The 142395-nt window shown below is 51.4% G+C and overlaps 1 long non-coding RNA gene across 2 annotated transcripts; it reads left to right on the top strand.

The window, feature by feature from the left end:
* The first annotated feature begins 6117 nt into the window (after positions 1-6117).
* On the top strand, positions 6118-53937 carry LOC138427436 (uncharacterized). Of its 2 annotated transcripts, XR_011252003.1 has the most exons (6): positions 6118-6288; positions 25911-26081; positions 33179-33418; positions 47409-47746; positions 52260-52410; positions 53694-53937. It is a non-coding gene; the product is annotated as an uncharacterized lncRNA (long non-coding RNA). The 2 variants fall into 2 exon arrangements; XR_011252002.1 differs by lacking the exon at positions 47409-47746.
* The last annotated feature ends 88458 nt before the right edge of the window (positions 53938-142395 follow it).

A 142395-nucleotide genomic window follows, 5' to 3' on the forward strand; every position in this document is an offset into this window, starting at 1 on the left:
GCCTGGATGTGGGGAGCTGGCTCTTGGGAGCCATGTTTCATGAATTTGTATTTCAACGTGTTTCCCTTCTAAAACCCAGCTGGTCATATAGTTGATCGATTCCCAAAAGGGCCAAGCATCAGAGTCACTGGAAGAGCTTGAAAATGAGCATCTCTAGGCCTGTCCCCAGAGGCTCTGAGGGATCTGATAGTCTAACATGTAGCAATCCTATCACCCTTGGCTACCCTGTGCGTGCCCAGTCGCTCAGCTGTGTCTGACTCTTTGTGACCCCATGGACTGTAGCCCACCAGGCTCCTCTGTCCGTGGGACTCTTGAGGTAAGAATACTAGAACAGGTAGCCATTTCCCATTCCAGGGGATCCTCCCAACTCAGGGATCAAGCCCACATCTCCTGCATTGGCAGACAGATTCTTTACCACTGAGCCACCTGGGACGGTGGCTACTCTGTGTAACTATTTCTAAAAAATCAGGGAATTTTTTTTTTTTTTTTTTTGCCAGCTGAATTTAAAAAGGAAGAAAGAAAAAGAGAAGCAGCGGAGACACCAGCAGCTTCCCTCTTTGAGTGATGTAATCGCCCAACTCAGGGGTCACCTGACCCTCCTGAGTCCTTGTTGAAAAATGCACGTTCCGGGGCCTCACCTTGGAACCACTGAACTGGCCTGACCTGGGGTGGGGGTTAGAACGTGTGTTTCTGACACACACCCAGGGATTCTGGAACCAGTGGCCCCTCGAGGGGACTAACATCAGGCCGCGGTAGCTGTGAAGGTCTCATGTGTGGCAGCCCTAAGCATTTTCCCTAAGCGTTCAGATTTAGCGGCCAGGGCCCTGACAGGGACCGCAGGATGCCCTTTGAATGTGGGCAGGATGGGGCTAAGAGCCCCAGGTTTAGCCCATCTCGTCTGCCTCCTGGGTCCTGCCAGCCTCCTGGTCCTCTACCCCGTGGCCCATGAGATGCTCACCACCCTGCAGGGGCCTTCATTAATAATGCAGTTCAGAGGTCAGCTGCAAGACCACCAACTAAAACAGGATCCTGCTAACTTCTGACACAAAATGAATGCCATGAGCCTCAGCAGGAGCGGTCTGGGCAGGGGGCTCTGATGTGCCCCGGGGGCTGGGCCATGTGGCCTGTTCATCGTAGCTCTCTGTGCAGACTAGCTCTGGCTCCATGTGGGCCTAGAAGGTCCGGGAGGGGCTGAGCCCTGTGAGTCCTCTCTGGACTGGCCTGGCCTGGGCTGGGCTGGGCTGTTTCTGTGAGTCCTCTCTGGACTGGCCTGGCCTGGGCTGGGCTGGGCTGTTTCTGTGAGTCCTCTCTGGACTGGCCTGGCCTGGGCTGAGCTGTCCCTGTGAGTCCTCTCTGGCCTGGGCTGTCCCTGTGAGTCCTCTCTGGCCTGGCCTGGCCTGGGCTGGGCTGTCCCTGTGAGTCTCCTCTGGCCTGGCCTGGTCTGGGCTGGCCTGGGCTGTCCCTGAGAGTCCTCTCTGGCCTGGGCTGGCCTGGGCTGGCTGTCCCTGTGAGTCCTCTCTGGACTGGCCTGGCCTGGCCTGGCCTGGGCTGTCCCTGCGAGTCCTCTCTGGCCTGGCCTGGGCTGGTCTGGGCTGGGCTGTCCCTGCGAGTCCTCTCTGGCCTGGCCTGGCCTGGCCTGGGCTGGGCTGTCCCTGCGAGTCCTCTCTGGCCTGGCCTGGCCTGGCCTGGGCTGGGCTGTCCCTGCGAGTCCTCTCTGGCCTGGCCTGGCCTGGCCTGGGCTGGGCTATCCCTGCGAGTCCTCTCTGGCCTGGTCTGGGCTGGGCTGTCCCTGTGAGTCCTCTCTGGCCTGGCCTGGCCTGGGCTGGGCTGTCCCTGTGAGTCCTCTCTGGCCTGGCCTGGCCTGGGCTGTCCCTGCGAGTCCTCTCTGGACTGGCCTGGGCTGGCCTGGGCTGGGCTGTCCCTGCGAGTCCTCTCTGGCCTGGGCTGTCCCTGTGAGTCCTCTCTGGCCTGGGCTGGCCTGGGCTGGGCTGGGCTGTCCCTGCGAGTCCTCTCTGGCCTGGGCTGGCCTGGCCTGGGCTGTCCCTGCGAGTCCTCTCTGGCCTGGCCTGGTCTGGGCTGGGCTGTCTCTGTGAGTCCTCTCTGGCCTGGCCTGGCCTGGCCTGGGCCGGGCTGTCCCTGTGAGTCCTCTCTGGCCTGGCCTGGTCTGGGCTGGGCTGTCCCTGTGAGTCCTCTCTGGACTGGCCTGGCCTGGGCTGGGCTGGGCTGTCCCTGTGAGTCCTCTCTGGACTGGCCTGGCCTGGCCTGGGCTGGGCTGTCCCTGTGAGTCCTCTCTGGCCTGGGCTGGCCTGGTCTGGGCTGGGCTGTCCCTGTGAGTCCTCTCTGGCCTGGGCTGTCCCTGCGAGTCCTCTCCGGCCTGGGCTGGCCTGGCCTGGGCTGTCCCTGCGAGTCCTCTCTGGCCTGGGCTGGGCTGGGCTGTCCCTGCGAGTCCTCTCTGGCCTGGCCTGAGGCCGTCTCTGCACACATGGAGGCACAGCCCCAGAAGCTCGGTCCCTGCCTGGGGCAGCGGGTCTGCACTGAACGTTGGCTCCATGTTCACAGCAAAAACCTACCAGCTTTTGGGCTGACAAGCTCAGAATCCCCGAAGGTCTGAGTTGTCATGACCCATCTGAGTTGCCTTCATTTCCTATCTTTGTTCACCTGCATAAATTTAGCAAATTTATTTGAGTCAAAGGTGATTTCCTTTCAGATGCCACACACTGAAATATGTGTGATGCCACACACTCAGTCGTGTCCGACTCTTTCGACCCCATGGACTATAGCCCACCAGGCTCCTCCGCCTACAAGATTTTCCAGGCAAGAGTACTAGAGTGGGTTGCCATTTCCTTCTCCAGAGGATCTTCCCGACCCAGGGATCTAACCCAGGTCTCCCACATTGTAGGCAGATGCTTTACTGTCTGAACCACCAGGGAAGTCACACTGAGGTGGAATGTAAATTGGGGTGACTTTCTGGAAAAAAGCATGCATCAAGCAACCTGTGCAGACACACCCCTTGCCCGATCATTCCTCGGCTAGGGATGAGTCAAGCTTGAGCTCGAGGTGCAGCCTTCAGGATACACATCTCTGCTGTGCTTGGGAAACTAAAAGCAAGCAGGCAGCCTCAATGTTCTCTGTTATGAATTAGTCCAAATGAAATGCGATCAAACCATGTAATGTCCTGTTCTACAGTCATTAAAAATACAACATGTCCAATTAAGTGGACATAAGACAGATTGTCAGGAAGAAAGTTTACTGAATTTGTGGCTATATATGAATCTTCACCAGAGAATGAAGGTGTGCAGAAGGGACAAGGGCAGGAAGCTTTCACATCTTTTAGACAAAGGAACAGTACGTTTGTGAAGAGTTGACAGGCCGAGGGGTCTGGGCTGGGGGTTGTAAAGGGTGAGGACGCAACTAGGAGCTAAGGGTTAGTTTGGCCTTCCCTGGTGACTCAGTGGTGAAGAATGCGCAGGGAATTCAGGAGACGCAGGTCGGACCCCTGGGTCAGGAAGATCCCCTGGAGAAGGAAATGGCAACCCTCTCCAGTACTCTTGCCTGCAGAATTCCATGGAGAGGGAGCCTGGTGGGCTACAGTCCGTGGGGTCACATGGTCAGACATGCCTGAGCAACTAGACAACAAGGCTTAGTCTGACAGGTTTGTGTGTCTAGGTCCCTCAGCCCCTGGTGACGTGGGTGCCTCCCTTCCTGGGGGCGCGGGGAGGACCTTCCAGGAGCTTTGTCTCCTGCCTCGGGCGGAGGATGGAGGGTCAGTGTCCCTCATGCCCTGGGCCTGCGTGCTCTGTGTGGCTTGCCATGGGGCGGCGAGCCCTGCTTCCCTTCCAGGTAGAGAATGGAGGGTCAGTGTCCCCCTGCCCTGGGCCTGCACACTCCGCACGGTGTGCTGCGGGGCGGCGAGCCCTGTTTCCCTTCTGTCTGCACGTGCTGTCGTGTGCCAGAATGAATCGGGTCATTTCTTGGTGGCAGGGTCGCTGACTTCAATTTTCTTCTGTGTTTTATCAATTTTCTTCTGTGCTTTAAATTCTTCTGTAATAAAAGTGCAGATTTAAAAATTGTGATACAAAAACAGCCCCAAGTAGTTGGGCCAGTCCCTTTTGCTCTGGCAAATGTGATGATGGGGGAGGGTAGTGGTGTTGGGGAGCACGCTGGTGCTGATGCAGGGAGGGGCCAGAGACGGCGGCTGGAACGAGTGTCCTGTGACCATGACCGCCCCCGCCATGCTCAGTGGGAAGAGGGGGCCCTCCCGCGGGACCAGCGTGGCTGCACCGGCTGCTGGGCCTCCTTTGCGTGCTGTTGTCCTGCGCCACCCCTTCTCCTGGGGGCCCCCTGCTGCGGAGCTCGCCCTTTCACTGCGCCCTCTGAATCTGCATCTTCTCTGTGGCTCACGTTGTCTCCTCTCCTCTTCCTCCTCCTCTTGTCTTGTCCCCCCACCTCCGTTTTCTTTCTTCTTTAACAATTGTGAAGTATGTATAACATGAAATTTAACCATTTGAAGATTCCGACCATGCTTAATCATACCATTCAGTGGCATTAAGTACAGTCACATTATTGTGCAGCCGTCACCACCATCACCTCCAGATCACTTTCCATCAGACACTTTGCCCCCATTAAACACAGCTCCCTGTAACGTAGATTCATATTAAAAAGCAGAGACATCACTTTGCCAACAAAGGTGGATATAGTCAAAGCTATGGTTTTTCCAGTAGTCATGTACAGATGTGAGAGTTGGACCATAAAGATGGCTGAGTGATAAAGAATTGATGCATTTGAACTATGGTGCTGGAGAAGACTCTTGAGAGTCCCTTGGACAGCAAGGAGATCCAACCAGTCCATCCTAAAGGAAATCAACCCTGAATATTCATTGGAAGGGCTGATGCTGAAGCTCCAATACTTTGGTTACCTGATATGAAGAGCCGACTTATTAGAAAAGACCTTGATGCTGGGAAGATTGAAGGCAAAAGGAGAAGGGGGCGGCAGAGGATGAGATGGTTGGATGGCATTACCGAATCAGTGGACATAAGTCTGAGCAAACTCTGGGAAACAGTGAAGGACAGGGAAGCCTGGCGTGCTGCAGTCCATGGGGCCGCAAAGAGTCTGCCACGACTGAGCGACTACACAACAACCCGTCCCCCTTCTCCCCACCCACCATCCGCCTTGTGTCTCTGTGCGTCGGCCTCGTCTATGCACCTCAAATAAATGGAATCACAGTATTTGTCCTTTTGTGACTGGGTTATTTCACTGGGTATGATGTCCTCAAGGTTCTTCCCTGTTGTAGCAGGTGCTGGAATATCACTGACTTCTAAGACTCAGTAATATCTTAGGTTGACTGCTTGACACACGATCCGTGAGCCACTTTGGGGAGCTCACATTGACTTGCATCCTTAAGGATGTGCTTGCAGAGGACAGGTGTGTCAGGCCAAGTTTGAAGGGATGCAGAGAATAGACTGCATCCTGTTGATGAAGGGAGCCCAACCTGGGGGGGTGGGTGTCTATTGTAAACGCTCTCAGCTTCTGGCTCCGCTGGCCTGGGCCCTGGAGGATCGTCAGTGGCCCTTGAGCATCCAGTGAGCTGGCCGTGAGCGGCCTCCGTGTGTGGTTAGTGAAGAGCTGACCGCATGCAGGACACAGTGACTTCCGCGATGGTTGGGATTGGTGAGCATCACAGGCTCAAGGGGCTGGTTTAGGGTCTTTGAGAACTGGTCTGATGGACCGGGCCCATGGCAGGAGTGGATGGATGGGCCAGTGAGGGCTTTGAATTTGGATACCTTCCTGTAGCAGGCCTGCCAGCGGCTCTGTCATCCATCACCTCGGCAGAGAACTTTCTGAAGCAAATATCCATCTTCAAGAAGAACAGCTCTGGTCTCCCTGACAGCATGTAACCAGGGAGACATTAGTTCAGGGCTTAGAAAGTATTCATGCCATAAACTTCTGCAAAATCAGGGGCTGTTACAGTCTTATTGCAAGGTGTATCTTTTTAATAATGTGATGACGTTCAGTGATTCTCTGACTTGGCTGCCAGCCCTCGTCCTTGATGCTTGCCTGCGTAGGAGGTGGGGTCTCCTGACATCCGGAGCTCAGCACACAGCTTCCTGCCCACAGCTCAGGGCGGCCGACGCCCACGCCAACAAGAGATGCATTTCGGCAAAACCCTGACCTTTGGCCAGTGATTACAGGGGAAATAACACACATTTCCACCAAAGAGGAGGAGGAGGAGGGGATGTCTGCTTAGGTTTCTTTTCATGAGTCGTCGGAGATGCTGAAACAGGGAAGAAGGTAATGAGCCGGGTCAGGGTCGTGGCGTCCAGGCTTCCACTTCACCTGTGGGCACTGGGAGTCTGCGGGGTGGCCGGCGCCTCTCACGTGATCAGAGGCTAGTCCGTAACAGCATTGCTGTCCTGGCTGTCTTCCAAGTCACAGGTGCCATCTGTGCGCTGTTTAGTAGCCTTGACTTCAGAGTGCTTGAGGTGCGTGAGTGTCTCATGTGTTTGTGTGTGTACATGTATATTCATATGTGTGTGTGTCTGCATGTGTGTTAAGTTGAACAAACATTCAGCAAGTGAAAAGTGACCGTGTTAGTCGCTCAGTCATTTTTCAAAGCTATGGACTGTAGCCCACCACGCTCCTCTGTCCGTGGAATTCTCCAGGCGAGAATACTGGAGTGGGTAGCCATTTCCTCCACCAGGGGGTCTTCCTGACCCAGGGATTGAACGTGGGTCTCCCACATTGCGTTCTTTACTGTCTGAGCCACCGGGGAAGCCTGACACTCAACTATGTTGACCTGCAGAGCCGCAGATTCCTATGGCTCAATCTACTGTATCTTTGTGAATGTGTGTATTTTATATCACATTTCAGAAACATTTGATTTTCTCACTATGATAAAAGCTATTGTGAGAGTTTGGAAAGCAAAGAAAGGCTTAAAGGAGCAAATGAAGGTTCCCAGCCCCCAGCAGCAGAGAAGGCAACGGCACCCCACTCCAGTACTCTTGCCTGGAAAATCCCATGGGCGGAGGAGCCTGGTGGGCTGCCATCTATGGGGTCGCTTAGAGTGGGACACGACTGAGCGACTTCACCTTCACTGTTCACTTTCATGCACTGGAGAAGGAAATGGCAACCCACTCCAGCGCTCTTGCCTGGAGAATCCCAGGGACGGGGGAGCCTGGCGGGCTGCCGTCTACAGGGCCGCACAGAGCGGGACACGACTGACGCGACGCAGCAGCAGCAGCAGCAGCCCCCAGTAGGTGGCGCTGTCGCCGCTCGCCTCCTCCTGTGCGTCTGTCCTCTTACGTGAGACGGCGGGGAGCCTCCACAGTCTACAGCTTTTAACTCCCGGGCGGCCCGTGGTCCTCCGAGCTCCCCAGTGGCAGGTAGTTCTCCACCTTCTTTCCCGTCCCCAGCCCCTCTCTCTGCCCTCCTTGAGCCCTGCAGGCCGCTCCTGGGTCCTCTTCTCCTATTGGCTGGTTTTCCCTCGGGCTCAGCCAATGAGAGGCCGGCAGGAGACCGGAGGGCGGGGTCGGGGGGGCGTGGAGGGGAGAGGGGTCCCGCGTCTGCTCGGTTCCTTCTTTGCTTTGGCGCCGGCTCCCTGGCGGCGCGTCCCCTGAGCAGTCTGCCCTCCTCACGCCCGGATGGCACCGGCCCTCCTCTCGGATAACGCGCGTGACGAGTGGTGGCCACGGCCCACCCCTGGGCGCCTCACCATTCTCTGTTTGACCCTGGAAGTAGTCACATCAGAGGCCCTTCATCTGGACCTTGTTGGGTGGATCCTCTCTCCTGGCCGGCGCGGCCCTGTTTCAGATGCTAACCCATCCGGAGGTCAGCACCACCCAGGGTCTCAGCGTCCTGGGGCTTCTGCTGCTTGAGCTCTCTTCTGCGTCGCCCACGTCTGCCGAGGCCCTCGGGTCACGGAGAGGTCGTGTCAGCATGACGTGACCTGCAGGTGCGCTGTTCTGGCTGAAAGCCAAAGCCGCAGCAGAGACCCGGAAGAGTTTGCGTGGACTGTTGACCTCCGAGAGGCGGTGATGCTTGGCAGCTGACAGCCGCATGTCCTGTGGAAGGACGGTGTGCACAGCAGGGGCTGGGACCCCCCCCCCACCCCCCGCCACTCCTGGGGAATGATCCCAGCACCTCTCCGTGAACCCAGGGTGACCTGCCTACAGTCCTGTATTGATGGTCTGGTTTTGTAGATGTGGTGACGGATGCTCTGAGAGTTGAAGTGACAGTACTCAAAAGGTGATTTGCAGCCAGGCAATTTACATTTTATGTCTTTTAAAAAAGTACTCCAGGGTGTCGACTGTATGGTCGCCCTCCGCTCACTCCCAGCCTGTCCCCCGGGTTGCCTATCCCATGTGACACAGAGTCCCCGAGGGCCTCCCGGTGTACCTGCCCCAGTGCCTGGCCTGTGCCTTTGCGTCCCCCAGATTCGCAGTCCCCAGTGGTGGTGTCAGGAGGTGGGGCCTTTGAGGGTGATGGGATCAGTGTTCTAATAAACGAGGCCCTGGGCAGTGGACTCAGGGAGGAGGCGGTCGCCTGCAGCCAGAAGGGGGTCCTCACCCAGACCCGAGTGTGAGGCCTGCGGGTCTCAGACTGCAGCCTCCGGATCGCTCAGAGAGAACTGTCCTTCGTGAGCCGCCCATCTGCGCTGTTCGCTGATGTTGGCTCCCCGGGGGCTGACACCCATCTTCCCGGGAAACCAGGCCTTGGCCAAGCCATCTGCAAAGGTCCAGAGGACTGGGTTAGCCCAGTAGGTGTCGAACTTCCCGGTCTTTACTAGTGGATTTACTCATTTGAATATATATATTTTACAAAGAGTTCCATCTGGTCGCTGACTTGGATTCTGGCAGAACCAGAGCCCGTGTGAACACTGCCTAGTGACCGACACAAAATACCTGGAGGAGGAGGAGGCAGCTGGAGGCAGAGGTGCTGAGGGATAACCTGTGAATTATCTCCTCTGGTGCTCATGAGCCAGAGAAGAAGGAACGGCTCTCGGCAAAACCAGCCTTGGAAGAAGTCCAAGGATGTCCACGCTATGAGCTTTTTTTAAAAAAATGTTATGCTATGTGCTTTTTTTAAAAAAATAAAATGTTCATTTTGGAATAGTTTGTGTTCACAGAAAAGTTACGAAGATGGCGCAGAGCATTCCTGCGCGCTCCTCGCCGTTTCTCGTAGAGCCAACCCCTCAGGCTATGTGGTGTTTTTATCACAGCTCAGAAGCGAGCGCTGGCACGCTGCGAGTGAGGGAACTCCAGGGTTCGCTCGGCATTCACCTGTTTCCCCGCGGGCTCTTCTCCTCTTCTGGAACCCGGTTCAGGATGCGGGGATGACGCTGCCTGTGGCTGTCGAGCTTCCTTAGGCCCCTCTGGTCTGGCACGGCTTCTCTTTCTTTACCTCGCTTTTAGTGACCTCTGCAGCTCTGAGGACATCACTCATGTATTTTGTACTTTTCCACAAGCCATTATGTTTTTTTGGGATAAACACTGCCCACGCTAAGCACCCGACCGTCGCGTTGGAGGGTGCGTGCTTTCCACACGGCCTCCCGCTGCTGACTTGAGCCTCGATGCGCGTTTACGGCTGTGTTTGCCGGGTCGTCCTCAGCTGCCCCCCGCCCCGGTCAGGTCACGTTCCCTCCCGTCCAGACTCTATTCTGTGGGAGCATGTGGGCTCAGAAGCAATCTCTCCTTGCTGGAGGGGGAAGTAACCACATAAATTACTTGAACCTATGTAAGGAAGACGTCTGTCTTCTCCCCGTTTACTCATTCAAACGTTTCTGTACGCCGATCGGGAGGCGTGCGTGTTTAGTCTACACTTTTGGTTGCAGTTTCATTTTGCATATTCATTTTGTTCCTCAGATCGGTCCAGCTTTGGCCGCCACCCTTTCCAGATGCCGCGTGAGGGAGTCGTGCACACGGCGCCCTCCGGTCTGGCTTCTCTCACCGGGGTCGGTGCCGTGGGCGCGCAGGTCAAGAGCTTCTCCCTTTCCGCCCCTGAGCAGCGTCCGTTTGTAGACGTGCCTGAGTTTCTTCATCCTGCCGTTTATGTGCCAGTTTTTGGAGATTATGAGTCAAGCTGCTGTAAACACCCTGAAAGGTGTCTGTGCGAAGATTGGTCCTGGGTTCTCTGGGATAAATGCCCAGCAGCCCAGTGCTGGGCTGTGCCTTTTGGGGGTTTGAGGCGGCTTCCATGGCATCTGGAGAAGTTGCGAGGCACAAAAGAGGAAGGTGGCTGTGTGTGTGTGTGTGTGACTTTGTGTGTGTGTGCGCGAGTGAGTGTGTGAATGTGTGTGTGAGACTGTGTGTGTGTGGACACTGTCCCACTCAGCCCCCAAGACTGAGGTGAGTGGAGGGCTGTGACGGGCGTGGGGTCACCTTAGGGTGCCCCTGGAGGAGGAGTGGGCAGGCCCGGTGCCCTCTGTGGTGGGCACGACCACCCACAGTTCCTGCTGGGGAAACTGAGGCACAGAGTCTGGTCACTCACAAGGTCTTGCTCCTGGTGAGGGTGCGGCTGTGGCTGAGCCAGATGGCTTGGCGTGGGGTTCACACCCTCTCCGGCTCATCCTGCCACCTCTTGGAGGCCTTGGTGCTGGGCCTGGGGCTCTGGAGGTGTCCCAAAGGGAGGGGGGAGATGTTTTCATCCCGGGAGGAGCACAACTGTCTTTGCAAAGGGCCCAGTGAGTGGCTGGACCAGTGGGAGGGGATGCAGGCTGAGGGGCCCATGCAGGGTGGCCGAGGTTGTCCACGTTGGCATCAGGGCTGGGCAGGGAGTGGTGGGTGGGTGGTGAGCGTGTGCTGGGGGTGAGGAGGTGGCACTGTGGATTCCTCCAGGCGAAGAGATGTGTCCGTTTCCTGAGACTGCAGGTATGAGGACCTGGGGGCTTCCCCAGCAGCTCAGTGGTGAAGAACCCACCTGCAATGCAGGTGACGCTGGCCCAGCCCTTGGGTCAGGAAGATCCTCTGGAGAAGGGAGTGGCAACCCACTCCAAGATTCTTGCCTGCGAAATTCCATGGACAGGACCCTGGCGGGCTGCAGTCCATAGACACCACTGAAACGGCTTAGCACGCATGCATGAAGGGTTGAGTTGACTTGGTGTATCGGTCAGAGGCTGGGGGGTTTAGTGCCACGGCAATAGGTTTTCCCACGATTCTGGAAGCTGGAAGTTGGAGGTCAAGGTGTGGGCAGGCTGGGTCCTCCCGAGGCCTCTCTCCTTGGCTGACAGTGTCCTCCTGTGATCCTCCCGATGGTCCTCCCCGTGTGTCTGCACCCTCATCTCCTTTTATAAGGACTCCAGTCATAAGGGATTAGGGCCACCCTAGCGACCCTGGTTTACCATGACCTCTTTAAAGACAGTGTGTCCAAATGCAGCCACACCTTGAGGTTCTGGGGATGGGTGTTAGTCACTGAGTCGTATCTGACTCTCTGACCCCATGGACTGTAGCTCACCAGGCTCCTCTGTCCATGGAATTCTCCAGGCAAAGATCCTGCAGTGGGTAGCCTTTCCAGTCTCCAGGGGATCCTCCCAACCCAGGGATTGAACCTGGGTCTCCAATCCGCATTGCAGGCGGATTCTTTGCCATCTGAGTCACCAAGATAAGGGCTTTGGCGTGAATTTGGGGACGCTGTTTCTCCCCTGGCACTTAGGAATGGGGTTCGAGGAGCTTGGGGGACACACCTGAGATGAAGTGACGGTAGCTGTTCAGGCCTCAGGTTGAGGACAGAGGTGGGGCTGGCGACTTGGGAGCGGGCGGGTCACAACGAGACGGGATGGAAACTTCCAGCAGACCTGGACCACAAGCCCTTCCGTCCTCACGGTACGAGCTGAGCCTCCCGTCGAGAGGTGGGCTGGGCTCTCTCTTCCACCTTGGGTGGAGCCACGGTCCGCTGGAAGTGGCACCTGTGACCTGTGCGGCCGTGTCGTCACAGTGGCGCCCTAGCTCCTGGCTCCCTGGGGGAGGCGCTTTGGGTGCCCCGCCATCCTGCGGTGGAGGCAGGGAGGGTGTCGGGGGGCCATGCCCTCCAGACGCATCGCTGAGAGCCGTCCAGCTCTGCCCTCGAGAGAGGACGATAAGTCGGGCTGTTGTCTGGAGCCCCTACATTTGGGGCTGATTTGTTATGCAGCGGTGGTGGCTGGAAGCACTGTTTTCTCTCTGGCTTCAAGGAATGAAGTAAGATTTATTGTCCGGTGCTTTCAAGCTTAGTTAGGCCGAGACACAGAAGAAATGAAGCATAGGCACTTGTGCGTGGTGCGTGCTTTTCACGCTCCTGTCGCTTCAGGGACATGGTGGAGCCAACACCAGCCCGAGTGTAGAAATGGCAGAGTTTTAAAAAGCGACGCTCATTAATCAAACCTAATGGCCTCTGGTGGTTTTCTGTGAGTCTCAGAATTCAGTTTTGCTAATTGTCTTCTTTTTAATTTGTGATTCTTCTATGGAAGTTAGACAAATAATCTCACCATCTACGGTTGGAACGAGACCCTTTGGTATATAGATTTCTTAAGTATAATTAAAAAAAAGCACACGGAAGGAAGTTTGATTAAATAGACTTTTATAGCCTTGGTTTTCTAAACAACAAAAGTTAATTACAGCGGGCTGTTCGCACTTGCATAGAACTCTTCATCCGCAGAATTCTGAGCAGTTTACTGAAACTTGAAATGTTAGTCTGGCATTTATTCAGTATGCAAATAAAGTATGTAAAATATTCCATCAAGCACTTTAAATAGTCAGCCAAACATATCTTTGTTATTATTAGATCAGGAAACTCAAATACAGTTACTCTTTATCGGTTTAATTAACATATTGAATATACAATTTGGTGTAAACCTACTCTTTTCTCATCAGAGCTTGGAACACCGGCAACTGTTTTGTGGGATTTGAAATTCTATTCTTTAAGGTAAATAGCTGTGTTTTCTATTAATGACCTCGTTATTTATTTAGATCAGACAGGAAGGCAGCCGTGGGATGAAAACATTCATTTAAAGGCCGGTGGTGATTTTCTGTTTGTTTGATGCTGAACTAATATTGGCCCTCTAAGAAGTTAATTTCATTCTTTCTGTTTTGATAGAAACCTCCAAAGCAAATTACTGTGGGCTGCTTCTGTTTTTGAAGGGCGTGATCATATTCTCAAGGTCTTAGCTGTGGAAATCCCACACCTGGGCTGCCTGCACCGGGGGAAGGGGAGGTCCTGGGGGTGCTCCGTCAAGGGCATTTTGGGTCCTCCAGGGGAATCAGCTCTGGGCAAGGAAGGGGAAGAGATATGGGGGCAGAGGGCGGGTCTGGGCGGAAAGGAGGCCCCTCCCCGGCCACGGCTTGTCTGTCTCACACACCAGCACACGACCTGCTCCCACGGGAGGTTTATTCTTGGGATCTGGCCAACACTGTCCCCCAGCTTTTAAAAATGCAGGTTATCCTTGGGAGACTTTGTGCTGGAGTTGTTAACACTCCCTGGGCCTGCAGTGGAGAGAAGAGGGTGGCCTGGGAGTCGGCGGCCCTGGAGGGGCGTGTGGACGAGGGGGCGGCGGTGCCGTGCTGGGGCAGATCACGCCAGGCTCTCCCAGGGCCAGATGCCCACGGCCGCACCTGCCTCACCTGTCCCCTGGTGGGGTGGGTACACCCAGCTAGGGAGGTGCTCTGTCCTGACCCAGCCCCAGATCCTCCCTGCAGTCTCCCTGAGACCCCACAGCAGATGCCTTCGAGTCCCCGTTGGGAACAGGTGCGTGGGCGGACACTCCCCAGCCCTATCCACCCCCGTGACCTCCACCTGCTGACCACCCCCCACCTTTGGACTCGAGGCGTGGTAGTCCAGGCCACCTGCTCACTTGCTCAGACACGTCTGCCTTCCAGCTGCGCGCCAAGCTGATCTTCCTGTGAAAGCCACTTAAAGGAAACTTTGCCTGGAAGCATAAACCAGTTAGGGGCACCCCAGGTGGCGCTAGTGGTAAAGAACCTGTCTGCTAATGCAGGAGACGAAAGGGATGCAGGTTTGATCCCTGGGTCGGGAAGATCCCCTGGAGGAGGGCATGGCAACCCACTCCAGTATTCTTGCCTGGACAGTCCCATGGACAGAGAAGCCTGGTGGATCAAGGTCGTAGCTGTGGAATCTCACACTACAGTCCCTAGGGTCGCAAAGAGTCTGACATGACTGAAGTGACTTAGCACGCACACAGAAACCAGTTAGGCAGTTAACTCTGCTTTCATTCCGGTGGGGGTACCAAAGAGTGCCAGGCCTTGCCTTCCCCTCCCTCCCTCCACAGCAGACCCTGAAGAAGTTTCCAGATACTGAAAATGTCTGGGGACGAGTTATAATTTTCTTGCAAACGTGACTTGGATTTTGTTGTTTCTCGAAACAGAACTCAATCTGGTTTGGCAGGTGGGAGGTGGCGTGGGGTCCGGGATTTCTGGAGGCTCCTCTCCCTCCCCTCGGATCTTACCAGGACCTGGGGCAGGGGAGCCCCCCTTCCTTCTCATTCCCCTCTGGGATCCGGAGATGCTCGCTGTCCAGGGGCTCAGTCCAGGTGAGGCACCGGGGAGGCAGCCCCTGCCCCCTCCTCATGACCCCAGGCTGAGGGTGGGCCACATCATTGGTCCTGCACCTGCAGCCCTGCCCGCAGGTCAGCACCATCCTTTCTGGAGGCCCCATCTTCCCACCTCCTCTCTGGGGGTTGGGGGCACAGCCTCTCTGAGTCAGGAATCGCAAACCTCAGCTGTGCCATCCCAGGGACATTCCAGCTCTGTCCTCACTGGCGGGCTGGGAGACCCTTGGAGGGGAGGGGAGGCTGTCCGTCCCTGGACTGAGCATGACAGATTTTTGTGTTAATATCCCCATTTCCTGTGGCTGCTGTAACAGACTTGGAGGAGTGACCCCGCAGAGATTACTGTCCTAGAGTTCCGGGTGGGTCAAAGTCCCACGTGGGTCGGCAGAGCGGACTCCTTCTGCTGGAGATGGCCGGCTCACTGCCTCTCCCAGCTTTGGAGGGGCCCATGGGCATCCTCTGCCTCCGTCTCCCCACGTCTTGTTCCCTGGCCCACCCGCCTCTCCCTCTTGGGAAGATGATGGCGTGCACCCCACCGCCCCCATTCCCCCCGGGGAATCCGAGAGCATCTCCCCATCCCAGTGCCGTCGTCTTCATCACATTCGCAAAGTCCCTTCTGCCACGTGAGGCTGTCTGGGGGCCCGGCCGTGGACATCCCCCGGGGTCTTTGTTCTGCTGACCACGTCACTTCTGTGCACCTCAGCCTGTGACGTGCCTGCCTTTCCGCCTGCTTCCCGGGGCTCCGTCCCTGGCTCTGTCTGCACTTGGTATGGACCCTGTGGCCTCCCCAGGCCCCGGTGAGCTCTGACTCCAGGGCGTTGCTGGCCACCCTTTCTGTTGGATCCTTGCCCATCCCTTTCCCGGGTGGGTCTTGCTTGGCCCAGCCTGGACCCGGCCCCTGGCAGGCCCCTGTGCCTTCCGGCAGTGCGACCCGGCCCACTCTGGCACTGCTGAGCCCCGGCCTGGGCCCACCCCTGGCTGGCAGCCTCTCCAGCTGGATCTCAGGGATTTGGTTTAGGTGGGACTGTGGCTGGAGATGCGGAAACTAAGAGAAGGATCTTGACACGGAGGCCGCCAGCTTTTTCACCTGTGTTTTGATGACAGGACGCTGCAGGTTCAGGGAGGCTGTTCAGCTGCTGGGGTCCATCTGGGACTCGGGGGCCGGGGGGGCCAGGTGTCCCTGCCCTGGCCAGGCTCCAGCCCCGTCCGCTTCCATGTGCCTGGAGGCAGCTGCAGCCCGCTGCGTGAGCTCAGGCAGGCGGCAGGGCGTGACTCACTGTGGCAAGGCGCCTTTAAGGACCACGTTTTCTATCTGCTGGAACTCGCTTCTCTGATGTTCTCATGTCGGATTTGTGTCAATGAAGCCGATGCATTATTTATCAATCAACTTTCGATTCTTAATCATGAAGGAAGAGTTAATCGGAATTTTTTTTCCCTGGAGTCATTCATTCTGGTTTTCAAATTAAATACATTTGTCGGCTTAATCCAGAAACCAGGAGCTTGCATGAGCTGACCCTCGTGGTGAGTGTCTGGTTCTCAGAAACACAGGGTCTGGGCTGATTTGGGGGCTGGGGTCAGGGCAGCTCCCCTCCCCTCGTTGCAGAGAGAGCCAAGGCCTTCCAGATTTCTTATGTCCCGCATTCCGGCGCATCCTTCTGGCCTGGTTTAATAAGTCTACACTGTTCAGTCCAGTTATTTAGTGACTGAGGAGAAAAAAAGTAAGCACAGGCCCCAGGAAGATGTGAACCCAAAACCCCTGGTTTCCAAGTGTTGGTCGCTCAGCTGTCTCTGACTCCTTGCGAGCCTGTGGACCATAGTCCCCCAGGCTCCTCTGTCCATGGGAGTCTACAGGTAAGAATACTGGCGTGGGTTGCCGTTCATTTCTCCAGGGGACCTTCCAGTCCAGGGACTGAACTCGGGTCTCCTGCACTGCGGGCGGATTCTTTACTGTCTGAGCCAAGTGGCTTACAAGACCACTGCTCTAACCCTTGAGCTGTGGCTCCGTAGGGATCCTTTGGCTTTTCTCGTGGCTGTGCTTTGCGTTCGGAACGCCAGCGTTGTCTCCTCTTGTTTGGCGACTGTGCAGCTTGTTTTTCTAGCAGCTCGAAACCGTGTTTTCCTTGTCCTTTGCAATACATTTCTTGTGTTGGAGCAGGCATCTCTCCCCAGCTGGCGTGTCTCTGTAATACAAACAGAAGAGCTTTTAAAATTAACAGGACATCAGAGACTTAGGTTTGTTGTAAAATTTCTCCAGGAACACAGTCTGCATACAAACGCCCAGGCTCCAGATTTGGCAAGCATCCTTTGAACACGGCCGCTGTGCCAGCCTGGCCGCGGGCGCTTGGTACCCACACTCTTTTCACCCTGGGGCGAGTTCAGGGCGGTGGGCACAGGTGTTCTGTTTCCCAGGGGGCTGGGGGCAAGGGCCCTGCAGGCAGAGACAGAGGCAGGCTTAGAGCCGAGCTGGAGTTGACAGCATAGCTGAGCACCCTTGTGAGCTTCACCCGGGGGAGCGCAGCGCTGACTTCTTTGAGTATCGCTTTCATAGTTAATTTTTCTTTCCTCTTACTGAGATATCGTTGACATATCATGTTAATTTGGGGTGTACAGCATAATGATTCAATATTTTTATGTATTTTGTTTTATCTCCTGGGCTTCCCTGGTGGCTCAGATGGTAAAACATCTGCCTGCAATGCAGGACACCGGGATTCAATCCCTGGGTCGGAAAGACCCCCTGAAGGAGGAAGATGGCAACTCACTCCAATACTCTTGCCTGGAGAATCTCACGGACAGGAGCCTGGGGGGCTACAGTCCATGGGATCACACAGAGTCAGACACGACTGAGTGACTAACATGTTCACTTTCGTCTTATCTCTGCTATTTGCTTATTAGTTTTTTTCTTTCTTTTTTATTTGTCATGATTGCTCTATGGTTTACCTGTAGTGTAAGGAGAGTTCCTTTTTTATAGTATATTTCTGCTAGAGATGAAATCTGTCAGCTCTTGTTTGTTTCAAAGTCTGTATTTCACCTTTCTTTTTCAAACGTATTTTTGCTGCTGATTGTAGAATTCCAAGCTGACATTCTTCTTTCAGCAATTCACTGAAAGAAAAGTCCACTGTGCTCTGGATTTTATGGTTTTGATAAGAGTTTGAGACCATCATTCCTACCTTTATTCCTTTGCACATGGGTTTCCCCCCCACCCTCCCCCACCCCCGGCTCCTTTTAGGAATTTTCTCTTTAGAGCTAATTTATAGCAATGTGATTACTATATGCCTGTGTTATTTTAATTAATTAATTGCTTGGTTTGTTTTATTCACTTATGCTTACTCTGTTTGATGCTTGTCCAGCTTCCTGAAACTGTGGGTTTATACATGTCACCTAATTTGGATCGCTTCCAATAGTGATTGCTTCAGATATATTTCCTGCCTCCCTTCTCGCTCCCCTCCTCGCTGGACTCCAGTCACACGTATATGAAGTCACCTTTCTATTGTTCCAGAAGTCGCTGAGCCTCTGCTCACATTTTTTCTCTCTGGGCTCCATTGTGTGTAGTTTTTATTGCTTTGTAGCCAAGTTCACGGATCTCTTCTTCGGTACCCCCTCTACTGTTTGTTTCATCCGGCGTACTTTTAAAATAGCAGACGCTGTGCTTCTTCACGTCTAGCAGTTTTGTTCAGGTCTTTGAAAGTGTCTTCCATGTCTCTTCCCGTTGTGTTCCTGGTTCCCTTCACTCCCTTGAGTGTGTGGAGCGTGCGGATGGCAGCTGTGTTAATGTCCTTCCTGCTGACCCCGTCTTCCCGGTGTTTGTTTCTGCGGATGGGTTTCTCTCCTTGTTACGGGTCACACTGTCCTGCTTTTGTATACACGTTGAGTTTTGCTTGGGTGCTGGAAGTTTTCTGCTGAATGCAGAGTTTCATTTCATTCCTTTAGAGAGTGTTGGACTTTTTCTGGCTGGTATTTAAATTACCTGTGGATTGAACCATAAAGAAGGCTGCGTGCCAAAGAATTGTTACTTTTGAACTGTGGTGCTGGAGAAGACTCTTGCCAGTGCCTTGGACAGCAAGGAGATCAAACCAGTGAACCCTAAAGGAAATCAACCCTGAATATTCATTGGAAGGACTGATGCTGAAGTTCCAATCCTTTGGCCACCTGGTGTGAAGAGCCAACTCATTGGAAAAGACCCTGACGCTGGGAAAGATTGAGGGCAGGAGGAGAAGGGGACGACAGAGGATGAGGTGGTTGGATGGCATCACCGACTCAATGGACATGAGTTTGAGCAAGCTCCGGGAGATGGAGATGGACAGGGAGGCCTGGCGTGTATACTGCAGTCCATGGGGTCACGAGGAGTCAGACACGACAGCGACTGGAAAAGGATTAGCGTGACCTTTTCGAGGTTCACTTTCAAGTCCTTTTAGAGCAGGTCTATGCATCTTTATTTCAGAGCTATTTTAGCTTGATTTTAAAGAATGGCCCTCCTGGCGTCTCTGCTGAATGTCCAGTCTTCAGTTAGGTTTCTCTCATCTGATTGGAGACAGTTGGGCAATTTTCAACCCTGGCTGTGTGATGGGAATTGTTTGTTGGACAGCACCTTGAAATCCTTCCTAGGGTGTTGGCCTTGTCCGCCCTGGTGGGCTCCATTTGGCTCAGTGAGGAGCTTGGCATTTAGCCAAAGACTCAAGGGAGCTTGCTCTTGGCATAGCTCCCTCCTCTCTGGAATTCTCATCCTAAATTCTAGGTGCCTTGTCCTCCAAGAGCTCTCAAGTCAGAGAGACCCCTGAGCCCTGTCTGGGTTCCCCGTGAATATTCTGAGAGCAGGGGTGAACGGAAGGCTCACCCCCTTCGTCTCTCTTCCCGTAGGGACCACAGTCTTGTGTTGTATTTTGTCCATTTTTTTTTCTTTCTTGGAACAGTCATTTAATGTATTTTGTCTGATTCTCTGGTTGCTTCTGGTGGGAGGACAATTCTGGTAGTAGTTAGCCCTTCATGGCCAGTAACGGAGGTTCTTGTTACTTTGGAAAGACTGTTCAGAGCCCTTTATTATCGAAATGCTCTTGTCTTCTGGGGGTGGGGGTGGCGGCTGCCAGCACTGGAAGTGACCTCAGGGTCGCAGTCCCAGCAGGGCCGGGGGCTGTGGCGGTTTGCTGTCATGCGTTTGGACAGTGCGGGGCTTCCTCCTTGAGTCCTGCAGGCGGTTCTGTGATCCTCAGTGAATGTCCAGGAACCTCCATCATGCTTCAGAGGAAGGAAATTCGGAGCGGTCTCCGATGTAGGGCGCTCCGGATACATTGCTTCCTCTTTTCCTCTTCACATTTCAGGAGAAGGGGAACGATGTATTTCCCCCGAAAATGTGTTTGGCGGCTCTGGTGGCAGCAGCGGTGTGTTTTGAAGGTTTGTTAACTGCAGAGAAGTGAGAAGTAAGTTTAAGTGCAGAAGCGAGTGATTCTAAAATGCAGCTAGTTTTCTTTTCTTGCTCATATGAAAGCCTCCACGTCTGGGTCCTGGGTAAGACCATGAACCCAGAATTGCTGGAGTCTGAGTTTATATCTTAGCTTCCCCCTTTACTGGCTGTTTGATCTTGGACTGATCGTCTTTCCTGGCCTCAGCTGGCACATCAGTATGGTGGGATCCTAATAACACACACCTCCAGGAGTCTGTCATGGGGCGTGAACGCGCTGGTGCATGCAGAGTCCTGGGCGCATAGTGAGCCTCCGGTGAACACGCGCCGGCCACAGAGACACTGCTGTAGGTGGACACGGATGTTCTATCACGTAGAGTTTCAGGATTCCATAGTCACTGGGGTGACGGTCACAAGGAAAGACAGAACACACGGGCCTGCTCAGCATGGTGGCTCCCAAACGCCTCGCAGGACTGGCTGCTCGCAGAACACCTGGGGAGCTTGTTAAAATCCAAGTACCTGGCCCCACCTCAGCCCAGCTGGATCCAAAGTTTTAGGATGTGTGTGTTTGTTCCATGGGCGATCCTGATCAGTTCAGTTTTGCCGCTCAGTTGTGTCCGACTCTTTGTGACCCCATGGACTGCAGCACGCCAGGCCTCCCTGTCCACTACCAACTCCCGGAGTTTACCCAAACTCATGTCCATTGCGTCGGTGATGCCATCCAACCATCTCATCCTCAGTCGTCCCCTTCTGCTCTTGCCTTGGAAACATCAGTTTACACAAAATGAGTTTTTCTTATTTGTTTAGTGTTTAAAACCAAGTGGGATTTTGAAAGGAAAAAAACAATAAAAGATAATACTAGCTGCCAGAATTATTAGCACAAAGCCTGGAATGGCAGGATTTCTGTCTCTAGCTGTTGGATGTAGAGGACGCACGGTACAATGAGACAGCAAGTTATATGCTTTCATTCTTCAAGGTGCTTCCTAGCTTTGTATTCTGCCTTTTTAGATGGCCACTTTGGAACCGAGCAGCTGGTAGATTTAGGCCAAGAAATCAAAAGAGTGGGCGACTTTATTAAGTCTTTGAAACCCACGTGCACCTTGCACAACCTGCCCTTTGTCTTTCCTGCAAACACTCAAACACTTTCTCTCTGGGAGTGTTTTAGAGCAAATTCCAAACATCCCATGATTCCTTCCATGAATACTTTACTAGCTATAACATACAAGGACTTGGAAACAGAACCAAAATTTCGTGACCACATTCAGCAGACTTAGCAACGATTTGTGCACGCATCCTATACCCAGCCCGTGTCCAGTTTCCCCCAACCGCCTAATATAGTGCACGGTTACAGTCGGTTTGTTTTCAGTCAGGAGCTAAGCATGGTGCTCATGTTGCTTTTATTTGTCACGTCTGTTGAGTGACTTAATAAGCGGCGACCCCTCTTCCTCCTATCGGCCGTCATGCCAGTGACTTTAATGGAGCTGGGATGTTTGTCCTGTGGCACCTCCAGACTCTGGGTTCCCTGATGGTGACGTGTGCTTTTGTTTAATGCGTTCTCTTGTCCTTTTCCCTCGTGCTGGAAGTTAGAGTTGAGTTTAGCTCCAGGTTCGTCTCTGTCCTTTGGTGAAAAGGAGCTTTCCCAGGGGTGCTGTGCAAATCAGATCGGATCTGCACATTTCTTGTTCTCATTCTTCTCCATCTCCTCTTCACTCTCTCACACCCCTTGCAATTTATCGGTTGGGAAACCCATTGTGTCTGTCCTGCAGGGCTTCCCACAGCTTGGGTTTCGTTGACTGCATGCTGTGTGTGTGATATACATTCCCCTGCATTTCCTGTACGCTGGTAATTAGACCTCAGACTTCACTCACATTCAAGGTTGTGGGGGTTTTCTTGACCAGAGGGAGATGTGGGCACTTCCGTTAAAAGGCAATGGTGTGTAAGTGTCTCTCTTTTCATGAGGTGTTAAGCCATCAGTGATCAGCCCGAATCTGTAACTTACTAGGGATTGAATTTCAAATGGTGAGAGTATCGTTCTTCCTTTATCAGATGTACTATTTCTACAGTAAGAAGTCTCATTAATTTTTTAGTTAAAAGAGAAAGTTCATAGAGGAAGGCAGGATAAAGGCTTGATCCATTTCCTCTGTTTACTATTAATATCTTTCCGAATAATAATCTGGTTCTCCCGCATGTTCCAAAGGCGACCAGTGACTCAGAAAACTGATCATCATGAACTCGTGGCTTTGAACAGTTTGATGCATTTAACCTGTTGCAGTTGTTATCTTTATTGATTCTGAGATTTGTTCCATCCTGGGACTATGGGAGCATCTTCACGCTGTATTCTGAGTCCTTTTGACCTGACCCCAATCTTTGATAGCATCTTCGCTTTCTGCTGACATAAAATGTTCCAGGCACATCTTGCACATTTTCCATCTCACTGAATCAGATATTTGACAAGAAGGATTGTTTAGTTTTCGTGTGACCTAGTGTTATAGGAAATAGGGTGTGGAAATGCTTAGTGCTACTGGATTAGTGGTTGTTTTTGGCTTTTTCAGTGGACAAGCTAGGAAGCACACAGATGTTTTTAGAGATAAAGAAGAAAATTCATACAATCGTTTCAGTTAAAATTGAAGCCCATAGACCTTTTACTTGACCGTGTTTCTCCTGCGTCTCTCTCTTCCTGTCTCCTGTGCTGAAAATTCCGCCTCCCAAGTGCACCAGTGTAATGACTGGTTTACAAGACACGTGCACCATGACAATCCCAGAATAATACCACCACAATCACTCTTACCTCCAACGCTGCCGCCCCTGCTAACAACGTGGCTCCTGAAATCAATTTAAAAGGTTCTGGCAGTTCTTTTTGTCCTTAGACTATATCCCTCTAGGATGTACAATTACCTTGCTGTGATTTAAACTTATTACTTATTTAAAATAATTCCCCTCTAAGAAGTGATGCCATTAACTCAGAACATAGTTATGTTCGTATGACTCAACGTTGAATTTTAGGGACTGATTTTAAATTTAATTTTGGTTGATAGACATATGAAGTATCTACTTGTTTTCAAAGTCAAATCTGTAAAACCATGTATATTCACAGAGAATGGACTTCTTTCCTTGTTGCTTCCTCTCTGTTCTATCTCCCTCCAAAAGTAACCATTAAAAATATCTTTTAATTTTTAAGTGAAATACATTTAGAAATGTATTTATTATCTGTTTTATTTTCACAAAACATAAACCGACTTGATGGCACTGACTTAATGGACATGTTCAGTTCAGTTCAGATCAGTTGCTCAGTCGTGTCTGACTCTGTGACCCCATGAATCGCAGCATGCCAGGCCTCCCTGTCCATCACCACCTCCCAGAGTTTCCAGACTCGCATCCATCAAGTCCGTGATACCATCCAGCCATCTCATCCTCGGTCGTCCCCTTCTTCTCCTGCCCCCAATCCCTCCCAGCATCAAAGTCTTTTCCAATGAGTCAACTCTTTGCATGAGGTATGAGTTTGGGTAAACTCCAGGAGTTGGTGATGGACAGGGTAGCCTGGCGTGCTGCAGTGCATGGGGTCGCAAAGAGCCGGACACGACTGAGCAACTGAACTTATCTTCATATGTTCGAATATATACTTAGATATTTTTTAAAAGGTCTCTACCTTTTTAAAGATTTACTTAATTTTTGGCTGTGCTGGGTCTTTGTTGCCGGGCAGGCTTCTCGTTTCGGTGACTTCTCTGTTTGCCGAGCATCAACTCTAGAACACGTGGGTTTATCTGCCCACATGCGATCTTCCTGGATCGGGGTTCAAACCCGTGTCTTTTGCATTGGCAGGCAGATTCTTCACCACAGAGCCACCAGGGCAGCCCTCCACCTTTTTTAAAAGAACAGACCGTATGCATTTTTGTCCACCCTGCTTTTTTTCTGCAGTAATATCCTGGAGATTATTCCACGTAAGTATATAGAGAAATTCTTCTTTCTGTTTTACAGGTGTGTGGTATCCCATTCTGTGAATGTACACCATTGTTTAATCAAACAGTCCCCGTTAATGGAAATTCAAGTGAGTTTCAGTGTATTCTGTTACTAATGGTACCTCTCTGGATAGCTTGGGGCATATGTCTGACCTGCATCAGAGCAGACTGACACAGTTGCAATTATTGTAGCAAAGAACCGTCGCATATGTGACCTTCCTAAGTGTGCCATACTCCCGTTCCCTCTGTGACGTGTTGGCATGGTGGGTTTCAAAGTCGGTCGTTTCTTCTGCGCTTACTAACTGGTTTGCCAATGAAGACTGTTCACCCTCATTAACTATTTGATTTAGCTGAACTACAGTCCCCACACAGCAGGTAAGATAGATGCTTTATTCTCTCCTTTTTATAAGTTACAGTTCGTACAGATGAGTTGGCTTAAACCTCATCATTTTCAGTATTACCACGAACCCATGAATTTGTATCTATTGTGATTTAACCCTTCAGAGTCACTTACATTTTAAAATTATACTTGTGATTTTGGAATAATTGTAGGTTTATAAAAAAGTGGCCTAGGCTCACTATACCCTCTTCACATCATTTCCCTAATGCTGACATCCTGATGTTATGTGGCCATTATTCAAAATTAAGAAAACAATGTCGGTATGTGACCACGTGCTAAAATCCAGATTTTATCCGGATCCCTCTGGTTTTCCCACCATCACCCTTTTTTCTGAAGGATCTAATCTATCAGTTCAGTTCAGTTCAGTTGCTCGGTCGTGTCCGACTCTTTGCAACCCCATGAAATGCAGCACGCCAGGCCTCCCTGTCCATCACCAACTCCCAGAGTTCACTCAAACTCATCAAGTCGGTGATGTCGAGTTGGTGATGCCATCCAGCCATCTCATCCTCTGTCGTCTCCTTCTCCTCCTGCCCCCAATCCCTCCCAGCATCAGGGTCTTTTCCAGTGAGTCAACTCTTTGCACGAGGTGGCCAAAGTGCTGGAGCTTCAGCTTTCACACTGTGGTTAACATTAATCTTTTCAGTGTTCATTCTTTTTCCTTCTTTTTCCTATCCAACCAGCTCCTAACATTTAGGTGAAATCCTGATGGCCTTTGACTGTGTGACTGTGTGTGTGTCTAGGCTGATAAAATGGTCTCCTACTCATTTGGAGCATTTCTTGCTGCAGACCTGGAATGAACTGTTTTTCTAAGGCTCTTTTGTCCTTTTCAGTGAGAAATGGCACTTAGAGACCATAATCTCAGAGCTAGGGGTGCTCACTGCTATGGGATTGTCCTTGACGTTTTAGGCCTTTTCAATGCACAGAATTGAGAAATGCATGCTTTTTAGAAAGGAAAAGAAAATTTATGAGTTCATACCTATATCTACAATTCAAGTTAAAGATCATAAGGTCTTCAACTTAATGACTTGAGAGTAATTTTATATTTGTTTTGCACTGAAAGTCTTGGTCTTTAACAGCACAATTACTATGTTCCTTATTGCATAGGGGCTTCCCAAGTGGCTCAGTGGTAAAGAATCCTCCTGCCAATGCAGGAGACGTGGGTTCCCTCTCTGGGTGAGGAAGATCCCCTGGAGGAGAAAATAGCAACCCACTGCAGTATTCTTGCCTGGAGAGCCCCATGGAGTGAGGAGCTTGGCCAGCTCCAGTCCGTGGGCTTGAGAAGAGCTGGACACAGCTGAGTAACTGAGCACCCACAGGCACAGGCTTGTGGTGTATAATCACTGTGCCCCTTATTATGGTACAGAAACCAAACAGTATTAGAGGTAAGTTAGGTCACAGCGTGAAACCCCAGAGGTTTGCCACAACAGGGGTTCACTGCGTGTTTTCACTCTGCGCCCGTCACGGTTGGCTGTGGTCCTGTCTCACTCAGAGCCCAGATTCATGCAGCCCCTCTTTTGAAACATGGTTCATTGTTCTGGTGGAGAGAAAGCAGACTCCATGGACTACATGCTGGCCTTTAAACTTCTTCTTGCAACATCATTTCCACCCGAATTTTATTTTTTGCCTCATCAGGTTGTGTGGCCAGTCCTGAGTTCAGCAGGGTGGACCCTGCAGATCATTCAGCCCGACTTTAGCCAGTGCGGCAAGGGTGTGAAGTGCAGCTGCAAGCGGGTAACACAGATGCTTGTGAGTAACCCTCGTGAATGTGACATCATTAGAAAGAATACGGTGACCGAATGCAGGGTAAGCATCCCCTTTGTCCGAAGGCTGTTATCCAGCTGAAGGCTGAACGGTCAAGCGTGTGCTTCCGGTCCATTCAAACTTTTTTCTCTGTGTGGTTGTGGCACCAACTTGATTGACCGTGAAGTTTGTTTCAGTTTATTTTTTGATTTGGGGGGGCCACTTTTTAATGTTCTATCCTTTTATTTATTTTTCATAAGAAGCATTTATGTAGTCCCAAATTCAAAATATAAAACCAGGTATATTGAGGAAAAACCTACCTTATCTCCTTTTCCCCTACTCTTTTTTCTCTATGTTAGAGCTGATTTTTTTTATTAGATACAAAATTAATTCGTCATTATACGTTTATAATATGTTTGTAGTTTATAATGAAATTAATAAAATAAGGTCATTCATTCATTTTATCATTCCTTTATTGTTGTTTCTGAAAATGCACGTAAGTATTTTCACCTATGTTTTGGGCATTAAGACTTGAGCCCCAGCTTGGAGGAGCTGCTCAGGCCCAGCCCCAGCCGTTACACTTTCAGGCAGCCGTGGGTTGACTGTCGCCCTCTGAGTTTCTCAGCAGGGCTGACCTGAAGCCCTGGTGTGGCGTCTCTCTGTCCTGGGGACCGTCTGCGGTTCGGCCTGGTCTGAGAGCACCCCATCACAGATGCCGTGATCCTGCTTCTGCATCTGCTTAGGAGCAGAGGTTGGTTTGAGGGGAAGGAGTCGAGGTAGGTCTGGCGTCCTCAGAAGTAGAGCTTCCCGGACACGTAGCCTCAAAGTCCTGCCTGGACTGGCTCATTCCAGTTCTTATCTTCCTCGCCTCTCCTGGGCCCCCTCCTCTAGACCCAGGGCTGCATAGCAACCCCCCTGCCCCCGACGCAGCCCCTGCTAAGTGAGCACACATTCGTGGTGAAAGTGGCTGTCTCCTCTCGCTCCCTGGAGCTGGCAGAGCCATGAGAGCTCTGATTCCCGGAGACCAGATGAAGTCCTTTTACAGTAAAACCCATTTATCCTGGGTTTGGAGTTCGATGCACACCAAGCTCTGAGGGTGGGGAGGTTGGCACAATAGAGTTCGTGGTCGCTCAGACCGCATCCTGAAAGACCGTGCTCGTTAGTGAGCTTGTTCCAAAGGGACCATGCTTCTGCCATCCTTCCAGGATGTGCAAGGAGCCGCCTGGGAGCATCTCCCCTTCCCAGACGGAAGGTCACTCTGCAGGATGACCCGGATAGTCAGATGTGCTCGGAGACAACGTCTGTCTCATCTTCTGGGCTGAGTGCAGGTATCTCAAAATGTCCATTCAGCCAACAGAGCTGACTTTCTTATTAAAACCTGGGGTGAAGCATTGGCTGATATTATCTTGTTTGTATCACGCTCTCTCTTCAAACCAAAGGAGTAATTTATTTTAACTCCGGAAGGAAGCACTTCCTGGAAAGGCTGGTTACGTTGAAGTGTTAGCAGGCTTACGGGGACTTCGAGATAAGAGCCTCGTGGCTCTGCTAGATTGAATACGGTTCTTATCGCTTTTATTGATGCAGTCCAAAGGGGCTTAGATGTTTGCAGTGAGAGAATTAGCAACTTCAGGCACTGAACTATTTTGTAGTGAAATGTTACTGGTTATGGAAGAGACTCAGGCACTTGGTTCCACCAGCAAGGGTGGATTTTGATCGAAATTTGTAACTGGTTGCCCACTGACTGACCGCCTCTTTGGGGTCCTGATTGCCCCTGGATTGCCTTTGTAGGAGCCACGTCAGCTTTTCTTAGAAAAGTTTCACAGATCTAAGTCAAGGGAGACGCTGTATGACTGGACTGTCATTATTCCGCATAGAAATAATCTCTTTTGTGCCCAGGGAGTTCAAGGGAGTCTAGTCTATATATACAGGGAAATTTTACCTAAGAAAAACCGTCTGTGTGTGTGTGTGTGTGGTCTGCGTGATCTTGTTTCCTCCTGCCCTTCTGTAAGTTCTGCAGGGACACTGTTCCTGTGAGTTTTTCACCCAGGGTCACGGGCCCAGCATGCTCCATGGCACCCAGTCACGGCAGAGGCCGAAGAACTTTTGTGAATAAGTTAAAAAGTTTTCCCACGGTTCTGTAATCCTGAGAGAGTTCCTGGGGCCAACTGCAAAAGCTCCACGAAAACCACTTCCAGCAAATGGTCCAGGGATCTCGCCGCAGAACTCTGCTTGACCTGGTCCAGGTGGCCATCAGAGCACGGCTGTTAAATCCTGTTCTGTCGGACTCCAAGGAAACAATATATTAAAAAAAAAAACGCTGTAGTTTTAATTCTCCCGAAGGCTTATCTTCTCTCTTCTAAATATGGGCTTTTTTCCCTTTTTTTTTTTTTAAAAAATAAAAAACAACCTACTAGATGTAGCTATGTAAAAATTGCTTGTTCAAACTGTACAAGCTATAAAATGTATTATTGCAATCTGTAGTTATATAATAAACAGACATGGAACTATGTAACAATTCCCAGTATGAAATAATCATAAAATCCAATATTACTTTTCCCCGGCATAGCCTATATTTTTTAATAAACTGTCACTTCTTCCGTTCTCCACAAACTCCAAGTTTCCTTTGCAGCCTGAATATTGCGCTTTGTCTCATTTTGAACATAACAGGGAGGGGCTGCTTCTTCCCAGTGAACTGCCCAGGGATTTGGGATGATAAACAGGTTTGCTCTTAAATCAGCCTGAACTTTCTGGAACTGTCCAAATGCTGACTGCTTCTGGGGAACCCATGGTTTATAGCTACACAAGCCGTGTGAATTCGGCTGGCTGTCGCTGACCACCTCTGCATGTCACACGCCCTTTGAAAGAGACCCGCCTGTCACTGGCTGGGATGTCTTCCATGGTCTGGGACGCCCCTGGCTTTATTACCCCGGTATTTCCTGCATTGTCACCAGCCATACTCCAGTGCACCCCACAGTGCGGCCCAGGGGACACGCTTTTGCCTTTGGATTTCCTCTGCACCAATTTAGGAAAATAGTTAGGGGCTGGAAGAGGACATTAAAGGAGGTGTTCCAGTGATCTCAAAGAAGAGATCAAGAAGAGTCTTCTCTTTTGTGGAGAAGAGCTTGTCCTCACTAAGGGCTGATCCCCTTGGCCCCCCTGCCAGCCCCAGTCTGTCCTCAGAGGGAGGAGGCGGCTGTGCACACGCCAAGCGGGCTGGTTCCAGCCGCTGTTTCCCCACCTGGGGGCAGCAGGGCTCCAGGATGGAAACTGGCTCTGCCTTTTCTGGTCCAATTTTAAATCATCTCCTTTCTCTGTGTCCAAATGTTTGCTTTGACTCTGGGGAGGGATGTTTTCTAACCAAGAGCCTCCCGACTTGTTCCAAGTGAGACTCCTAATGAGATGGGTGGGCTACGGGCGGGTTATTGATGGAGGTGACGGTGAAATGAATACTGGTAGTGATGATAGTAGGCGCTTGTGGCCAGTCCCGGGCGAGGCCACCCGCGGGGGACCCTGCGGCTGACTGGGGTCCTGCCCTGCGTGGGGTCCACCCGCTTATGCCCAGCCCTGGGTGAGGCCGCCCGCGGGGGACCCTGCGGCTGACTGTGGGGTCCTGCCCTGCGTGGGGTCCACCCGCTTATGCCCAGTCCCGGGCGAGGCCGCCCGCGGGGGACCCTGCGGCTGACTGGGGTCCTGCCCTGCGTGGGGTCCACCCGCTTATGCCCAGCCCTGGGCGAGGCCGCCCGCGGGGGACCCTGCGGCTGACTGGGGTTCTGCCCTGTGTGGGGGCCACCCGCTTATGCCCAGCCCTGGGCGAGGCCGCCCGCGGGGGACCCTGCGGCTGACTGGGGTTCTGCCCTGTGTGGGGGCCACCCGCTTATGCCCAGTCCTGGGCGAGGCCGCCCGCGGGGGACCCTGTGGCTGACTGGGGTCCTGCCCTGCGTGGGGTCCACCAGCTTATGTGCCCTCGGGGGACCCTGCGGCTGACTGGGGTCCTGCCCTGCTTGGGGTCCACCCGCTTATGCTCAGTCCTGGGCGAGGCTGCCCTTGGGGGACCCTGCAGTTGACTTGGAGGCCTGGCCTGCGTGGGGGCCACCTGCTTATGGGGTGTGGGGTGACAAAGCTGGCTGGTGCCCAGCACCTACGCCACCTTCTCCAAGAGGGCCAAGGGGGACTCCTGACTGCCCTCCGCCTTACTCCTCTGTCTCTCACTGGTTTAGGACTCGGGGGGCAAATGGGGATTAGCCCCCCAGCCTCCAGTGGAGGAGCCAGCTGAGGCCAGCCTCTGAGTGCTCAGTTCAACAGAGGTCAGGGTCACAGTTTCCGTGGAGGGGCTGGGGGTCGGGGCTGGCCCTGGGGACTTCGTGGGGAGTGGAGCGTGAATGGGGATCCTGCAGGGTCGTGTGACCCAGGCAGAGAGCAGCCCAGCTCAAGGCTGAGCTCACCCACCTTTGGCAGGCTCAGTCGTGTCTGACTCTTTGTGATTCCATACAGCCCATGGAATTCTCCAGGCCAGAATACTGGAGTGGGTAGCCGTTCCCTTCCCAAGGGGATCTTCCCGACCCAGGGATTGAGCCGGGGTCTCTTGCATCGCAGGCAGATTCTTCACCAGCTGAGCCACCAGGGAAGCCCGTGTTCTCTTTGGGCAGATAGCACTTTGGAAACAGGAGTGACGTCACAGATGAAACACGGGCTTATAGTTCTGGAAGACTGGCTGCCACTGTGTTTGCACCAGGGAGGTGGGGGAGCTCCAGGTCCTCGTGTCTTTAGTGCTGGCTGCGTGTCAACCCAAGCGTTTGGTGAGACCTGCACTCTGATCTCCGCTGGAGGGAAGCGAGTCTTCCTGACCACTCCCTCCATCCCAGAAGGGAAGCCCCCATGAGGAGTGAACACAGCCCAGCAACTCTTCACATGGACAAAACGCTGCACCCCACTAGACTGCAGGCTGGGCCCCCCACCTACCCCATCGAGTCCACGACTTCACACATCATGAGTGCTCCGTGATGTTTGTCACCAAGAGCGCAGCTCATTGATTTTCACCAGAGTGGTAAACAATTCAATAGTCATCAATTTAGGAGTAGAATATACAGGGCCCTCCCCTCCCCTCGCAGACCCCGAGTGTCTTCCTCAGAGGCAGCCATGGTCCCTGGTTCCCCAATGTCATTCCAGATACCTGTTTGCATATTAAAGCAAGTACATTTGCATACTTGCTTCACTTAATGAAAACCTGGATGTGTCCACCTCGCCTTCCACCTGTGTTTCTCACACAGTGTCTTGGAAATTGTTCCACATTCACAAAGAGCTACCCCTTCCCCTGGCAGCCTGCCTAGAGTCGCAGGCAGTGGGCGTTCCATCATTTGCTTAGTGGGGCCCTGGGCTTTAATGAGTCCCTTGCAATTTCAAGCTACCACACAGTCAACTTGATGGTACATATGTCGTGATGCCCGTAGCCCAGCATTTCCATGGTACCGCTTCAGGACTGAAATTGCCGGGCCAGGGGGCAGAAGCTCTTAGCATTTTGATGGATGTCGCCAGTGTACTCTGCAGAGACTCTGTATGCGGGTTTCCATCACCCTCCCGCCGGTGCGTCCCCCCCAGCCCCAGAAGGCAGTCTGGCCCTTGAGGACTGCCAGTCCCCAGGGCCTCACATTAGGACTTCAGGAAATATCGGGTGCCTGTGGTGATGTTTTGAAAAGTGAGTTTTTAACGTGAGTTGTCTCTAGAAATTCAAATTGCTTCAAGCTGCTGGTGTTTTGTGTGTTACATGACATTTTGAATCAAGTGACAGGTAAATCCCATGAGTGCTGACTGGTGCGTACTAAGTATTCAGCAAGTGGTGCTTTTCCCTTCGAAGGGTGGCTATCTGTGGCTCTTTTCCAGAAGAAGGCAGCGTTAGACTGAGGGTGTGTTGGGCAGGGGTCTGGGGTCCAGCTCCAGCCAGGCCCTGTTGGTGGGGGCACCACGTCCTGAGTCCAGGTGGCTCCAAGTAGCCCTTGGAGGGGTGGTGTTACCTGCACCTGTAGGGGTGCAGCTGGGGCCCTGAGAGGTCAGGTGCCTTCTCAAGATCACGGTCAGTAGACAGACGAGACCCCAAAGCCTGTGTGGTCTGTCCCACTCCACTGGTTGTCCAGATCAGCCGTGGAGAGCAGGGGGCTTTTGTGTGGAGCAAGCCCTCCAGGACCAGATGTCTGGAAGCCTCTTGTTTGGACCTGTATAAAGTTATCCACTGATGACTGCTGAGCGCCCTTCAGTCTGGTGGGGTGGATGGAGAGATGCACATAGATTGCATTTAAGCCTCTATTTACCTTTCTCTCTGTTGGTCCAGCCAACAGGTCTCAGCGCTATTTCCAAATTATTTAAGTTAGGAAATAAAACTGGAAGAAATTCATGTCCATGCCCGGTACATTATTGATAAAGCAGGGGAAAGCTCCCCCCATGAAAGCAGTACTTTTACTTCGAAAAAGTAATTTTAACATTGACGCAGCCACATAGATTTTAGAGGGGATAGAGGGTCATTTTATGCCAAGCTCCCCAAGCTTCCAAATGAGGCAGAGAGATTCATGATGAAGCCCAAAGGAAACAACTCTGACAGGCACAAACCTGCCTTTTCTCTGTTATTAAGTGGATGTCTTCCTAAGTAATGAAATACTCAGGAAGATGCTGCTCCCGGCAGTGTGGGGTCTGCTGAGTGATAGCTGCGGGTCACGGCCTTCCCGGTCGGGGCCGGCGGTCACTCTCCGTCCCCTGGGGGAGGGCGGCTGGCTCGCCTTCCAGCCCAAGCTGTCCCCAGCGCCAGGGGCCGGACGTGCTGGCGGTCTGTTCCTGAACGGGGTTGACTCCCGAGACACCTCCATTGCATAGAAGCCCGGCTCTTCCCTTTCACACAAGTGCCCAATGTGCCCGTGTCCTGGTGCTGCCCCAACGAATCACCACAAACAGGGGCTTAAAACTGCAGGCACTTCTTTGCTTGAAGCTCTGGAGGCAGGGTCCAAAGTCAAGGAGGTGTAGGCAGGGCTGGGCTCCCTCCAGGGCCCCAGAGGGCTCCTTCCTGCCCCCTCTGCCTCCCAGAAGCGCCTGGTGGGTCTGACTTGTGGCTGCATCCTCCCAGCCTCTGCCTCTGATGCACACATCCCCCTTCCCCGTGTGTCTCCTCTCCTCGTAAGGACGCCAGTCCTTGGGTTTAGGGCCGCCGGACCCATAGTGACCGCAGCGGAACTGATGGCACCTGCAGAGACCCTATCTTCAGATCAGATCACGTTCTGGAATTCCAGCTGGACAAGGACTTGGGGACGCCGCTGAATCCCCTGAGCTGTGTGCCGTGGTCAGTCGCTTAGCTGCGTCCAACTCTTTGTGATCCTGTGGACTGCAGCCCGTCTGGCTCCTCTGTCCGTGGGATCCTCCAGGTGAGAATACTGCAGTGGGCTGCCATGCCCTCTTCCAGGGGATCTTCCCCACCCAGGGACTGAACCCACATCTCTCATGCCCTGCATTGGCAGGTGGGTTCCCTACCACTGTGCCCCCAGGAATGCCCCGTTCAGTCTGCTACACTCAATAAATAAAATAGTTAGCTTAAGGATGGATAAGCTAGGAAAAATATCTTTACACACAACATTTCTTGAAATAAGGAATTTTGGTGTCTTAAATGGGGATACTTGTCACTTAACTGGGATATTGCGGTAGTGTCCAGCAGGCATGGCAAATACAGGGCAAAAAGCTTCTTTTGCCTTAGACACCTCTGGGGTTGCAAGCACAGAGTCATACATTCTGTTTCCCTGGTCCAAAGTGGCTACAGGGCTTCTTGTCAGTGGACATAGGATCAGGGCCCTGGGCATTGGCCCTACAGGACTCTATCCCCAGCTTATTATTATTATTTTTACTACTTTAAGTGAGTTTCAAGTTTACCCCATTTGAGTTCATTGTGACTGCTGAGTCCCTGCAGGGAGTGTGTCTGTGACAGGGTGGGGTCAGCACCTGGGCGTAGTTCTAACCCAGGCCCCCTGTACTGTGCCCCCATAGGAGGCCTGCTCTTAGCAGCTTTAGTGAGAGCTCCTTGTGCCATTAAACACACGCATGCAAGTACGTCTTCATAATACAGACCATCAGATCCCAATCCTCCAAAGCCAGGTTTGAGGATTCTTTCTGCTATTTCCCTTTCAGTGTAACATTTCAGTAGTATTTCATTTGTTTTTAGAACCAACCGGGCTTTCTTCAGCCACAGTTTAATAATACAGAATTATAATGGTGCAGATAATATGAAATACTACCTGCCCTGAAGCCTACACAAATGAAAACTACTTTTATGAAGACAAGGTGGGCAGGAAACTGGCTTGGATTTAAAGCTTTGCCGTCAGAGCAGGGAGGAGGCAGAAGCCAAGATTCCATCTGTCAGTGTGGAAGAGGGGCCTGGGGGCTTCCCACCCTCCCCCAGCTCTTCTCAGAAGCCCTGCCATCTCTGGGGTCTTACTCCCTTCTCTTCCGAGAAACAGGATGGTGCCTCTTGTGCCCCTGAATCAGTGGGCTGGCAGCTCTTATTTCACACTGTCAGACGAAGGGACTGCTCCTCCTGGGGTCCATGAGCCAGAACATTCCATTTTCTGGGAACTCCCCTGTGATACATATATATATTTAATCCAGCACACCTTTCGGCCTGTGGGATCTTACCCAATCAGGGATCGGGTTAGTGGAAGCACTGAGTCTTAACCGCTGGACCACTAGGGAAATCCCTGGGATTGTTTAGATGCTTTGTCAACTATGTCCAAGTTAAGTAGTAACAATGATATATAGTTTTTTTCGCATATAGATGCACACACTGGAGAAGGAAATGGCAACCCACTCCAGTATTCTTGCCTGGAGAATCCCATAGACAGAGCAGCCTGGTGGGCGACAGTCCATGGGGTCACAGAGTCGGACACGACTGAGTGACTAACACATATACATGTGCACGAATAGAAAAAGATTCGTTCTTAGGAGGGGGGAGGGGATTGTAGATTCATCTGTGATGTTTCACTTTTTCCAATTTTTTTTTCTTTTTCAATGGAAATAATAAATGTATGGGGTATAAAAGTCACATATCTCCACTAAATTAATAACCAGAACAGCAGTCGCTGCCCCAAGCTCTCTCTTTAGATTCTCGCCCATTTCCAGGTGAGCCTATTGTCACTCTGTTGAGCTCTTTCTTTTGAAATAAAATTCTGTACATTTAAAATGGGCTTATGTTTTTGATTGCTCCATTTGGAGTATTATTTATGGACTTTTCATTGACTTTTCTATTTGATAATTAATTCTTTGCATTAAAAATTCCCTTGGTATCTCTAATTTTCTGGAAGAGATCTCTAGTCTTTCCCATTCTGTTGTTTTCCTCTATTTCTTTTCATTGATTGCTGAGGAAGGCTTTCTTATCTCTCCTCGCTATTCTTTGGAACTCTGCATTCAAATGGGTATATCTTTCCTTTTCTCCTTTGCCTTTCGCTTCTTTTCTTTTCACAGCTATTTGTAAGACCTCCTCAGACAACCATTTTGCCTTTTTAATTTCTTTTTCTTGGGGATGGTCTTGATCTCTGCCTCCTGTACAATATCATGAACCTCTGTCCGTAGTTCTTCAGGCACTCTATCTATCAGATCTAATCCCTTAAATCAATTTCTCCCTTCCACTGTATAATCATAAGGGATTTGATTTAGGTCATACCTGAATGGTCTAGTGGTTTTCCTTACTTTCTTCAATTTAAGCCTGAATTTGGCAATAAGGAGTTCATGATCTGAGCCACAGTCAGCTCCTGGTCTTGTTTTTGTTGACTGTATAGAGCTTCTCCATCTTTGGCTGCAAGGACTATAATCAATCTGGTTTCGGTGTTGACCATCTGGTGATGTCCATGTGTAGAGTCTTCTCTTGTGTTGTTGGAAGAGAATATTTGCTATGACCAGTGCGTTCTCCTGGCAAAACTCTATTAGTCTTTGCCCTGCTTCATTCCGCATTCCAAGGCCAAATTTGCCTGTTACTCCAGGTATTTCTTGGCTTCCTACTTTTGCATTCCAGTCCCCTATAATGAAAAGGACATTTTTTGGGGGTGTTAGCTCTAGAAAGTCTTGTAGGTCTTTATAGAACCATTCAACTTCAGCTTCTTCAGCATTACTGGTGGAGGACAGACTTGGATTACTGTGATATTGAATGGTTTGCCTTGGAAATGAATAGAAATCATTCTGTCATTTTTGAGACTACATCCAAGTACTGCATTTTGGACTCTTTTTTTGACTATGATGGCACTCCATTTCTTCTAAGGGATTCTTGCCCACAGTAGTAGATACGATGGTCAGTTCAGTTCAGTTGCTCAGTCGTGTCCGACTCTTTGAAACCCCATGAATCACAGCACGCCAGGCCTCCCTATCCATCACCAACTCCCAAGTTCACTCAAATTCATGTCCATCGAGTCAGTGATGCCATCCAGCCATCTCATTCTCTGTCGTCCCCTTCACCTCCTGCCCCCAATCCCTCCCAGCATCAGGGTCTTTTCCAGTGAGTCAACTCTTTGCATGAGGTGGCCAAAGTATTGGAGTTTCAGCTTTAGCATCAGTCCTTCCAATGAACACCCAGGACTGATCTCCTTTAGGATGGACTGGTTTGATCTCCTTGCAGTCCAAGGGACTCTCAAGAGTCTTCTGCAACACCACAGTTCAAAAGCATCAATTCTTTGGCACTCAGCTTTCTTCACAATCCAACTCTCACATCTGTACATGACTACTGGAAAAACCATAGCCTTGACTAGATGGACCCTTATTGACAAAGTAATGTCTCTGCTTTTAAATATGCTATCTAGGTTGGTCCTAACTTTCCAAGGAGTAAGCATCTTTTAATTTCATGGCTGCAGTCACCATCTGCAGTGATTTTGGAGCCCCCCAAAATAAAGTCTGACACTGTTTCCACTGGTTCCCCATCTATTTCCCATGAAGTGATGGGACCAGATGCCATGATCTTCGTTTTCTGAATGTTGAGCTTTAAGCCAACTTTTTCACTCTCCTCTTTCACTTTCATCAAGAGGCTTTTTAGTTCCTCTTCACTTTCTGCCATAAGGGTGGTGTCATCTGCATATCTGAGGTTATTGATATTTCTCCCAGAAATCTTGATTCCAGCTTGTGCTTCTTCCAGCCCAGCGTTTCTCATGATGTGCTCTGTATATAAGTTAAATAAGCAGGTTGACAATAAAATTCACCCATTCTAGTCCATTTTAGTTCGCTGATTCCTAAAATGTCAATACTCATTCTTGCCATCTCCTGTTTGACCACTTCCAATTTGCCTTGATTCATGGACCTAATATTCTAGGTTCCTATGCAATATTGCTCTTTACAGCATTGGGCTTTACTTCTATCACCAGTCACATCCACAGCTGGGTGTTGGTTTTGCTTTGGCTCCATCACGTCATTCTTTCTGGGGTTAGTTCTCCACTGATCTCCAGTAGCACATTGGGCACCTACTGACCTGGGGAGTTCATCTTTCAGTGTCCTATCTTTTTGCCTTTTCACACTGTTCATGGGGTTCTCAAGGCAAGAATACTGAAGTGGTTTGCCATTCCCTTCTCCAGTGGACCATGTTTTGTCAGAACTCTCCACCATGATCTGTCTGCCTTGGGTGGCCCTACAGGGCATGACTCATAGTTTCATTGAGTTAGAAAGGGCTCTGGTCCATGTGATCAGTTTGGTTAGCTTTCTGTGATTGTGGTTTTCAGTATGTCTGCCCTCTGATGGAGAAGGATAAGAGAGGTGGCAAGAATACACAGAAGAACTGTACCAAAAAGATCTTCATGACCCAGATAACCATGATGGTGTGATCACTCACCTAGAGCCAGACATCTTGGAATGCAAAGTCAAGTGGGCCTTAGGAAGCATCACCACAAACAAAGCTAGTGGAGGTGATGGAATTCCAGTTGAGCAATTTCAAATTCTGAAAGACGATGCTGTGAAAGTGCTGCACTCAATATGCCAGGAAATTTGGAAAAATCAGCAGCAGCCACAGGACTGGAAAAGGTCAGTTTTCATTCCAATCCCAAAGAAAGGCAATGCCAAACAATGCTCAAACTACCGCACAATTGCACTCATCTCACACGCTAATAAAGTAATGCTCAAAATTCTCCAAGTCAGGCTTCAACAGTATGTGAACTGTGAACTTCCAGATGTTCAAGCTGGATTTAGAAATGGCAGAGGAACCAGAGATCAAATTGCCACCATCCCCTGGATCATCGAAAAAGCAAGAGAGTTCCAGAAAAACATCTGCTTTATTGACTATGTCAAAGCCTTTGACTGTGTGGATCACAACTGTGGAAAATTCTGCAAGAATTGGGAATACCAGACCATCTGACCTGCCTCCTGAGAAACCTATATGCAGGTCAGGAAGCAACAGTTCGAACTGGACATGGAACAACAGACTGGTTCCAAATAGGAAGAGGAGTATGTCAAGGCTGTATATTGTCATCCTGCTTATTTAACTTCTATGCAGAGTACATCATGAGAAACGCTGCACTGGAGGAAACACAAACATCAAGATTGCCAGGAGAAATATCAATAACCTCAGAAATGCAGATGACACCACCCTTATGGCAGAAAGTGAAGAGGAGCTAAAAAGCCTCTTGATGAAAGTGAAAGAGGAGAGTGAAAAAGTTGGCTTAAAGCTCAACATTCAGAAAACTAAGATCGTGGGATCTAATCCCATCACTTCATGGCAAATAGATGGGCAAACAGTGGAAACAGTGACAGGTTTTTTTTTTTTTTTTTGCTTCAAAATCACTGTAGATGGTAACTGCAGCCATGAAATTAAAGACACTTGCTCCTTAGAAGAAAAGTTATGACCGACCTAGACAGCATATTCACAAGCAGAGACATTACTTTGCCAACAAATGTCCGTCTAGTCAAAGCTATGGTTTTTCCAGTGGTCATGTATGGATGTGAGAGTTGGACTATAAAGAAGGCTGAGCACTGAAGAATTGTTGCTTTTGAACTGTGGTGTTGGAGAAGACTTTTGAAAGTCTCCTGGACTGCAAGGAGATCCAACCAGTCCATCCTAAAGGAGATCAGTCCTGAATGTTCATTGGAAGGACAGATGCTGAAGCTGAAACTCCAACACTTGGGCCACCTGATGCAGAGAGCTGACTCATTGGAAAAGACCCTGATGCTGGGAAAGATTGAAGGTGGGAGGAGAAGAGGACAGAGGATGAGATGGCTGGACAGCATCAATGACTCAATGGACATGAGTTTGAGTGAGCTCCGGGAGTTGGTGATGGACAGGGAGGCCTGGCTCGCTGCAGTCCATGGGGTTGCAGAGTCGGGCACGACTGAGCGACAGAACTGAACTGAACTGACTCTTGTTTGTTTCCTTCTGTTGCCTGTTTCTGGAACTCCTATTGTTTGAACGTTGAACTCCTTGATGAATCACCTAATTCCCTATTTTTTTTTTTTGATCTCTTGTTTTTTCTCTCTGTTTGTTCACGTGTTTGGCACGTGCCCTTCACTTTATCTTTCCAGCCTCTGAAATAACTTTCCTTTGGGTCTGCTCTCGTGCTTTTCACTTCTAAGGGCTCCTTGTCTTCTTACCTGGACATTCCTGTGTTCCGCACGCCGGCCCTTCTCTCGCGGGTGCACCGTCCCCTCCTGCTTCCCTGAGGACACCGATCTTAGGTTTCGCCCGCAGTGCGTCTACTCAGACCCCTGCGCCGTGTCTGCTGCTTCTGAATCCCCTGTGTTTGGTTGGGCTCGTTTCTCTTCCAGAGCCTTTTCTCACTGGCCTGGTAGCTTGTGGCCTCTCACCGGCATCTAAGAGAGGGGCCCTGAGAGGCGGGCTGCGGCTTTCTGCAGGTGGCACTTCCCGACTGGTGGTTCCGTGGGGGTGGCTGCTGGGTCCTGCTCTTTTACTGGGAAGCTCCTCTTGTCAGTTTCTGCACGTCTTTCTCCTGCGCAGACGTTTCCCTGGAGAGGAACCCTCCACCACCGGCTCACAGAGTGTATGAGATTGCTGGGGCTGCCATGAGCCGATGCCACACTTGGGGTGATTGACAGCAGACATTTGTCTCCTCCAAGCTGGACGTCAGGGGCGGGACGTCCACAGTCACGGTGTCTGCACCTTGGCTGGCTCTCTTCCTCGCTGATGCTTCTGGGTATGCATCCTCGGTCCTTCTTCCTCTTCTGATGTGTCTGCCAAGCCTATTGGGTCAGGACTGCGCCTTATGAGCTCGCTTAACCAGTCACCTCTTTAAAGGCCCTGTTTCTGAACACAGTCCTGTTGGGGATTAGGGCTCCAGCGTGTGGATTGTGGGGGGACACAGTTCAGTCCATAGTGTGGGGTGTAAGCTGGCTGTCAGCATCTGGGAGCCTCGGGTGGGGGCTGGGAGCCTCTTGTTGCAAAAGACTTTCACTGAATGCCCTTGTCTCACTGCTTCATTCTACAGTCTCATCCTCGGGTCCAGGGCCTCTCATCCTCAAGTGCACGGCCTGCGTGGCTCTTCTGCCCAAAGACATCTCTCGTTTCCTCCTGGGTCAGGGGCGCCATGTGGATCTGGGTTCACAGTGGCTTTTGACCACACTCTCGCTGGGCTTGGTGCTCCGGTTCCCTTTCCAGGAATTCCCAAGCCCTACTCCCCCACCCCCCTGTGTCGCCTGCTCACAGTTGCTCTGGCCCCACTGATTAGCTGTGGTTTCTTTCTGCTCTTTGTCCTCGCGGGCTATTCCCCCCTTGTTCCTGTATTGCTGTTGTCACGGTGAGTTTGGGCAGGATCTGAGGAAACAGTAGTGGTTTGGGTGGGCCACGTCTAATCGGAAGTCCAAGGCGGGCGCCTCCCGTGTGGGCTGAGCCTGCTGAAGGCGGTGCAGGGATGCTGCACTGTGCCCTCGTGATTTCTGTGACCCAAGACAGCAGGATCGCATTGGTGTGGCTACACCATGGCACGGAGTTCCTGGTGAAACTGAATGCATCTCCTTTTCTTGCAGAAAACCTAGATGTCTCAGGACAAAGTTTAAATAGCATTCATGGGTTTATTTGTTCAGAATCCAGTGGAGAGATTTTGTGGAAATAACTGCTGCTGAGAGGTAAGGACTCTTCAGCAATGGAGTATCAGGATCGGCTTTATTTTTGAATTAATGGGACCTAGAAAGATTAAACAGATCTTGTGTCACCATCTGCTACAGTTCTTGAGGCTCAAGTCAAAATATTTTCCCCTCTTCACGTGTTTTGCCAAGTGTTTGTCTTTATTAGTTAGGAAATTCATTGCTGTTGTTTCAGGTTGAGATTCTGTTTCTAAAACTCGATGACACCCCTCCTCTTCCTGCTCCTTTCTGTGTTTAAACTGATGTTTTGACCTTAATATGATGTCTTATCAACTGTTAAATGATAAAGGAACATAAGTGGGAAGCTTTCTAATTACTTCTTTAGACATTTCCGGGGAATGTGTATGAATTGAGTGGAGCCCCACGGGTGGGTGAATAAGTCTTGTGGTTTTAGAGTACTCCATCCTATGTGAGTGTAATTAATGCCAGGGCCCGTAAAAGAGCCGTGCTATGCGCCTCATAAAACTCGGAGAAGGTGTAAAAGCCCCCTCGTGCCGCTGGTTGTCATGGTTACTGTTTGGGGAGCACTTTGTTATCCGTTTCCAGCCCCTTCCTTGCCGTAGCAGGACGATAAGGCCGTAGATTTGTGGGTCTCTGCTGCCCTGCTGTGTCTCGCCTTCTCTCCCTGTTAACCACCTGGGCCTGGCTAGGGGTCGCAGGGACGCAGGGGGTGGCTGACTGCACTGTCCCGGGACCTCACGGGGTGGGGAAATCAGGCCAGATAAGTTAATGATTTAACTTATCAGGTCACAGGTCGGTGATAAAACGAATTGGCCAGTAGAGGGAGGCTGGGATGCTGTAGTTTGAGAGGACTCGGGGCTGGGGAAAGGGGAAGAGGTCCTCCCTGCAGGGAGGCTGAGGAGACCTTGGGCCTTGGTAGACCCCTGGGCAGGGGCATGGGGTGGCCAGTGCCCCCGCTGCTGTGAGCACAGAGAGGATGCGGAGGCAGCTCCTAGTTAGGCCGTCAGTCCAGTCTGCACATCGCACCCTGGACGGGGGAGTGGCTTCGAGTTGCTCTCTGTGTGAGTGGACAGATCCCTGCCTTCTCGGAGCCTCAGTGTCCTCGTTTCTTACGGAAACTCTGCTGCTGCTAGTCACTTCAGTCGTGTCTGATTCTGTGCGACCCCGTGGACTGCAGCCCACCAGGCTCCTCTGTCCATGGGATTCTCCAGGCAAGAATACTGGAGTGGGTTGCCATGCCCTCCTCCAGGGGATCCTCCCGACCCAGGGATCTAACCTGAGTCTCCTGCACGGCAGGCAGATTCTTCAGCACTGAGCCACCAGAGGAGGCCATTATATGCCAAGGTATTTAACAGCAATTCCTGCTCTTACTGGGGTCACCGCTGGAGCCGCTCGTCGTCACAGCTCCCTGTACATCAGAATCCTGACTTGGAGGCGTCGCCCTGACACCTTCACGCCGCCCAGGAGCGAGCGGCATGAAGGAAGCGAGCCTGCTTTTAAATGTGTTGGTGCAGCTCTTGAAAGGCCCGTGTGCACTTTGTCTTCGAAATTTTGTTCTTCCTGCTTCAGAGTAGAATCGGTGTGATTTTAATAGCAAACTTGTCATTGGCTTTAACTATTATTTATTAAAAGTGATTATTTTCTATGTTGAAGCCTAAAATGGAAAGGTGTGGAGGCAGGCTCCTGGAGAGTCGGTGTTTTCGCTGCCCCTGCTCTCACAGTAAGCAGACGGCAGCTGGAAAGAGGGGATGTTATCAAGGTGGAGCGCTTCTCTGGTGGCTCAGTGGTTAAAGAATCTGCCTGCCGTGCAGGAGACTCAGTTTTGATCTCTGGGTCGTGAAGATCCCCTGGAAGAGGGCATGGCAACCCACTGCAGTATTCTTGCCTGGAGAATCCCGTGGACAGAGGAGCCTGGTGGGCTGCAGTCCATGGGGTCGCACCGAGTCGGGCGTGATTGGAGCGACTTAGCAGCCGCCGGAGCATTATGGTGGAAGCAAACTTGTGAATAGTGTAGGGTTTTGAACTTTAATTTAACTTTAAATGACTGTGATGAAATATCCAAAATAAAGATGCTTTTCAGGAGTCTATTGTCTCTAACTCAGAGAAAATCTGATGAATATGCAGGAAACCAATGAGGGAATGCCGTGTAAGGCTGTTAAATTCCAAACTGCTAACTGTTTTCGGAACAGTATTTCTGGAGAGTTTGCTGGTGGTGTGGCTGGTGATGCAGGCAGTCCCCTGTCCTGGAATTGCCCGTGGGGTCAGTTGACTCCAGACCCTGGTGTGACTCGGAAGAGAAACCTCTCCCTCCCCCGTCCTGTCCCCGGGCCCTCAGGGGCTTTCCAGATAAAGGCTGAGAGTACTTCTCAACAACCTTAAATCACATTTATTTCTGTGACATATGGAGTTTTGATGGTTTCCCAGAGAGATGCTTGAAAATATAAGTGCTTTCCCCAAATCCCCCCAAATCCGCAGTGTTCCCACGTCCTTCCAGCTGAGCGACAAGCGCGTGAGTGCTCACAGGCTTGGATCCCCGGCGGCACGGCTCTTGGGATTGCCCCTGGAGAAATTCGCATCCTGATGTCAAGGGGGCTTGCTTTAAACAACGGCCAGTGTTGGATATTTTTAATGCAGTTGCGCTGATTGTTTTGGTCTGGGAGGCTTGGTGACTGAATCTTCATCTTGAGCTCAGACCTGTTCATGGAAAACTGCTGATGCCGCCTGTCCCAATGGGCTGGGGCATTTTTTTCCAGCTTTACTGGGGTACAGTTGACTTCTGATGTCGTGTGAGTTTAAGCTGTACAGTGTGTTCATTCGATATGCTTACATCCTGCAACAATGAAGCCGCCACGGGTGTAGCTGACACCCCCATCCTGTCACATGATTACAGACTGCCTGTGTGTATGTGGTGAGGACATTCAGGATCTACCGCCCCAGCAGGTGGCACTCGTGGTAAAGAGCCCGCCTGCCAATGCAGGAGACAGGGGTTCCATCCCTGGGTCAGGAAGATCCCCTGGAGGAGGGCTTGGCAACCCACTCCGGTATTCTTGCCCAGAGAACCCCCAAGGACAGAGGAGCCTGGTGGGCTACGATCCACAGGGTTGCAAAGAGGTAGACACGACGGGTAGACTTGGCATGCATGCCCGCTCCTAGCTACTTTCAGCTACCCATGTGTGCATGCTATGTCGCTTCAGTCACGTCCAGCTCTTTGTGACCCCATGTACGTTAGCCCACCAGGCTCCGTCTATGAAATTTCCCAGGCAAGAATACTGGAGTGGGTTGCCATCTCCTTTTCCAGGGGATCTTCCTGACCCCGGGATGGAACCCCTGTCTCTTACGTCTCCTGCATGGCAGGCCAGTTCTTCACCAGCTGAGCCACTGAGGAAGCCTCAGGCATATAACAGTAACCGCAGTCAGCACGCTGTCCGTTAGATTCCCGGTAGTCGTCTGTCTTATAACTGGAAGTCTGTGCCCTTGACCTTGCATTCCTCCCCGACCCCCTCCAGCCCTGGTAACAACTGTTTCACTGTGTCTCTATGAGCTTAGCTTTCTTGGGGTTCACATGTAAATGATAACATACAGTATTGTCTTTATCTGACTTAGGAAGGGCTGTTCCTTAACCTCTGAGTCTTGTCTTTTCCTCTCAGAAGTGGGGAGAGTGAGGCCAACCCCTTAGAGTGTTCCTGATGGTGCGGAGGGAGCTTGTGGAGGCGAAGCTGTAATCAGAGGTGCGGGTTTCTCCTACTGCACGTTCCCAGCATCACCCTGCTCCCTCCCCTGTGAGCCTGGCCCCGGAAGTGCTTAGGAAAGGCGGAATCAACCTCGTCTGTTTCCAGAAGCAGTCGCTTGACACTGTTTTTCCTAACAAAATATGCACATTCTGACAACCCAGTCAGGTTTTCCTTTCTAGACTCTCGGCACCCACAGGCAGTACCTGCGATCTGGGGCGTCCGTGCGGTGCATGGCCGGGCCTGCGTCCTGGGGTCTGAGCCCAGGTCACCAGGCCCTCCTCAGGGTACAGGTGCTGTGTTTATCCGGGTACCACAGCAGCTGTTCTTCCAAGGAGCTCCAAGGGTGCCCGGGGGGTCCCCTGGGCTCTGTGTGTCTTCCTTCATGTCCCTGCTGTATGACGAAGCCGTGCTTCCAGGGATCGGGAGCAGTCACCCCTGTGAGACCCGGGCCTCCTGTTCTCGCCTGAACATAAGGAGCCCAAAGTGCCCAGGCATCAGCTGGCGACCCTGAGTCAGGAGCCCTGGGTGTCTCCTGGCGAGCGTATGTCCCCTGTGGGGGTCAAGACCTCCACCCCCCCTACTCCAGCCCGCCCCAGATCTCAGAGCCGCGGGACCCACAGGCACGAAGGCTCTGTGAGTGCCGGCAGGGCGCTGAGTGGATGACCGCAGCCGCATGGCTGTTGCTGCCCAGGTCGGCTTGAACGCCGGCCGGGCCCAGCGGCCGTGAACCGTGCTGGGGCTTTCTCCTCCTCTTTCAGCTGCTTGTACGGGGCCCTCCTGTTCCCAGTTCCCGGTCCCTGCCCCTCCTCCCCACAAGTGCTCCCTGCAGTCCCGTCCCGTCTTCTACTGCGCTCAGACCTCTACCCTAAGCTCAGCTCCCCGGGACCCTGAACTAAGGTGTGGTGGGTCTTGTGTTCTAGGATGATGAGTGCCTGTTTAAAACGAGCTGCTTTGTTCGCCGGGGAGAAATTCATGAGCTGTGTGTGCGCGTGCTAAGTTGCTTCGGTCACTTCCGACTCTGTGGTTCCCTGGACGGGAGCCCAACAGGCTCCTTTGTCCATGGGATTTCCAGGCAGGAATACTGGAGTGGGGTGCCATTACCCTCTCCAGGGATCTTCCCGACCCAGGGACTGAACCCAGGTCTCTTAGGCCTCTCCTGCGTTGGCAGGCGGGCTCTTCACCACTAGTGCCACCCGGGAAGCTTGACACAGAAACATCCCTCCAGAAAACTGCACCCCTGGCCCCGTCTGCACCTTCAGCTGAGCCAGCCAGGAGCGCTGCACCGTGCCGGAAATGCCCCCTCTGGGGCTTGGCCTGGAGCCCCCGCCGCTGGCCTGGGGTCTCTGGGAGGCCCTCCTCCCTCGTGGGGGACACAGCAAAGGCTTAGTGTCCCCCCAGGGCACCGCAGGAGGGGACCTCACCCATCTCCTATCCCGGTGGAGGTTCAATGTCGAGACCCCTTCTCCCCCTGAAGCTGGGACCCCGTGGGCTCTTTCGGTTACAGCCTGCTGGGGAGACCACTTTGACGTGGGCCAACTACGTGTCCTGCCTTTCACTCACCCTCCTGGCTCATTATACCCCGTCACCAAAGACTACCCCCAACTTCCAGTTCATCCTCCAAATTTAAAGATTTTCCCCTGGTTCAAAATAATTTGTCATACTTTCTTGAAAGCAACTGGTAAAGAGGTTTTTTCCCAATAATGAAATAAAAATAGATGTTTTTAGGAAACTGTATGTACTTGAATGTGTAAATTTGACACATTTAGTGAAATATTGGTCACACTGACTAGAATTACATCTCATATGTGACTTTTTTTTTTCAAAGTAGGCTTTTGGGAACCACTTTGGGTTTTCACAAAACTTGACTTTTTTCAAGAGCTTGGTAACACCAAAGAGCTTTTCTTTTGTTTTTGGCAAAAAGAAAGTCTTCCCCATCCTGTAGAGCAAAGGAACACACCCCCACCACATACAAAACCTCTGGAGAAAGCATTGAGCTCAAGAAATCAGAGTTCCAGGAAGAAGAGTCTCCACGGCTGGGTCTGCAAGGGTGTCTTGAACTTTTAAATGCAAATGTGGTTGGAATCGATGGTTTTTTGAAACTGTGTAATATGATGAGTGAGTGCTGCCGATACAGCATAATTACCCCGGACCCATGGGAGCAGGAATCCTTTTGATGAGAACTGACTTTGCCCGGATGAAAGGAGGCCCTGCCTGTGAACAGGCTGGGGAGGGACCCTTTCGTATTCTTAGAAGAGGCTGCTGGGTTTGCATGACGCCAGTGGCCTTTCAACCAAAAGGCCCAGAAACATTCTCCCTCCGAACCGCAGAAAGTGGGGCCATTACTAACCCCCAAGAATCATATTGATTTTAATTACTTTTCCTTTGAATTCTTACTCAGAAACCAAGCTTGAGAGTGGCTGGGGCTCATCTGTTTCTTTGCAATTACTTTACAGATAATTTGGAGTATCATTTGAAAGATGCCTGTTTTCATGGGGAAAGTAGGGTTATTTTTAGATGACTTGAAATCAACAAACCTTGAGTTCTGTGAAGAGATGTCAGCAGGCCTGTGCCTTTGGGAGCATATGTTCACTCCCTTGGTCCGTTTCTCATTCCTGTACAGGAGGTCTTTGTAGACACACCTGCCAGCTGCAAGTTTGGGCTCCTGGGAATGGTTTCTCCAAAGTGAAGTCTGACACCTCTGGGTGCCCTGGAGCCTCAGTGGACGAAGCTGACCCCTGGCTTTGCCACGTCGGGACTGGCTGTGACGTTACTCTGAGCCCATCGCCCTCACTTATCACGGCAGGGGACGTACACGTGGATTTTGTGTGCCGTGGCTATCTCCACTTTCCTGGAAACAAGAACACCTTCCTTTTTGCACAGAGAGAAAAGGACTCCTGCACTTCCTTGCTCTTCTGGAAGGAAGCTTCATGCTTTCACTTATCTCCAGGTGCCGCGTAGGTGAGAAACATCTCAAAGACACATTCCTCCTGCCACTCCTCCTGGATAAGCAGGACCCTGCTGTTTAGCCAACCAAAACTTTCTGTCTTCTGTGCCCTCAAGGTCTTCTGTACTTTCATTGTAGTTAATAGGAAAAGGATTTTATCAAACATGCCTTTTTTTTTTCCTCTCTCTTTTCTCTGAATCCTCGGACTTTCAATTCAATAGCTCCTTGTTTGTAACTCAGGCAGCTCCTGAAGACAGAGGTCAGTCACTGAGCCTCAAAACTCCACCTTCTTGTCAATAACAAAATCAGTGTGTATAGGACCTTCCAGATTCCCAGAGGGAATCATTACTGGGATAATCATTTAAAGACATTTTTTTGGAGCATTTTCCCAGAAATGAGATCTGGGAGTCCTACCTCCTGGCTCTGTTTCCTGGGGCTGCTGTAACTGATTATTACACATTGGGTGGCTTGAAGCAACAGAAATGTGTTCTCTGATGATTCTGGAGGCTGGAAATACAAAGTCAAGGTGTCAGCACCTTGTGCTGTGCGCGCTGCAGGGGTCCCCCTGGGGGGATCCTCGTGGCTCTTACGGCATGTGGGGGCTCCAGTAGTCCTCTGTGATTCCTGGCTTGTAGGTGCATCTTTGCTGATTCACTTATTTCTGGCTGCGCTGGGCGCAGGGGTCCCCCTGGGGGGATCCTCGTGGCTCTTGTGGCATCTGGGGGCTCCAGTGGTCCTCTGTGATTCCTGGCTTGTAGGCGCATCTTTGCTGATTCACTTATTTCTGGCTGCGCTGGGCGCAGGGGTCCCCCTGGGGGGATCCTCGTGGCTCTTGTGGCATCTGGGGGCTCCAGTGGTCCTCTGTGATTCCTGGCTCGTAGGCGCATCTTTGCTGATTCACTTATTTCTGGCTGTGCCGGGTCTTTGCTGTTGCACAGGCTTTCTCTCCTTGTGGTGAGCGGGGGCTTCTCATTGCAGGGGCTGCCCTTGTTGCAGACATGGGCCTGGGGCACATGGGCTTCAGTAGTCGTGGCTACTGGGCTCAGCTGCTCCGCAGCATGTGGGATCTTCCCGGACCAGGGATTGGAGCCCAGTCCCCTGCCTTGTGAGCAGGAATCTTAGCCACTGGACCAGCAGGGAAATCCCTTGCAGGCGCATCACCATGGGCTCTCTTTCCATCTTCACATGGTTTTCCTCCCTCTGTGTCTCTGTCTCCTCTTTGTCTCTTATTAAGTGCACTTGTCATTGAGTTTCACGCCACTGTAAGTACAGGATGATCTCATCTTGAGGCCCTTAATTATTTATATCTGCAAAGATCCTTTTTCTAAGTGAGATGCCAGTCCCCGGCTCCTGGGTTTAGGACGTGGGCACAGCATCTCTGTGTCTCTCCCGTGTTTCATGACTGAAGCTCACACAGCAGACACGTCCTTCAGGGGTCGCGGGCCTTGGGAGCGGGTGGCAGGGATGCCCTGCACCTGCTGCTCTGTCGCTCAGTCATGTCCGACTCTTTGCAGCCCTGCGGACTGTAGCCCGCCAGGCTCCTCTCTCCATGGGATTCTCCAGGCAAGAATACAGGTGTGGTAGCCATTCCCTCCTCCAGGGGATTGTACTGACCCAGGGATCGAACCCAGGTCTCTAATGTTTCCTGCATTGGCAGGCAGGTTCTTAACCACTTCCCACCAGGGAAGCCCAAGAAAGTGTTAGTCGCTCAGTTGTGTCTGACTCTCTGCGACACCATGGACTGTAGCCCACCAGGCTCCTCTGTCCACGGCATCCTCCAGGCAGGAATGCTGGAGTGGGTTGATATTCCCTTCTCCAGGGGATCTTCCCAACCCAGGGACTGAACCTGGGGCTCCTGCTTTGCAGACAGATTCTTTACCATCTGAGCCGCCAGGGAAGGTCATGTGGAAGCAGAAAGCCACGTGTAACAGACAGCCACAGGCAAGGGTTCCAAACAGCGGGGAATGTGACCAAGTGCTGGTTTAGAAATCCTCCTCCAGACCCCAGTGGAGCTGGTGCAGGGACACCCAGGGAGGGGTGAGTGTGGCTACCAAGTGGGGGTGGGCTCCAGGCAGGGGGAGAACTCGGCTGCCTTGAAAGACCATCTAATTTACATTCAGAGACTCTCTCAGTTTCACCTCATTAGAAAGGGATGCAACTCGACGCAAGGACAGCTTGGTAAATTAACGCATGAAGCCCTGGGAAGACAGGGAGGCTGGATTAAAAGCCCTTAAAAGCCAGTGACTATCCCCCGTGGATGCATTGTTGGACTCCATCAGCCGCAGGTGCATCCCAGTGGGGCCAGGACAGATGGAAGCCACCTGGCAGGGCTGTGCCCCCTGCCCGCCCCGCCGGTTCCGCTCAGGGTGAGGGACTGTGCCCCCTGCCCGTCCCCTCCTCTTCCAGGGTGGGGGGCTGCACACCCTGCCTGCTTCACCCCTGGGGGGCCCCCTGCCCCTCTGCCCCCTCCACCCCGGGTAGGGGGCTGTGTGCCCACCCGGGCCCTCTGTCCTAACTGGGCTCAGCCGCGCTGACTCTGGCCGCCTTCCCAGCCTGTCCCCATGGTTCCTGCGGCACAGCCAGCAGGGGGCCTGGCTGGATTTGCAGTGATGACCACACAGAGGGAACTTGGCAGCTCTTCTGAAGGCCGGGCCTCCAAGGCGAGTGTCGCCTCCAGGGTCTGGGTCCAAGGCCTGGGGCCGCCTGCCCGACAGCAGTGCTGGAGCGAGAAGGACAGGCCAGGCCTGACCCCGCCGTCTGTCAGCCGGGACAGTCGGCAGCGTGAGGCCAGGGCCGAGGGGGAGCACTGGTCGGCGCTGAGAGGAGAGGACAGGGCTCCTCTGGCCCGTCTGTGGCCCCTGAAGGGAGAGCGGGGTTTTGACAGAACCCGCCATGTGGCCGTGCCCACGGCCGTGCTCGCATGGGGTGAGCTAGTTCTCGCTCACGGCACAGCGCAGGCCTGAGCGCGCCTGCTCGGGCCCAGCACGGTGGCTCCTGGACGCCCGGTCCAGGGTGACCAGGGCAGGGGACCCACGCTGTCCTCCGCAAGTGGAGCTGGGGGCATGAGAAAGCTCTGGGCCAGGGCGGTGCCCACGCCCACGGACGGAGGCAGAAATGTCCTGAGCTCATTCTGGAGCCTGGACGACGGGAGGCTCGGCAGTCAGGCAGGCGTCCACAGGCCAGATGGCGGCGGAGACAGGGCCCTGGCTGAGCCACAGTTCCGTGTGTGACTCGAAATTTCTGTGTGGAAACCACCACAGCGACACACGCGTGGACGCTCCGAGTCGGCTGGGCGGTCCCTGCGCGCTGGGCGGAGGCTTCATGGCCTCAGTGTGGACGGCGTCTGTTTTAGGTGAGCAGACCCGGGCCAGCCTGAGCCATGAAGGGGTGTCCCGGCTCAGCCGCGGGGCACCCCCAGAAACCAGGCTGCGTGAACCCCGCTTGCAGCCCTGCCCCTGGCCTGGCCTCCTCCCCAGCCCCGCCTCGGGCAGGGAGGACACGGAAGCTGGCCTCTTCTGGCTCTGATTCCCGTCGCCCGGGAAAGAAGGCCGAGCTGGGTCTCCTCCGTCACGGTCAGCCTGCCCTGTGTCCTGGGCTGATCCCTAGGCTGCTCACTGTGACTGCAGGCTGGATGCTCTCTGCCCCAGGAAGCTGGAGTCAGTCACGGGGTGTGGGTGGGTGCGGGGACAGTGGTGGGTCAGGCAGTCTTCCCCTGATTCCTAGCATGTCACCTGCCTCTCACGACTCCTTTAAATCCATCTTTCTAGGTCCTTCTTCCTCCTCTTCTCCTCCCTCCCCCAAATCAGTGCCTTTTCATTTCCGAGATTTCTAAATATAGTCATGTACAGCAGAGTGACTTATGCCTGTAATTGCCGGAAGAGCCCTGGGCACAGAAGGGGATTGGTGGGCTCACATAACAGCGCGCAAAGTGAAAGTGTTGTCTCTTGCTGGTGGTGAGTGTGGTGCCGTCTGCGGTGGGGACCAGTGGCCCCGTCTCGGCCCTTTTGGGTGCGGAAGACTCTTCACTTTGCACAGTCCTCACTCCCCACTGCCACACTGTGGCCCGTTTCCTCCCCAGATGTCCCGGGTGTGAGTCACTGGGACCAGGGCTGATGGACAAGTCTTGGGCTTTGGAGAGGACCCTCCTCCCTGGGGGAGGGTTGGGGGGGGGGTTGTGTGCACCGGTCGGGGACCAGCCAGGAGTGGGCATACGCTGGCCAGGTTGAGCAGGCATACGCTGGCCAGAATCGCTCACCGCTCAGCGATTCTGTGCTGAGCCCCTTCTCTGGTCCTTGCTCCCAGATGCCTCAAGGCGCAGCAGCTCCGCGGCAGGCTTTCTGTGGCATCAATTTCTTTTAAAGATGACATTAGTGTCAGTAAAGCATCCTGGCAGTTTTGGGCATCATCCTTCTGTTCAGTGAGTGCTGCCCTAAAATGAAACCATTTTGAGCAGGATCGATAGAGTTATTAGGAATTATCTTCCTAGACTCAGAATGAAAGTGCTATCGATCCCTGTGTCCATTCCAGGTCACCGGGGCTGAAGCCGGGAAGGATTGTGGGGGCACTCAGAATCCTCATGATGGAGCTTTGTGTTTGAAGCCTGGATATAGGAAATTTCAGAAGAGGATGGTGCTGTGCCTGACAGCGGGTTGGCTTGACAGACCCCTGAGTTGCAAAGGTATTCTATGTTTGTTTTCAAGCAGCTATATTCTTTAAGCTTTTACGTTTAGGCCTGTGATATGTTTTGAATTAATTTTTGTTTACAGCATGTGGTAAGGGTCGAGAAATTTATTTTCATGTGACTGCCTGGCTCTTCTGAGATGGTTTGGTATAAAGACTTTCCTTTCCATGTATGATCTCTTCTGCACCTCTGTGGAACCCGCTTTTGCGCTCTCTATTTTGTTTCACTGATGTGTTTGTTGGTATTTTACGCCACTGTCACGCTGCCTTGATCACTGGAGCTTTGTAGTAAGTATTGAAGTCAGGGAGCAAGTCTGCCCACATTATTTCCTGTCTCTAAAATTGTTTCAGCATTTGAAAATTGTTTCGGCATTTCCATACAGATTTTAGAATCAGCTTGTAAATTTCCACATATAAGCCAGCTGTGCTTTTGACTGGGATTATGTTAAATTTATAGAGGAATTTTGGGTGTGATTGACATTCTTAACAATATCGAGTCTTCAAAGTCATGAACATGGGTCATCTCTTCGCTTATTTAGATCTTACTTAATGTCTTTATTATTTAAAGCCCACCAAGGCTTCCCTGGTGGCTCAGCTGGTAAAGAATCCGCCTGCAGTGCAGGAGACCTGGGTTTGATCCCTGGGTTGGGAAGATCCCCTGGAGACGGGAAAGGCTCCCCACTCCAGGATTCTGGCCTGGAGGATTCTGGGTTGCAGACACAACTGAGCGGCTTTTGCTGTCACATCTCTCGGTGATATTTTAAGTGGGCAGGTATTGCACACACTTAGTGAATGTATTGCTAAGTACTTTGTTTTTTGATGTTATTGCAAAAATAATTTAAAAAATTTAATTTTCCAATTGTTGCTGATGGTGGTGGTGGTTTAGTCACTAAGTCGTGTCCGACTCTTGTGACCCCATGGTCTGTAGCCCGCCAAGCTCCTCTGTCCATGGGATTCTCCAGGCAAGATTCCTGGAATGGATTGCCATTTCCTTCTCCAGGGGATCTTCCCAACTCAGGAATCGAACCTGGGTCTCCTGCATTGCAGGCAGATTCTTTACCAACTGAGCTATGAGGAAATTGTTGCTAGGATATAAAATTACAGCCTGTTGTATTTTAAACATGTGTTCTGGGACCTTGCTAATTTATCTTTCAGTTCTAATAATTTTATAAATTCCTAAGGATGGTCTCTGTAAGTGGTGAGATTATATGCAAACAGACAGCTTTACTTCTTTTTTCTAATCCCTGTGGTTTTTATTTGCTTTTTCTTGTCTGATTACAGTGGCTGGGTCTCTGAGCATCATAACCGAGTGTGCATGCTGAGAGCAGGGCAGAGGTCAGAGCTTTATCCCCCTGCACTGGGGGAGAGGTATCCAGTCTTTCCACATCTGCTGGAGTAACTATTTGTTTTTGTTGCTTTTGTTGATGTTGTTGTTTTGGATCCCTTTAGCAGATTGGACATGTTCCTTTCTATGCCTAGTTTGCTGACATTCTAAAATTCATGAATAAAAAAAAAAAGTCATGAATGATTGTTGCATTTTGTTAAACGATCAAATGCTTTCTTCATGTCTGTTGTAATAATCGTGTGATCTTCTTTTATTCTGTTAATAACACAACTTATTCCTTTTCTGAACCAACCATGCCTTCTTGGGGTAATTCTCACATGGTCGTAAGATATTATCTTCTTTATATTTGCTAATATTTTGTTATGGAGACATGCATGTATTGTGACTTATTTTTTTTTCTGTGATTTTCTTTTATTGTATTATACTTTTAGGTTATTGTGTTAGAATTATGCTGGCCTCACCATCATTCTAATGTTCCCCACTCTTATTTTCTAAAAGAATTTTATGAGTGCTGTTATTCTCTTCTTTAACATACGCAAGGCTATTCAGATTTTATGCTTCATCTGTGTCAGATTTGGTAAGCTACACATTTTTCTCAAATTTGTTCATTTCATCTGAGTCACCAAATTTGCTGGCAAAAACTTATTCAAATACTCCTTTATTTTTCCTGTTAAAATCTGTAGGTTCTACAGCAATACTCCATTCCTGAAGTTGATAATTTGTCCTCTTTTTTCTTTTAAACCAGTACAGCTAGGGGTTTACACATTTCATTGGTCTTGTTTGTTTTCCATTTCATTGGTTTTAGTATTTCCTTCCTTCGTTTAAGTTTGCTTTGCTACTTTTACTAGGTTCTTGGGTTATACACTTATTCATTAATTTTTCAACTGTTTGTTTATTTTTCTAACATAGACATTTGAAGTTAAAATCTCAGCATATTTAAAAAATCATGAGTTGTATTTTCATTGTTATTTGCGGTGACTATTTTCTGAAATTTCCTTATGTTTCCTTCTATGAGAAGAATTTCCCCACATTAAGAGTTTTTTTGAAATATCTTATTATTAATTTCTAATTCAATTCCACTTTGGTCAGAGAACATACTATATGGCTTTGACCCCTTTACATTTAATAGGTCTTGCTCTGTTGACGTTGTAGTGTGTCCTGGTGAAGATTCTAGGTGGGCCGACAAAGAATGTGTGTTACGCAGTTTCTGGCTGTAGTAAAGAGTAAATTCATATAGCTTTACTCATTTTTAATCTATTTGGTTTATGTATGAGGGAAGGAAATTTAAAATCTTCACCAGTCCTTTTGGAATTGTCTATTCTTTTAATTCTATCATTTTTTTGCTGCATGGAGTTTGAAATTCTATCAGGTGCCTGAATATTTAAGATTGGTTTGTTTTCCTGTGTCTTCATATATCTTCTATTTTTGGCTGCTATCCTGTACTTTGTTAGTGTTATGTCATAGGGACTTTGGGTTTTCTTCTGTGTCTCCAGAGAGTACTTACTGTCTTTGCTAAGCAGGCAGTGTATGCGGCTGACTGAAATTTCAGATCCTGCCTCTTGCAGTGGAGGCTCACAGCCAGGTGCGCTCTTGTAGTCTCAGCAGGACCACTTTAGCCCGCCCTGAGTCTGCACCATTCAGGGGTCAGCAGAGACGTGGGCTGAGCTCACACACAGAGGACCTTGTCCTGTCCTGGCTGTGTCCTCTCCAGGATTTCCCACATATTCTCCAGTGGGCATGCTTGCCCCAAACTCATTATGCTGGTTCTTCATGCCAGAAAGACTGAAAATTTGCTGTTGAAGCTTAGCTGCCCTGGATGTCTCAGATTTGGACCTGCTCTTAGACCAAAAGTCATATATAAATGGGAGATCCACCTCATGCAAAGATGCTGAAGGGCTCAGCCATGGGCTCGAGCGACCCCATCACACTGCCGTCTGTTGGCACAAGCAGAGAACATGGAGCGTGTCCTTGCAGGGGCGTGACCTGGGGGCCCAAGGGCGGCACTTCACTGATAGGACTGGAGGCCAGCCAGGGAAGTGGGTGGGCAGACACTCAAGCGTGTCTGATCCGAGTCGGTGGGCCCCTTTCTTGGTCTCACATGGTCGTCCCTGAGGGCCCTCTTTCCTGCTCTGCGGATGCAATTGTTAGGATATACAGGTCTTCCTCCGCCTGCGATGGAGCCCCACTTTCTTATAAACCATTGTAAGGTGAAATAGGTTTACGACCTCTCTCCTCCCAAACGTCGCAGCTCAGCCTAGCCTCCATCACATGTGCTCAGACCACTGACGTTCACCTACAGTCAGACGAAACAAGGCCTGTGATGAAGTGCTGACCCTCCTGTGTACCTTGCTGGGTCCTGCACTAAGGTGAACGGCGCAGCGGCTGTCTGTCCTGGATGGCTGGAAACGTGCTGGTTTTCCACCCTGAGATCACGGGGCTGACCAGGAGAGGGGACTGGACCCAGTCTTTCCAGCTTCAGAAAAGATTCAAATTCAAAACCTGAACTCTGTGGTTTCTACTGTACGCACGTCACTTTCACACCATCATGGAGTCAAAATCTTATTAACCCTAACCACAGCTTCCCTGGTGGCTCAGATGGGCAAGTGTCTGCCTGCAATGAGGAGGCCCAGGTTTGATCCCTGGGTCTGGAAGATCCTCTGGAGAAGGAAATGGCAACCCACTCCAGTATTCTTGCCTGGAAAATCCCATGGATGGAGGAGCCTGGCAGGCTACAGTCCATGGGGTCCCAAAGGGTTGGGCGGGCATGACTTCACTTTTACTTTCAACCACAAGCCAGGGACTTTCCTGGGTGGGACTGAAATTCTGGAGAGAAGCCTCATTCATCACTTTCTTCCTGGGAGAACCAGAGCCTTGCTCAGATAAAGCATTTTTAGAGATCTTCTCTGCTACATTAGAGAAATGATATGAGAATCTGTCTGATTCTAAATTTCACTTTGCTCGCACTTTCGTCTGACAAGGCAGGCCCGGCAGGGTGGCTCTGTCCCCTCCTGGACTGGTCACCGTCACCGAGGAGCAGATTGGTGGGGTGTTCTTCAGCCTTCGCTCCAGGTGTGAGCTATCTGAGCTGACATCACTGCTGACCCGGAAGTGTAATCATGCTGGGTCCGAGAGCTGCTGAGACCCACATCATTTTCCTGATTAATATGCTGGTGGGACAAAGAAGGAGCTCATTTTGGGAAAAGTCGGAGGCAGATGGAGCCTGGTGGGGACGCACAATTAGGAGCAATTTATGATTTTCATCAAGTCTCAGATTTCAGAGACCGTACAGTCCAAGCTGGAACTCTAGGCAGAGCGTCCATCTGAAGCTGGTTTTCCAGGGGCCTTCCTTGTGTTGCTCTTTAAAATTCATTAATGAAGTTTTGGCCACACCGGGTCTTGGTGCTGGGCATGGGCTTTCTCTAGTTGCAACAAGCGGGGGCTACTCTCCTTTTCGGCGCGTGGGCTTCTCACTGGTGGCTTCTCTTGTTGGGGAGCACAGTCTCCAGGGCGCGTGGGCTCCAGTAGTTGCGCTGCATGCGCTTAGTTGCTCCGAGGCATGTGGGATCCTCCCGGGGCAGTGATCAAACCGGTGTCTCCTGCATTGGCAGACGGATTCTTATCTACTGGACCATCGAGGAAGTTCCTCACCTGTTTTTTGAACTCACTTTCCAAGTGATGGATGAGAAAAATGTCACTGGGGGATGGGCTCTGCTTTTCAGGCGAGGCTTGGGAACTGGGCTGCAGCCATTCTGTCATCGTGAGGGGAAAGCCTGCCTAAAAACGGAGACATACACCAGAGCTGGGGCAAGGGAGAGGCCAGTGGGGCCCAGGGGCACAGAGCTTGAGGAAGGGTCACTCTCAGAGCTGTGCAAGGCAGGTCGGCCCTGCCAGCCCCTCTGAAAGCAGGCCCGAGGAGGGGGGCTTGGGAATTCCTGATGACGGCGTCCGAGCCCCTGGACCCACCGTGCCTGAAGCCATTCACACCTGATTGTGCAGTGTGAGTCTGTATGTTTTCTATTGCTCAAGGCGGTTTGAATTGGATTCTCTGTCTCTGCAGCCAACAGAACCCTTGTAGTACACCAGCCCCCTGCGTTACTCCCCAGTGAGCTGGAAGGGTGCTCTAGACTCTCCCCAGAGTCGGCTTGAGGATCTCATTTGGAGTCTCAGCATCGGATGCAAATCTCCCAAGGTCTCTACATCATCCCTCCAGAGGCTACCATAAATACATCCCCTGTAAGCCGGCCTGTTGTCCTCTGCGATCCCCACAGTGGGGGACTCTCCTGTGAGCCAGGCGTATCCCAGGAAAGAGCTGGGAGGTTACAGAGATGAGGCGTTAGGTCGTGACGTGCTGCTTAAACTTCAGAGAAGCCCCAGGACAGAGAGACAACAGGTGGTTGTTAGGAAAATGGATCCGATGATCTCAAGCCTGAGAATGGCAGAAGGTTTGTGGCTTCAGAATGAGGTTCAGTTTTCTGAGAGCTGGAGGTTCTGGGGTTCACACCATCACGATGATGCACGTGATCTCCAGGTGAGGATACTGGGCTGGAGATGGCCCCTCCTTTCTGTGAACATCCATGCGACCTGCCTGGGTCATGCAGGACCGAGTTTGGCCTTGGTGGAGGTCATTTTCCATAGTTTGTCCCTTCTCTACACCCCTGCCCCCAAGCCAGGCTTCTGAGCTCACAGGTGATATATTTAGAATGCAAGTTTATGATTTAATAAACATATAAGAACATTTGTGAACTATCCTGTATTGGAGAATTACAGAGAAAACCAGAGTTCCCTATAGTAGATGTGATAATGGTCCCTAAAGAAGTCCTCATCTTGATCCCTCACACCTGTGAATATGGGACCTTCCAGGGCAAAGGGCACTTTGCAGGTAAGACGCAAGATGGGGAGGTTACCCTGCATTATCTTGGTGGGACCACTGTCCTCACAAGGGTTCCTATAGGAGGGGGCAGAGTCTGAATGGGAGCAGAGGTCAGAGCGGTGTGGGCAAGGGCTGGAGCCAAGGATGCAGGCATCCCTGGGGACTGAAAAGGCAATGCTATGAGTTTCCACGAAGCCTCCGGAAAGTACCAGTCCTGCCAGGGGCTTGGATTTAGGACTCCAGAACTGTGGAAGAATACGCTTGTGTTGCGGTAAGCCACTAGTTTGTGATATTCTGTTATAGCGGCCACAGGAAGCCGGTACATTTGCCCTGCTGGTCAGTGGGGAGCCTGCGAGTGCCTGGTGGATGCGCCCACAGATACCGCCGGAAATAAGAGGCGCCCTCGGCTCCAGCTGGACTGTGAGGTGCCTGAGGTTCCGGCCACAGGGCCACCCTCCTGAGGCCACATGGGTGTCCTGACACCCAGACAGGCGTCCTGACTGCACCTGGCTGTGCGGGTGGATGGTGAGGGGGGGTCACAGCCTGGCTCCTCCTGCTCTGCTCCTGGGTTTGAGGCCCCCCCCTGGTGGCGTCTCCCTCTTTGGATGAAGTGGTCTCTGATGCTTGGAGAGGCATTGCTGGGTAGGATAATACATTGCAATCCGAGAGATTTCTGTGGCAGATTAAAAGTAAGACAAGGATCCTGGTGTGAAATCAGAAGCACAGAGGGCGGCATCCAAGCCTTTGTTGTTGTCCAGTCACTAAGTCGTGTCTGACTTTTTGCATCCCCAGGGACTGCAGCATGCCAGGCTTCCCTGTCCCCCACTATCTCCTGGAGTTTGCTCAAACTCATGTCCATTGAGTCGGTGATGCCATCCAGCCATTCATCCTCTGTCACCCCCCTCTGCTCTCAACCTTTCCCAGCATCTGGGTCTTTTCCAGTGAGTCAGCTCTTCACATCAGGTGGCCTAAGTATAGGAGCTTCAGCATCAGTTCTCCCAATGAGTATTCAGGGTTGATTTCCTTTAGGATGGACTGGATTGATCTCTTTGCTGTCCCAGGGACTCTCCAGAGTCCTAGCCTTCATGATGTGAAATTCCAGTTTGTCACCTTCCTCTCGAGGTGCCCCACCTGCACTGACTTAGACGAGTGGACTTGACTTCTTTGTTGTTCGAGCCTCCTTGAGAAGGAGAAATCCTCTATGACATTTCCCCATCCCATATATGTGGAAATCACAATAAACAGATTTTGTGTAATCTATTTATGCAAAACGCTGAGTTTAAATTGCTCACTGAGATTGAAATCTCCAGCCAACACTTGCTTTGCAGCCCACCGGCTGGCAAGTGGAAGAATGTGTAGTTAATGGCACAGCATAGACTGGGGAGCTCGGATCTCATATCATTGTGTTATGGTCAATCTAAGCCTAATACCCTTTTTCATAGTATTTTCTGCTGCTCTAAATCTTCCCTCTGAAAAGCAATAACGGGAAGGCCATCAGCTGAGTTTATGAGGAAAGCATCGAGCCTAAAGCAGCACCGATTACTGGACGAGGGCCCTGCTGGCTCTTCAGGGACGGTGAGACTCATTGGATGACCTGGACTGTAGCCAGGGATGGGCCTCCACCCGGCGTGTCATTAAGATGCACGATCAGGCTGCTGGGACAGATGGCAGTGTCCTGGGTTCTGGCATCCCGTCTGCAGGGAGGCCCCTTGCAGCAGAGAGGAGGACTGGGCAGTGCCCTGGGGACAGGCTGGCTGAGCGCTTGTGCAGAGTCCCAGAGGAGGCTGCGAGTCGGAGGCATCACCCTCCCCAGACATGAGGGATCGTGAAATTCCGCAGAGCCTGATTCACTATCCTGAGGTGAGAAGCGAAGTCTGCTTTTTTCCTTCCTGCAGAGGATGGTTGGAGACGGGAATTTCAAGGGGTTGGCTCAGATACGCTTAGGAACCCAGTGGCCTTGCAGGGACAGAAGTAACACTGGCTGCTGTGCCAGTCCACTCGGGCTGGCAGAGGACAAGGACGGGGCGGCCCAGACAACGGAGGTCTAGTCCTCAGGGCCCTGCAGGCTGGAGGCCTGAGGTCCAGGTGCTTGGAGCTGGCTCCTCCTGAGCCCACTCTCCCTGGAGTGTAGACAGACTCCTCCATGTGCTCGGGTGGTCTTGCCCGTGTGCATGGTGTCCCTGTATATATAGATATATGTGGGGCGTCCCAGGTGGCGCTAGTGGTAAAGAACCCACCTGCCAAGCAGGAGACGTAAGAGACACAGGGGCTCAATCCCTGGGTCAGGAAGATCCCCTGGAGGAGGGCATGGCAACTCAGTCCAGTATTCTTGCCTGGAGAATCCCACGGACAGAGGAGCCTGGTGAGTTACAATCCATGGGGTTGCAAAGAGTCGGGGGACTCTTTGACTGAAGGGACTTAGCAGGTATGTGTGTGTGTATCAGTTCAGTTCAGTTGCTCAGCTGTGTCCGTGTATATATATATATACACACATAAACTGTGACCTTTTCATTTCCGCCACATGATTTTCTTTTTCTTTAATCCTCTTAATTCAAATCTCAGCTAAATCACTGGTCTTGTTTTGCAGTTGGCCTGTGGTATTTTTCACCGAGATGCTCCCTTTTATGGTCCACGATGCTGTCTCAGGGTATTTTCTGTCACACAGAGCTGACCTGCCCTAGCTCCAGACTATTGCACAGTTACACATTTGTCTGATGGCTACTATAATATGTCTCGCCTTTTCTCTTAGCTGGTGTAATAGAGAAGAGATCCCTGAAGAGAGGAAACGTGAACTGAAGATGTCAGACACAAAAACGTCGACTTTTCAGTAGTCATTACATTCAACAAAATGCGTCACAGTGGGTCTTTGGGTTTTGCGAGCACTGTGGAATCTGTACTCTGTGTGAGTTAAGGTCTGGGTTGTAGATGTGTGCCCATCGGCCATATTTGTGTCATCGGGATCAATCAGTCTGCTAGATTTTATGGGGATGCCGTCTTTTACTTCCTCCTCCTTTAGATCCAAGGGAAAATCCCAAGCTGTGTGGTTTGTCCCGTGCTTCACAAGCCGATGTGTCTGTTCTTCCTGAGAAATGCTGGGGGTCCAGGCACTCCTGGCTCCCCAGTGGACATCACGCCTGCCGGCATTTTAAGGGCACCTCTGGTCTCGAGCTGATCTCACACCACTGGTCCTGGCATCTAGGAGTCAGAGTAAGTCATCTTATGATTTTTTTAATTAGATTAATTTTTTTCTTGTGAAAGACACAGAAATGAAAGTTGACACTGTAATCACTGTTAGGTGTCCAGTCCAGTGGCATCAAGTACATTCACAGAGTTTTCAGTCAGCTCCCTCATCTGCCCACGGGCCTTTCTCATCCTCCCGAACATAGACTCTGCCCGTCAAACAGTGACTCCCCATCACGCGGTGACTCTCCCCATCACGCGGTGACTCTCCCCGTCACGCAGTGACTCTGCCTGTCACACGCGGTGACTCCCCGTCACACGGTGACTCCCCGTCAAACGGTGACTCCCCATCCCCCCAAGTCGTCCTTTAGGTGCGCTCACCAGGGGACCTTTGCACAGCTGCTGGTGTGTGAACGCACACGTCTGTCAGCACTGAGCACGGTAAGGTCTGACAGTCATCCTGGGGGGTGAGGACACAGCCCAGTGTGTCCGGGGGGTCGGCCAGGCTCGGGAGGGGCCCACCTGTGTCCCTGTCCCTCCGGCCCCACCAACTGGGGCTTGACTTCTCTGCCTGCGTCTTGCGCTCTGGGAGGCTGCAGTGCTGATGGCGCCATCCTCCCCGTAGCGAGAGTCAGATCGATTTCCCCTGCAGGTGTGCGTTCAGCAGGCGGTCGGTTCATGGCTTTGGAAACACAGCAGAAGCAGAGCTGTCACACGGAGAAGTGTGTCAGCAAAGCTTGCTCCTCGAGGCCGGTGGGGGCCTGGCCCCTGAGCTCTGCTCTCCCTCCAAACAGAGGGTTCCAGACCCCGAGGACTCATGGCCGTGCCTGTGGGGACTCTGGGCAGAGGGGACACATGGTGTCCACCCCACTCTCAGCCCAGGGAGCTTTCCTTGCTTCCCTGGTCACTGGACTCCTGACCCAGGCCTGTGCTTCTCCTGCAGAAACATCAGCTCTTCCCTGCAGACCTGGGTAATGGCTGGGGCAGGCCATCACAGGGATAGTGGCCATCGGGCAGTTGGCTGACCAGCTTTGCTGTGCTGAAAGCAAATGTGTCTTTAAACGGGAGCTTTTAAAAACTTGTCATGGAGTGAATTGACCTTTGGTTCTAGAATTTGCTGCCGTAACCTTTATTATCCACTGAGGAGGCAGTGCTCGGGCCGGCCCTGCCTGCCGGCTGGAGGGAGTGAGAGGCGGTTTCTGCTGAGGCGCATGGTGTGCAGGCGCAGCGCCAACCTGAGGCCTTAACCCTCTTTCCTTAATGGCTGGGGGGTGATGGTGGACCCCGAGGAGCAGACTCAGGAGAACGAATCTGGAATCCAATAAAACGGATGAAGGAAGCTGGCGCAGTCAGAGGCCTTGTCAAGGAGAATTGCTAGGTGAACTCTGGACTGCAGCCTGTAAACTTGTGGTCTCGATGTTTTTCTAAGAAAGGGCCCTTCACATTCCGAAACACTTCTGCTGGCCACCCCGCCTCTGAACACACGCCCGTTTGCCAGGTTATGGTGCCCTGTGTCCTAGGAAGGACGGATCCTGAAGCTGAAGCTCCAATATTCCTGCCACCTGATGCGAAGAGCTGACTCATTTGAAAAGACCCTGATGCTGGGAAAGATTGAAGGTGGGAGAAGAAGGGGACAACAGAGGATAAGATGGCTGGATGGCATCACCGACTCAATGGACATGAGTTTTGGGTAAACCCCAGGAGTTGGTGATAGACAGAGAGGCCTGGCGTGCTGCAGTCCATGGGGTTGCAAGAGTCAGACACGACTGAGTGACTGAACTGAACTGAAGTGCCGTGTGTCTCCCTACCAGTCAGAGACCCACTGACTTATAGTCACAGCCTCTGTCATCTTTGGCCATAGCCAGCACACCAGCCAATGTGATTTAGTCAAGGGAGGTTGGGGATTCACACATATCTCAACGTAATAAAGGCCATATGTATTGTAGCCTTTAGCTAACATCATCTTCAGCGGTGAAAGGTTGAAAGATTTTCCTCTGAGATCAGGAACAAGATGAGGGTGCCTATTCCCACCACTCCTATTCAGCATAGTACGGGAAGTCCTAGCCACAGCAATCAGGCAAGGAAAAAAAAATGAAAGGTATCAGAAATGGAAAGTAAGAGATTGTCTTTATTTGCAGATGATGTGATTGAATACACAGAAAATTCCAAAGGCTCAATCAAAAAAAACCCAGTTATATTTAATCAAAGAATTTAGTAAAGTTGTAGGACACAAATTAATATAGAAATCAGTAGTGTTTCTATACAATAACAGTGAATTTTCTGAAAAAGAAGTAGTCAATTTCATTTTAATAGCATCAAAAATAATAGAATGCTTATAAATAAATTTACCCCAGGAAGTGAAAGACCTTTACTCTGAAAACTCACCAGAAGACATGGATAAAAGGAACTGAAGAAGGCACAAATAAATGGAAAGTTGTCTTGTGTTCACGGACTGGAAGAACCAACATTGTTAAAACGTCAGTACTACCAAAAGCCACCTATAGATTTGATGCAACAGTTTGTGAGCCCTAGGGTAAAACTATGGACATTGGGTGATGCTGATGTGTTAACATAGGTTCATCCATTGTAGCAAATGCATGATTCTGGTGGGGATTTTGACAGTGGAGGAAGGTATGCTTGTGTAGAAGCAGGAGACATCATTAGCTTCCTTTCAACTTTGCTGTGAACCTAAAATTGCTCTAAAAATCAAAGGTTATTAAAAATATAAAAATGAGTCTAGGTACTCCAGAGAAACAGAATTGATAGGATGTGTATTTATGTATAGAGAGGGAGAGAGACCAGGAAAGAAACAGAGTTATTTTAATGAACTGGCTCATGTGTCTCTGGAGGTTGGCATGACTGAAATCTACAGGGCTGGCCGGCAGGCTGGGGACCTAGGGAGGGGACGGCTTTGCAGGTCCATCTTGGGGCCATCTGGAGCAGAATTCCTTCTTCCTCGGGGGACCTCAGTCTTACTCCTAAGGTCTTCAAATGATTGGATGAGGAGGCCTGCCACACAGTGGAGCTGATCTGCTTTACTTGATGACCTAAATGTTAATCTCATCCTAAAAACAGCTTCACGGTGACCTGGGTTGGCATTTGACCTAACAACTGAGCACGGTGGTCTTGCCAAGTTGACCATTACAGCAGTTGGCAGATGTGGTGTCATCTCCCATTTGTGGCCTGGGTTCATAAACGTGAGGAAGTTACCTTTGCATATGTTTCCAAATGAAAACTTCTTTTTTTTTTTTTGATCCTAAAAATAATAATACATCTTCATGTCTTTAACTGTGAAGGTCAGTAAGGAGTGCGGAAGGCCACTCTCACACTTCTCTTTCCAGAAGAGCCACTGCTCACATCTCTTCTAAGCAAATAGGCAAACACGCCTACACGTGTGTGTGCATCCCTGTGTGCATGTGCGCGCACACGCTTTAATGGAGACAAAATTAAATTATGCTCGTTGCATTCGAGGTCCTCTTCTGTCTTTCCTGGGGAGCACCACTGACCTCATGATGGATGTTGGTATATGTCATTCTTATTAATGGCTGCCTTGGTTTCCATTGAATCAATCTGTCATCCTCTCTGTAACCCACTGCATAGTCATGGATGTTTAGGGTGTTTCGTGTGATTTGAGTGTATATTTTAAGCAGTTGTCTAGTGATCTGCTCGGGACCAATTCCCGGGAAAGGAGTGTCTGAGTGCAGGGCCGTGCGTGTTAGAGTTGCAATTCCTGTTGCTCAGCTGGCCTGGGGTGTGGTTGCCTCAATTTACAGTCCTGCCAGCAGCCACCTTTGAAGGTTTGCCAACGTGATACATGGGGAGGGACAGCCATTGTTCTTTACATTTGAGTCCTTGAAACATATCTGCCATTCTCCTCATGATTTTAAACCCATCTCCTCTGTCCTGCTGACTGTCCTGTGTCTAGAAGACAGTAAAGAAGGAAGAATGATATTCCCTTTGCAGAATAAGGGAAGGGCATCCGTTACGGACTCAGTATTTTACATCCAGAAGCGCAGGACTCTAACCGGAAGGAAGGTATAGGGAGAACCATGATGACAGCATCTTTAATCATCAACACTGAGGCGTGGGAATCTTTGCAGAAATAAAAATCAGGTTGTGAACACTCCCTCTTCAATCAAGACTGCATCTGCAGTACAGTGCAGAGATGTTGAGAAGCAGCCAGCAGTGGGTGGAGATGATAAAACCGATGGGGGAGATTTACCATCACTCAGTCCTGAGGAGAATGGGGAGCCCGTGGTTGCAAAGAGCCGAGGGCATTTAGATTCAGAACAAGTCTGCTCACCAGTCGTCGAGTTCCCTGTAAGGAGGGAGAGTGTCACATGCTAAGACGTCTGCTGATCCCGCAGAAAGAGCATTCCTTCCCGAGTGTGAATCTTGTGTGAGCAAATCCGCCCCCTTCTCACCCTGTCTGAGCTGAGCATCCCAGCGGACACAGCCCTCAGCAGACAGAGAGAGGCTGGGGCCGTGTCTGCGGGCTCTGCACAGAACCTGAGTCACAGTGACCTCACCGCTCCCTGAACCCTGCACAAGCCCGAGGCCTCGCCCCCTCCTTGCCCTTGGTGCTTTATTTTTTATTTTTATTGAGATCTAGTTGATATGGACTTCCCAGGTGGCACTAGTGGTAAAGAACCCACTTGCTAATGCAGGAGACGCAAGGCGTGGGTTCGATCCCTGGGTTTCCCAACCCACTCCAGTATTCTTGCCTGGAGAATCCATGGACAGAGGAGCCTGGTGGGCTACAGTCCCTGGGGTCGCAAAGAGTTGGACATGACTGAGACTACCTACCACACAAGTTGATGTGGTGCTGGTGGTAAAGACCCTGCCTGCCACTGCAGGAGACGTAAGAGATGTGGGTTCAATCCCTGGGTCGGGAAGATACCCTAGAGCAGGGCATGGCAACCCACTCCAGTATCCTTGCCTGGAGAATCCCATGGACAAGGAGCCTGGCAGGCTACAGTCCATAGGGTTGCAGAGTCAGACACAACTTAAGTGACTTCGAATGCATGCACAGTTGATGTATAATACCATATAAGTTCAGTTCAGCTGCTCAGTTGTTTCAGACTCTTTGTGACCCCATGGACTGCAGCATGCCAGGCCTCCTTGTCCATCACCAACTCCCAGAATTTACTCAAACTCATGGCCATCAAGTTGGTGATGCCATCCAACCATCTCATTCTCTGTCACCCCCTTTTCCTCCTGCCCTCAATCTTTCCCAGCATCAGGGTCTTTTCAAATGAGTCAGCTCTATGCATCAGGTGGCCAAAGTATTGGAGTTTCAGCTTCAGCATCAGTCCTTCCGATGGATATTCAGGACTGACTTCCTTTAGGATGGACTGGTTGGATCTCCTTGCAGTCCAAGGGATTCTCAAGAGTCTTCTCCAACACCACAGTTCAAAAATGTCAATTCTTTGGCACTCAGCTTTCTAAATAGTCCAACTCTCACATCCATACATGACCAGTGGAAAAACCATAGCCTTGACTAGAAGGACCTTTGTTGACAAAGTAATGTCTCTGCTTTTTAATATGCTCTCTAGGTTGGTTATAACTTTCCTTCCAAGGAGTAAGCATCTTTTAATTTCATGGCTGCAATCACCGTTTGCAGTGATTTTGGAGCCCCCCCAAATAAAGTCAGCCACTGTTTCCCCATTATATAAGTTACAGGTGTACAAAATCATAGTGATTCATAACTTTTAAAGATTATACCCACTTATGGTTATTGTAAAGTACTGGCTGTGTTCCCTATGTTGTACAACATGTCTTTGTAGCTTATTTATTTTACACAGGAGATTGTAGCTCTCAGTCCCACACCCCCGTCTTACTCGTCTCCCCACTTTCCTCTCCCCGCTGCTAACCACTAGTTTCTTCTCTATCCGTGAGTCTCTTTCTTTTTTGTTTGTTTTATTTGCAGAATTCCATGGGTAAGGGATATCATACAGTATTTGTCTTCCTCTGTCTGACTTGTTTCACTTGGCATAGTGCCCTCCAGGTCCATCCACGCTGTTGCAAATGGCAAAATCTCACTCTTTTTAATGACTGAGCAGTATTCCATCGTATGTGCGCACCACGTCTTCATCCATCTGTCCGTGGACACTTTCTTCCATATCTTGACAACCGTAAATGATGCTGCTGGGCAGTTTTTTGAGTTAGTGTTTCTTTTTTTCTTTCTGGATATGTACCCAAGAGTGGAATTTCTGGGTCATATGGTAGTTCTGTTTTTACTTTTGGAGACACTGCCGAGCTGTTTTCCACACTGCCGGCAGTGCACAGTGGTTCCCTTCCCCCGCATCCTCGACAATGCTTGTAATTTGTGGTCTTTCTGAGGACAGCCATCCTGAAGATGTGAGGTGGGATCTCACTGTGGTTTGGGTTTGCATTTCCCTGGTTAGCGATGCTGAGCATCTTTCCATGTGCCTGTTGGCCATCTGTAGGTCACCTTTGGAAAAATGTCTATTCAGGTCTTCTGTCCATTTCAAAATCAGGGTTTTTTTTTTTTTTTGACGTTGAGTTGTATGATCTGTTTGTATATCTTGGATGTTAACCCGCTTCCAGTCGCATCATTTGCAGACGTTTTCTCCCACTTAGCAGGTTGCCCATCTGCTTCTCTCCCTCACCCCGCTTCTCTTCTGGGGGGCAGGGGAAGCAGCAGTCATCCCACTAGAGACTTGCCCTCCCTTGCTGAGTGCATGTCCCCTCGACAGCCTGGATGGGGTTCTCCTCTCCCCACTGGGCATGAGGTGAATGACCATCCATTCAGATTAGCGTGAGCCCCTGATTCTTGGTGACACTGAGTGCAATGCAGGGGTTGTGAACTCTGGTTTCAAGTTCTAGGGGAAAGGCCTGCTACTGGCCCACCCCAGAGAGGACCCAAGGACGAGCCTGACCCGGGACTACCCCCCAAGTAGGAAGGGGATCTGGTTTCCACTCTGCCATTTCAGACATGTGCAGAGTGGACAGCATCTCTCTGTCCTCCAGGAACTCCAAAGGCTAACCCCTGAGAGGGCACCCCAGCCCAGGCCTGGCCCCCACCCCCCACCCACCTTGGGGGCAGACTTGGGGACTCTCTGCCTCTCCCTCTCTCGGCCCCTCCTCCCCCACTGCTGGGGAGCGGAGCCCTCTCACTGCCATCGCAGCATCTGATTACAGGAGAGGATGCTTCCAGAGTGTGATCTGCCGAGTGGGGAGGCCTGGCGCCCACTTAGTCAGGACCAGCCTGGCCCTGGGTAGCGATCAGTCATGCTCCCTTTCACCCTCATAGCTGGCTCAGTCTGGGGGGCACACTACAGGATCCCTGGCTGTCGGGACCCTCCTTGGTAGAACCACCACCAGCAGCAGGCTTCACGGGTGGATGGGGTGACTGGCTGAGTGGTGGATGCAGCTCCCCGGGGAGCAGCCCCGGTGGGGGTTGGGCTCTGTGTGGCCTCCTACTCATCAGAGCCTCCCCACAGCCTGCAACAGGCAGGACCGTGCTGCTTGTACCTGGGGGCGGGGCGGGGGAAGGAAGCAGATTTGTCCTGCAGTTTTCTCTCTCCGTCATCTCACATGGGCATGTTCACAGATTCATCAGTTCTTAGCTGCTGTCATCTTTAATGGTCACATAGCTTCTTTCCTCACAGATCTGCCATTTTTCGTCCCAGCATCTCCTTTCACTTCTGGGTGTTGTGTGTTCCGGCGCATCCGCGCGTCCATCTGCATCCCTGGCTCCTCAGGAGAGTCGAGGGGGAGAGCCGCCGGGTCAGCTCCGAGGCTCTTCGCCCTCATGGCCAAGTTGCATCAGGAAGCTCCGAGCTGTTGTCCCCACTCCTGGCAGCGAGGCCAGTGCCTGATACCCCTCCTGGCCGCGGCATTTTACTCTCATAACGACTTGGGAGCAGCAAGGGCTAGGGTAGCTGGGGGCTTTGCTCCTTTTACCAGCTTTTTAGCCGTGTTGGCCCAGCGTGGTCACCAGGTCTAACAAAGGTCAAGAAGCAGGCTGGCCACTGGCTTGGACCTCTCACCGTGAGCCCAAAGCACAGCCCTTCTTCAAGACATCCTCATACAAGGTTCTACCTGCAGGTGCTGCTCAGGCATTGGCAGCCTGTGAGGTCTGTTTTCTGGATGGACAATTCCGGCACACGCTTCTCGCCTTCCAGACCGGCAGACCCAACGTGAGCACTGCCTCCAGCTGGGCCGATCCCTCTGGGCCGCTCCGCTTGGTCTGTTCCTGCATCAGGAACTTTGTGTCTGGACTGATTGGACAGCATCTGGTGGGGCCCCGCCCTGCCCCGCCCAGGCCCCGCCCACAGCCCCGCCCAGGCCCTGCCCACAGTCCCAGACGTGCAGGACCGGGTCTGTCAGCGCTGGACCAAGAGCCCAGGGCCTGCCCTGGGCCAGTGAGTGCAGCTGTCTGTGTGCCTGAGAGCATGTGAGTGTGTGTCCTTGAGTGTGTGAATGAGTGTCTGTTGCCGTCTTTGTGTTCGTGATACAGCTGACAACAGCCTCACTCTTCCTTGATCTGGTTGGTAATTTAGACCCTCTACCCCCTGCCCTGGGATGGAGCCCAGATGTAGGTCTGGAAGCTTTCTGATTCCTGGTGGCCCAGGCATGGCTGGGTCCTGACCCCACCAAAGAAGCGCACCCACAATTCTGGAAGAAGAGGAGCCCAAGACTGAGGGGACTCCATGCCCACCCAGAATGGGGTGCACGAGGCCCCGGAGGCGGAGGCTCAGGAGTACGGAGAGCCGGAGGAGGGCATCCTAGGCCCGAAGGCTGGACCAAGGCCTCGGGTCTGGCCTTTAGCCTGTCTGGAGCCCTGCAGCTTGTGGGGCCTGGCTGGCCACCACCCCGAGGCTCCCAGCCCTGGGAGGTGCTGATGGAAACGCTAGTGGGTTCAGTCCAGCCTGGGCCTCGGGGGAGCCAGGTGGGTGGTGAGCCTCGCAGTGGAACTGGGGTGTCTCAGAAGAGGCGTGAGGGGAGCCTGTTGAATGTTTCCTCCCTGGGGGTCGGTTATGCTGGGCAAGGTTCGGGTTCCTTGGATGACAGAGCTCCTGCCAGGAGGGCTTCAGTGGGGAGGTGGGTGCTGCCAGCCACCTGCCTGGTGGGGGTGGGACTGCACTGGAGGGGAAGGGAGGGGGCCCGGGGGCTGCTTCTGTCCGTGTGGCCCCACAGGGCACTGTCCACATGAGGCTTCTCAGCCCAGCCACCCCCGTCCCCGACCTGGAGCATCCCCCGCCTTGTGCTGACTTTGCCAGAAGTCACCTTGTGTTTCAGAGATGGATTGTGCCTTCAGGAATGCGGCCTTCCTGGGTGGTTGGCTGTCTATTGCAGTTTTCTCAAAAAAAGTTTTTAAGATGTGGTGCCCAATTTAGTTTTTCAGCAAATGGCCTCAGATCTTTCTCAAAGTTGTGTTTTATTGTTGATGGAAAATAAGCACTGAATGATCTTTCTGCTGATCATGCTGCTTTAACTGCTCTTGCAAATTTAGAGGAAGGTCTTCTAAATGGAGGTTATTTGAGCCTTTTTGCCAGGGAGGCAGGGCCAGGACAGAGGACAGGCTGTCGCTGGCACCTTTTGGTGGAGCCCTGTGTTGGGCAACCAGCTCTGATCACGCCCGTGTCTCCAAACTGACGGGTGGGAGAAGCGGGAGTAGAGAGGGGGTTCTCCAGGCCCACCTGGACTTACCCTGGGGCCTGTTTGTGTGCTAAGCCCCTCAGTCACGTCTGACTCTTTGTGACCCCATGGACGGTAGCCTGCCAGGTTCATCTGTCCATGGGGTTCTCCAGGCAAGAATCCTGGAGTGGGTTGCCATGCCCTCCTCCAGAGGATCTTCCCAACCCAGGGATCGAACCCACGTCTCTCTGTCTCCTGCCTGGACAGGTGTGTTCTTTACCACTGTGCCACCTGGGAAGCCCTACCTTGGGGCAACCCCTCGTAATACTTCCTTAAAGATAAATGCTGGACAGACATGAAACTGGGCAGGACGGCAGATTAGCGGGCGTTGACCTGACTGTCCTGGGCAGGGTGGGATGCGGGGTGGGGTGGATCTCGTCCCCCCAGGATGGAGCTGGGAACGGGTCCTGAGTACCAGACTGGGAGGGGCCATGCACCCCCTTCGTTGCTGCCACCCACGATGTGGTGACATCCTGTTCACGTGGTGTCATGAGATTCATTTCCTAGACTTTCTAGAGACAGAGCCGCTGGTCAAAGAGCAAGCCCACTATGGCATCTGCTGGCCCTGCCCAGAGGCCAATGCTGTGTCCTGTCTGCAGAAGCTTCTGCACGGCCCCTTCCAGAAGGGGGAACTCATTTTTTAACATGGGCCACATTTGAACCCAAGGCTAGCTCCCCAGGGCTACTGTAGCAAGTTGCCATGTATGGGGTGGCTTCTGACAATAGGAATGTGTTCTCCCCTAGCTCTGGAGGCCAGAAGTCTGAAATCAAGGCGGCTGCAGGTCAGTTCCTTCTGGAGAGATCCCCTCCACGCCCCTCTCCTGGCTTCTGGAGGCTCCGGCAGCCATTGCCAGACCTCAGTGTGTGGACGCGTCGCTCCAGTCTCTGCCTCTCTCTCTGCATGGCCTTCTCCCCGTGTGTCTGTGTGTCTGTGTGTCCGAGATCACTCTGCTTCCCTTTACAAGCACGCCAGTCACTGGGTTTAGGGCCAGCCTAGGTCCAGGATGGTCTTATCTCAAAGTCTAATTGCAGCTACCAAGGCCCTGTTTCCCACAGTGGGCACACAGGTGTGGGTGTCCACCCTTGAATGGTGGGGTCCATGTGCTCAGCCACTTAGTCGTGTCCAACTCTGTGTGACTCCCCCCCAACCTAGACTATAGTGCCTCAGGCCCCTCTGTCCATGGGATTCTCCAGGCAAGAATCTGGAGGGGGTGCCATTTCCCCCTCCAGGGGACCTTCCCTGAAGACCTGCGTCTCCCCTTGATTTGTTCTGTTTCCAAACAGGATTGAACCTGTCCTGGCTGCAGGTAGGGTGGTGGAGGCCCTGCCCTCAGCGTGGTTGGCTGGGAGGATGAATGGCATGGGAACATCCTCCAGGCGGTTGGCTGGGACTGGCCTGGCTCTGGCTCTGGGTTCAGGGAGCCCTGGCCTCCTTGCCCGTGTCCCACTGCCCCTCCCTCTGAGCCTGGCTGGAGGGCTGTGGTCTATGCTGTTGGTTGGAATTCTGTTTGAACAACTTTGTCCTCAAGGATAGTTTTCTACAGCCAAGAAGGGGCACAAATACAGAACAACTGAGCCATCCTCCCTTCCCTAGCTCCAAACATGACTTTAGAAAAAAGTGAGAAAGTTAAGCTGCACCCACAGTGGGAGGGGCGCAGTGGCGCTCCTTGCTGGGTCTGCAGGGTTGGAGACGATGGATCAGCTCTGCATCGGAGCTGAGGGGCGCCACGCGGCTCCTGCGTCTGTCGCCCCGAGGACTCCTCTACCTGCCAAGTGCTTGCTGCCAGCAGAGGACGCCGCTCCCTCGCCAGGGAGGCCCTCTGGCTTTGTCAGTGTTGACAGCCAAGGTCCCTGGGAGTCAACCACGCCGGCGATTTGAGGGCACGGCGTCTCCCAAGGGTCTTTCTGCTGTGTTCTCTGGGACACGGAGGAAATCGACAAGCTATGGGGCCCAGTTGGAGCGTGCCCTTGTCAAACGGCTGTAGCAAAGAGCTTTCCGTGAAGCCAAAGCAGCTGTTTTTCAGCGATCTCTCTCTAACCCTCTTCAGGCCACTGGGGCTTCGAGGATGGATCAGGCATTGGTGTTTGGGCTGTTTTGGGGTCAAAAGGCCTCTGTGATGAGAATAGGGGGAGTTGTGGGGTTTTAGAAAAAGGGCTTTCTGCTAAATATGCCTCTTCCCTACAGGGTTCTCAGTTCTGCCCCCAAATTGACACACCCTTTAGCTGCATGAATGGGGCACTATTAGAATTGAAAGTTGGACACACGAAGGAAGCACCTTTCAAGGAGGCAGACCTGTGGCTCTTCTGCCCAGCCCTCTCCCCTGCCCCCACATGTGGGGTTCAGAAAGGATGAAATTGAGGGCAAAGCCTCTGGAGCTACTTCCTGCTGGTGATGCAAGAAGCCGGGGAATCAGAGGTGACACAGGGAGGAGCCAGGAGTTGGGGGACTGAAGGGTTCCGATGGAGAAACCCAGACTGTACCTGCCACACGTGAGGGGTCGTGCCGATGTGACTGTGGTATGTGTGCATACACCTCCTGGAAGACAGCAGGGCCCTGAGAGGAGGGTGAGCAAACCCCGCCATTCTGCTGATGCAGGGCGCCCTCCTGCCTCACCTGACGCCTTCCTAGCCCGGGGTGGGGGCTCGTCCATAAATACAGATGGCACTCATTTCCCTGGCTTCTCCCAGAGCTGCTGTGAACATTAAGTGGGAAGATGGACACACAAGACAACGCTTGGGAAAGTGCTTGGGAAAGTGGACGTCTTGAGCAGAAGTGCAAGCTGCTTACTGGGTGGACTCTGATGTTCACCGCCAGGCCATCTGGTGACACTCTGGAGCGTCATCACCATCTCGATGCACAGTGTGAAAGTCTCAGGACAAAACCACCTTCTGTTTACTGTAATGACACGTGAGAGCATCCAGCTTCCTCCTGCCACAGGGCTCAGCCCCGTTCTCACCTCTTCCCACCTGCTGCCTCCTGAGTCTCCCCCATCCGCCTCCAAGGCTGAGGTCCGCAGGATGGGCTGTGGGTGGGAAGTGTTAGATTAGCTTAGGTATAGGTGGGATCAGCTTAGTGAACCATCCCTGTAGCTCAAATGGTGAAGAATCTGCCTGCAGATCCCTGGGTTGGGAAGTTCTTCTGGAGATGGGAATGGCAATCCACTCCAGTACTCTTGCCTGGAGAATTCCATGGACAGAGAAGCCTGGAGGGTTACAGTCCGTGGGGTCACAAAGCATCGGACACGACTGAGCAGCTAACACACGCAGCTTAGTGTTAGATCAGCTTACATATAGTTACAGGTGGGATAGCTTAGAGTGTGACTTTAAGTGTTGCTGTGTGATTATTTCTGTTTAAAATAAGAAAGCTAGTTACTATCATAGCCATGAGGATCCAGATGGCGCCCTCCCTGGTCTCTGAGTCCGTGGCACTCACCTCTTCTCCCCTGGTCGGGGCCCGCAAGGCAGAGCAGAGGGGCCCTCAGCTGTGGCTGGCCCTGCAGACCAGGGCGTCTGCATCTACACGTGCGAGGCCAGTGGATTTACTTCTCACTTCATCCGGGTCTGAGGAAGTCAGCCCCTTCAAAAAGGGGGCTGTAAAGTGTTCCGAGAAGAAAATGTGGATTGAAGATGCTGCTGCTGCTGCTGCTGCTGCTGCTAAGTCGCTTCAGTCGTGTCCGACTCTGTGTGACCCCAGAGACGGCAGAAGATGTTGCTAATAATGCACAAACTGGCGGCGAAGGAAACTGATGAAACTTCTGTGTCTGGGACAGGTTCTTCCTCAGCTACGGAATCAATGAGGATCTACCAGGGTTTGACAAGAGGAAGGTGGGCAAAAGGACTCAAAATTATTAAGAAAGCTACATGTGGTATGGATTTACACTCCCTATCATTTCTGAAAAATTAATTGAGGAGTAGTTTCTATAGAATAACATGCACCCGTTTTAGTGGTGGGCTTCCCTGGTGGCTCAGATGGTAAAGCGTCTGCCTGTAATGCAGGAGACCAGGGTTAGATCCTTAGGTTGGGAAGATCCACTGAAGAAGGAAATGGCAACCCACTCCAGTATTCTTGCCTGGAAAATCCCGTGGATGTAGAAGCCTGGTAGGCTACAGTCCATGGGGTCGCAAAGAGTTGGCCACGACTGACCAACTTCACTTTTATTTTAGTGGTGAGAAGGTGTGTCCTAACGAAAGTTTACCCCTGTGATCACCACCAGGATCAAGACGCAGAAAGACTCATGGCCCTGGAGGGGACCCTTGCTTTCAGCCCCAAGCAAACCTCATCCCCTTTCTGCGACTATAGTTGAATTCCATGCTGATGGGATCACACAGTTTGTCCTCGAGTGTCCGGCTGCTTCTGCTCAGCATAATAATTCTGATGTTCGTTCATGTTGTGAGTGTGAGTAGATTAATTCTTTTTTATTGCTAACTCGTGCTCTGGTGTGTGGCTTCAGGATTGTTCACCCACTCATCTACAGATGTGAATTTCAGTTGCATCCATGTTAAAAGAAAAAAGCCTCTGTTTTTCCTTTCCTGCCACATTCAACTTCACGTCTGACACCAGGTGTGTGGGTCCCCCACCCCCACGATCCTCAGGTAAAGGCTGGTGTCCTATGTGTTTCGGTCCTCACACTGTCTGCCTGGAGATGGGGTGGGTCCTGCAGGTTAAGGCTCCATACAGGACTGGCCTCACCTCAGACCCCACCCAAGAGTCTAGGTTGTCCCATGGGTATAGATTAGAGGTTCCCTCGAGCCCCTCCTTGGGTTCCATGGTCTGCTAGAGCAACTCTCAGAACTCTGGAAAGCAGCCTCCTTGCTGGATCATGAGTTTATTATAAAAGGGTACAACTTGGGAACCGCCGGATGGAAGAGACCCTCAGAGAGAGGTGTGGGGAAGGGGTGAGGGGCGTCCATGCTCCCTCCAGACCACCACCCTCACAGCATCTCCAGATGCTCACCAACCTGGAAGGTCTCTGAACCCAGTCTCGTTGGGTTTCCATGGAGGCCTAAGCATGATTGATCAAATCATTGGCTACTGATGACGAATTCTGCTCCAGCCCCTATCCCTTTCCCTGTCCGGCAAGCTGGGGAGACAGTGGGGTTGAAAGTTCCCACCCTCCAATCACCTTGTTGGTCCTCCTGGCCACCAGCCCCCACCCAGGCAGCCATCCAGGAGGCCCCAGGCCCCAGTCCTCTCGTTAATAAATGAAAAGACCTCCCTCCCAAGATTCCAAGGCTTTTCAGATGCTGTGTGTCTTTCTGAAAAGTAAAGTTTTTTTTTCTGATTAAGTCTAATTTTCATCTGATTTCCTTTTTGGTTCATGCTTTTTGGATCCTAACAAAACTGCCTATTCCAAGCTCTCAAAAGATTTTCTCCTTGGTTTCTTCCAGAAGTTTCATAATTCTGGCTTTTACATTTAGGACTATAATCTTTTTATCCTATTCACTTTTTGAGGTTCTTGGTTTATTAAAACATAAAGATCTCCAAGGGAGAGTCACAGAAATTCTGGGATATTTTGCATATCAGCATTAAGTAAAGTAATGCTTTAATAAAGAGAAAAGCAATAAGACTTTTCTGTTTTCAACATAATTATGGGATTTATAAAAATGAAAAAAATTAAGTAATAGTTTGCTCCAGGGAGTGTAGATTGAGAAAGAGACACAAAATTATTCTCCAGTCTTCTACCAATACTATTATTGTGTTTCTGACAGCATGTATAAACTGGTGTGTTTAAAGACTCCACTGTATTCTACAATAGTTTGCAACAAGAACTGTGGCTCCTCTTCCCTCCATTTTTTTTAAGACAAAGTTTTTTTTTTTTTTTTTTTTGCATCCGTGGCCATCTTGTGATTGTGGGTGAAGAGGGCTTTGTTTTTGTTGTTGGTCATTCGCCAAGTTGTGTCCGACTCTTCGTCTCTGTGGCCTGCGGCAGGCAAGGCTCCCCTGTGCTTCACCGTCTCCTGGAGTTTCTCACATTCACGTCCATTGAGTTGCTGATACCATCCAGCCATCTCAGCCTCTGTCACCCTTTCTCCTTGTGCCCTCAATCTTGCCTAGCAGCCGGGTCTTTTCTAATGAGTCGGCTCTTCGCATCAAGTGGCCAAAGTATTGGAGCTTCAGCTTCAGCATCAGCCCTTCCAATGAGTGTTCAGGGCTGATTTCCTTTAGGATGGACTGGTTTGCTCTCCTCGCCGTCCAGGGGCCTCTCAAGAGTCCTCTTTACTTTGAGGAGCTTGTAGATTCGCCTGCACTTGTGGGAAATAATGCGGAGGCGGAGGTCTGGCAGGGTCCCGTGGGCCTTTGCCCGATGGTAGCATCGTGTGAAACTATAGAGCAGAACCGCAACCAGGGCTCTGGTATTGATGCGGTCAAGTATAGAACGTTCCATCACCAGAAGGACCCACAGGGTGCCTTTTCATAGCCACACTCATTTCCCTTCTGCCTCCATCCCCGCTTAGCTCCTGGCAGCCACTCCTCTGCTCTCAAATCCTATGCTTTTGTCATTTGAAGAGTGCTGCATGGATGGATCTTAGATTATGACACCGCTTGGGTTCGGCTTTCTTCACTGAGCTTAATTCTCTGGAGATTTATGCAGGTCATAGCACGTGTTAGCAGGTTGTTCCTTTGTATTGCTAGGCAGGAGTCTATGGTTGGGGAAGGAAATGGCAACCCACTCAGTATTCTTGCTTGGGAAATCCCATAGACAGACAAGCCTGGCGGGCTACAGTCCATGTGGCCGCAAAAGAGTCAGACACAACTTTGTAACTAAACGACGACAAACACTCCATGGTGTGGATGGACTAGTTTTTATAACCATCCATCCATTGAACGACAGGCTGAGTTGCTTCCAGTTTTGTCTGTAATGAATGAAGGTGCTATAAATATTCACACACAGGTCCTGTCTGAACATGAGTCTCCATGACTCTGGGACAGTGGCCAGGAGTTCAATTGCTGGGTCATCTGTTTAGCATTCATGGACGTTGAGTTTTCGTGGAAACTGCCAAAATATCTGCCAGGGTGGCTGTACCATTCTACGGTCATCTAGTTTCTCTGGATTCCAGCCAGCATTTGCTGATGTCACTCTTTTTAATTTTAACCATTCCAGTAGGTGTTTAGTGACATAAAATGGTGGTTTTAATTTGCGTCTTCTAGTGGCTAATGATGCTGAGCGTCTTTCTAGGTGCTTGTCTGCCATCTCTGTCCTCTTTGGCAAAATGTCTTTTGCTCATTTTTTAATGAGACTATTTTTTTTTATTGTGGTTTGACAGTTCTTTATATATTCTAAGTGTATTAGTCTTGGTCAGATATATGGTTTACAACCATTTTATCCTGCCCGTAGCTTGACTTTTTTTAATCCTGTTAACAGTCTTTCGCAAGTAGAAGTTTTCATTTTGCTCAAGTCCATTTCATCAGTTTTTCCTTTTATGATTGTGGTGTTGGTATCAAGTCTGAGAACTCTTTGCCTAGTCCTAGACTGTGAAGATTATCTCATGTTTTATTTCCTAAACTTTTTATAGTTTTATATTTTACCTTTGTCCGTGATCTATTAGTAGCTGATTTTTGTCTAAGGTATAAGACATAGGTCAAAGCCCTCTTTTCTGTTTTCTTGCCTGTGGATGACCACTTCAGGTTCCAGCACCATTTGTTGAAAAAGCCGTCTTCCCTTCATTGAGTTGTTTGTGCATATTTGTGGAAAATCAGTGTGGCATCCGTGTGGGTCTATGTTTGGGCTCCTGATCTGTTCCATCGTCTGTGTCTCTCTCTGCCAGTACTACGTAGTCTTGATTATTGCATCTATATATTGATAGTGAGTCTTGAAATCGGGTGGACTGGTCCTTTCTTAGTCTACTTTTTCTAAACTATTTTAGCGCTTCAAGTTCCTTTGCCTTTTCATATGAATTTTAGAATAGTCTTGTCTCCATTTATAAAATCTCTTGCTAGGATTTTGATAGGAATCACATTAAACCTGTGTATCAGTTTGAAAAGAACCGACACGTTTATCATGTTGAGTCTTCCAATCCATGAGTGTGGTATGTCTCTACATATCCTTAAGTCTTCCTTGATTTATAACACTGTGTACTTTCCAGAATACAAGTCCCGTGCGTGCTAGCACATGGAAATGGCTTGGATTTGGGTGGAGACAGGACTGCACCGGACGGCCCTCGTGGGGGCTGGATGAGGACTTTGTCAAAGGGGAGCGTGGGGCAGGGGTGGGAGGGGCCGGGCCAGGACACACTGCCCTCAGAGCGGGGGTTGGAGGTGAGGCTGGAGAGGGAGGTGTGAGAGGAGCCAGTGGCTGGCAGCTGTGGTCTGTGCAGAAAGCTTAGCGCATCTGCTGATCAAGCTTGGGAGACGGTGATGGGCAGCTGAGGGGAGGGCTGGGCCCAGGGCAGCCTGTATGTGCCATGTGGGGCCTTCTCCAAATGATGCAGGAGACGGGCGACCTTCAGCCTGCCGGGATGGGCTTCATGGTCCTGGACCTTTACTGGGCATCCCTGCTAACTCACCTCCTTTAGAAAGGACTCCTCTGCTTTCTGCTGGCCTGGTTTTTGAAAAATGGGAGGTTCTCACCAACAGTTCTCTCTCCTACTGGTTACCACGTCTGGTCCCTCCACCGTGACTCATGGCACCTGAGGCCCAGACCCCTCAGAGCCTGGGCACCGTCCTGCCCCTCTCTGCCTGCTCCCCTTGAGATGTGGGTCTGGATTTGCTCAGAGACAGGACACTCATCTTCCATGTGAGCTTGTGTGTATGTGTTCATAGCAATGAAAGTGTCCTGCCAGCTTGTCAGGGAGCCAGGCCTGTTGCAGAAACACCCAGAGTGTGGGAGAGTGGCATTCGCTCAGCAAGTGTTGTGGGTGCGGTATTCCTTGGCAGAGATGCCCTCTGCGATGCCTGGTCCCACCGTGAATCCATGAGTTGTTGGCCTTTCCCAGGAAACCACAGGCACCCCCGGGCCCAGCTCGCTGCCCGGATGGCTTTGTGCTTTCCAGGCCGACGCTGCCCTGTGCTCTCCCGCGGGCCCTGTGGTCCTGCCAGCCGCCCCGCACATCCCTGCAGGGGGACACCGTGGCACATGTCGGGGACGGGCCGCTCGCAGAGTCTCATTTCTCTGCTTCCTCTCCGCCTTGCACACGGCCCCCACGGGGGGCTCATCACGGGCAGAGAACATTAGCTGCTGCTGCAGCTGGAGAGTAAAACCCAGTCACAGAAATGATGATATCTGCAAACTCATCTTATGGAGGGACGGTCTTTAGCTGACAGTCCCGGCAAAACTGAATTGGGCAGGATGGCTGAGTGCTGATGTGAGCCTTGCCCGGGGGCTGGTCAGTTAGGGCCGAGCGAAGTTCTCCTGCAGGGGGTGGGGACGAGGGTCCCGCCCCTTCCATCGCTCGCGCTCATTTGCTGTGTGGCGGCCGTTCAGGGATGATGCAGTCTAGGCAGGTGCTCCCTGCTTTGTGTGGCTTCTCTGCCTGGGAGCCCACCGGCCCGGCCATGGCCTGGCTTCTTTGGGTTTTCTGTTTCGAGAACTGGCCTTTCCCATCTTTGGGGGCTACTCTTGCCCTCCTAGCTGGCTCCTTTGTGGGTAGTGGTCCTTGTGAGTAACTCTCAAAACTCACCTATTTATATCTTTCTAATAGGGGCAGCTGTGAGGAGATACCCCTCGTTCAAGGTAAAAGAAACCCAAATAAAAGAGTAGGTGTTGTGAGAAGGCATCAGAGGGCAGACACACTGAAACCATAATCACAGAAAACTAGCCAATTTGATCACACGGACCACAGCCTTGTCTAACTCAATGAATCTAAGCCTTGTCGTGTGGGGCCACCCAAGATGGACGGGTCATGGTGGAGAGGTCTGACAGAATGTGGTCCACTGGAGAAGGGAATAGCAAACCATTTCAGTATTCTTGCCACGAGAACCCTATGAACAGTGTGAAAAGGCAAAATGATAGGATACCGAAAGAGGAACTCCCCAGGTTGGTAGGTGCCCAGTATGCTACAGAAGATCAGTGGAGAAATAACTCCAGAAAGAATGAATGGATGGAGCCAAAGCAAAAACAATATCCAGTTGTGGATGTGACTGGTGATAGAAGCAAGATCCGATGCTGTAAAGAGCAATATTGTATAGGAACTTGGAATGTCAGGTCCATGAATCAAGGCAAATTGGAAGTGGTCAAACAAGAGATGGCAAGGGTGAACATCGACATTCTAGGAATCAGTGAACTAAAATGGACTGGAATGGATGAACTTAACTCAGATGACCATTATATCTACTACTGTGGGCAGGAATCCCTCAGAAGAAATGGAGTAGCCATCATGGTCAACAAAAGAGTCTGAAATGCAGTACTTGGCTGCAGTCTCAAAAATGACAGAATGATCTCTGTTCGTTTCCAAGACAAACCATTCAATATCACAGTAATCCAAGTCTATGCCCCAACCAATAATGCTGAAGAAGCTGAAGTTGAATGGTTCTATGAAGACCTACAAGACCTGTTAGAACTAACACCCAAAAAAGATGTCCTTTTCATTATAGGGGACTGGAATGCAAAAGTAGGAAGTCAAGAAACACCCAGAGTAACAGGCAAATTTGGCCTTGGAATGCGGAATGAAGCAGGGCAAAGACTAATAGAGTTTTGCCAAGAAAATGCACTGGTCATAGCAAACACCCTCTTCCAACAACACAAGAGAAGACTCTACACATGGACATCACCAGATGGTCAACACCGAAATCAGATTGATTCTATTCTCTGCAGCCAAAGATGGAGAAGCTCTATACAGTCAACAAAAACAAGACCAGGAGCTGACTCATGAGCTCCTTCTTGCCAAATTCAGGCTTAAATTGAAGAAAGTAGGGAAAACCACTAGACCATTCAGGTATGACCTAAATCAAATCCCTTATAATTATACAGTGGAAGTGAGAAATAGATTTAAGGGACTAGATCTGATAGACAGAGTGCCTGATGAACTATGGACAGAGGTTCGTGACATTGTATAGGACACAGGGATCAAGACCATCCCCATGGAAAAGAAATACCAAAAAGCAAAATGGCTGTCTGGGGAGGCCTTACAAATAGCTGTGAAAAGAAGAGAAGTGAAAAGCAAAAAAGAAAAGGAAAGATATACCCATTTGAATGCAGAGTTCCAAAGAATAGCAAGGAGAGATAAGAAAGCCTTCCTCAGCGATCAACGCAAAGAAATAGAGGAAAACAAGAGAATGGGAAAGACGAGAGATCTCTTCAAGAAAATTAGAGATACCAAGGGAACATTTCATGAAAAGATGGTAAAGGACAGAAATGGTATGGACCTAACAGAAGCAGAAGATATTAAGAAGAGGTGGCAAGAATACATGGAAGAACTGTACAAAAAAGATCTTCACAACCCAGATCATCACGATGGTGTGATCACTCACATAGAGCCAGACATCCTGGAATGTGAAGTCAAGTGGGCCTTAGAAAGCATCACTACAAACAAAGCTAGTGGAGGTGATGGAATTACAGTGGAGCTATTTCAAATCCTGAAAGATGATGCTGTGAAAGTGCTGCACTCCATATGCCAGCAAATTTGGAAAACTCAGCAGTGGCCACAGGACTGGAAAAGGTCAGTGTTCATTCCAATCCTAAAGAGAGGCAATGCCAAAGAATGTTCAGCTACCATACAATTGCATTCCTCTCACACACTAGTAAAGTAATGCTCAAAATTCTCCAAGCCAGGCTTCAGCAATACGTGAACCGTGAACTTCCAGATGTTCAAGCTGGTTTTAGAAAAGGCAGAGGAACCAGAGATCAAATTGCCAACATCCATTGGATCATGGAAAAAGCAAGAGAGTTCCAGAAAAACATCTATTTCTGCTTTATTGACTATGCCAAAGCCTTTGACTGTGTGGGTCGCAATAAACTGTGGAAAATTCTGAAAGAGATGGGAATACCAGACCACCTGACCTGCCTCTTGAGGAACCTGTATGCAGGTCAGGAAGCAACAGTTCGAACTGGACATGGAACAACAGACTGGTTCCAAATAGGAAAAGGAGTACGTCAAGGCTGTATATTGTCACCCTGCTTATTTAACTTCTATGCAGAGTACATCATGAGAAATGCTGGGCTGGAAGAATCACAGGCTGGAATCAAGGTTGCTGGGAGAAATATCAATAACCTCAGATATGCAGATGACACCACCTTTATGGCAGAAAGTGAAGAAGAACTAAAGAGCCTCTTGATGAAAGTGAAAGAGGAGAGTGAAAAAGTTGGCTTAAAGCTCAACATTCAGAAAACTAAGATCATGGCATATGGTCCCATCATTTCATGGGAAATAAATGGGGAAACAGTGGAAACAGTGTCAGACTTTATTTTTTTTTGGACTCCAAAATCACTGCAGATGGTGATTGCAGCCATGAATTAAAAGACGCTTACTCCTTGGAAGGAAAGTTATGAACAACCTAGATAGTATATTCAAAAGTGGAGACATTACTTTGCCAACAAAGATCTGTCTAGTCAAGGCTATGGTTTTTCCAGTTGTCATGTATGGATGTGAGAGTTGGACTGTGAAGAAAGCTGAGCACCAAAGAATTGATGCTTTTGAACTGTGCTGTTGGAGAAGACTGTTGAGAGTCCCTTGGATTGCAAGAAGATCAAACCAGTCCATCCTAAAGGAGATCAGTCCTGGGTGTTTATTGGAAGGACTGATGCTGAAGCTGAAACTCCAGTACTTTGGCCACCTCATGTGAAGAGTTGACTCACTGGAAAAGACCCTGATGCTGGGAGGGATTGGGGGCAGAAGGAGAAGGGGATGACAAAGGATGAGATGGCTGGATGGCATCACTGACTCGATGGCACCACTGACTCGATGGACATGAGTCTGAGTGAACTCCAGGAGTCGGTGATGGACAGGAGGCCTGGCATGCTGTGATTCATGGGGTTTCAAAGAGTCGGACACGACTGAGCGACTGAACTGTACTGAACTGAAGAGTTTAAGCAGACAGTGTTTTAGGATGTGTATTTGAAAAAATAAAAGCATTTTTCTGGAAAAGAAATTTCATTATGCCAGTAGAAAAATCTATTTTAAAATCATTTTAAAAAGCCCTATTTTTTCCAACTTGAAGATTAATTTGTTATTAAAACATTTTTGGAAAAGACATAGCCTGGATGATTTTATTTTAAGCAGAAGTGAACAAGGAGTCAGGTACAAATGATTATTGATTTGGGGCTCCTGTGATCATATTATTATTTGGTTTAAATGATTAATGTCATGAACTTTAAAAATTGATCTATCAGTTTCTACATTTTGGATTCTGCAAATACTTTTACAGTCAATAGGCTTACAGAAACTCTGGAAACTTAGATTTTCATGTTCCAGTGGAAATTGTGGTGTGCAATACCACTGGAAAAAATAGGGCTTTAAAAAATGATTTTAAAATAGGTTTTTCTACTGGCATAATGAAATGTTTTTCATTTTGTTTTTCTAGCCAGTCCATGATTTGGGAGAAACCATTTTAGTTTATGAAGTGTGTAGTTTCCAGTTGATCAAAGGCCCTTTCCCTATATTTGCTTTAATTAATATTAATGCAAGTTGGTAATTAATATGTGACTTGGAATACAGTGGAATGTATGTTATTTAGACTAATTGCGTATTTAACAGCCTGTAAAACCAATGACATGGATAACAGTTTGCAATAGGAAAACAGAAAATGTGAAAAATGGGAGATGGTGTTGGGCTCACTGCCAGCCCATGTGACCTGCCTGGGTTCTGCAGCCATTTATCCGCTGTTCCTCCATCCAGGAGCTCTCGGGACAACCTCGGAATTAGCAGCACCAGCCTCTTCTGCCCTTGCAGGACCTCGATGCTGTTTGACGAGAGTTCATGTTTTTCTTGGTTTGGATCTCTTTCAAACAGCGGCTCAGTGGCTTGCCGAGTAGGTGGTGGGGCTGCAGTGGCCGCGAGGCACTTTCCTCATCCTTTACTCCAGCGTCCTGCAGGCGCAGCTGGACTGCGCCTTCAGAAAGCCTGTGATCTCCCTCACTGTGGGGGTGAGGTTCCACAATTAAAATAGTGTGCTTTCCAGCCCTTAGGCTCACATGGAGAATTCTGAGGCATGGTGTATTCTGGCTTGATGGAACTAATTAGGTTTAATTAAAAAATTTCAGGAATAACTATTGGAAAACCTCCTGGGCTTGAGAGGAAAGCATGGAATTTTCCTGCGTGGAGATACCCCCTCCCCTGACTGATATCTTGCAGATATCTTATTAATGTCTTTTATCACTTTGACAATAGAATTGGGTCTCCTTTGCTCTGTTATCCTTTGATCATTGAAATGAAGCTTTGATTCAATATTTCACTCATCACGGAAACGAGTCCTTGGACCTTTAATGCCTGAAGGTAGATGCCTTCAGAGAGCTCTGACCTTATGGCAGCGTCTCCCCCACACCGCTACCACCCAAACATGCTTGGATGAAACAGCGCCATCTAAGGGGATCCGCTTGGGTAGCAAGTGAGGGCGAGGAGGTGGAGAGGGCGGGGCAGGGGACCTTCCCACCTCCTGTGACTTCACCTCTGCAGTGGTGCTTGCACAGGAGTACTGACACCACTGGCGGCTTTTGGTGCAGTTTCGTTCAGAGCCTGACCACCCAGAGTTGGCATAGAGTCTGTAAGTTAAAGGACCAGTTCCCACAAGGCTGTCCTCACCTCATTTGGGGCTTCCCAGGTCACCCACACTTCTGTCCAACTTGGCTACAAAGTCAGGGGTTCCTATAGCACCCTCTCAGGTTTAATAATTCACTGGAATGACTCACAGGGCTCAGGAAACATTATACTTACCATGATCATTTTATTATGAAGGGTACAAACCATTGGTTGGATGAAGAGGTACACCAATGAGGTCTGGAAGGATCCCAAGTTCAGGGGCCACTGTCCCCGAGAAGCTGGAGTGCTTCATCTTCTGGTGTGTCCATAAGATTGTCAATCAGGAAGCTCCCTAACCCCATGGCCCAGAGTTTTTACTGGTGTGTCTGAGCAGTCAAAAACACGGTTTTTCCAGCAGTCACATATGGATGTGAGAGTTGGACCATAAAGAAGGCTGAGCGCCAAAGAATTGATGCTTTTGAACTGTGGTGCTGGAGAAGACTTGAGAATTCCTTGGACTGCAAGGAGACCATCGAACCATCAATCCTAAAGGAAATCAACCCTGAGTAGTCATCGGAAGGACTGTTGCTGAAGGTGAAGCTCCAATACTCTGGCCACCAGATGCGAAGAGCCAGCTCATTGGAAAAGACCCTGATGCTGGGAAAGATTAAAGGCAAAAGGAGAAGGGGTGGCAGAGGATGAGATGGTTAGATGGCATTACTGACTCATTGGACATGAATCTGAGCAAACTCCAGGAGATAGTGAAGGATAGGGGAGCCTGGCATGCTGCAGTCCATTGGGTTGCAAAGAGTCAGACGTGACTTAGTGACTGGACAACACCACCAGCATTCTGCAGGCACGGTTGGTTCAATCACTGGCTGTGTGGTTGGACTCAGCCTCTAGCCTCTCAGTCCCTGGAGGCCAGGCAGCTGAAGTTCTAGCTCTGGAAACCACAGGTGGTTCCTGTTCCGGAGACCAGCCGCATCCTGAAGCTCCATCCTTCCTCTCCTAGAGCCGCCTCATTAGCATAACCAAGACTCCCTTGCCTCTGGTACTCGAGAAATTCCAGGGGATTCTGAAGCTCTGTGCAAAGACCAGATCTCTTTTTCATTAGATCACAGCAGTCTTGGGCAAAGCGCCTGGAACCCAGGCCAAGCTATGCATTCCTAAACGCTGGTGACACATCGGCCAGAAACAGCAAGTTCAAGTGACCTCGGGGAGGGGCTGCTCCCCAACCTCGCAGGTCAGCTGTCCTTGCAGCGCAGGCACTCTGGGACTGTGACCAGGTCCCCCCAGCCCTAGAATGTGGGTTCTGAAACTCGGAGACTGGAGACCAAGGCCTAGTGTGTACTGCTCACTGCGGTCCCCAGAAGTGGCCCAAGAGACGCTTGTTGAATTCATGCTTCACACCCTGAGATGAGACAGCCAGAACCAACAAATGAGAGAGGACAAGAATGTGGCCTTTTCTAGATGTGACCTCGGAGGAGATTATGTGGGGGATTCCTTTGCTTCAAGACTTACGCTTTGCTCTTGTCATCCAGACGTCAGCAGAGGGACCCTGCTAGGAAAGTTACAAATGAAATTGCTGAACTCTTGCACGCAGTGAACCTGCACACACGCCGTTCCTTGTGGGTCTAAACCTAGCTCCCCCCGCCTCCCCCTGCAAAGCAGGGTCAGGACCCCAGGGCCTGCGGCCAAGTGTGTCTCCTTGCCTGCTTCCTCTGAGCCCAGTCTTATGCTGTTCCTTGTGACCCGCTTCTCTGACGCTGGGCAGGGGTGAGAAGCAGAGACCCCAGGCCTGCAAAGCTGAAAACACGCACTCTCTGGCCCTGCACGGAAGGGTCGCTGGTCCCTCTGCCTCCCCGGCGTGTTAGCTGTCCTGCAGGTCCTCAGCACCGGCTGACGCCTCCTCCGGCGTGACTGAGGCGAGGCCTCTGGACTCTGCCCTGTGGGCTTTCTGTCTGAAGCAGTGGGCTCATGGGGGATTTCATCGGAAGGCACAGGGTCCTCTGAAGAGGGGCTGCGTCACTCCGTAGCGGGAGGAGCGGCAGCCGGGGGGGTTTCAGGTTGTGTTTACTAACATCTCCTCTCCATTACACTGCGGTACAGGTGTGCTCCCCACAGGTGGAGACGCTGCCAGGCTCTTGATCCACAGGGACCCCGGGCGCCTAGAGACCCCCACCCCCCGTCTCCTCCTCCTCCAGTAAAAATGAAGAAGCAGCAGCCCGAGGCAAGGTTTAGGGAATTACAGAGGCTCCCGGACCGTCTGCTCGGTCGCCTTTCCCCAGTCCTTAGCTCAGCTGGTGCCTGCCCCGTCTGGAGGAAACCCTTCCTTCAGGCCCTCTGTGTCCCTCCTGGGCACCCTCCTGGGTGTCCCCGGGTGTCCTCTGACCTTGCTGCTCCCTTGGTGCTCTTTTCCTGAGGAGCTCAGAGCCAGGCACCTGAGCTCTCTGAGGCTCCTGAGGGCCTTCAGGCTTTGGGACCCCTTCCATGACAGCGGACACGTCATAGGATGGAGGGTCGTGGTGTGGGGGGATGGTTCTCACCTGGGGCCCGTAGGGACGGGGACTCCCCCCATCTAAGCACTTGATCTTTGGAAACTGTGCTTTGACTTCTGACTTATCAGACCTGGAAAGCGAAACTGAAAGTGTAGTTTCTCCAGGTGAGATTTCTGGAGTGGGTAGCCATTCCCTTCTCCAGGAGATCTTCCCGACCCAGGGATCAAGCCTGGGTCTCCTGCACTGCAGGCAGATTCTTTACCATCTGAGCCACGAGGGAAGCTTCTCAGATCTTGGATTTAGTTAAACCTTGAAGTTGATCTATGTGCTGACATCTGAGGAAGCCCTTGATTTTCTCTGGCTGAGTTGAGGGGCGTGGGGCAAGATGGCCCACTCTGCTGTCGCTCTGGCTGAGCTGACCAAGGGTGAAAAAGCACTTCAGGTTGGCTGCTGCTGCTGCTAAGTTGCTTCAGTTGTGTCTGACTCTGTGCAACCCCGTGAACAGCAGCCCACCAGGCTCCTCTGTCCCACAAGATTCTCCAGGCAAGAACACTGGAGTGGGTTGCCAAAACTCGAAGCCAATCACACCTCAGATGGAACTTGAGCCCACAGTCTGTGGCTTAGGAGGGAACTCAGAAGGTCACTTTGCATTTAGGAATAGGCAACTTTTACAGTTAGGGTCTGCCCGAGGGGTGGAGCACGTTGAACGTTCTTGAATCCGCGTGGACTCCCAGGCATGGGCTGGGTCTCTCCGCCACCAAGGCTGCTGGCCTGGTGGTCTGCTGGCCTGCTGCTGGCCTGGTCATTACTGCCGGGGCCCAGACTCCCCTCTGGGGGCCTTCACGCCCCTTGCCAGTGGCCCCAAGTACGGCCACCAGGGTCCCTCCCCTGGGCGTCCTCTCGCCCTGTGGCTAGCACTCTGTGCTCTCTGGAAGCCCTGGCCTCCTGCACCTGCATCACCCACATGGCCCCGAGCTGGGCTGGGAGCGCCTGGGCCCGGGGATCTGCCCCGTCCTGTGTGGGGACACTTCCCTGCGTGCTCTCCCCCGCCCACACCAGGTGCCCACTGGACTTCCCATGGCCCATCCCCTCTGACGGGCAGGTTCACATCTGGTCTCCGTTGAAGGAGGCTGCAGGGTACCAGGCGGTCTGACTCAGAATCTGGCCCATTTGGGACCCATGCCATAGCTGTTTCGGTATCAATTTGATTCAGCATAAAGGCAGTTCTGGTTTTTGGCACATAGCAGCAGCAATTCAGCAACTAATTGTTGTTGAATTAATAAATGAGTGAGTGAAACAGCTGTTTTTGCTGCTGATTTTAAAGGAACAGGGAATTTCAGTTACACTCAAGTGTTAGTCACTCAGTAGTGGCCGACTCTTTGTGACCCCATGGATTACAGCTCACCAGGCTTCTCTGTCCATGAGATTTTTCAGACAACGATACTGGAGTGGGTTGCCATTTCCTCTTCCAGGGGATCTTCCTGACCCAAGGATCGAACCTGGGTCTCCTAAACTGCAGGCAGATTCTTTACCAACTGAGCTAAAAGGGAAGCCCTAGTTACACTGTAAAAGCTTATTGAAATGTTTCCCAGGGCCACCTGGAGCCTCTGGGGGCAGCCGATGCTGGGTCAGGAGCAGGTGCCGAGCCTGACGCTGCCCGCTGCTCGTCCCTGCTGGTGAGCCGGGCACTGGGCCCCCCGTCTCGGCCTCCTCATCTGCACAGTGTGGTTGGAGCCCCCTCAGGAGGGCGAGTGGGCCACGCTGGGAGGTGCTCAGAGCAGGACCTTGGCTGTGAGTGGGGGCTTCCCACTCACACCCATGTGCACGCCTGAGCTTGGAAGTGGACCCCCCGAGGGGCAGCTCTTGCCTCCCTCCCCAAGGCTCTGCGCTGGCGCTCCTGGGCACCCGCGTCAGTGGAGGGGCCCCTCTGCGGCCCCCGGAGATTTTCTGCTCAGGCTCTCACGGGGATGAAGTCAGAGGGTCGCCGGGTTGGGTTCCCTGCTGGGAGCTCTGGGACAAACCCCTTCTGCTCATTTGGTTGCTGGCAGAATTCACCTCTGTGAGGTCGCAGGACTGACATCCCGGGTCCCTGCTGGCTGGCTGGCTGCCGGGGTGGTCCCGGGTTCTGGAGGCCGCCCCGCCCCGGCTCCTGGCGGCCTCCCTCCGCCCTCAGGGCCCGCGGTCCCTTGCTTCCACACTCCGCTCCCTCCCGCTGCCTCGCCTCTCGCTCCTCTGCTCCTTTTCTGCCTTTCAGGGCTCACGTGACTGCACTAGGCCGACCCAGATAATCCTGGACCTGCTCCCGATTTTAAAGTCGGGTGATTAGGGACCTTAATTCCGTCTGTAAAGTCCCTTCTCAGTGATAGCGAGGTGAATAGTGTCTCTTCAAAGTTCACGTCCACCAGAACCCAGGGTGACCTTATTTGGAAATAGGATCATTGGAGCTGTAAATAGTTGAGGCCCAAGATTAAGCTGGGTTAGGATGGACCCTGAGTCCAGTGACAGGTGTCCTTATGAGAAGAGGAGAAGAGACACAGAGACCTAAGAAGAGGCATCTCCCTGGAGATGGAGCCAGACCTGGAGTGATGGGTCTGCAAGCCCAGGCCTCCGAAGACGGCCAGGAGCCACCGGAAGTTGGGGGAGCCGGGAAAGATGGCTCCTCAGAGCCTTCGGAGGGAGTGCGGTCCTGCTGACAAATGGTACTGGCTTCCCCCGGCATCTGGAATGCAAGAGAATACGTTTCTTTTGTGTTAAGACATTTTAATCCTAAAGGAAACCAACCCTGAATATTCATTGGAAGGACTGATGCTGAATCTCCAATACTCTGGCCACCAGAGGCGAAGAGTCATTGGAAAAGACCCTGATGCTGGGAAAGATTGAGGGCAGGAGGAGGGGGGGCAGCAGAGGACGAGATGGTTGGATGGCATCACCGACTCAATGGACATGAGTTTGAGCAAACTCTAGGAGAAGGTGAAGGACAGGGAGGCCTGGGTGCTGCAGTCCATGGGGCCACAAAAAGTCAGATATGACTTAGTGACTGAGCAACAGGGAACCTCCCGGTTGATGGTGGTTTGATATGGAGGCCCTGGAAGTGAGTACAGACGGCCATGTCCAGATTAGAGCTCGATGGGCAAATCGGAGGATGGAGACTGGAGGGGTGTATTTTTTAATAGTTTTACTTGTCTGGCTGTGCTGGGTGTTAGCTGCGGCACATGGGATCTTCCGTCTTTATTTTGGCAGGCAGGGTTTTTAGTTGAGGCATGGGATCCAGTGCCCTGACCAGGAATCAAACCCTGGTGACCCTCTGGTGCAGAGTGACCCTGTGTTGGAAGCGTGGGGTCTTAGCCTCCAACCACCAGGGCAGTCCCTGGAGGGGACGACTTCTGAATCCTGCCTCTCACAATGTGCTGCAGAGTCCTTTGTATTGTAAATGCAAGGGGCTGTGATGCGAAACGTGCGTGCTTCCCATATTTATAAAGACACTCTGTCTAGGGTGCTGGCGCTGTGACAAAATGATGGGCCTGATTCAGACAGCTCTCTAGACTTTTCATTCTGTATTAGCCGTCTGAGTGTTAGAAACCAGAGTTAATTAATAAGGCATATTTTTCGCCAGGGAGTAATGCAACAATGATGTAAGATTTATTCCCCATCAGTCTGGACGAGCAAGGAGAGGTTGAGGCAGAGGGAAAGCACCAGAAAACCTGTCAGTGATTAAATCTGAAGGCGCCAATGGCCCTCCACAAGAGGAGGAGGAAGGAGGCTCCTGTCACAAACGCCGGGGACCTTTACCCAGAGGGTCGGCCCTTATTCTCTCCTCTAGATGCAAATGCTTTCTCTGGATTTATCTCCATTGTGCGGGGAAAAAAATCAATATAAATATCCTATAGCTAGAATATGAAGGAGACAGGAATGTTTCCCCTAAATAGGACATTAAGAGTGAGGATTTCTGAGTCATACTGCTTTCTGTTAGAGGCTTCACTCAGTTCCATGACAGTCGAGGCATCCCTTACTTGTGGCCCCTTAATTGTATGTGTGGGTATCAAATGTGTATGTCAGTCCTTGGGGCCCAAAACACCTGGATATTGGGGGATAAATAAGGCCAGCTGCTGCTTCTGTGGCGTGAAGGAAAGTCACCCAAGGTCACTGCAGCTTAGGTGCAGTCTCTATGGGGATGCGGTGAAGCCACGCAGCAAGCATGCCTAAATCCCAGTGGCGGTGAAGCCAGAAAGGTCTGTCTCCCTCAGTTTTCTTCTCCGTCAGACACTGGAGGGTCCTCACTCAGGGGCTCAGGCTCCACCACCTGCAGGGGCTCCAGTCGTCGCAGCGGGGAAACCAGAGCAGGCGCGTCCAGCCCTGGGGACCAGCTGCCTGGCTGAGACGTGCTCGGGCAGGTCTGCTCACGTCTCACCGGCTGGCCTGGGTGCACAGTTGCCGTGGCTTCGGGGGCGGGGGCGGCCGGTCCTCCCGTGCCCATGAAGAGACTCACCAGCCTGGACATCAGGAAGGCATGCTGCGGGGCCGGGGGCAGTCTAGCTGTCATTCTGCCTGCAGTGATCCCAGAGCAGACACAGGATCTCAGCGGATTCAGTGAACAGGTAACCCCACACTCGGGATGGACATTTTCAGAGCCAGAGGGTGGACTGTAATTGGTTGAGTTATGTCCCCCCAAAGACATATCTGCCTGGAACCTCAGACTGTGAGCTTATTTGTAATAAGGGACTTTAAAAATGTAATTAAGGTAAGGATCTCAGGCCTTTAATCCAAAGCTAAGTCTCTATAAGGCAAAGGACGCAGAGCGGATGCAGACACACAGACGGAACGTCCATTTGATAGTGGAGGCAAAGACTTGCGTGATTCGCCCACAAGCAGAGATTTCCAGGCTGCCAGCCGCCCTGGAAGCTGGACGAGGGAAGCAAGGAGTCCCTCCCGGAGCCTTTGGAGGGAGAGTAGTCCCAGTGACACGTTGATTTTGGACCCCCAGTTTCACACGAGAGCGTGAATTTCTGTTGCTTTAAGCCCCAACTTTGGGGTGTTTTATCTGGCGGCCCTAGGAAACTGAATCAGAACCACGGAAAGCTGATCCTGCAAGAGAACTTTCGAGAATTTTATCCTTCTCCCTGGGCTGTGCCTTCCCCTTCCTGCTCCAGGCTTCTCCACCCGCTGCTGCCCTTCTCTTACTTCCAGTAAGGAGCCAAAGGCAATCACAGTCTGAGGCACCTCCTGGAGGTGGGACAGGGAGAGGGGGGTGGGTCTGGGACTAGAGGGGGTGCACTCAGGACCTCGCTGGGAGAGGGGGCGCCGGTGGTCCAGGGGAGCTGCGGGAGGCAGTTGGACAGGGGGGGTGCCAGCATTTCCCTGCAGGGTTGAGCCGCAGGCAGCTGGCCGTGTGTCTGCAGTGGAACCACCTGGTGGATCCTAGTCATCAGTATCCATACTCCACGAAGTGCTGCAAGGCTGCCTTTGCAAACAGGCATCGGGGCTTAAAACTCTGTTTAAACCGAGTTATGTGACCAGCTGCTGATAGGCTGGTTCGTCTTGACTTGGTCTGACTGTGTGTGACCCTGTGGACTATAGCCTGCCAGGCCCCTCTATCGAGAAATACCTGCCTTGGGTCTGGAGCTTAGGGTGGGGCTGCCCAGCCTGCAGGGGTGGGGAGGGGCAGGAGGGGCCTCGGAGACTTCACCAGCAAACCCCCCTCACCCTGCCCGAGGGCCTGATGCTGACATTTCCAGGTGTCTGCCGGGTCTGTGAGGAGAGCCCGGATCAGAGTTAAAGGTGAGTCCGCTCTCAAGGGGCCGCAGACCCCGTCCTTGGGTTTAGCTTGGGCACCTTGTGTTCCCTTCTGGAAAATCACTTTGCTTCTCCGAGTCTCCTCCTTCCACCGGTGATGGGGGAGCCCCTTTCCTGGGGTTGCCATGGAGACGAATGTGATGCAGACCAAGTGCCCTGCAGGGAGCCCTCCACAGAAGGACCGTTAAGAGAGGTGAAGGAGGAGAAGAGGGGAGACCACTCCCTGGGGGGGAGGTTCCCCTTAGAATTCCTGGCCTTGCTCCTTTGGATCCTGGAAGCAGACAGACAGGAAGGCCGGCCCCAGGCCTGAGTGGTGGGGGGGGTGGGTGGCCCCAGGCCTATGCAGGTGGGCGGGGTGGCCTGCTGGAGGCCAGCTGTGCTGTGTCCCTAGCCTGGGAGGACCGCCCTTGCCAGACACAGAGCCCCCAAGACAGCTGTGACCCAATTGCCCTGAGCTGCCCTAAAGATGTTAATTTTTACACAGTATACCTGGCCTAAGGCTGCCAGATGCTGTAATGAAAATTTATACATTTTTGCAAATCGCAGCAACCCAGCTTCCTGGTGGCAGAGACCTCTGCTGCCTCCGTCTCCTCTCCAGGGAGCTGGGGAGTCCTGGGGCCCCTCCACGCCTCCTCTCCCTGCGGTGGTGGGAGGCTGACAGCCCCCCTCCCCTCAGCTTTCTGTGGCTGACTCTGGCCAATTGCAGAGGCTGAGAGCAAATTTGTCTGCCAGGTTAAACCCCCTTTATCTCAAGGCTCTGCTGTCTCTAAACAATTAGTGGGTTGATCTCAGTTCTTGATGCAGAGTCGAGCACGTCCTCTGTGGACTGAAGCTCAGCAAATGACGTGACTTCCCGGGGGGCGAGTGTGTTTGATGAGTCACGGCTCTTGGTCCTTTTATAGCGCCTTTCTGCCATTCTGCTGTCAGGCAGCTCCTCTGTTCTCAGGACACCCCTGTGACAGGCAGAGAGAAGTTCTGGGTCCCCGGCTGCAGGGGCAGAGGTGCCGGGGTGGGGGCGGGTAGCCAGGTGCTGGAGAAGGAGGCCACCCGGCGCCCCACCGGCTGCTCCCCAGGCCTCCCCACTGGTCTGACCCAGGAAGCCCCCCCACCACCCGGTGGGCCTGGCCCAGGCGCTGGCCTCTTTCCTCCAGGGAGGCTCCCTCTCTGCAGCTCTGTCGCCCCAGGAGCAGGGAGGCAGCTGAGAGGGGAGCGCGCTACCGCGGACTCAGCACTTGTCACTGCCGCACGGTTGGTCGTCCTCCGGTTCCCGGACACCTGGCCAGCCCGCATGTGAACACAGGTCTTGCTGCTGCCCCTGGAGGGGCTGTAATTGGAGGTGCCCGCATACAGCTCCCCAAGCTCCCGAATGATGAAGCACACGGCTCTGCCTCGCGCCCCGACACCCAGCCAGGGGTGGCCGCCCTCTGTGTTCACACAGGCCTGGTGCTGTTCATTACGGTGTTAATGTGGATGGGAAATAGGAATTTCAAGGGTTTGATGGAATTAAGACTTTCCTGTTAGCCGGCACGACTCAGCAGGGGGTAGAAATACATCAGCCTGCATGTTTGAAGACCGGGAAGCAGGCAAGCAGGTGGCCTGGGCTAAGGGGCCTTGGAGGCATAATATAATTTACAGTCCTCCTGTTTGCTGTGATGTCTCTGCTAAACGCGCTTCTCCCAGGCTAATGAAGCAGGGCTCTGCTCTGACTAATCTCTCCGTTCTGATGAGAACATTCAAACGCCCTGCGCAGAAGCAGGTCAACGGCGACTGCAGCGAACAACGGAAGCAGGTGTTGGGGGTCTGCCCAGACCGTCAGTAGCCAGGGCGCTGAGAGCGCTGGGACGGAAGGCCTCTGTGGGGCTGGGGGCAGGGGCCCCTCCTGACACGCTTGCTGCTGGTTCTGAACCGTCTCCCCGGCTGCAGAGGTCAGCCGCCAGCAGGCCCGAGTGCAGCTCATTACCTGCGCTGTGTGTCTCAGGCGCTGCAGAAACAGTCAAGCCAGGAGGCTCACCGCTTCGCTTGGACTTCTGGAGGGTTCGGTGAACACACAGGATCCGTCACAGAGGGGTCTGATTCAGAGGGGAGCTGTGGGGGAAGAAGCACAGGAGACAAGTCCGGAAGCTGCCTGGAGTGGGGACTTCCGCTCCGCCAGTAGTTACTGGGCATCACCACGTGTCACGGTGCGCTCTGCCCGCTGCAGAACGCCAACAGTGAGGGGGGCCTGCCCATGAACCTGGCAGAGGACTCAGGGACATGGGCTCCTAGGGAGAAGGGAGCCTGGGTGGAAGTGCCTGCCCAGGGGTCGGTGACTTGAGTGAAGCTGCTAGGCCACTGTGAACTAGCGGGAGGCCCCAGTGCTGGGCAGCCACGGTGGGCAGAGGCGGTGTGTCCCCTGCAGAGCCCTGAGGGGAGGGCCGGGCAGCCCATCGGTCAGGACCGGGGGCTTCACACTCATTGGACCTGGCTCCAGCATTTGCTGGTTTCCTTCCTCAGCGTCTTCCTCTGCAAGGGGACAGCTGCACGTCCGTGCGCCGGGAGTGTGGGTGCTGGGGGAGCCGGCGTCATTAAGAGCGCCACGTGGAGTGTAACGCTGATCCGCGGGACGTGGGGAGTTGGTGTGAGGTTGGCTGCATTTGTTTCCTGTTGCCGTGGTAGCAGATCATCACAGATTTAACAGCTGAGCACAACACTGGTTCATTATCTCAGTTTCCAGAGGTCAGAAGTCTGACGTGGCTCTGGCTAACATAAAGTCAACTTTGCAGCAGGGCTGGTGTTCCTCCCAGGGGCTCTGGGGAGAAGCCACTTTTAGGCTCACTCAGGATGTTGCCTGAATTCAGTTTCTCGTAGGGGTTGTAGGACTGAGGCCCATTTCCTTGCTGGCTGCTGGCTGACAGTTCAGTTTTCTCCGAGAGGCCTCTTTAGGGTCCTTGCAGGTGGGTCCCTACCTCTCAGAGCCAGCAGCAGTGCACCGAAGCCTGCTCATGCTTGACTTCACTCTGAATTACCTTTCTGCTGCCTCCCTCTTGCTTCAGCTAGAGAAAGTGCTTTGCTTTTTAGAGCTCTGTGGTTTGATGACCCGAGAGAATCTTCATATTTAAGATCCTCCTTGTGTGCTCAGTCGCGGAGTCGTGTCCGCCTCTTTGTGACCTCATGGGCCAGCGGATTCTTTACCAGTTGAGCCACCACGGAAGCCCAAGAATACTGGAGTGGGTAGCCCATCCCTTCTCCGGGGGATCTTTCCAACCCAGGAATCAAACCCAGTTTCCCACATTGCAGGCGGATTCTTTCCCAGCTGAGCCACCAGGGAAGCCCTGACCTTCACTTGTGTGCTCAGTCACTCAGTCGTGTCCGCCTCTTTGTGACCTCATGGGCCATAGCCCACCAGGCTCCTCTGTCCATGGGGTTCTCCAGGCAAGAATACTGAGGTGGGTTCTCATCCCCTCCTCCAGGGGATCTTCCTGACCCAGGGATCGCACCCACGTCTCTCTTCTGCATTGGCAAGTGAGTTCTTTACCAAGTGCCACCTGGGAAGCCCAACATCACTGCTGCTGCTGCTGCTGCTAAGTCACTTCAGTTGTGTCCGCCTCTGTGCGACCCCATAGACGGCAGCCCACCAGGCTCCACCATCCCTGGGATTCTCCAGGCGAGAGCACTGGAAGAGCTGCCGTTTCCTTCTCCAATGCATGAAAGTGAAAAGTGAAAGTGAAGTCACTCAGTCAGGTCTGACTCTGTGTGACCCCATAGACGGCAGCCCACCAGGCTCCGCCATCCCTGGGATTCTCCAGGCGAGAGCACTGAAGTGGCTGCCATTTCCTTCTCCAGCGCCACTGCTAGCACCTAATTTTCAGCATATTTATCGGGCTGCATCGGCTCTTCACTGTGGGATGCGGGATCTTCGAGGCGGTGTGTGGACTTCTCTTTCTGGTGTCTGGCGGGCTCTAGAGCACAGGCTTCATGACTGCTGCGCGGGCTTATTGGCCTGCAGCATGCGGGACCTGGATCTCCGACCAGCGATTGAACTCAGGTAACCTGCACTGGAGGGCGGATTCTTAGCCAGTGGACCACCAGGGAAGTCCCGATAGCTCAGCTTTAAATATGTTGAAACGGATGCTCAGAGAGGCCCAGTGGCTTGCCCGGGTGCTACAGCTGGTGGATTCCTGAGATGGGCCCAGTCCCCATGGTCTAGTCTGTCTCCAAAGGCAGAGTTGTTGGCGGTGGCCTCGTGCTTTGTGAAGCTCTCAGTACTGAGTTACAATTCTGTGTAGAAATAATGAAAGAGCCCTTGGTGCTGGCTGCACCGCTGCTTTCAGAGACGGCAGAGCCCCAGGTGCGGGCGGGCAGGCGAGACCGCTGTTCCCAGATGTTTATCCCCTTGATTCTTTGCCTCCTCTTTACTCCTCGTCCTCCACTCGCCCCGCACCCGCCTGTGATGTTGAGCTTGGTCGTGTGACTTGCTTTGATAGGTGGAACTTGGAGGGAAGTGCCAGCATGCCAGCTGGAGCCCAGCCTCTGCTGGGCATCGCTTGTTTTTGCCCCTCCAGAACATCTGTCATCTGCTAGGGGATCATGCCCCTGGGGTCTGCCTCTCTAGACGGAGACTCGACTCATGGAGCAGTCTGAACTTGACCCCAGTGCAAAAAAAAGCTGCCCAGTCACACCTCGATTTTTACTGGTGAGAAATAAATGCTTATTGCCGTGTTCCTCTGAGATGTGGTGCTTGTTTGTTACACAGAAAACTCGACAGATACAGCTGGGAAGTAAATGCTTTGCAGGTTGGAGTTGGGTTGTCTCAGGGGCAGGGTGTTAAGGCTCCAGAGGAGTTAATAGGGTTATTTGTTGCAAGCTTAGGAAGTCCTGACCTGTAAGTAGTGCCTGCCTTTCGGCCCTCCTGGTTATCTTCATGCTCTGAGTTCCCCTCGAGGGAGGCCTCCTGCATTCCTGTTGGTTGGTGCTGCCCGGGGAGTGATATCGGGCATCCCTTGCCCCTGGGCTGAGGGTTCAGGGCCTGCGGTCACATCCCGACCCCTTGGAGACTCTGCCCTTCTCCAGATCGTTTCTGCCCTCCGGTCTCCTTGTAAAGGGTGCTGAGATAAAGGGTGTGTGCACAGAAGGTCTCTTTGTGGCTTCACCCATTGAGTGAACATTTACTGAGCACCTGCTCTGCTCAAGCTCTTGATGAGGGGCCCGAAGATGCAAGGCAGTCCTTGTGCTTGCAGCTCTGAGAGTCTCATGGGGGTTTGTTCAGACCCCATTCCAGGCAGGAGGTGCTGCGTGTGAAGGACAGAAGCCAAGACACCCCCAGCCCTCGGGAGGAGGTGGGACCCCCTCCAGCTGGCAGCGGTGGGGCCGCTTTATGCACACGGTGCCGTTAGAACTTGAGGAATACTTCCCTCACGTGTTCATTGACCCAAAAAATGTTCATTTACCATCTATTAAGTGCCAAGCAGAGTGACGGTGAACATGCAGCTGTTTGTGGGCTGCAGGGCCTGTGGCTGCAGAGAAGGAAGGGGCAGGATGCTTCAGAAAATGGGAGCAGCATAAGAAAGGGCATTTTCTTATTCAGTATAGTTGGGTTGCAGTGTTGCGCTAATGGCTGCTATACAGCAAAGGGACTCTGGTATACACATATGCGCGTTCTCTTTGTGCTCCTTTCCAAGGTGGTTTATCAGCAGATATTGAATACAGTTCCCCGTGCCACACAGCAGAATCTTGTTTATCCACTCGATGCATACTCGTCTGCATCTGCTAGTCCCAGACGCCCAGTGCATCCCTCATCCACCCCCCACCCCCCACCCCCTTGGCGACCACACGTCTGTCCCCTATGTCTGTGAGGCTGTTTCTACTTTGTAGAGAGGTTCATTTGTGCCATATTTTAGATTCCACATTGAAGCGATATCATATGGTATTTGAGAAAAGAATATTTTAGAATAAGATTTGGGGAACACTGGAGATCAAAAAATGGTTTGATCTGAGTGATCCTTATCACCTCTTTGCGGCTGCCAAGACTGGTAGTCGTGAAAAGGTGCAGAAAGCCTATCACTCACAGAGAACTGTGTGAGTCAGTTCAATTTCACCGAGACCCTCGACTGGTAGGAGCACTTGGAACGATTCTGTTCACTCTGATGAGATGTCAGTGAACTCTATGTCAACCTCTGATCATGTTAACCTGCCAGGTGGGATGTATGCTGAATAATGAAGGCCACATGGGGTTAGAAACGCACCCATTTAGAGAAGAGCATCAGGGTTTGGAAAATGCTAAGTTACGTGAAAGATCTGGGCATGTAAAGTAACAATATCCAGGGTGAAGCTTTCACTGTAACTCTGCACCGTGATCAGAGCCTGCCTTACTCACCTTGAAGGCATAGCTGGTCTCTGTCCTGGCCAAGAATCAGTCGACCAGCCCCCAGAACCTGCAGCCTTGGCTAGAATGATATGCTTTCCCTACTTCCTTTGGGTCCTGAACCTCAGAAGGTAGAGAAATAAGTCATCTTGTAAGATTATTATAACACTGACAAGATTTACATTACATATAAAGAAGTCAATTAAGTCCGTACCTTTATATTAGACTGGAACTGAGCGAGTGTGATAATAACCTGCATAGTCATCTTATTTATGAAAGCTTTTCTGCAGTTTATGCTCTTGAAGGCTTCGAAATGGTCTGTCATGTTTTATTTGTAGATATGGTTTAAATTATGTAAGGGAATTGAATTAATTTCACTTGTAAACATTGCTTAAGAATAATTATTATCTAAGTTTAGTTTCTGAAGTATGTTGGGAATTACATTTTAAGGAGCATGAAAGCCCTTCTAGCCATAAAACCACTACAGACGTTAAAAATCCTAGGGCACGAGGGTTTTCTCCTATGTCGTGCTGATAGATTATATCAAATTTCCTAATATTGAACCATTCATTCATTTGTTAATTCAACAAATTACAAAGAATATGTCCTATATAGACAAGATTCTTGTTATCAAGGGGCTTGATGTTCAGCCACTGGTTCTCAAAGTGTAGTTCCTAGACCAGTGGCATCAGTATCACCTGGAAACTCATTAGAAATGCAGATTTTCGGAACACCACCCCTGACCTGCCCACAGACCCCTTGCATCAGAAACTCTGGGCTGAACACAGCCTCCTGTGGTTTAACCAGTCTCACCAGCAGATTCGGAGACTCACTCAAGGGTGAGGACCACTGGTTTAGATTTTCTCTTTCTTCTTGGGTCAATTTTATATTTCATGTTTACCTGGAAATTGCCCATTAAATCTATGTTCTCAAATATATTATCGTAGACTTGTGAACGTATTTATTAAGATTTTTAAAAAAGTCTGTTTCTGCAGGTGTTTTCTGTAGACTATATGTTAAACCATCTTTCCACACATTTCCAACTGATTTTTGGACATTTTGAAGCAGATTATTCCTGGGAATCCTTGTTTGGGTGACTCCATGCAGATGTGAATTCCTTTACAGAGGAATGACCGCAGCAGCCCCTCCCACCTGACTCACACCAAAGCAGAAAGTTGATGTGCCAGATGTGAAGAACTGACTCATTGGAAAAGGCCCTGATGTTGGGAAAGATTGGAGGTGGGAGGAGAAGGGGACCGCAGAGGATGAGATGGTTGGAGGGCATCACCGACTCGAAGGACGTGAGTCTGAGCAAGCTCCGGGAGGTGGTGCAGGACAGGGAGCCTGGTGTGCTGCAGTCCATGGGGTTGCAAAGAGTCAGACATGACCTAGTGGCTGAACAACAGCAACAGATACATTTATGCTAAACCAGGGACTCAGGCCAAGGCCTCAGCATGGTGCTTGGCACTTAGTAAGTGCTGAGTTAGGAAAAACCCATTGACAAGATTTCACCAAAGGGGTGGGCATCTAAGGAAGGGGGCGAGTCCACAGATCGATACCCCTTCTTTGCTGCAAGTCTTTCCAAGTGCAGGCTGCAGCAGGTTGGAATGTAGCACCCAAAAGACAGGTCTGGGTCCTGACCCCCAGTGCCCGTGAGTGTGACCTTCCTTAGAAGTAGAGTCTTTGCAGGCGTGATTAATTTAAGGTCTCCTGTGAGATCATCCTGGAGTTCGAGGGGGCCCTCAGTCCAGTGACTGGTGTCCTTGGAAGGAGAGGAGAGGACGTCCAGATGCACAGGGAGACATGGGTGAGGATGCAGGTGAGACTGGAGTGATGCTGCCGCAGCCACGGATTGTCGGGAGGGAGGTGTGGACCAGATTGTCTGTCAGAGCCTCCAGGAGGAGCCCAGCCTGCCTGAGGCAGGACACAGACAGGCTCCAGGTTAGACGTTTGCAACTGGCCTCCTGTTTACATGGGGCAGGAAAAAGGTGGGCTTCAGGCTGGACACTTAAACTAGCCTCCTGTTTACATTTCCTTTTGGAGCAGACAGGTGGGCTTCAGCTTAGGCATTTGCAATCAGCCTCCTTGTGCTTTCTGAAATGAAAGTAACAACTTAAACAGGGTACTTAGCCAGGCTTTGTCTCCTGTGGACACCTTGAGATCATAGTCATGGCAGAGAGAGAGAGGGGCCGAACCCTGTTTGAGTAAAGGGTCAGGCGGTTGCATATTCCTTGTCCTTAGAGCAAAGGAGACCCTACACGTGTGTGGAAAGACTCCCTGGGGGTCAAAAGGCAGGCATGCCAGGCCATAATAAGTCTTGCTTCTTTCTTCCCAGATGCCTTTGTGTTGAAATCTGCCTTGGCTGGGGGGGGGGGGGGTTGTGCACACCTGGGGGAGGGTCCTGAGACAGATTAGACAGGGGGTGGAAAACAGGGCAGCTGGCCAGAGGAAAGCTGCCCCCTTCAAAGCGGCTTAAGCTTCCCGAAGGCACGACTCCGCATGAGCCTCTTGCTGAGTTCACCTATTAGTCTTTCCACATGTAATCTACTTTCCCAATAAGCATTTTGATTTATATTCTCATCAGAATTTTTTGTCAGGGCAGGCAAGGACTGGGGATTTGGGCTGTGGCTGCTGGTCTTCGTGGTCTAGTGGTTAGGATTCCTGGTTTCCACTTGGATGACTAGGGTTCGGTTCCCAGTCAGGGAACTAAGGTCTTGCTTCCAGCCACTGCTCACTGCTGCTGCTTACCGTGAGTGACGACTCACGGCTGCGCGTGTCTGAAACCAGGCCCAGGCTTGGAGTTCAGGCTCTGGCCTCCTGAACGGTGGGAGAATTAACTTTTGTTACTTTCGGTCCCCCCCCTGGTGGTGCTTGTTACGGCGGCCACGGGGACTCATGTAGCAGTGAGCTCACAGCCCACACAAGCTTGTAGATTGCTCCCAGGCCTGCCCCTCTGCAGGGAACCAGGCCTGCTTACCGTGCTCCCCCGAAGCGTTCGGGCCTCTGGCTTCATCTTCGTGGCGCTGGTGAGTGGATTCTCAGAGTCAGCCCTGGGGATCAGCTGGACGCTGTTTGCTTGCCCTTGAGATTCCACAATTTGTTTGTCTGTGGGTGATCTCGAGGTACCATCTCAAAATGAGCATTTCCTGGAGTTGTCATCATTCAAGATGAAAGGAAAGCGGAAAGCGGAGAATTCTGCTTCTGGGGGACCCTGACGATCATCCTACAAAGGGTAGCTTGTGTGGCCTGGATTCAGTGGATATCAACAACCACGTTTGCTGCAGGAGGCTCCACCCTCAGCCACGCAGCACGGCCCCACACACGCTTACTGGCAGCACAGGGTCCTGTGAGCAAGGCATCTCAACCTGCCGGGCTGTCTCTAAGGCGTGCTGCCGCCAGCAAGATGCGCCAGAATCGCTGTCTCGCGTTCTTCCTGTTCTCGGTGGATGAACACAGGGCTGAGCGGGTGCTACGAGAGGACCCCAGAAGGGCAGCTGCCTGGGGTTCCCACAGAAAAAAAACCATCTGCTTTCTGCCGGGAATCTGGGACTCCAGGCTTCATGGGTGAGAGTTGCTTTGCTCCGGGTCCCCCCGTCTTGTTGTCGATGGCTGGGGATTTGCAGACTCTGTGACTCCAGGCTGTACATTTCCTTTCTTCTCTCTGCTATTAGCACCACCCAGGCCTGCCTCCTCCCTGGGCTCTGCCCCAAGGTGACTGTCACCCGGCACTGGGACACTCCCGAGTTCTCCCAGCTCTGTCCTGAGCAGGAAACTGCCTTCCCTTCCGTGGAGGAAGCCTTCCTGCTTCCTCCAGGGCGGAGGGCTCCCTCCCGGGCTGTGCCCATGCGGGCGGTGCCCTGCACCCTTTCTGTCCAGCCAGGTGGGTGCTCACCCCTGCTCCTGGCCGGGCTCCTTGCACCTCCCAGGCCTCAGTCTCCAGGGCAGAAATCCAGGTTGGAGCTGCTTGCTCCTGCCTCTCTCAGCCCCCACCTTTTGAAATAAAAGATCTGGTGGTCTTGGGACTTCCCTGGTGGGCCCATGGCTAATGCTCCCAGTGCAACGCAGGGGGCACGGGTTTGATCCCTGATCCAGGAGCTAAGATCCTGTGTGTTACATGGCACAGCGTTAAAGAAAAACGTCTGGTGGTCTTTTCCTCTGGGAGACAGAGGAGGAAATGGTTGAATGGCATCGTTAACTCCATGGACATGAGTTTGAGCAAGCTCTGGGAGATACAGACGGACAGGGAAGCCTGGCTTGCTGCCGATCATGGGATCGCAAAGAGTCAACACAAGTGAGCAGCGAAACAACAGAAACAGCTTGTGCTCTTGGGGGAGTCTGGCAACCTGCGTGCTGCCCACTCGCTCAACTTTACGAGCTGCTGGGACATAGAGCTCAGATATCTGGGGAAAAGCATGGCTGCCTTTTGGGGACAGGGAGGAGAGATGGCCCATTCCCTGGCTTCTTTCAGCTCTGAAGACAGAGTGTCTGCCAGTGGAGAACGTTGCAATAAACCAACCTCCAGACCCAGCAAGTCTCTGCAGTCAGCAATCTGTCGTTCTTTCACGAGGCTGGAGATTTCTCAACCAAACAATCACAACTTCAGCGCAAGTTCCTGGCCACGTGTAGACCCTCTGTGCCTCTGTATTTCCAGCGGAGGATGCTTTACAAGGATGCTCCGGTGATCAGCTCTCTGAACGAGAAACAGCAAACCTGCCGCAGAGCCAGCCAGAAGGAAGGAGCTGATAATGAGATACTTACCCAAATTGTTCAGCTCCCGCCCGGGGGAGTCAGAAACTTTGAGTGCAGATTGAAGGACATTGGAATAGCGGGAATAGGAGAATCACAGCTCCTGGCATTCTGAGTTTAGCTGATGCTCCATGTTGCAGCTTTGTGGGATTTCTCTTCTGATATTTGCGGTACTTAATGCTGTTCAAGAAAGTCTGTTTAAATTGGAAATTAGAGAAGAAAATGGCAACCCACTCCAATACCCTTGCCTGAAAAATTCCATGGACAGAAGACAGTCTATGGGGTCACAAGAAGTCGGACACGACTGAGCGACTGGGCACAGGTTGGAAATGGGTTTCATCTTAAGATACCTATTTTTGTAAGAATCCATTTCTAACTTACTCCCAGTGAAATGCGGTTTCCTCCTGAGCCAGGGGGAGGCCTGTTGCCACCTCTCTGTTCCCGTTCGTCGGCCGTGAGGCGCTCTGCACCAGTGAGCTGTGACGCTCCCGTTCCTGCTCTTCGGGCCCTTCAATCTGCAGGCAGACTTTCTGACTCCCCCGGGCGGGAGCTGAGCGATTGGGTAAGTATCTCATTATCGGCGCCTTCCTTCTGGCGGGCTCTGTGGCAGATTTGTTGTTTCTCGTGCCAGCCTCCGAAGCTCTATTCCCTGTCACACAGGACATCTCACTGGCAAGTTTAACACCCCGACGAACCTCCTAATGCCCCGAAACCCCCAATCCTCTCCTTCTCCAGACACCATGGCTTCGGCCGCGATCTCTGGAGAAATTGAACACGGGCAGGCGAGTTGTTCTACAGATGCTTTAAGCTCCCCCCGAATGCAGTGTGTTAGGTTTGTTATGATTTCCGTTTCACGGCACCAGCTTCTTGTCAAAATGTGATAAGCAGCAGAATGAAGGGTTTCTTTATTAGCTGCGCGTCGCTCAGTGGACTGCTTCTCTCTCGTGCAGCCTCTCCTAAGTCTCCCTGCGGCTACTGAGCTGAAACGTGAGAACAGGAGAGCCCTTTGGCGGCTGATGTTCACAGCTGAGCCAGAGGAGAGGTGCGCGTGCTTCTGAATTACCCCCCCGGACTCCACCAGGGAGCGCTTTGCCTGATGGCTAAGTGCTTCAGTTACCCGCCGTCCTGACTGCATCTGCCCGCTTCCCCAGCTGACCCCAAGCTCAACATCGCACCTCTTAGTCTATCCCTGTTTCCTGCTATTGTCCAGCTGTTGCTGTAGGCTCTATCAGCTCTTTCTTTTCTTAATTAAAGACTTTTGCTATTATTTTCTTTGGCTGTGTGGGGCCTATTCTAGTCGCCACGAGCATGTGGGCTGAGTGGTTGCCACGTGCTGGGTCTTTAGTTGTGACCTGCAAACTCCTAGTTGCCACATGTGAGATCTAGTCCTCTGATCGGGGATTGAACCAGGTCCCCCTGCTTAGTCTTAGCCTCTGGGCCACCAGGGAAGTCCCACTCTCAGCTCGTTATATCCTCCAGTCCTGAGCTACCATCTTGTTCTGTTTCTGCATTTCGGATTTATTTGACATCGCTGCCTTCGCTATTTTTCGTTGTATTTTTAAAGCCAAATTATTTACATATTAAATTATTCGCATTGACTTGAAACAGCTATGAAATACTTTTGTAGCCAAAAATAACGTTACCAAGATTTTTCAGGCCTGCTTTGTGAGTTTGTATTTTGGTCTCTCCCGACGCTGGTAAAATGCCTATATTTTTATCCTCTGCAGAACCGAGTGCTGACTGAGTGCCGGGTGAATCTGTGCTGAGATCGCCTTGGATCTATTCTGATCCAATTGCCGGGAACATTTAACAAAGTTAGTTCAAAAATAATATTCTCATTGTTTTTGCCTTCTTCTTTTTACCATGTCCCTTTTTATCAGGAATTTCTAGATGTAATTTTTTTTGACACTTGGGTATCCTTCTTCCCCTGGAAATTGGTGTTGACACTTTTCTATAAAGACTTTGAACTCTGATGATCTTTCTATGAAACTCAACTGAAGTCTTCAGAAAACTCATTCATTTTCCTTTGGGCTTATAGGATGGAGACTCAGTGGTGAACTTACCATTGTCTCCATGGAAAGCAGACATTTGAGAAGTCAGGGTTGGAAGATTCTTAATGTAGTCCTTTGCTGAACCTCAGTAAGGAGAGGACTTCTTATTTCTGGCTCTGCGACTTTGAAGTGGCTTCTTAAATACACTCATGTAGTGCTAATGAGGCCAATTTGCAGATGGTGTAACAGCGTGAGAGATTCTGGTCACTTGCCTTAGAGAGATGCTTTTACAAGGATATTGTTACCAGGGGTGCTTGGGAGGAGGTCATGTTAATGCAGAGATCGTGTTAAAGTAAAGATTGCCACAGGGTGTGGAAGGCACTTAATGAAGGGCTTTGTCCTGAAACTTACGCTGTGATTCCGGGGCTTTTAGGTGAAGCTTGTCTCTGCTGAACGCATGATTCCTGAGGAAGGAGAGTTCCCTGGATACAGCTGGAGTGTGGACAGATGGATGCTCCCCAATTACTGTCTTAATGTTGGTTTCAAGAGAGGTGACTTTCACCCTGCAGCCGTGGAGTGGGTTAAATTGCGTCCCTGCAAAAGACGTGTTGGGGGCTGGACTCAAGCTCAGGAGGTGAGGACTCCGGGGAGCAGGTACTGGCTGGGTCCTCACCGCCTGTCCCGGCCTCCCACTCTGCACCCTGCGGGCCCCGTATCATGGTCCTCCAGGTGGGCTGCCCTCGTCTGCAAAGTGTGCAACCCCAGCCACCAGGCGTGGGCAGAAAACACGGAACTTCTGTCAAAACTCACCTTCAGTCTGAAGAAATCCCACTGTTTGTTGGTTCATCGTGTACATTCGATGAAGGTGAAGATGACCACACAAGCTTCATGCACGTTCCAGGCTTCCCAGATGGCGCTAGTGGGGAAGAATCCGCCTGCAGTGCCGGAGACACAAGAGACGTAGCTTCGATCCCCGGGTCAGGGAGGTCCCTGGAGGAGGAAATGGCAACCCCTCCAGTACTCTTGCCTGGAGAATCCCATGGACGGAGGCGCCTGAAGGGCTGCAGTCCATGGGGTCGCAGAGAGTCGGACACGCCTGAGCCACTGAGCATGCATGCGTTTCAGTAGCTGGGGGTCCCGGCAGGCAGAGGCAGGCTCAGTGTTGGGTGGCCTGACGGGGGAGTCTTGAGCAGAGGCCATGCTGGGTAATTTGTCCCCTTAGGAGCTGTGACCACGGGCCCACCCTCTGGGTCCTGTAGGGACTGGGCACTGGGAGCCCTGGCTGACTCTGGGGAGAGGCAGGGGCTGGGGGCCAGTACTTATCCCTCGGGCCCCTTCCCTTCCTTCTGTGAGGTTACATCGGTGGCTTCTCCCCCACTTGAGGGCCCTGATTCTCTCCAGACTGCCTCTTGTGCTGGACTCTGCCCTCTGGGCTCAGGGTCTCTTCCCCTCTTCTCTTTAGGCCTAGAGGTGGTGACCACATCCCAGCAACCGGCCCCAAGTCACTGCGATGTCCCAGGGGTTCTTCTAGACTCTGCCCACCTCATCCTTGTGGATAGTACCTCTACTAAACTCCTGCTGAATTGTGCTAATTGTGTGAGCTGTATGCTTCTTGTTAGGACCTGTGACAGAGGGACCCTCAAGATGGTGTGGTCAGGGTGCGGGGGACACGCCAGGGCTGTACAGAGAGGAGCAGGTCAGGTGGAGGACGCTCCAGCCCCTGGCACCCCCAGGGAGGGGCTGGCCTTCCTCTCTCTCCTGTCTAGCATCTTCCAGGCTCCCTGAGGGCCGAATCCAGTGGGAGAATGTGAGGGGGCTGTTGATACTGGCCATGCTGGACAGCGTTCTGGGTACAGAGCCTGGAGAGGGGTGGACATAGGTCTGGAGGACGCCATAATTGCGCTCAGCATGTTAGGCATTCGTCTGGTCACTGGTGTACGAAATAAAGGAACAGCCGTGCACGTATCGGGATGCTCCTTTCTCTCCTCGAGGATGCGAGTGAACCGTTCAAGCATCTTGGGAGCCACAGATTCGGAAGATGGCTTACAAACACTTAGATCTCACGGTGGCGTGTTGATGACTTATGAGCAGCTGAGGGTTGTTTGGTGAAGACGTTTGACGGCACAGAGCGGATGCGGTGGGATGAGATGTGAAGCGGCGGGAGGAGCGCCCCTCGTGTCCGTCAGCAGCCGGCACCGCTGAGCCCGGGACGCGTGCTCTAGAGGGGCTTGGCTGGGACAATCCCAGTGGGGGAGAGACGGGGGCGTGGAGCCAGTGGGTGGCACTGGGGGCGGGAGAAGTGGGTGCATTCTTGGTTCATTCTGATGGTGCAACCCACAGATTTTGCTGCTGGACGGGAGTGATGTGTGAGGAACGAGGGGAGTCGGGAGGGACTCCGAGGCATGTCCTGGCCCCAGTGGAGCTGCCTCTAATGGCAAGCAGGGGTCGGCAAGGGCAGCCGGGGTGAATGCAGAGCTTGGGTTTGGGATGTGTTAGGACATGGCAGACACTCCTCAGGTTCTGCGGCTGCAGCAGCACCCACCCTCCTGGCATCCACACCCTCTGCTGGGGGACTGTGCAGCTCCTTCCGTAAAGAGGCAGAGGCTGTCTCCTCAACCCTCCAGTCTGGCTGGTTCTGAGCCTTGCTTCTGTCGACAGAATGCAGAAATGATGCTGTGTGGCCTCTGAGCCTTCACGAAGCATCCAAGCTTCCGCTTTTTCGATGGCCATGAAGAGCCCAGTGTAGCCCACGTGGGGGGCGGGGCAGTCAGAGACTGCCTGGAGCGGAGGGGAGCTGGCCTCTTGGGGCCCCGTCAGCCAGCACCCAGCACCCACATCGTGAGCTGGGCCATCTTAGGACATCCAGTCCTCTTCTGGCTGCTGGAGGTCAGCCTCTGCGGGAGTGACTCCAGCAAGGGGTCCCCAGGGACTTGCCTGGCCTGTCCCAACACCCAGTGCCCTCCGCGCACAGTCCTTTCACGCCCCCTCTTCCTGCCCCATGTCGCCCGACACACACTTGCTCAACGTGCCACGTGTCCCTCTTTCCTCTTGTGCTTGTTACACGTGGGCTCCTGAGGCAGTCGATTCTGTTGCTGCTGGGGATGCTGAGCTCCCAGAGTTGGGAGCAGAGCCTGACTGTCTGGGCTTCGCAGCCCTGGGCTGAGGGGATGGGTGAGTGGGGGGTGAATGAATGAAGCAGGGAGCGTGTCAGCAGACCAGCAAGCTCCTCGGTGCAGACGAGCCAGCAGAGGCTCAGGCTCAGGGACCCCCTGACGCACATGCACCCCCACGTCCACCCACTGCTTCTCGCCGTCATCACTTGACACTTGCTCCAAGCTTAAGGTCGTGTCTTCTCGGTACTTGGCACTTAGTAGGCACTTGATACATAGTCACTGAATGAAGAGATAAAGGAAAGGCCCACTTATAAACTCAGTGTTCAAAAGGGCCTGTCTTCTGTGCGAATTGCTGATCCAAATCTGCCATTTCTCACATCCGTTCTGGAAAACAAACAAAAAACAAAACCAAATGTCCACTAGCAAAAGCACTTAGGGCAATTTTATCCCGCAGGAAAGTGAGCCACTTAGGGAAAGCTTTGCACTGACACCTCTCAAGATTGTAAAAGTTAAAGTTTGAATTTTTGCTAAATTGTCTGCAGTTTAATTATGCTGCCTCTCATTGGCAGGAAATGCTTTAGTCAGGGGCAATTTAGCTTTTATCGATACATTCTCTATTGATTCTGGAGCAGCAATTCCAGACAGTGCGATTATCAGAGATCGTCTCGGCAGGGAGGAAGCCAGGCTCCCGATCACGCAGGTTCAGAGGCAAGATGGAGAAGAACCGGAAGAGGGGACCATGGGGTGCCCAGAGCCGCCAGTCCGGGGACGGTGGTCTCCGCCAGGGACTGGCGTAGTTGGAGGGTAACTTGTGGCCCTTGTCAAGCAAGCCTCCCCAGAATCACCAAGGCTCTTTCCACCACAAGGGACCAGCTTTCTCTGAGAGGGCAGTATGAGCGTGTCTGTGTGGCCAGGGTGTGTGCAGCCAGTTTACCCTGGTTGCAGCAGTCAGGATAGGTGAGGTGACGCTGCAGAAACAAACAGCCCTGATCCTCGGTGTCCAAGCGACAGATGTGCCCTTCTTATGGTCCGTGTTTATCTTACACAACCCAGGGCTTTTTGCTGGGCAGCCACTCAGGGACCCAGGGGGACCGGGCGACACTGGCCTCGGACACTGTGGTCTCAACACAGACCTCAGGGGTCATCCTGACACAGGAGAACATGGCAAGTCCTGTGCCAGCTCTTACGTTTTTTGTCCAGAATTGGTTCTGTTGACTAGAAGTAAAATGCACGATGTGAGGGCTGTGAGTTAAGCTTTCTTTGGGGCACAATGAGGACTATGGCCTGGGAGACAGCACCTCGGGTGGCTCTGAGAGACTGCTCCAAAGGTAGTGGGCAAGGTCGGTCTATGTGTGATTTTGGTGGAGGGGCAGCTCATGCAATCAAGCACCTGTTCTTGCAGGCTTTGTTAGTCTCGTGAGGGTCACTGCTCGCCACGAGGAGCAGATGTCATCACGAAGGAGTTTAGTGCTTTTCTAGGTATAAGGAGATGCAAAAAGTGGACTCATAAAATCTCCTGAAAATAGCTCTCTGTCTGCAGAAGTGCCTGCCAATTTCTCCAGAGCGTGGGGGGCTTCTGTACTCCACGCTGAGCTCCTTGCAGGGGGTGTTGACGGTCAGCAGCTGCAGTGGCTCGAGATTTGATCCTGGTAGAAGCAGATGCCAAGTGCCAGCCTGTAGTGACCGTCCCCCCTCTCGTCACGACTGAAGCCAGTCGTGACCTGTCTGAGCTCTCGGTCAGGTAGAGAAAGGCTCCTAGGCAGAAGTGAAGGGAGCTGGGGATCTTGGTGAGTGAGCATGGCTAGACACGGGCCTGGTGTGGTTGTGGGATGCCTGGCTGGGGCCCGGGGTCCCTCTGGGTCCGGGAAGCCAGGAACTTAGCTAAGCAGGGGGTGGATCCATGTGCTGGGGGGCGGGGGGTGGGGCAGGGTGACAGGAGCGGTGTCAGGCTTCTGAATAGTGGAGCGGCTTGTGTGTCAGCAGCAGATGCCAGGGTGGAGGCCCAGGGCTTTCAGGATTGACAGTCTTTCTCCCTCTGTCCACTCGGCCCCGCTCCATCCAGGCACGGGTGTCCGTGTGCTGCTCACGGAGCTCTAGGAGCAGGTGAAACCTTCTGGAAGGTGTCATGGATCAGAGCAGGCTTGGGAACTCCCTGGCCAGCCCAGAGACACAGGGAGGAGGTGCTGGAAAGGGCTCTGCAGGGGCCATGGCTCCCACTGGACCCCAGGACCCCTGTGCTGACCAGTGGTGGGATTCAAGCTCCCGGAGGGAGAGCTCCTTCTGCAGGTCAGCATCCCTGTGACCCCAGGACTCTGCTCAGCTGTCCTGACTTAGTTCACGGGGAACCCTGCTTTGGAGCTGGCAGGACAGGTATGTGGACCCTGGATGCCCTGGAGGCCCCGTGGCCCTAGAGAGGGAAGGGTGGGGTTGCCTGGTTCCCCTCGAACTTAATCTGTGGGAGGAGCAGGCCCTGGAGACAGAAGCATGGCTGCCCAGGTGCCCCTGCTCTGGGGACCCTCCACAGCAGCACAGCAAGCCTGGCTCAGACCCTGGGGCTGAGATGCCCGCCTGCCAAGGAGGACCGTGTGGGCCAGTGCCTGAGCACCTCGGCTCGGGGGAGCCCAAGGCCAAGTGAGAGGGGTGGCTTTAGTTACCAACCTTTCTCCATGGTTTCGTCTTCTGTCCTAGTCTGTAGTTCCCTGGGCCTGCTTTTAAGAACCACTGTTGCATTTTAATGGCATGAATTACTGTTGAGAGGTCTCACATACTTTGTAAAGCATGATGACATGTAACTGCAATGGAAAAGACTGTGAGGAAAGAGGTCGGTGAGGAAGGGAGGCCTTTGGGGGAAAGGTAGATGAGCCCGTCCACATTGACAGGACCGTCTGGTGTCTGCCTGCCTCTCTGGAGGTGTGATGGGATTCCCCAGCCTCGTCCCTCCTCATGTTGCTGGGGTCGCAGGCCCTTGGGGAGGGCCTGGGCCTTCTGTTAGAGTTGCACCCCAGGTAGCAGGCATCCTTTAGTGTGGGTCCAGGCGAGGAGCTGCCTGGAGGTTCCTCTCTGGCTGCTGAGGTGCGTAGAGGCTTCACCTGCCTGGGCGAGGGGAGGTGATCAGCCTTGACCTGGTGAGCCCTTCTCGGCCATCAGGGGCTGTGTGCTGGGATCACCCACGGAGCTTCTGAAGTGTCCTATGCCTGGGCCTGCCCCAGACCCAGTCAATTAATCAGAACCTCTGGGGATGGTGCCCTGAATCGGGAGTCTAAACCGATTCCGACGCTAGCCAGGAGCACCACCAGGGGATTCCAGCGCTCAGCTGGAGGAGAACCACCAGGCCAGCCGAGCTGGAGGGTGACGGGTCTGCCTCTCCTCCCCTCCCGTGGGGTGTTTGGAGCGCGCCAACACTGGGTATGCCATCATCCTGAGGACTTCACGTCTCTGAGGACCCCAGGATCTCCTGTCCCATGGGGAGAAGCCGCATTTTGTCCAGGGGACCTGGCGGGGCTGTGTGGTCTCCTGTGGCCTAGGCCTGCAGTGGCCTGAAGCAGGACCTCAGTTCCCCGACTGGAGAGTGAAACCAGGCCGCGGCAGGGAGAGCGCTGAACCCCAGCCTCCAGACCCCCCGTGACGAGGCCCTAACCCATTGGCTTTGTAGAAATGAATCTCCACAGAGAAACGGGAAGGAGTGAGACAAGTCAAGTGAAGAGGCGCGCACTGGCGGACTCAGAGGCTCAGCCTCGCGGTTGTCTGAATCACTCACATGGGGCATTTCTAACGGGTGTCCCCTGGCCAGTCGCCTCGCTTTGCCTGCTTCTGAGTCGGTGTTCGGTGTGTCTCAGGGTCCTCCTGTGTGCACGCGCATCTCTCAGCCAGGATGGGCTCCAGTGCAGAGGCCTGTGGGTGGGCTGACCTCACCTGCTGTGGGGGTGGCCCCCTTCCCTTTGTGACTCCACGCGGCGTTTCTGCGCATGTGTAGTAGGGATGGTCTCCTTGGCCTCCAGACAGAGGAAGACATGGTCTCTTTAACTTGCCTCTGGGCAGATTCAGCTCCTCTGCTCCTGCTGTTCTTTCGTCTTGGCGTAGCTGCCCACAGGGGACAGACCCAGCTGCTCAGCCTGAGTCCAGCTATCTGCTGCCTCACCCTGCTTCCCCAGGCTTTCCAGAGAGGTGCGTGGGCCTGCGCCATCTGGGCGTGGTGGGCGCCACTCTGACCCCTTCTGAGCTTGGCGCAGTGTCTGCCTCCATGCTGCAGCCCTGCAGTCCTCGCACAGATCTTGCTCTAGGTCAGTTGAGGCCTTCATGACCAGCAGTCTGACTTCTACGTTCAAGACACGGCATCGCAACCAGTGACCTGGCGGTGGACGCGTTTCAGAGAGTCACTCTGATGACCCAGTGGACTCTTCGCTGAGTGATATTGCTGGTGGGGCTCCAGGGTCTTCAAAAGCAGTGACTCGAAGGCCTTGTTAGGACAGGCTATTGTTTTCTTAAATGAATGCAGAGCTGCTAAAAGCTGGCTCACATTGGTGGGGTGGGTAGGTGGGGAGCTGTGACCGGGCCCCTTTTATCAGAAGCTCTTTGCTCTGCAGTCATCCTGGGACTCCTGCTCCAGGGCAGAGCACGGAGCCAACCCAGATGCCCGCCGGAACTGGCCCCCTTTGACGTGGGCCTTGAATGTTATGGCTTGAAGAACAAAAAAGAATGAAAAACAAAAGCAAAACAAAACCCCTAGGAAAGCAAATAAGAAGGTCTTAGGAACTTCCCTGAAATGCAAACAGCAGAGGTCGGATTCCCCCAGGAACTAATTAAGGATGCCTGTTTAAGTGCAAGGCAGGGTTCTGACGATCTTCCCCAGACTGGCCTAGGGCTGCCAAACGGCCTTCTAAATGGCTTTGTCTCCCTTTCTGACTAATTGCTGTTTAAGCTAAGTGTTGTCAGATAAATGCTTTCTTATTCAAATAGCCAGCCAGCTCCCAGTGCTCCAGAGGCCTGCTCACCTTGGGCTCGGGAGCTGCTTGGGTTTTGTTTTCCCATCTCTGCTCGGGCAATTTAACAACTGCTGCTTGAGAGATGCTAAATTAATTAAAGAGGAAATGGTGATGCGGAACAGGGCTGAACACGGAAAATCGACTCTTAATTGAAAAATGAAATGCGCCGTCCCAGCCTCAGAGGTTAGATGTGGAGTGCTGATCTTTCGCTGGCATAGTGTGTGGTGCTGAAGACGTCAGCTAGCCCGCAGAGCCTGTGGCAGCCCTGGAGACTGGGGGGGCGAGTGAGCAGAGCACCCTTCTCCCTCGACGCTGAGCAGCCCCTGGAGCTGGGCTCCATGCAGGGGGCTGAAGGTCCCAGAACATGCCACCCCCCAAACAGGCCACTTTGGCATCAGGATTATTTTGAGCTGAAGGCAGCTGAGAAGCAGATACTGTGCTCCGTTATTTGCCTAAAGAGTTCCAGAGAAACATCTACTTCTGCTTTATTGACTACGCCAAAGCCTTTGACTGTGTGGATCACAACAAACTGTGGAAAATTCTTATAGAGATGGGAATACCAGACCACCTGACCTGCCTCCTGAGAAATCTATAGGCAGGTCAAGAAGCAACAGTTAGAACTGGACAAGGAACAACCGACTGGTTCCAAATCAGGAAAGGAGTACGTCAAGGCTGTATATTGTCACCCTGCTTATTTAACTTATTTGCAGAGTACATCATGTGAAATGCCGGGCTGGATGAAGCAAAAGCTGGAATCAAGATTGCTGGGAGAAATATCAATTACTTCAGATACTCAGATGTTACCACCCTGTGGCAGAAAGCAAAGAACAAAAGAGGCTCTTGATGAAAATGAAAGAAGAGAGTGAAAAAGCTGGCTTAAAATTCAGCATTCAGAAAACTAAGATCATGGCATCTGGTCCCATCACTTCATGGCAAATAGATGGGGAATCAGTGGAAACAGTGACTGACTTTATTTTGGGGGGCTCCAAAGTCACTGCAGATGGTGACTGCAGCCGTGAATTTAAAAGATGCTTGCTCCTTGGAAGGAAAGCTATAATCAACTTAGACAGCATATTAAAAAGCAGAGATACTACTTTGCTAACAAAGGTCTGTCTAGTCAAAGCTATGGTTTTTCCAGTGGTCATGTATGGATGTGAGAGTCAGACTATAAAGAAAGCTGAGCACTGAAGAATTGATCCTTTTGATCTGTGGTGTTGGAGAGTCCCTTGGACTACAAGGAGATCCAACCTAAAGGAAATCAGTCCTGAATATTCATTGGAAGGACTGATGCTGAAACTGAATCTCCAATACTTTGGCCACCTGATGCGGAGAACTGACTCTTTGGAAAAGACCCTGATGCTGGGAAAGATTGAAGGCAGGAGGAAAAGGGGATGACAGAAGATGAGATGGTTGGATAGCGTCACTGACTCAATGGACATGAGTTTGAGCAAGCTCCAAGAGCTGGTGTTGGACAGGGAAGCCTGGCGTACTGCAGTCCATGGAGTTGCAAAGAGTTGGACACGACTGAGCGATTGAACGGATTTGCCTAAAAGCAGGACATCAATTTGTAAAAATGTCCCCTTTCTCTCTCCATGGAGGATCAAAATTAATGACTGGAGAAAACTAGATCCTTATCAGCCCAGAGGACTCTGCATAAGGTTGACTTTAAAAAATGCACTACTCGAGAGCTGTGGGTCAAGTTTTATTGGGGGCGAAATGAGGACTTCAGCCCAGGAGACAGCACTTCAGGGAGTTCTAAGCGACTGCTCCAAAGAGGTAGGAGGGAAGGACAGTATATATGTGATTATGATGATGGGGGAGTTCATGCAATCAAGCACATTTACTTTTAGAAAGTTTCTGTTGGAAACAAGAAACAATCGTCACTATGAGGGATTTCAGTGCTTTTCTAGATGTGAGGAGCTCCAAGAATTGGGCTCCTACGTAAACTCCTGGGAATATCTAACTATCTGGCGGTCTGTCCTGCTGCTGCTGCTGCTGCTAAGTCGCTTCAGTCGTGTCCGACTCTGTGCGACCCCATAGACCTCATTTCTGCTCTCCACCCACAGCTCCTTTCGGGGCGTTGAAGGTCAGCAGCTGCAGTGGCACCTGATTTAACCCTCATGGAGGAAGATGGCAAGCGCCCATAGCAAGCGCTAGTCTGAAGCTGTGACGCTAACAAGCCTTGCTCACGGGCTTGTCTCCCATTAGTTTCCCCGGGTTGTATTTGCCTCCCCACAGTTTGCCCTGGAGACTCAGGGTCTTCCTCCTTTGTCCTGCCGCTTTTCCCCACATTTGCTGTTCTTTTGTTAAGAGTTCCAAGCACCCCTCTGGGTCACCCGGCACTGATGCCCTGTGTTTGAGAGATGCATGAGCAGTGAACTTCTGTTTGGCTCTTATTAATCTTTGGTCCATGAAATTTGCAGGGCCCCAGACAGTGAAGCGGAGGTGGGTGGAAGAATATTCCCACCCTCCCACCCCTGTGAAAGCTCAGAGAGCTTAGAGCTGCTCTGTGCTCTGGAGGAATGCAGGAAACACCCCTTCCCCAGTGGGGAACTCAGGGAACATCTGTTCCAGGAAGGGAGACCCCTTCCAGAGCCAGAGAGTGGGCTCTTCTCTGACACTCAGAAGTGAACTGTCCAAGGAGACACACAGCTGGCAAAGCAAGAGAGTCTACTGGGAAGGGGTGCCGGGCCAGAGAGCAGCAGGAGAATCAGGGAGGACTGCTCTGCCATGAGGCTTGCAGTCGTGGGTTTTATGGTGATGGGGTGAGTTTCCAGGTTGCTTCTGGCGAGTCATCTAGTGTGGCCCACATTTGGTTTGATTCAGGGTCCTTCCCAGTGGCAGGTGTGTTGACTAAAAAATATATATATATAGTCACAAGCTGAAAGTCGAAGGTTGTTTTATTTGGCAGAAGTTTTTAGGATTTCGAGCTGGGGAGGCAGCATCTCAAGGAGCCTGGAAGAACTGCTCTGGGGAGGTGAGGAGGGGAGCCAGGTTCTACAGAAGTTCTGTGACAAAGGGCAGGTGTCTGAACATCAGGAGATGACTGCTAATTAAAGAGAACCGGATATCCCAATTTAAGGAATTTCGGGCTTTTCTATGAAAGGGAAGATGCAAGAGTCTGGGCCCTCTGACCTCCTTCCTTTCGTACGCACCTCAGCAGTCCAGGGCCAGGCTGCTGCGTTCTCACATCCTCAGCTCTTCAGGGCTCACCGCGGGGCGTGGCTGCAGTCTGACGGCCACCAGACGGCAGGTGTTCCTTCCTTCCCGAGTTCCTGCAGGGCTCACTGGCTCACTGCTGGCAGTGGCTGCGGTTGCGGATGGCTGTGACATCCTTTGTTTACTGAGACAGCAGGAAATATTCCGCTTCTCACACACGTCTCCCAGCCAGGAGGCCCCCGTGTGAAGGACTCCGGCGTTGCTGGGACGTGCGATGGCTGGTGTGTCCCCGCCTCCTGTGTGCGCTTAGTCGTGTCTGACTCTTGTGACTCCGAGGACTGCAGCCCCCCAGGCTCTGCTGCCTGTGGAATTTTCCAGGCAAGGACACTGGAGTGGGCTGCTATTTCCTACCCACTGGGTTTTCCCAACTCAGGGATCTGACCTGCATCTTCTGGGTCTCCTGCATTGGCAGGTGGGTTCATTTTTCCCCACTGAGCCATCAGGGAAGCCCTCCTTCTCTCGGCCCCTCCTGAATTCTCCCAGTTAGTTTTCCGAGGCAGCATGGTGCTCCTTATCAGGACCTCAGGCTGCGAGACAGCTCAGGCACATGGGCCTGGCCGAGGCGGGTGCGTTCCCTCAGCAGTCCCCTAACACATCCGCCTTAGGCAGGTGCTCAAAGCTGACAGGAGGGGCTGGGTACCTTCACCTGTGTGGGTGCCCTGGCTGTCAGGAAAGAAGGCACAGTTTGGTTGACCTTTGAACCAGCGTAGAGTTTGGGGTGGGGGTCACAGGATTTTCATGCCTCTAGGCCCACCTCTCCTCTCTTCAGATGAGCAGACTGAGAATCAGCGGGAAGTGGCTTGCGGGTCCTGGGAGGCGGTCAGCAGTGGCGGCCAGGGTGGACCTGGGCCCTGCCGTCCCCTTCTGCCCTCTGCTTTCCCTGCAAGACCAGCGTCCAAGGGGGCGGGGGGCAGGTCCGCATTGTCCACAAATGACTCTGGGCTCTGAAGTCGTGAGGCCCACCTGCCTAGGTGTGGGGTGGAAACTCCTCTCCAAATGCGTTTTTCCAAGGTTGTTCAGGAGGAAAGAGAGGCAGGTGTGGCTGGCCAGGGGTGAGACAGCCTCGGGCCGTGCTGTCCCCACTAAGTGTAGGGTCCAGAGCGCTTGTCTGCTGGACTCTCTGTCCACCAAGGTGGCCTCGCCATCCCCCAAGTTGGCTAAGCACATGCCCAGAGCAGGCGAAGGGACCCTGGAGCTCCAAGACTGGCCTCTGCAGGGGTGCAAAGGGATGGGGGGAGTGCATGACTGGACGCCAGGGCAGCTTGAGTGTTTGCAATGACGAGGAGGGTTATGGAGGCCCCAGAACAGAGCAGCCTCACTCAGCCACCTGGTCACCATCTGGACATCCCAGGCTGCAGTCTGCTCAAGAGCACCTCCTTCTTCTAAGGCCTGCGGGAACCTTTCCTGAAACGAATCGGGAGGATCCTGGGTCTGCCACCTTGTTTGCTGTGGGTACGGAGCAGAAAACGGCTGCATCTGAACAAATCTGTGGACAAAGAATGTCGCTGCCAGATCAGAAGGGTTTCCCAGGTGGCTCCGTGGTAAAGACCCCGCCTGCCAACGCAGGAGACACAAGAGACCTGGGTCGGGTACCTGGGTCGGAAGATCCCCTGGAGGAGGGCGTGGCCACCCACTTCAGTATTCTTGCCTCGAAAGTAGACAGAGGAGCCTGGTGGGCTACAGTCCATGGGGTCACAAAGAGTCGGACCACTGAGCACACAAGCTTTATGAGTAAACAAAGGACGTTGTGGCCATCAACCCTTGGCCCCAGCAGCCGCCCCTGAGTGTGCCCCTAGAGAGGAGTCGGGATGGAGAAAAGCAGGACCCTGGCCCCAGGTAGGTGAGGGGCACATCAGAAGGAGGAATTTCAATGAGCCCAGACTCTTGCACCTTCCCATACACAGGAAAGCGCTAAATTCACTGCCTTGAGATGTCTGGGTTTTCTTTAATTAACAGGGATCTTTTGATGTTCTGACTACCTGGGCTGTGCTGCAAACCCCCGCCTCTCCTGGCTCCCCACCCTCAACCTCTACCAAGCGGTCCCTGCAGCGGGCTGGGAGGCTGCCTCCAGGCACACATCCTCAGCATGTCTGCAAGTGAACGTGATTCTTCAGTTGTAGGTTGCACACCGTTTTCCAGCTGACCACACCCACACTTCGGTGCAGGAGTTGCTTCTGTCAGCCCTGACAGAGCGTCGCCCGCGGCTTTCTCTGGGATCCATCTCTCTGTGATTCTGGAGTGCGGGAGAGGAGTGCTAATCCTGTGTCCTAATCACCCTGTCCTGCTCCAGTAATTTGCAAATGAACGTCTCCCTGTCTCTCCAGGCTGACGGCTGCTGACAACACAGACAAGGAGTGTGAATGCATTGGGGACAACTTTGCTGCTGCTGGTGTTTGGTTAATGGGATAAGTTATAATTTCACACTCGAAAATATCAGCATCCATCCAAAATGAGGGCATTACAAGCAATTAGTGTAGATTATGGATTTGAAATGAAGAAGGAAATATATTAATCTGTCTAATTACTATGTTAATTAGGCGTCGGTGCCATAATATTTCATACCTAAATGCTAATGTTGATGATGCTTTAATTATTATATTTTTTTGGAGTGCAAAAATGAACCAACCCCTGTTATTCTGCTCCATAGCAAAGAACAGACACTGGCCTGGCCCTCGGGGGTCCAGGCGTCCCACTGCCCACTGCTCGCTTGCCAGGGCCCGTGCCATCCAGACCATGTCTGTGCAGACGGACATTGTCAGTTGAAACCCAGGGGAAAAGGCAGTAGTTGCAGTCGCATCAGAGCATGCTCTGCCTGTGAGGGGCTGGAGCTGCAGAAAGGCTAGCTGCGCACTTCGGGATTTCAGGGAGTTTGCTGCGCGGACACGCCTTGTAATGCCTTGAGTGTCAGGTCCAAGCCTTGATGATCCTGGAAAGTGTGTCGTGCACTGGGATGGGCCAGCAGGGTCATCAGGGACCCAAGGTCCTTGGAGGAGGGGCTGGGGGCTTGCGTTGCCCAGGGTGGGGTGATCAGGTGGAGTGCCTCAGGTGGCCCAGAACATTCCTGATTTTAAAACCAACAGTCCTGGGTGCCAGGAACACTTGAAATTCTGGGAAAATGGAGATGGGTTTCTTGGGACTCTTCTGGTTTTAAGACTGCAGGCCCCTCAGCCTCGGGCAGAACCATGCGGCAGCCCACACCCCTTGGGGCTCCATTGGGACCCTGCCGTGGCCTGTGGGACGGACGCTCAAGCGACGGCTGCTTGATGGACAACGGGACACAGGGCAGCGGTGTCACAATAGCGAGGGCGCCCAGAAGTTAAAACAGCGCTTCCGTGGCGCTTCTGTTCTGAGCACGTGCGGCTGCTCAGATCACTTGGTCTGAACATGGCTTTGGGCCTTGGACGGCACCTCAAGGGTGAGCTGAACTCCAGACCACAGACGGCAGGTGTGGGCTTCCACTGACCGACGTGCTGGCCATTTCCTGCAGAAAGGCCCTGACGCCAGGCCCGGATTCCCAGTTGGGTGAGAGCCCTTCAAGCTGACCCTCTGCCTGATGTCCCCACTGCTTCCCTTTGGGGGTGTCATCTGATACTTCCCTTTTGGGGACCCACCCATCCCATTGGACAGAGTCTCATGGGACCTAGATTAAGGGGCCCTTGCATTCCTCAGGAGGAGGGGGCGCCCCACCCCAGCAGGTTCCTCCAAAGACGCTGAGTCCCGAGTGAAGGGGCAGAAAGGTTGCGGTGGCTGGAGGTGCTTCCCCCGTGGAGGCAGCGGGCCGACAGCTTTGCGACCCGTCTCTCTGGACCTTCCTCGTTTCTGTCTTTCTGCGCCTGGTTCGCTCGCCGCTTCTTTGAGTCTGTGAACTCCTTTCATAGGCTTCTGATGAACTCCCTAAGGGCTTGAGTTTTCCAGATTGGTTTAGGTTCTAAGAATCTGAGAAAGGGCTTCCCAGATTGCTCAGTGGTGAAGAGCCCGCCTGCCAATCCAGGGCACTCGGGTTCGATCCCTGGGTCGAGAAGACCCCCTGGAGGAGGAAACAGCTACCCCCTCCAGTATTCTTGCCTGGAGAATCCCATGGACAGAGGAGCCTGGCGGGCAACAGTCTGTGAGGTCCAGAGTCAGACACGACTCAGCGACTAAACAACAATTTAAAAACCTCATGTCTGCAGAAATCAGTCTCTGGATTTAGAGCGTGTCAGGGTGGGTTGTGGTCTCTGAAGACCCTGGAGTCACACAATCGCAGTGACTGGTGTCCTGTTCCTTCCAGCCCAGTCTCCCTTTCAGGAGAGCGCTGGCAAGGATGTGAGCTTAAAAGCTGCTGGAATCTAGCCACCCAAACAAACTGCATCTGGTTCTCTGCTGACCCCAGCTCTGCCCATGGTGGAGAAGAGATTCTCTGAGCATGGCCACGGGGCATTCCTGGGGCCCGGCCCTGGCGTGGGGTGAGAAGGGAGGGATTTGAGGGGGCCTTGCCTCGAGCTGGGTCGGGCAGCAAGAGCAGCCAGCTCCCTCCCTGTCAGCACGTTCCTTCGTGGCAGGCACCTCAGCTCCCAGGGCTGGGCACCAGGCCCGGGGCACAGCAGACAGCGCCACGAGCGGTTCTGGTGTTGGGCTTGTGGACCCACCGTTCCGGTCCCAGGCTAGGAACGAGGTGCCCTCTACTCCAGCTCAGCTTGAAGACTAGGAAAACTGTTGCTCCTTTCCCAGAGAGTCAGTTACCTGCCGCCTGTTGTGTGATCCAGCTGCTATTCCATGAACACAACAGCCTCGGGCTGACAGATGTCTGGGCGGGTCTGAGAATCGTGGGGCAACGACGTCTCAGGCTCTCAGTTGGGTGGGACCAGTTCTTGGCCATTCGCTCCCAAAGTTACATTCTGGGAGCCCCTGACTGGCCTCGCTCCCCTCTGTGGCCAGCGCCTGGCCGCGTGGGCGGCCCCTTCATCTCCTGTGAATGCAGGTTCTCGCTTTCATCTGCATGCGCAGGAGCCTTGGCTGTTTCCTGAGCGAGCCCTCGGTGGTGGGAGGGGGCTTGGTCCCAGCAGCTGGAAGAGCGCCCGGCCAGGCCCTAGAGGGCCGCCTCCAGGGACGTGCTGATGGTGTCATCCTTGGGACCGCGTGGCCTTGGAGCGGCATCAGAGTATTAGCAGCAGGAGAGGGTGTTGCTGAAAGGAGGAGGGTCTGAGGAGTCTGGTTTCAGAGTTGCGGGTGATGGATCATGTTCTTAATGGGCTTTGATTCGGTGGAGGATTGAGGCCCCTTTCTCTCTGTCATTATGGGGAGGATATCTGTTTTCAGATGCTTCTGTGCAGCCCCTTGATAGCTCAGTGGTCTGGCAACAAAAGTAGAAAGAACCTACCTGGGCTGATTAATTGGAAATTGGGAAATTATCTTCCCTTGTCTTTGAGAATTTTATCCGCTTTTTGAATACTCGACTGCTCAGATGAGGTGAGCATTGTTATGTGAGTCTGAGCTCGGCTCACTGACCTCAGGGAGTGGCTCGAGCCATCCGGACTCGTCCTTGGAGATCCCTGCTCGATGAAGTAGCCCCCTTGGGGCAGAGAGGGAGTCGCTGGGGTGCCTCCACTTGTGGTCATAGTTGGATGCTTAGGGTGAGGCAGGAGGAACAGACAGGAGCCGGCTACGTCCAGGCTCCTCCTGGGCCGGACTGTCCTGCCGCTGGGGGCTGCCCTGGGGAGGGGCTGCTGAGAAGGGCTGGGAGCTGCCCCGGAGACTCGGGCTGAGGCCGCTCCTGGAAGCCCCACTCTGTCACTGCCCCTTGGTTGGTGTGGATGAGCAGGCATCATGCTGGAAAGCTGGTTGTCAGTTTTATGTGCAAATTGAACCCTGCCAAGTGCGTTGGTGGAGATGATTAGAGCTTGGAGTCCCCAGTGGATCTGTTCTCTGAAACAGAGGGTTTTTTCAGAAAGTAAACAGTTACTTCCACATCCTCTTGCAGCAGTCTAGATTCCTCTTCACTGAATCTTTTTAAAGCCGAATCATTCTCAAAGCAATTTAAAAAGAGGTATAACTAATAAACCAGCAGTGGAGACAAAATGAAATCATAAAGAACACTCAAGTAACCCAGGAATAGTCAGAAAAAGAGGAAAAGGGGAATGAAGGATCATTGGAACAAAAAGAAAATCACCAGCAAAATGATAGGTTTAATCCAAGGGAATCAATAATTGTATTAAATGCAAATGTCCTAAACATCATAAATATTTTAAAGCAATTTTAAAGCCAAGATTGTCAGATCAGATAAAGAAGCAAGGCCCATCAATATGCTTGATAAGTTATAAGAAATCCACTTTACATATGAAGACAGAGTTGGCATAAAAATATAAAAATTAGAGAAGCTGTATCATACAAAGATTAATTGAACCAGTATCTACCAAAGTAGACCTTGGAACAGTACTATTATCAGGGATGAAGAGGGACATTACATTCAGATAAGAGGTCAGTGAGTCAAAAGACATAATCCTGAATGTGTGTGAAACTAATGAAAGAACTTTAAAATATGCAAAGCAAAAGCTGATTGGATTGACAAGGGAGACAGACAGATCCATAATTAGAGTTGGAAGCTGTGATTCTCTCTGTAATCAAAGAAAGAAGGAAACAGAAAAATCAGTGAGGATTTGGAAGGTCAGGGCAGCTTTCTCATTCAGCTTGATCTTAGTGACTCAGGATGATTCTCCCCCAAACAGTAGACTGTTCGTTCTTTCCAGGTGCGCGTGAAACAGTCACGGGGATAGACCATGTGCTGGGCCATATGATGAGCTTGACAGTCACCGGGACAGACCATGTGCTGGGCCATATGATGAGCTTAACAGTCACCGGGACAGACCATGTGCTGGGCCATATGATGAGCTTCAATACCTCAACATACTTAAAGTAATTAGATTATGTGAGGTATCGTCAAGATATGGAAATGTGTGGGGCACAACTAAAGCGGCGTTTGGAGAGACATTTATGGGTCTCCTGCATTGCAGGCGGATTCTTCACCAGCTGAGCCACAAGGGGAGCCCGAGAGTATCGGAGTGGGGAGCCTGTCCCATCTCCAGCGGATCTTCCCAACCCAGGAATCGAACTGGGGTCTTGACGGATTCTTCACCAACTGAGCTTTCAGGAAAGCATGGCTTTAAATACTTGTATTTAAAATAAGAACAGTTTAAGATCAAGAATCTGTTTCTTTTTCTAGTTTTTTTTTTTTTTTCCCCAACTGGAAAAAGAACTAATCAGTTACAAAGCAAACAGAAGAAAGGAAATACCAAAGATAAGAGCAGAAACCAATGAGATTGAAAACAGAAAAATAGAGAAAATTGATAAAACCAAAAGCTGGCTCTTGGAAAAGATCAATACATTTGATAAACCTTTAGTCAGACTTGTCAAGATAAAGACAGAGAGGATACAATTTATCAACATCAGGATTGAGAGAGGGAGTCATTACTGGTCCTAAAGGCACTAAAGGATAAATAGGGAATATTGTCAAATAATTCATGTCATAATTATTTCAGAGTTGTGGGCCTCTCTCCATAAAATTAGTTATTGGTGCAAGGCACAGCCCAAGGGCAAGGTGTTTCCAGGCTAAGAGGATGGGCGGACATGTGGCCACAACCGCAGCCAGAGGACTGTAGACACACGTTCTCAGCATGAATGGACATCGTGCTCTGGGGATCGCGGGATCGATGGCACCATCAGGAGGTCAGAGTTGCTTTCCGTGGGCACTGGGGGTTCAGCTGAGCTCTCCAGCATGGGCATGTGTGTCCTAGGTTGAGGGAGTGGCTTGATCAAAGAACCTAGAAGTGGAGACTGTATTTCCTTTTTACTTCAAGGAAGGAGGCCTGACTACCTTGCTAAGCTCCGGGGAGAATGAACTGGCCTGCACAGCTGGCGTGGCTGGACTCAGGCTTTCGAATGACTTAGCTGAGAACCTGTCACCACTTTCCGTCGTGTTTCCCTCCCTGCCATCTTCGTTCTCAGGCAGGCCCATCCCACAGGCTGAGAGAAATAGCCACCAAGAGCTCCAAAGGCAGACCCTACGAGCTTGGCACCCCTTCTCTCAGAGGAAAGAGCTTTGTTTTCCAAACTTTGCAGCAGAAGCCCCGTGTGGCCATGTGTTCAGTGCTGGCCCATCACTGACCAGAAGGAGGCGTGTTCTAGTCAATAGCCCAGGCCCTGGGCCACCCCTATTGTCGGGCACTCATGTTAGCCTCACCTGAACCACACGGATAGAAGATGAGAGAAGAGCGATTTTCCAAAGCCAAATTGAGGTGCTTTTACCAATGGAATCAATGCTGAGATAAGGAAAAATGACAAATACGTGACATAGAAGTCAGGAGTTTGGTGGCAGCAGGCACTTTTATTCATCCACTCATTCACCCATCTATCCATCCATCCATCCACCCATCCGTCCACCCCTCCCTCCATGCCTCCCTCCCTCCATCCATCCATCCATCCAGCTACCCATCTAGTCATCAGTCTATCTCTCCATCCATTCCTCCCCCTCCATCCATCCATTCATCCACCCATCTATTCATCCATCCATCCATCCATCTACCCATCTATCCACCCCTCCCTCCCTCCATGCCTCCATCCATCCAGGCATACATCTACCCATCTATTTATCAGTCCACCTGTGCATCCCTCCCTCCCTCCCTTCATCCATTCATCCATGTATCCATCCATCCATCCATCCATCCATCCATCCACCCATCCATCCACCCCTCCCTCCATGCCTCCCTCCCTCCCTCCCTCCATCCATCCATACAGCTACCCATCTAGTCATCAGTCTATCTCTCCATCCATTCCTCCCCCTCCATCCATCCATTCATCCACCCATCTATTCATCCATCCATCCATCCATCCATCTACCCATCTATCCACCCACCCCTCCCTCCATGCCTCCCTCCCTCCCTCCATCCATCCATCCATACAGCTACCCATCTAGTCATCAGTCTATCTCTCCATCCATTCCTCCCCCTCCATCCATCCATTCATCCACCCATCTATTCATCCATCCATTCATCCATCCATCTACCCATCTATCCACCCACCCCTCCCTCCATGCCTCCATCCATCCAGGCATACATCTACCCATCTATTTATCAGTCCACCTATGCATCCCTCCCTCCCTCCCTTCATTCATTCATCCATGTATCCATCTATCCATCCATCCATCCACCCATCCATCCATCCATACATCTACCCATCTGTTCATCAGTCTGTCTCTCCATCCATTCTTCCCCCTCCATCCATGTATCCATCCATCCATCCATCCACTCATCCTCTGCTCATCCATCCATCTGTTCATCCATCTTCCCACCTGTTTACCCATCCATCTGTTCATCCATCCGTCCTCTCATTCACTCATTGAACTGAATGTATGAGTTTCCTGTGACTGCTGTAATAAACGAGCACAGATTTTGTGATTTAAAACAATGCACCTCTATTATCTCATAGTTGTGGAGGTCAGACACCTGATAGGTCTCTCGAGGCTAAAGTCAAGGGTTCAGGCGGGCTTTGTTCCTTCTGGAGGCTCCAGGGGACAGCCTGTTTCCTTGCCTTTCCTGCTTCTAGAGGCTCCCTCTACTCCATCTTCAAGCCAGCCCGAGTGTTCTCCCTCATGCCTCTTTGGTTCCTTCCCTTCTCTCCCTTTCCCATTCAGAGTCTCCTAGTCTCTGCTTTATTGTTTCCAGACATTTTATTTTTATGTATATTACAAACTAGACAATGAACTGTTATTAATTTTGATTTCAACAGTCAACTATATTTTAAAGTGATTTAAGTAATAACTATCTTTACCCATATAGTTACCATTTCCAGTATTCTTTTTTTTAATTTGTTTTTTTAAAACATAAATTTATTTATTTTAATTGGAGGCTAATTACTTTACAATACTGTATTGGTTTTGCCATACATTGACATGATTACTTTGTGTAGAGATTTTTATCTGCTCTCATTTTGCCTTTGCTTGAAAAACTTCCTTTCCTGTAGGGAACTTTCACTGGTGATAACATTTTCAGCTTTTGCATGTATGGAAACTATTCATTTTGCCTTTGCTTTTAAAGCTATCTTTATGGAGTGAAGTTTTCTAGGTTGACAGTGTTTTTCAATAATTTAAAATTGTGCTGTGCCTTTCATCTGGCACTCTTCTCACTGAGATGTCTGCGGTTACCTTCATTTCTTTTCCTCTCCAGATAATGTGACCCTTTTTTTCTGGCTGCCTTTAAGACTTTTTGTATCCTTTGAACAGTCTGGAGGTTCAGTAAGTTCCCCACATTTGGATGAGTTCCGTTCTGAGAGTGCATTTGTAGGTGCGACAAGGTTAGCCTAGGTAACTAGCTAACACAATGGGCTATATAGTACCGTATTGTAATAAGTTTATAGTACTTTCACACAAAGAATACATAAAAAACAAATACAAAAAATAAAGCAAGCATTTAAAATCTTACAGTGCGGTACCTGGAAAAGCCGGCACACAGGGGCTGGAGTGGAGAGAAGAGGCAGGAAGAGCTACTGACTGGAGGAGGGGGAGGAGGCGGGAGACGGTGGAGCCGAAGGGCCGTCAGCAACGGGAGCCGGAGGCAAGGCGCCATCTCTGTCCCGCCTAACGCTGGTGGAATGCGTGTTCGCATCTCTGAACTCTGGCGGGTTCGCGTGTGGGGAACTCAGTGTAACGGGCCTTCGTGTGGTTTTCTTCATATGTGTTATACTTTAGGTTTGATGAATCTTTTGACTGATGGGTTTATGTTTTCATCAACTTTAGACAATTTTGGCTGTGCTATCCCCAGCCTTTCCTCTCTGTTTTGAGCTCCTGTTCCGTTGTGTTTGGCCAAGGTTGTCCCACACCGCCCACTCGGATGCTCTGCTCGCTTTTCGGGAGCCATGTCCCCATTTCTGTGCGTAATTTCATCTGCTGCTATGTCTTCAGGTTCACTACGTTTTTCTTCCTCAGAGTCTAACCCAGTGTTAATTCCCTCTGTCACATTAGTTTAATCTCATACCTTCTAGTTTTCTTTCCTAAAACTTCAATTTGGGTCTTTTTTTAAAAAAATTGTTCTCTATAGCTCTTCCTATGGAGAAGGGAAGGGCAACCCACTCCAGTGTTCTTGCCTGGAGAATTCCATGGATAGAGGAGCATGGTGGGCTGCAGTCCGTGGGGTCACAAATGGTTGGACGTGACTGAGCAGCTAAGCACACACGGCTCTCCCTAACACGCATAATCTCTTCCCCATGTTCCGGAGCATATAGAGCAGCTATCGTAACTGTTTTATGTCCTTTCCTACTAATTTTATCACCTGCATCAATGCTGGTTCAGTTTTGGTTGCTTGCTTTTTCTCCTCATTGTGGGGGGTATTTTCTTGTTTTAGCATGCTGAGCAATTTTGGTGGAAAGCCAGGCATTGTGATTTTTACCTTGGACAGTGGATACTATTCTATTCCTGTAAATACTCTTGAGCTTTGCTCTGTACCATGGCTTAGGTCCTCAGAAACAGTTTGATCCTTCCAGGTTTTGCTTTTATGCTCCTTAGGTGGGAACAGAGCGATTTTCAGCCTAGGCTTGTAAGTTACTCCACTTCTGAGTACAGCTCTTTGGAGAGATTTACCCCTCTTCTTGTACTTAGAGGTTTTCTGCTCTCGCTGGTGGGTATACGCCCCGTCCTTGGCCCTGTGTGAGGTCTGGTGAGTGTCCCCTGTGACCGCCCTGCAGTCCTCTTCCTGGATGTGCGGAGCTTTGCCGCAAGCATCACTGACTGAGGGTCTCTGGCGCTCCCAGGGGCCACCCTCCCCTCCCCTGCATGCTGTGACCTCCAGCCTCTGGGGCTTTCATGGAGTCCCAGCTCTGCCTCCTCCACTCAAGGAGACCCCTGACCTCTGCCCGGAAGAGATTTCTGGCAAATACTGACTTTTAAGGCAAATACAAAGATTCCACCTGGTAGGTCTTCTTGTAGTTTTCCATCACCTTGGGAATGAGAGAACTTCAGTTAGTTGTCCTGTAACGAGACATGGCTTGTTCCACGTCTGAGCAGCTGTGAGTGTAGACAGCCCTCCTAGCTGATTGCTTCTACTGGGTCATCCTGGCCCTGCCTCTGTGCTGCTGCTGCTGCCGCCAAGTCGCTTCAGTCATATCCGACTCTGTGCGACCCCATAGATGGCAGCCCACCAGGCTCCCCCGTCCCTGGGATTCTCCAGGCAAGAACACTGGAGTGGGTTGCCATTTCCTTCTCCAATGCATGAAAGTGAAAAGTGAAAGTGAAGTCTCTCAGTCAGGTCTGACTCTTTGTGACCCCATGGACTGCAGCCCACCAGGCTCTTCTGTCCATAGTATTTTCCAGGCAAGAGCACTGGAGTGGGGTGCCATCGCCTGCCCCTGTGACACGTGCAAATCCTCTGACCGGCCTTCCTCCGTGTGTCTCGGGGCCTGATTCCATCTAGGTCATTCTGTTGCCTCTTTTCTTTCCAAGCGAGGGGGCTCATATTTGAATATGTCCTTCCAGGCGAGTTCCAGGTACAGGGTGTGGCTGTCACCTTCTGCTTCCTAGGCCCCAAGATTCTGCTAATGCTCAGGATTGCTCTGGCCCCTTTTTGATGTCTGTTCTGTTTTCTGACAGGAGTTTACAGTTGACCGGAGCCCCCAATTCTTATTTACATTCATGATGGTTAAGCGACAACAAGCATATTTCTTTCCTTCAGTATTGGCTTTCAGGGAACAAGGTTGGGCAAGTGTGTGTTAAAAATTTATTAGGACAGAGGTAAAATAGAAACACAGGAGCTCGGTTTGCAGTTGGTCGAGTCTTCGGCATAAATACGCTAACTTATATTTTAAGTGAGACCACAGTATGTGAGTACTTGTTAGGAGAGGGTGTGTGTTCAAAATATAGCTGAACATTTGGTTACCTGAAGAGTTCAGTGTTTTATAGAAGTCTTAAATTTGGCAGATTTCAGTATTTCAATCCAGACTGTTTTAAATTGGTTCTGATTCATTAAACCACACTTTAGAGAACACTTATTTAACTGATAAAACTTATGGTATTGAGGTTTATGAAGTAACAAATGGCATGTGCTATTGACTTAATGCTGAAATAAAGATGAGCTATTGATATTTGATTAAGATAGCAGCTGCTACATAAGTGCTCTACCCTCATGCAAAGAACACTGTTATTATACAGTAGGATGAAATAGTTATGGCAAAGCACCACAATTTAGAAAATAAAGGTTTCTTGAAAGCATGAAATTATTTCAAGTTAATTTTGCACTCTGCTCTTGAAGCTGATTAGTGAAAAAAGTAATGAAATGTAATTTTTGCTGAACAGCTGAGCCAGGAGGGTGGCATGGAGACCTGCAGTTAGGCCTGATTGGCTCTGAGCTTCTAGTGGCTCAAGGATCTGAGCGCACGGTGCTGGGGAGCAAGGCGTGTCCCTGGGGCGGCCAGCCTGGCTTCCGGGCTGTGGGCTGATGGCCGTGCCATGCTCAGCTGCTTCCGTCATGTCCAACTCTGTGTGAGCCCATGGGCTGTAAGCCGCTGGACTCCTCTGTCCGTGGGATTCTCCAGGCAAGAACACTGGAGAGGGTTGCTGTGTCATCCTCCAGGGATCTTCCTGATGCAGGGATCAAACCTGTGCCTTCTGTGTCTCCTGCACTGGTGGGTTCTTTACCACCAGCGTTACCATTTCATGTTTATGAGTGCCTTTCAGGGGCCTTGGAGACACCGCAGCTCTTTCCAGTCTCCCTGGGGCAGGATGAGGGTGCCGTGGGAGGTCTTGCAGAAGCCCTGGTGTGTGTCTGTGTGGGGAGGGCTTGTGAATCCAGGTATAGTGAACTGCTCAGCTCCTGTCCACCCCTCTCCTTCTCCAGCTATCGGTAGCGTGCTGGCATTGATTTGTGGCAATGAACTTCGGCAAATGACCTCAGCACTGGGCATTGAGAAAGTGATCCCTGCTTAAGGTCTTAGAGGAGGGCTATGCCATGTGTCCAGACATTGTGTGTGTGTGTGGCTGATGGGGGAACTTCTGACCCGGCAGTCTGGCACCTTGGATTGCTGTAGGAAAATTGCATGAGTGTGTGTGTGTGTGCACGCTTGTGTGTGTGCATATGTTAATTAAGAGAACTGACCCTGAAGGACTGGGCATTGGACTTAAGCCTGGAGTGGTGAGCCCAGCACTGGAGAGAGGAGTCTGACTCCACACGCAGAGAAACCGGTGCTGGGGCAGCGGTGAGACCCTCCTCGTGGGCCCTGTGCAGGGGCCTGGCCTGGAGCCTCGGGCACAGCTTGGTCAAACGGCTGCCTCAGCGACCGCCGTCACTGTCAGGACCCCTGCAGACCCTGCCCCCTCCCTGGTTTCTCACCTGTGGGGTCTCTGCAGCTTGTGAAAGGGAGTTCCTAGCTGAAGGAAGGGAAGCCTCATCACAAGAGCAGCTTGAACACACAAGGTTATTAATTTGACTGTTAGAAGGTGTGTGAGCTCATTATGCACTCTGAGCTGGTGGAGCGGTGGTATCAGCTATGTACCCGTGAAATTAAGTGTGAGTTAGACGCGTGTGTCCTTGAAGACATCCAGGCAGGCGTAAAGAGATCCGGCCTGCGTTGGGCCGTCGCTTTCTCCTCCCTGACTTTCACAGGTGCCCGTGCCGGGTACGGCGACTCCCATCCTGTTATGTCAGTGAAACGGGAGAGGGAAGAAGAAAATCAGGTTGACAGGCTATGAGGAGTGACCGTCACAGCTGGCGGCAGGAGATGCACATGTTTCAGGATGGACAGGTTTAAACTATCTCCCATTTTTCCTTAAAGGCACACAGAGTTGCTCCAACTGGATCCAGGGGCTGGCAGGCACCAGGCTCCTTGTAAGACCCCAGACGCTTCTCCTGGCGGTGGTCTTATTCTCCCTGGCCTTTCCTGGTCCTGGGGGCGAGAACATCCCCTGTCCCTGGATAAGCGTCTCTGTGGCCGGGAGCTGGCCACGTGACTCACTCATGGTGTCCTTATCTGAAAGGAGAGCAGATGGGGTGGTCTGTGGTGTCTCAGATTTCTGTGCGGTGCGGAATGAACAATCCATTCACTTCTTCCCCCTCAAACATTCTGTTTAATTGAAGGAAATCTTCACAGTATTGTGCGGCCTCTGCCTTACATCAGCCTGAGTGCCTGTGACCCACTCCCCCTCCCCCCTCCCGTCCCTTCCCATCCCTCTAGGTTGTTACAGAGCCCTGACTTGAGTTCCCTGAATCATACAGTGAATTCTCACTGCTTATCTATTTCACACATGGTCCCATTTCTGTTCTATTATACAGAGTAAAGTTAAGTCAGAAAGAGAAAAAAAAAAATCATGTATTAACATGGAATGACAGACTGGTTCCAAATCAGGAAGGGAGTACGTCAAGGCTGTGTATTATCACCCTGCTCTAATTTATATGCAGAGTACATCATGAGAAATGCTGGGCTGGATGAAGCACAAGCTGGAATCAAGATTGCTGGGAGATACATCAATAACCTCAGATATGCAGATGACACAACCCTCATGGCAGAAAGCGAAGAGGAACTAAAAAGCCTCTTGATGAAAGTGGAAGAGGAGAGTGAAAAGGCTGGCTTCAAATTCAACATTCAAAAAATGAAGATCATGGCATCTGGTCCCATTCAGTTCAGTTCAGTTCAGTCGCTCAGTCGTGTCCGACTCTTTGCGACCCCATGAATTGCAGCACTCCAGGCCTCCCTGTCCATCACTATCTCCTGGAGTTCACTCAAACTCACATCCATCGAGTCGGTGATGCCATCCAGCCATCTCATCCTCTGTCGTCCCCTTTCCCTCCTGCTCCTAATCCCTCCCAGCATCAGAGTCTTTTCCAATGAGTCAACTCTTCGCATGAGGTGGCCAAAGTACTGGAGTTTCAGCTTTAGCGTCATTCCTTCAAAGAACACCCAGGACTGGTCTCCTTCAGAATGGACTGGTTGGATCTCCTTGCAGTCCAAGGGACTCTCAAGAGTTTTCTCCAACACCATAGTTCCAAAGCATCAATTCTTTGGCACTCAGCCTTCACAGTCCAACTCTCACATCCATACATGACCACTGGAAAAACCATAGCCTTGACTAAACTGGCAAACAGATGGGAAAACAATGGAAACAGTGAGAGAATCTATTTTGGGGGGCTCCAAAATCACTGCAAATGGTGATTGCAGCCATGAAGTTAAAAAGATGCTTGCTCTTTGGAAGAAAAGTTATGACCAACCTAGAGAGCATATTAAAAAGCAGAGACATTACTTTGCTAACAAAGATCTGTCTGGTCAAAACTATGGTTTTTCCAGTAGTCATGTATGGATGTGAGAGTTGGACTATAAAGAAAGCTGGGTGCCAAAGAACTGATGCTTTTGAACTGTGGTGTTGGAGAAGACTCTTGAGAGTCCCTTGGACTGCAAGGAGATCCAACCAGTCCATCCTAAAGGAGATCAGTCCTGGGTGTTCATTGGAAGGACTGATGTTGAAGCTGAAAGTCCAATACTTTGGCCACCTGATACAAAGAGCTAACTCATTTGAAAAGACCCTGATGCTGAGAAAGATTGAAGGCAGGAGGAGAAGGGGACGGCAGAGGACGAGATGGCTGGATGGCATCACCAACTCGATGGACATGAGTTTGAGTGAACTCTGGAAGTTGATGGACAGGGAGGCCTGGTGTGCTGCAGTCTATGGGGTCACAAAGAGTCGAACATGACTGAGTGAATGAACTGAACTGAACCCATATACATGGAATCTAGAAAGATGGTACTGATGAGCCTGTTTTCAGGGCAACAGTGGAGATGCAGACATAGAGACCTATTTGCTTTTACCTTTAAAGTCAGCTCCACTAATACCTAGAAAGGTACTTTCGTTTCTTAGCCTGGAGTGAAGTATTTCCAGACCCCTGGCACAAAAAGGGGCCTTTGAGTACAAGTGGCAGATACCCCTCTCTCAGTGGTAAACAGAAAGTTCAATTGCATGTAGAATTCAAGAGACTAGAGAGTCAGGGTCCCTGCTGAGCTCATCCAGGTGAGGTCTCTGATCTCATGGGTTGGTGGGTCCCTGGGAGCCAGCCCCACAGAGCAGCTCCAGCATCAGCAGTGTTTTCATCTAAGACTCCAGCAGGAAGACAGTGTCTCCTTTGATGCTTCTAAAGTTGAAGTCCTGGGATTGTTCACTCTTGCGTGATCTTGGGTCACATGCCCACCCCTGAACCAGTCATCACAGCCGCAGTGTGAGGGTGTGGATTTGCTGGGTCACATGCTTGTGCTGCAGGGGAGGTGGGGTTAGTTCCAGCTGAACTGCACAGCCTGAGAGTGATGGAAGGCTTGGCCTCCAGAGAAAGTCAGGAGAATGTGTAACCAATGCTAAGTGTAAAAACCGCAGTTTACCACGGTGTCCAGCAAATGTTTAAGTCCCTGGATGAATGAGAATGCAGAGAGAGAGTATCAGTCTGGGTTCTCCCGAGAAATAGAATGAATGTAGTACATGCTAAGTCGCCTCAATTGTGTCTGACTTTGTGACCCCCTGGACTGTAGCTGGCCAGGCTGCTCTGTCCATGGGATTTTCCAGGTAAGGATCCTGGGGCAGGTTACCATTTCCTTCTCCAAGGGATCTTCCCAAACCAGGGATCAAACCTGCGTCTCCTACCTCTCCTGCGCTGGCAAGCAAGTTCTCTACCACTGCACCCCCAGAGAAACCTGTACGTATGTGTTACACGATATGGACCTTGACACGCTCCAGGTCTGTAGTCCCAAGCCAGAGACCCAGAAGAGCTGGTGGTGTAAACTCCAGTCCAAAGCTGGCAAGCTCAAGACCCAGGAAGAGCCAGAGTTTCAGTTTAAATCCCATGACGGTAAAACAAAACGGACAAGCAAAGCACCCAGCGTTCTGGCTGAGGGCAGCCCCACAGGAGGCGATTCCCTGTTACTTTTGTTTTTCTTTTTTTTTTAATTTTAGTTTTTTATTTTTTAAATTTTAAAATCTTTAATTCTTACATGCATTCCCAAACATGAACCCCCCTCCCACCTCCCTCCCCATAACAACTTTCTGGGTCATCCCCTTGCACCAGCCCTGTTACTTTTGAAGACCAGTGTTTTGTTCTTTTCAGGTCTTCAACTGATTGGAGAGGCCCACTGCACTGGGGAGGAGACTCTGCTTTACTGTTTACAGATTCAAATGTTAACTCGTTGAGAAACATCCTCACAGAAATCCAGAATAAAGTTTGACAAGATGTCAGGGCACCCAGGCCGGTTGATGCGTAAAATTCACATTCACCTTCACAGACAGTATGGCGTTTTTCTGATAGGTTGACCCAGCCAAACTTCTCTTGACTCCCAATCTATTTTACTGAGAGATGGTTTAGTCTGAGGAGAGTCTTTGCTTTTCTGTCTAATCATTGGTAGCATCCAACTAATAACTTACTTCTGAGAGTTGAGACATTTGGGATAATACAGAACTGTAGTCCTATTTCGGGATGTGACTATGAAAGTTTTGATTTATGAGATGTAAATATCTCTCCTTACCCCAAAGACATCCATCTGATGGGTTTGTTTCTTCCCCACTGCCCAAGTTAATTGCATTTTTAATGTTATATTCTATACTTGTCAAGAGTTAAATAAAGCCAGTAAGCTCAGGTTAGTTTCTAATGACATTTATGCCATTTCTAAAGAGGAAAACAGTTTATTAGCTATGCATTTTTAAACTAACACACAGGTGTGATCTGTAAGCTCGCACCTCAGATGCTGAGCCTGATTCTGAACACACGGGTGATGGATTATTTAGCAGAGCACGTACACATCAGCGTTAGAAGCACCAGGAGATTAAGGCACATTCTGTGCTTCTTTAATGTTTGACATTTGCTCCAACGGGTCCCCAAAGTAGATGGATAACAAGCGGCGTCTGGGGGCTGGTCATGGCTCAACACTGTCATTTGTCTCTGAGGTTCTTGGTGCCCACTGACACTCTGGGCAGGGCCAGGCCAGGAGACTTCCAGTCTGGAAGGTGGTGGAGGTACCTGAGTGCCCAGTCCAGATGCAAGGACTCGGACAAGCTAGGGACAGAAGAGGCTGGGGTTGCAGAGCCCCCAGGCTGCCAACAGCACCCCTAAGGCATTACTTATGACCTGACAGGCCCTGCCTGTCTAAGATGTGATGGCTTTCATGAGCCTGCTCAGCCTAAACTGTGGAAGCGAAAATGGATTGTGTGCATGGTTTTCATCTGCTTCCACACTCCCAGGGAGGCCGCATCATAGCCCGTCGGCTGGAAGCTGCCTGCTCGTGTCCTTTCTTGAGGGTTTCTCTGCCTTCGCCCCCCACTGTGAGTTGACCGGTGCCACCCTCTCCCCTAAATTCACGTGCTGAAGTCCTGACCTCCTGTATTTCAGAATGTGACTTTATTTGGAGATAAGGTCTTTACAGAGGTTAGCAGGGTAAAATGAAGTCATAGGGGGAACTCGTATCCACTGTGACTGCTCATCTTAAAAAATGTGGAAAGTTAAATTCAGAGAAGACATCCTTAGAGAGAAGGTGATATGAAAACCTGGGAGAACGCCACGTGAAGGCAGAGGACTGCAGTGATGCGTTTACAAGCCGAGGAAGATCGAAGATGGCCAACAATCCCCAGAAGATGGGGCGGGGGGCATCTGGGGCAGAGTCTCTGCCACATGAGTCTCCCACGGGGAAGTGAGAGTGTATAGGGATGTGTCAGGGCCTAGCTTGTCCAGCTGTGTTGGACACCATCCAAGGCACACTCACTTCTCACCCTGCCCAGAACACGAAGGTGACGGGCATGGCTGAGTGGGGGGCGGGGGAAGCTGGGGGAACAGCAACTGGCATTTCTAACTCATCAAAGAGATGCCACTAACCACTTGGAGGTCCGTCCTCCTCATCCTTCATGGACTTCAGCAGGAAGGCCACCATGAGCTTCTGGGGACCCCTCCTCTGCCAACGCCCCAGCTGGTTCCTGGACAGTGGTAACAAGCACAGCTGGCCCAAGGCTCCGTGTGTCTCACCCATTCCCCCCTTCCTGGGACAGGCTCCCCGTGTGCACTCCCGAGGGAAGCAAGGGTGAGCGTGAGCAGACCACTGGTTAGCTCACACAAGAAGCCAGCCAGGCTCTGAAGGCTTGGGAGGATACTCCACGCTTGAGCATTTCAGGGTATGGTGTTAGGGAAACAGGAGGGTCTCAGCACTAGACCTGGCTTTGTAGCAAAGAGAGAAGGCCAACAATCTTAGTCCTGAAGGGGAATAAGCAGTGTGGAGCAGGCATGTCTAAAAGTCCGAGAAAACCTCGGAATCCACGGCCAGGCTGACTGCTGCAGGCATTTCCCAGAGCCAGTCGGGAAAGCCTGCAGGAAGTGACTGCTTCTTTTATTTGTGAAGAAAGCAACACAAACCTCAAGGAAAAATCAAGGAAACGTGATGCCACCCGGGGAACACAATAATTTCCCACTAACTGGCCCACAATAAATAGAGAGCTATGAACTGCCTGGCAGAGAATTCAAAACAATTGTTTTAAGGAAGCTCAGCGAGCTGTAAGGCAGCACAGAGAGACAACTCAGTGAAGCCAGGAAGATAACACGTACAGAGAGACAACTCAGTGAAGCCAGGAAGATAACACGTGAGCACAGTGGGAAGTCCAAGAGAGAGAGAATTCATGAAGAAATAAGCAAACAGACTCTAGAGCTGAAATAATGTGGTGAATGCCGGAATGAATGACTGAATAATGCAGAAAGCATCAACACCAGACTTGATCAAGCTGATGAGAAACGCTGCAAACTCCAAAACAGGTCATTTGGGTTCATCCAGTTGTAGGAAGAAAGACATGAGAATGAAAAAGAGTAAAGAAAACCCATGTAAATTACTGAACACTATCAAGTGATACAATGTCCATATGGTGGGAATCCCAGGAGTGGGAGGAGGGGGAGGGGGAGATGGAGACAGGGCGGGGGGCGGGGGAGAGAAAAGGCAGGAAACTTATTTAAGAAAATAATGGCTGAAAATGATTCAAATCTGGAGAGAGACATATTCATACAGCTACATGGAGCTATAGGTGCCCAAACAGATACAATCCAAAGAAGACTTCACTGAGACATATTATTATAAAACTGTCAAAAATCCAAGGCAAAGGAAAGATTCTGACAGCAGCGAGAGAAAAGGAACTCGTCGCACACAGGGAGCTCCCGTAAGGCCATCAGTCCAACTCTCAGCAGAAAACACAGTCGTAAAAGGTGGAAGATTCTTCTCTGAGATCAGGAAACAAAACACGGATGTCCACTATGGATACTTCATTCAACATGGTGCTGAAAGTCCTGGCCAGAACAAATAGGCAGGAACAAGAAATAAAAGGCGTCCAAACTAGAAAGAAGCAACATTCATTGTCTCTGCCTGCAGGTGAAATTATCTTATGTATACAAACTCCTAAAGACCCCATCAAATATCTGTTAGAACTGATTAATGAATTCGTAAAATCAAAATAAAAAAGTCAGTTGCATTTCTATGCACTAATGATGAGCTATCAGAAAGGGAAACTAAGAAAACGATTCCAGTTATAATACATCCGAAAGTAAAATACTTAGCAATAAATTTAACCGGGATGGTGAAAGCCCTGTGCACTGAAAACTATGAGGCCTTGAGAAAGGAAACTGAGGAAGACACAAATGAGTGGATACATTCCTTGTGGTCCTGGATTGGGAGAATTAGTACTGTTAAAATCTTCAAACTCTCCAAAGTGATCTACAGGTTTAATGCAATCCCTGTCAAAATTCCAATGATGTTTTTCACTAAAATAGAAAAATATTCTAAAATTTGTATGGGGCCACAAATGACTTTGAATAGCCAAAGCAATCAAAGCTGGAGGCATCACAAATCCTGATTTCAAATGATGTTACAAAGCTATGATGATCAAAGCAATATGGTACCTGCATGAAAGCAGAGACACAGACCAGTGGAGCAGAGTCAAGAGTTCAGGAGTAAACCAAGTATAATCGACTCATCTTTGGCAAGAGATCCAAGAACACACAGAGGAAGAGGAACAGTCTTTTCAATAAACGCTGCTAGGAAAACTGGACAGTAACATGCAGAAGAATGAAACTCAACCCCTAGCCTACTCACAGCATCAACTTGAAATGAAAAACTTAAATGTAAGACCTGAAACTGTAAACCTCTATAAGAAAACATAGGAACAAGCTCCTTGATACTGGTCTTGGCAATAAGTTTTTGGATATGATGTCAGAGGCACAGGCAACAAAACCAGAAATAAACTAGTGAGACTCTATCAAATCCTGGCAAACCATCAACAAAATGCAAAGGCAGTCTATGAAATGAGGGCAAATGTTTGCAAACCATCTGCATGATAAAGGGCAAATATTCAACATATATAAGGCACTCTTAAGACTCAATAACAAAAACCACATAGTAGGTGAAAAACACCTACAGTTGTTAGGATGGCAGTTATCAGTGAGACAGGAGATAACACACATTGGCCAGAATGTGGAGGAAAGGGAACCCTTGGACACTGTTGGTGGCAACATAAATTGGAACAGTCACTATGGAAAATGTTATGGAAATGACTCAGAAAACGAAAAATAGAACTGCCATCTGATTCAACAAGCCCACCTCTGGGTATATATTCAGAGGAAATGAAAGCTATGACAAACCTAGATAGCATATTAAAAAGCAGAGGCATCACTTTGCTGACACAGTTCTGTATAGCAAAGCTATGGTTTTTCCAGTAGTCATGTATGGATGTGAGAGCTGGACCATAAAGAAGGCTGAGTACTAAAGAACTGATGCTTTTGATTTTTGGTGCTGGAGAAGACTCCTGAGAGTCCTTTGGACAGCAAGGAGATCAAACTAGTCAATACTAAAGGAAACCAACTCTGAATATTCATTGGCAGGACTGTTGCTGAAGCCGAAGCTCCAATACTTTGGCCGCCTGATGCCAAGAGCCATCTCACTGGCAAAGACCCTGATGCTTGGAAAGATTGAAGGCGGGAGGAGAAGGGGGCGACAGGATGAGATGGTTGGATGGCATCACTGACTCAATGGATGTGAGTTTGAGCAAGCTCCAGGAGATGGTGAAGGACAGGGAAGCCTGACGTGATGCAGTCCATGGGGTCACAAAGAGCTGGACATAACTTAGCAGCTGAACAGCAACAACATCCTGAAGAGATATCTGTATTCACACGTTCACTGAGGGAAGCCTGAAGCGCTGGGGTCACAAAGAGTCGGACATGACTGAGAGACTGAACTGAACCGATACTTAAAATTGCGCTTCCCTGTTGGCTCAGCTGGTAAAGAATCTGCCTGCAGTGTGGGAGACCCAGGTTTGATCCCTGGGTTGGGGAGATCCCCTGGAGGAGGGCATGGCAACCCACTCCAGCACTCTTGCCTGGAGGATCCCCGTGAACAGAGGAGCCTGGTGGGCTACATACAGTCCATGGGGCCACAAAGAGTTGGACACGACTGAAGCAACTATGCACACACAAGAAATTTGCTAAAAGAATGGCTTTTAAGTGGTTTCACTGCAAAATAACTATAAGGTGACAGATGTGTTAATTCACTTAATTGTTATGACAGATGTGTTAATTCACTTAATTGCCACTTCTCAGTGTAAACATGTATCAAAGCATCATAATATATATACATTT

This window comes from Ovis canadensis, chromosome 22 (genome assembly GCF_042477335.2).
Source record: "Ovis canadensis isolate MfBH-ARS-UI-01 breed Bighorn chromosome 22, ARS-UI_OviCan_v2, whole genome shotgun sequence".
Classification (NCBI taxonomy): Eukaryota; Metazoa; Chordata; class Mammalia; order Artiodactyla; family Bovidae; genus Ovis; species Ovis canadensis.